Below are 144179 nucleotides of genomic sequence, written 5' to 3' on the forward strand. Positions count from 1 at the left end.
TATGAAACAACTGTCTTGATGGCTTACAGTCCAATTGTTATGACTTTTCTTTTTTCTTTTTTCTGACTGAATCAATATTTATGGTCTTACACAAATACTATTCGAATTTATGTGATTTGACTGGAAAGATTGAGACCAAAAAGAAAAGAGAGCCAAAAAATGAGGACCTTGTGTTTTGCCAATCTTAGCCCTTAACACCATTGGTTGTGGATGTGTTAACTGCTAAGCAAAGGTTGTGGAAATTACTCAAAGTCAATGCCGGAACCGTAGGTCCATAGCCTTGAAAAGACATTAATGGCATAGTATTCATATTGAAAAAAAAAATGTTGGGGAAATGTATAATGAAACATTTTTTTATCAAAATTCAATAATAATAGCATTACACAAAATTCAATAATACATAAGGTCCGTTTGGTAAGAAATTTCTATTAATATTATTTGTATTTTTTAAAAATATATGTAAATAAAAATGTGTATAAAAATATATATAATATTATTTAAACACTAAAAATTATTATTTAAACTACAGTAATGAACGGCAATAGTATTCATACTACTCCTGTGTTTTCTTTTTCGTTTTCCTTTTCTCTATTCCTGGCTGGATAAAAAAGAAACTTATTACCCAAAAGATTTTAATAGGTCAAGCCCATCTCTCTCCCCACAGCCCACATACCAACACAGAGGACGGATGGAAGAGATGGGAATATTGGCCCAACAGCTTTACAAGAGGGCCAGCAGGCAACATTGTGATAGATTCATTTTAAGGTTTTCTTCTTCTTCTTCTTCTTCTTCTTTTTTTTTTTTTTGAAGGAGATTCTTTTTAAGGTTTTTAATCTATATTCGATCTTGAACAATGTTATTTATGGTAGATTTTTTAAAAGTTTCAGCCTTTAAATCTATCCCAACCAACCAAAATAAAAGTGCACTGAGGATAATTTTCAATTACAGTAAACAAAATGTAATACAATTATTTAAACTATGGTTTTCTAAGTAAAATGACGGGTTTTACACATGTTAAAATTGGATTACACATATGTTGGTTTTGAGTATTAATTGCAAGTTATTTAAAATAGTGTAAGAGGTGAATACAGATAAACAAAACCAATAAACACCCACAAACCTACCCACATCAAAGTACCAATTTCTACCGCAAAATGGGGTTTTGCTATAGTTGCACCCTATCTTCAGGGAGCAGAGCACTACTCATTCCCTAAATATTTGTTTATTGTTTTTGTATGTTAGTAATTGTGATAAAGTAAAGTGCGTTTTTGAAAAATGAAGTGAGGGGAATAAAATAAATGAATGAAGAAATAATATTAAAATGAAATTGGGTTTAGAATAAAGAATTTGATTTGGGCAAAAAGAAAAATTAGTTAGCTAAACTAGAATTTTTTCTAAAATAAGGGGAAAACATTTAAATAAGCTGACACCAATGGTCAGAAATGGAATAAACTTGAACTAAATACTCGGCCCATGGAAAGAGGTGCCATTTGAACCAAAGTCCATTGGCATGCACATATGGATTCCTATATTTAACTCATTATAATTATAATTATAATTATAATTATATATATATATATATAGATTTTTTTGACATTATAACAAAAAAGAGGAGTTTAACATTTTAATTATTTTGCATCTTCAGAAAAAGAGTGAATCATAAAATCTTTTTCTCTAACTTCTTTTTTTATTTGTTAGTTTTAGGATCATCGACAATCATTGGTCCAATTAAGATCCTCATATATAAATTGAAAGATCCTAACGATTAACTCTAAAATCAATTTGTTTGAAAATTAATAAATTTTAATGTTCAACTTTGCAATCATGGACCACAAATCAATAAGGATCTCCCGTGTGTCACCCTTCCAAAGAAGATAGAAAAATGACACATTTTCTATATATATTATATATTTTTTAAAGATAAACAAACCAAAATGAAACACCCAACCATTTTACATGTTACCAACGTCAAAAATACAATAATACATTATTAAAAAATTGAGGTTATAAAAAAAAATTTAAAAAAAAAAAAAAACTGTACATGATCATATAAGATAAGATAAGTTGGAGGGGAAAATTTTTTATTTAAAACAATATGTAGACCTAATTGTAGATATGATATCCAGCCCTTAAATCCAGATACCCGTGCATGGACGTAAAAGTGTAGATAATTATGTTTGATATTCGCTTAATAAATGAAATAAGTCTATCAATATGAATAAGACTAGTGGTTAATGTTTGACCAGGCTGAAACTTTGAAGTGGCACCCTATAAGGCCCAGTCTGGCATATTTTCATAGGCTTAGCTAGAATACTCTCCTTCAGATCACATGGCAGTGAATCAATTGTCAATTACCATGGATGAACTTGCTTTAAAATATGATTATTTTCTGTGGCATTGAATACTTCTAATTAAATAGATGGTACAAATGAATCCACAGCAAGAAAATAAGAATGTTATACAATTTGCAGACTAGTTTGAGTACAGCACATCATCATTCTTTGTAACTAAAAACAATGCATGTCTCAGGTCACTCTCAGCAGCATGCTGGCTTAATGTATTCTTATATGAAACATGTAGTGCTTCTGAGATGAGATAAAAGAATTTAGCTATGCACACTTCTTGGTAAGTTAATTAATGTCTTATGTCTGTGTATACTCTAATATTTTCAGAAGGCATTTTGAAGAAAACATGGACTTTCTAAAGAATTTTTTTCCCTGCTTTTATGTTTATTATGTGGACCATCTAAAATACTTGATGAGAATGAGTAAGAATCAAGAGGTTGGTGTTGTGTACTTGTATAACCAAAACCAATTTTATTAGAACTGACAAAATATTTTGTTATGACCAGAACAGCAAAGCTTGAGATGTTATGTTATCCAAAATTATCATTGCGTAGTCAGCTTTTGGGAGGGAAATCAACAAAAATATTGACCGATTCAAGGTAGTCAAAGAACTTTTGTTTAAAAGGAATAAATAAGTAGTTTTCTGATTAGTTTAATTGTAAAATCTCTTATTGTTAAATAAGAGTTTTCGAATTCAAACCTTGCCTATGTCAAACCAATTAGTAGTATTTTAGCCTAATAATAAAAAGATAATCATTATAAAACGGATATCATCACTTGAAATTCTATCCTATCTATCAGAGAAAAAAAAAAAAAAAAAAAACTCAGAATAGACAAATATATGAATTGGATGCTGTGAATTGATAGCCTAACTAGCCTTTCTGTGACCATGTGCCTATAAAGTTTAATGGTGGGTGGTTCAAGAACACAGTTAATTACGCTCTCCTTTAGTGTGTTTTGTTTGTGCTAATGTCGTCATTCTAAGTGAGTGGTTAGCCAATCTCACTATTTTTAACCTTCTTGCTCTTTGTTTAAGTGATTCATAAGCTGTTGCAGAGCTGTTCACCTCAATCTTTTTCCATAGAAAAAAATTATCTCAACCCTTTGTGAACAGAAGTTTTAATACTCATTAGTTAAAATTATGGAAGGAAGGCATATCTGCAAGAACAATAATAAAATAATTAACCACATAAAAGAACAAAATTTTAACATGGTCTGGTCAAGCTTAATTACATCTCTATTATGGTTTCCAACCAAAAACTCACATTATAAATTACAGACACTCAACCAATTTTTAGTAGCCGCCCTCTTTTAAATTATCAACAACTCGTATAAATTATATTCACAAACCACACTCACAAGCTTAAATCAAACCAAATGTCATTATTCCTATCTCAAATTCTCATTCAAAACTCACAAATTCGACACACTTATCTATAAAATAGAACTTAATTATTTCTAGGGCTACCCTTTGTTTTTTTTATATTCTTACAATTATCCTGTAAAGTATATTAACTCTGGCAGATGGCAAATTCACCCACTCCAAAAGAACCTAATGCTATCAAACAATTAACCTTTTAATTAGGCCACGTGAAGGGAAGGTCACACTGAATGGGACTGTGACTTTTTCCTAGTTATTTTATTTAATGCATCTCCTAATAACTATTCCTATCTCTTTTGAAAAAGAAAGAAGCATCGGACATTGAATCCATATTTGCTCCATTACCATTTAATAGTCATGTGTGGTGTGGGGTTCTTTTTAAGTTTTTAACTTCTTTGAGTCAGACCAGGCCTTTCCTTTTGTTGTGTTCCACCAGCCTTATGACTCTGTGTTGTCTAAATCCTTTATGGGAGCTTCTTCAATTGTGGAACTGGAATGTAGACCCATATATATATGGTGAAAGTAGTGTATTTTTAAAGGTGGGGTGTGATTATATTTTTGTGCAATTCTAATGCTTAAGGGTGAAACAATTGTGACATAACATTTTCATTCTGTTTGTTTCGCTGGAAATCAGAACCAGAAAAAGAAATTGACTACGGATATAGTTTTGCTGGTATATTAATATGTCTGATAAAGCCTTTGCATAAGAAGATTTTTTTGAGCTTGATGTGTCCAAACTCCAACCTAATATGTAGAGGCTGGAGTAGAAAAATCATATCATAATATGCTGAGGCTGGGATTCCTAGCTAAAAAGGTATGGAGATATCCATTTCCGACTGATTTGAGTGAATGGTTTTCTTGGGAAAGAAAAACAAAATGTAATTTAAGTACCAAATGTTTCCCTATCATGATAAGGAGAACTGTTATGTTTCAAACTTCAAACTCCCCGTTTCCCACTTGTTCTAACAATTTAAAATAATAATAATAATAATAATAAAAAAAAACATTTTTATACTACTGTAAGAAAATATATCAATAATGTTATTCTGAATACACTTAAAACAAGGATAATAGCAAGTTGGGTCGGGTTTAATGAGTTTCTTAACATGACCCTAATAAAATGAGTTTGAGATCTTATTCTAAATAGGTGTGATCAATGACCGAGCCAGGGAATCAAGAGTTGGGGGAGACAATTGCCTCCTCAAATAGGGACATCTCAAATATGACATGACTTCTCTTTGTAATAATAAAAAATAATAATTATAGATTCCAATTAGTTCAATTGATAAAAAAAATTTCGTCGAATTAAATATCTAGTATTTCAACCCGCTTATACCAAAAATTAACGTCTTAGTCATAATCATCATAAAGTTGACACTATACATTTAAATTCTACTAGAACTACAAAAAACCAATAAATAAAAATAAAAAATGATCTAACTTCCTAGAATATTTCACTCACATTCACATTTTTCTCATAAATTGGTTGGAGCAAATCATTAAATAGTACAAAGACCACCACCCAACTTTTTAACGAAGCTATAGGTTTAGTCATTACCTACCAGTACTGACCCACCAGGAGGACCCCCCATAACATGCTAATTACAAAAATGTCTTCTTTTTTCTTGGGTATGCAAAAATTTTGTATGCGTCAGGCACATGAGACCACTGACAGGTAAGCTTTAAAGGTGTGAACTCACCCGTCAATGAAACAAAAATAGTATACGACCGACGCATGAGATAACTTCTCCTAAACCATATCCCACAATTTCAACTTTTACCTTGAATTTGCACTCCCAAGAACCATAATAATAAATAGTTTCTCAAAAAAGGAAGAAGAAAAGAGTAGCATAATAATTGGGTACCTTAAATAAGTTAGAATTTGCAATAATTTAGAACACAGAGAAAGTCATATATAGTGGGCAAAAGGGTACTGTGGTAGGGGACAAAAGCCATATCATCTTCTTTACAAATAACATGGAAAGATCCCTACACAATTAGCAGCAAAGACAATTGAGAGAAAATTAAAATTGGATATATCATCAGAAACAGTCATGCACGTCACGTACTGCATGTGCTAGGTTCCATCATCCACATGCATTTCTATTCTTGCTCTCTCGTACCACATATTTTTTTAATTAATTATTAAGAGTACTATATATATAAACTCTATACTCTCGTACGTGTAGAATAATAAAATATCGACACTTTAAATGTACAAATATATATATATATATATATATATATACATTGTTCTACTGAGTTCCCTGGCATAAACTCTTAATTAGTAGCTTGAATACTAGCAAGTATGCATGCATGGATAAGATCAAAGTCCCACAGTATCATCTTTTGCACACAAAGAAAAAGGTCCCACGGTATCATAGTTCCAATTTCCAATATATGTATCAAATTACCAAAAAATAAAAATAATTAATTAAGAAAATCTATCATGAACATGAATGGATGTGGTACAATTGCGAAATTTCTTGGTATCATTTTGGGAAAAATGATTTTCCCGAATTTAATATTTCAAAAAACAAACTTGCTCAAAGAGTGACTTTGGCCTAATTTTCTACATCACACTTATGAAAAGCATGAGTTATATCTCAATTTTGAGAAAAGAATCTAATTAACAATATGCTTTTAAGGCACATGTTAATGGATAACTTTTAAAAAGTTTTGATTTCATTCTTATGGAAAATATAAAAGGCTGTTAAACAAATTAGTTACTTTTTTTCTTATAAAAAATTTTCTAAAATAATTTCTTAAATCAATATCTTTAGGTTATATATTAGTTTTTTTCTCAAGCGAAAGGCCAATATACACTCAACTTAATTAATCTTGCTTCATCGAGCAAGTACACTCAACAAAATTTGAAAATTTCCACATCATAGAGCCATGTTCTAGACTTCTATCTAGCTAGCTAGTCTAAGTTCTGTATATCATAGTACAAAAGTTGGTGTTTGTGATCATTTTAATTCTAAAATGATTAAATTAATTGGTCAAGTAATAATTAAATGAGAAAAAGTTAGAATTTCGTTTAATTAATGATTTTTAAATGAGAATTTAATATTTTAATAAAATAAAATCCAAATTGATAATGAGAGTAATCTTTATTAATTTAAAGTGTCTAAATTTATTGTCTAAGTGTGAAAAACATGGGTCTAACGCAATCACACAAGAATGAGCCATATTTTTGTTCTAAATTCTAATATTTTGATTCAATGATAAATTATCAATTGTCTTAAAATTTTAAATTAACAAGAAAAATGTAAATTTAATCATTTAACCAAAATCCTAATTAATACATCCTTTACAGCCATCTTTTCATTAGCAGCAGCCCAGCCCCTCGTCTCCTTCCCTTTTATTTTATTTTTAATTATTTTTCCTTATCATAGTCTTCAACATCTTATCTATTCAGATTATTTCATTTATAGCCTATATGTGATGCTAAAATGTAGCATAAAATTTTGACTATGAGGCCCTCGTTTAATCAAAAACTTGGAAGAAGAAAAATACTATAGAATTGACTATGTAATTCATACTATTAGTTATGTAATAGTGGAGCCCATGGAAGGGCAAATGTCTAGGATCGGGTGGACAGTAATGTCACCCCACAACGTACACCTAATTCTTTGTTTATTTATCACTCCCTCCCCACATGACCTTGCTGCACCATTTTACAAGTTAAGCAGCTTTTAAATTCTCTTAAAAATTAAAAATATTAATGGATTTCTCTTTCTTTCTTTCTTTCTTTCTTTCTTATATCTCTTTCCCACATTGGTGTCAATGTGTCATAATTGTTTAACGCACTTTCATGTAGATGGTACGTACAGAAGACGATGTATAATTGGTTACTGAAAAGTATACAAATCCCAATTTGATAAATTTACGTTACTGAAACCCATGCATTCTCTTCTCTTCTCTTCTGCTTGAAAATTTTCCTTTGTTTTTCACTAATACCCGGCATTTGGGTCCTCGATTTTCATAAAATATAAACATACTCATGATATTGAGATAATCTTGCCGGAAAATTTTCTCTCTGTTTTTTTTTTTTCCATTTAATTATCATGAAAATAGTTGTAAATTAAGAGTGAATTTCACTGTAGAAAGTTGGAGAATTTAAAGAAACGAGGTTCTATTAATCCCAACAAAAAAATAATAATAATTTGTGTATAAGGGGACAGTACTATTGTAGTATTGTGTGTGACCAAAGAGGCAGAGCTTTGAAATATAATAGCAGAGGGCGAATTAATTCCTAAGTATTGCTTAATGCTTAGTACCAATAATTTCCTATGAATTTCTAAATTAATTATCATATATAAACTATTATTATTTGGATGGATCATGAAGAGATCATTTCTAAATGGAACCTGGTAAAATGAAAAGTGTTCCAAATGGAGCATAAAAATAATTATAAATGGATTCTGATTCATATTTATAACAAAGGGTGCTTACAAATTTATTGAAGGTGATTGTAGTCGAGTTATTGAAGGGCTTTGGTCGCTACCATACTTTATTTGGTCACATTATTGATGAACCTAAGCAAATTGGAGAAACGTTGAGGAGGCTATCTGTTTCAGCATGTTCGGCGTGAGGGGAACATGTTAGCTCATTGTTTAGTTAAAAAAGCAATTTTATCTGTAGATACTGATGTCTAGGTAGAATCTCTACCTAAGGATGTGGAAGATGTTTTCCATTCAAATTTGCATTGAACTTGTGTCATTTGTTTTTCGTTTTGGTTTTTCTTAATAATATTGCACTTACCTTTGTCTCAAAAAAAAAAAAAAAAAAAATTTTTTTTTTTTTTTTTTTTGAAAACCCACTTATATCATTATCCATTGAACCAATAAGTTTCTTCACATGTAATGCTTCACATTCGAGGCATGGACTGTCTCTCACCATACCATCCGTGGCCCAATGGTCCCATAAATAAAAGTGGTGCACTTTGCTTGGCTGAGATTATTCCAAAATTACTCCCAATGGTCATTTCTTTATAACTTAATCTCTCTTTACCACTTTGTCAAATCCTTTTAATTACCTTCTAAATTAAGTTTGAGCAGTTGAAAGCCTTAACACAATGCTGAGTAATTCTTCTATGAAATAGAATTAATGGGTTTTGAATTAATCTCCCAAAATATAAGTTCTAACAAAGCAAACATCTCTTAGAGAAAAATTGCTTGATTCTAAATTTGCCAAATTTGACCAATTAAGCCAAATCGAAAGTACATTTTTTAGTCTAATACCAAAAACAAAAAAAAACAACCCCATTTTCCCTTAATTTTTTTTTTCTTTCTTTGCTTAACCAAAAAAATAGAATTAAAAGACCCTACAAATTCAAAAGTAACAAAAATTAGCACAAGTAAAAAAAGAACAAAAAAAAAAAAACAAGTCAACACTAGCACCGACTAAAGCAAATGCCGAAAGTCAGGCCCACTACGTTGATGATGATGGTGGTGATGAATCAAGTAATCATCGCCGCCGCCACCACCGCCACCGTTAGCTACACCGAAAATCGAAGCTTGATTAAGAAACTGTTGATGCTGAGCTCTTTGCATCTCCTTCTGCCGCCTCAGCTCCAAAACCTTCCTGTGCGAATTGGAATGCTTCGCGGACACAAAAGTCGGGCTCGCAGAGGGTCGGTACTCGGGCACGAGCCGACCCGACTTGAACCGAACTCCGCAAGCGTTGCAAAGCGTCTTTGGGCCCATGGGCCCAGTCCTCCACTGTGGCGTCTTTTCGGAGCCACAGTGGAGACACTTCCTCCCCGAAGAAGAAGAGGAGGAGGAAGTGGAGTCCATGACAACGGACTCTTTTTTCTTCGACGTCGTCGTTTTCATCGCGGTCGGCAATTGTTGCTTTTGGTCTTCTGGAGTAGTTGTTGTTGCTGCTGCGACGTGGACGAGGCGCGTGGACCAGTCGCAGGGAGCGGCGCGTGACCGCTTGCTACGTGCTTTGCCTGGGAGAGGCGTTTCGGGCTTGAAAAACGGTGCGTTTCGTGACGGGAGAAGCGTTTCGGACGAGGATGACGATTCGGAGGCTTGGGTTTTCGAAACGGTTGCGGTGGCCGTGGTGGTGGTAGTGGGCCCATTGAGATATTGCAAGGCCTGAAAGTCTTGTTGGGCCGAGAACGAGTCATCCACAAAATTTGACAGCCATTCCAGCTCAGCCAAGTCGTCGTACTGTATCAAAACCCAAATATATTAATTAATTAATTAATTAAGTAATAACGATAATTGTTTAATTCAAACTACTTTTCAAATTTTAAATATTTTTTGGCTCCGAATTTCGAAAATGGAAATTGACACTTTGAAGTTTTAAAAAAAAAAAAAGTCAAAAATTTTGAGGAATTACCGGAACGCAGAGGTCGCCGGAGAACTGAGAGTCGGCGAAGCTGCGAGAGCCAATGCAGGCGGAGAAATGAGGTCGGGAGCCGGAATTGCAGCTGTCGACGGCGGTGACGGTGGAGGAGTCGGTGGAATTGGCGGTCACATTGTCTAAGAAACCGTCGGCCATTACTGCGTCCTCGTTCGAGAAGTCCAAAAGGTCGTCGACGGTGAAGTGCTCGGTAGTCTTCTGCTTCTCCGGCGAGTACTGGCCAGCTCCTCCGGCGCCGCCAAAGTAGCCTCCCATATATATCTCCGGCACTTCCATTATATATGTCAGAAAGAGAGAGAGAGAGCGAGTTGTGCTTTTTTAGAGAGAGAGAGTGAGAGCTGAGTGCGTATCTGAGAGAGAGTGAGAGTAGGAGAGGAGGGGTGGGGTTTTGAGGAGTAAAGGGAGGGGCAGAAGTGTAATTTGGACGTAATTGGAGCATCTTTCTACATGCAGAGATGTACGAATTAAATAATAGGAAGTGACTTGCAAGTTCTGTAAAGTTATTACTACTTCAATTATTATTATTATTATTATTTAACTATTATACTCACTTTCTAACCTTTTTATCAAAAATAAAAATAAAAACAAAAAATATATATACTCTCTCTTTTTTTTTTTTTTACTTTTTTTAGCTATTAAATTATTTAAATTACAATACAGTTATACTTTTGATTTTTTTAGTATTTCTTTTAGGATGTTCTAGTACTCTTTACTCTTTCAATTTATTTTGTGTGTTTTTTTAAAGTGGGAATTAGTAACGGTACCCTCTTTTAATGAAAGTAAGTGATTAAAGATACCAAATCTAGGGGAAATCTTAATGCTTGTTTAAGTTTAATAAGTTACTAATTTAGTCTCAATTAGCCAAGTTTGGTGGGAATTACCAAGTTTATTTGCCTAATTTTTTGCTAGACAAACTTGATAGGAAAATTATTGTGTACACTCGGAATACCATAAATGCGTAATTCTTTATCTCACATAAATAGTGGATCCTACTAATTAAATTCATGATAGGACCCACCATTTATGTAAAAGTAGGAGTATGCATTTATAGTACTTCGGAAATACCTAATAATTTTCCAACTTGATATCACCTAAAAGACTTTCCTCTTCACATAAAAGAAGGGATAAAGTTACAAAATGAAAAAAATATATGCATTAATTATGTTTTTTAAAAAAAAATTATTAATTATCTGAGTTAGTAATTGAATAGTAGACCTAAATTCCAACCTCACTTTACATAAAAAATTAAGAAAAAAAATTAAAAAATCCAACCTCATTTATAACAAAGTTATTGGTATTTTAACCTAATAATAAGGAGCAATTATGTAGTATTTTCTTATCAAAAAATAAAAAATAAAAAGTAATTATTATAAAACGAATATCATAGGTTCAAATCTATAATATAAAATATCGAAACCAAAAGCATTTATCATAATGCATCAAATACTACTACATTAACAAGTAATGTTATAGTTACAAACTATTTGACAATAAATTTACAAATTTTTGTTATGTCGAACTTTTATTGGTTAACATATCATATGCACTCACCACTAACATCATTTTTTTTTTCATTTACTAATAACCACTCATCATATTAACATTTATTTTTTGTAAAATATTTTATAATTCTAGCATTTTCCAAAAATGAAATAGACAATCATTTGTCATTATAATATGCGTATGACTCATTAAATTAAGTCTTATATTTCTAAAATTACACAATTTGTTATTATTTCTCACAACTTGTTAAAGTAGTCAACTATAAATAATATATAATAATTACTTTTACGCAAACCTACTACTTTTTTTATACTATTCACAGTCGGCCAAATCAAAAGAATGTACTTAGACTTGCTCATTAATCATCATACAACAAGTCTCACTGACCAACTCTTTTTTTTTTTTTTTTTTTTTTTTTTTAACAACTTTTTTTTTTTTTTTTTTTTTTTTTGAGGAACAAATAATTCACACAAACCAAGTTTAATGAGCACACACACACAGACACCTAAAAAGATAGCAGCTAAAGCCACAGGCACATTTCAGGGCTCTTTATTGGGGAAGGCTGTTTAGACTTTAGAGGGTGAAAACATTTTAAACTAAACAAAAGGCCAACCAAATTAATACTATCACATTACTTGTCAATTAATGAGGTGATTAAATAATTAAAATTAAGGAAAGCAAAAACCATGAATGTTGAAAATTAAAATCCTTAAGAATCAATCTCTTGCAGGTTTTGTCGCAGTGACTCTTCCAATAATGTCCAAGTTTACAGCCGGATTCCTCTGCCGCTAATAATTTTTTTCTTGGGTTTTGTGCTTTTTTTTTTCTTCCTTTATTTTAAAATCTCTTCCCTCTGAGTTTTCCATTAGTTTAAGTCTAAATTAACTGTACTTTCTAACCCCTATTGCCCTATCATTACTTGTTATTATATTGCCTACCCACGTTTCGGCACGATGGTTACAGCTCAACTTAACCAAAGACGACGGTCATGATGTTATCCACGTGGCTATTTGCATAATTTTCACTTTGATTCTTACCTGCCACATAAGATAAAGAGCCAATGTAAACTCCTCTTTCCATTTTTTTTTTTTCTAAGTAATTACTTCAGTTAGGTAAGCATGGGTCATAGGTAATTAAGTAAGATTCTCAATCAAAGTTTCTAGTTAAGTAAAGGTTAACTGAATATTAAAGTTCTTGAGTTCAAATTCAAAATTACTATTAGGTAACATGTATAATTCACACCACCGTGCCCTTTAGCATAATGATCACTTTACAAGTATTAAGTGTTTGTACGAGCGTGAAGGACAAGGATCGGGGTTCAAGTCTCTAGGAAGAAACTTCACACACATATACACTTAATTAGGTTATAATAAAATTTCAATCTTATATAAAATAAAAAAAAATTGTACAATGCACAAAAAAATCATAATATGATATTTAAACATAAAATTTGATGATTACAATATTTATTAATTATTAATAAGTATTTGTAAGGACCAAATTTAAACTCCTAGCCCACTACGTGGATGGACTTGGGCCCAAAAAGCCAAAAACAATAAATTAATAGAGAATGGGTTGGAAAATTGAGTTTTAGTTAATCAAACAAATACTAGAATGAGTTCAGATGATAAGAAAATGAAAAGAAAAATTTTGTATTGAAGAAAAATCGTCCTCGGCAAGATCCGAGGAGGTCTGTTCTTATATTTATTCTCAAATTCGGTTATAAATTTGGTTCTTGAATGCTACAATGTTTTACTCTTGAATTCTCGATTCTCCATTCTTGTTGCCACCCTCTTCTTTTATACTATCTTTTATTTTCATTCTCACCTTACACATGCATGCTAGAGGGTTGGTGTTGATACTTGTCCCATCAGCCTCTCCCCTAAGACCCCATATAGTAGCTGTAAGATTGAAACAATACTGTTCAGATATCACCTCCACATTAATGCGGCCAGAGAGTTAGCTACAGTACATTTAATGCGGAGATAGCAGCTTTCTCCTTAAATATTTTAGGGAAATTTCCTGTCCGATATCTCCACGATACTTATCAACTCCAACGAGACTTCTTAGAACATCACCCTGAGCGATAGACAACCCGTTCGGACCTCGACATCAATCAACCGAGGATATATTTATCCTCACCCACCCTCTTGAGCCATTATGGTCAATACTAACCTCTATTTACTAATACAATCTTTTCTAATGAAGATTTCTTCTCCTCAGACAACCTATTGTCCTCAAATTGGGTCACAGACTCGTAACACAAACAAATGATGGACTCTCGGGCCTAATACCCCTACAGTATTGATTATAATTGTATTTGCATATGAAAATATGTATTTATACATTAGGCATTTAGTATGATAGTGCTTGAGTATAAAACTATATATTTTAACACTTAAAAGAAAATATATTATTCTAAGATTTTAGTGGAGGGTTTAAATATATAATAAGATTTAAATTTAATTAAAAATATATATAATAATTATGATGTGTAAACTTTTGAGATCTTGGAAGCTTTCATGTAAGTTCCAGTTAGCTCAACTGGTAAAGTCTCTGATGATTGAATAAGAGATTTGAGGTTTAATCTCTGCTTACACCAAAACTAATTGATGTCTTGGTCTGATGATAAAGAGCTATCATTCAGAAGCAGACGTCATAGGTTGAAACTCTCTAAAAAAAAAAAGCTTACGGGACAAAATTATTAACATGTTAACAAAAAGTCAAACATCTTATGTTTTATATGAATTTTAAATTTGTATAGGGTGCCTAAATGGCTCAAGTGGTTAAAAAAAATGTGTGTGTGTTTTAAGAAATGTTAATTTTAAAGGGTATAATTTGAAAGAATAATTTTAAAAAATGCAAATAAATGCATGGTGAAAATTAAAAGAGCTTTCTAGCTCAAGGGGCAACTCTTGATATTTCCACTTTTCCAACTATCGAATTATCCCCTTCTAACTCATAAAGACGTCCATGAGTAACAATATTTTCTAAGGATTTTAAAAACGCCACACAAGTTGTGATTTGGAAACACATTTTTACTCCAATTTTAAAGGTGTAATTTTCTTAGAAACATAAATCGAAACACTAAAGTTATTGTGTTTTCATTTAAAATCGTTCTTTTTCTCTATGAAACAATAAATTTTAAACAGATTCTTAATTCAATTCATTAATTTTAGAATAATGTCACATTTTTTATAAAACCCAATTTCAAATTGAGCTCAAGAATAATGGCACATATTTTCCAATGCAAATGGTTTAAATATTAAGCATACGCATTGATGAACTTTATTGCAATTATTAAGCCATGTTTCTTTAGAATTCGTCGTTTTCATCAATTAAAAAAAAATTATTGTTAAGATTTTTGTAATTCAAATATTCAATAACATAACTTTCTCTTTACTATAAAAATCAATGTTCAAATCCCTTCTTCAGTGCACTTGAGTATAATAAATAAATAAATAAACGAATAATTGAATGATGAGCTCCTCTAATATACTAATAGTCATTATAGGATTTGTTTTCCCCCAATTTTTGTTTGTTGGTTAGTATCAAATAACTTATATCCCTAAATTCTAATTTCACACTAGAGGAAATGGTACAACGGTGGTTGTCTTCGATAAATATCTAATAATTTTTCACAACACACATATCAAAATAATGATGGCATGTAATCTTTTTTTTTTTCTTTTCATAATTCAGTAATGGCAACAATTCCAAAAATAAAAAATAAAAAAATAAAGCAAACAATGCGATCAAATTATGAGACTCTTGACAATCATTTCTTAAATTTGATAACTAAAGAAAAAGAAAATTCAATGTATGTGGACTTTTTTTTTTGGGGGGGGGGGGGGGTAAGTGTCTCTGTGTGGCACTTTTAGGCCACAAACTGAGTTAGATGAAACGAGTCATTCTACACCAATCCCCATTACCATTGATGGATAAAGTCCGGTTTCGGTTACAGTTAAATGTCAACATAATAATACTTACATTTTTAACTAACTATATCTAATGTTTACTTTATTTATTTATTTTATACAGTAAATAAATTTGTTTATTATTTTAACTCTTGCTTCTTTACTTTGCTTAAACTTTTAAATAAGGGTGGGGTGGGGTCCGAGAAGCACGTGAGAAAGTTGAAGCAGTGTCAGCAAACATGTGAGAGGTCTTTAAGGTCGGGGGTGTTCAAAAGCCAACCCATTGGTCTGGTCAAATTCCACGTGGCTAGAATCTATTCACGGTTAACTCACCCACCACCCTTCCTTCTTTCCTTCCGGACGGTGCTCCTGCTCCCCTCCCTCTCCCACACGTGCGTCGTGCTTATCTTGTCTACACTCACTAACATGATAGCACTTGCAAGTGTGTCACGTGGATGGCACGCACCTCACTTGCCTCTTGCCTTCTACGTCTCTCCACCTCTTTTTATTTATTTATTTTTCTTTCAATTATTTATGGTAAGCCTCAGACTCTCACCATAGTCTTCACTTGAAGATATCTATCATTATAAGACTATTCAATTCCATAAGTTTTGAGTTTGGGAATTTGTGTGATATACTATGCAAATATTAAAAAGCTTGTTTGAATTGGAGATATCTCAATTCCTATATCTCATCATTCATATCTTATTACTTTAAACTCATCATCTGATTCTCATAATTGTAACTTGAAAATACCTATAACTTAAAGCCAGTTTTATTTAGCTCAAATTCACTTTAAAAATTCATAATTTGTAACTTCACGTGAGATTCATTGTACTGACTTACTCATAAACACAAAATGGTTATTTTTTTACTCCTCACAGTTGGTGAAAATGTTATTTTATTTTGTTTTTTTGGGTGAAAGACACTAATGGCAACAAAGGGATCAATAGATGTAGTCTATAACCCTACATGTTATGGACACTCTCTCGCTGATAAATCAATTGAAGAATCTTGAGAATTACAAGCCTTACTTGAAAACCATTTTTAATAATGTTGTAAGCCTCCTCATAAATCGCAACTTTATATTTTATTATTGATGTTGTTTTTAATTGCCTTGCAAGTTTTATTATCGTTTTGATCTATAATTAAGTTTACTAAATCATTCATGTTCCACCAATGGTGTCTGATAATAGCTTAATTTTACATATTTATATTATTATTAGAAAGCATTATCATATTTATTTTGAGTTAATTTATGCATCTTATAGTTGGCTTTGGAATAATGTTGAATAATCAATTTTGTGCTTAATTGAATTTTAATGCGTGAATTTGTAATGAAATTAAATAAGTGGATATGTGCAAAGAAGAAAGCTAATGAACTTTACTTTTACTAGTCAAAGAATGCCAACCCAATTAAATTCAAATCCAATTGGAGCAAGAAATCAAAGGAAATTTGCACCGAATCCAAGTCCAATTCGGATTAGAATTCCAGCCTGCGCACCAGTTAGTATTTGGAGCATAACTTTCAGATCAGATATCCAATTGAGATTATTCAAGTTGGACTGGAAAGCTAACTTAAAGGGCTAGAAGTTTGTAGATTACCAAAAGTCATAATTCTTAAGTTAAATGGGCCAAAACGTCGGTTAAGTGAAGTCTAAAAATCTGAGATTTTCTCTAAACAGGAACTTAACTTGTAATAGGATTTCTTGACCTATTTAAAGACTCTTTAGGACAAAATTCAAGGGAGAGCTGCTGTAGAACATAATTTAGGTTTTCTTAAAGTTTCTTTACAGTTTTTAGAATTTTATTTGTGTTATGGCTTGCTAGAAGCCTTGTTAAGGTAAGGGGTGAAACCCAACCGTTTATTGGTATGTTCTTAATAATTATTTATTAATTTTAATGCTTATGATTTTATATTTTTGATTGTTTTGCTCATCTAGAAAAATGTCTAGTTCTGTATAATTCTTTGATTTATCGTAGACTCCAGACTTGTTAAATGCTTAATATTCCCTGCAAACTAATTCACTAGTTTTATTTTGCCTAAAATTAATCAATTTCATGAAACTACCTTAGACAATCTAAATTCTCGAGTTTTTATTGTTAAATCATCCAACTAAGATCATCCTTCGTATGAATTTTAGTTGAGTAATAAAATAAATATTGTTATGACTACCAATAAATGTGTTGTGTGTGGATCTCTAAACCTTAGCGCCTTAATATATTGTTATTTTCTCTCAATTTAAATTACCTTTACTAAATCATCAAAAATATCTTCAATTAAACTTTATTATTTTAGTTTTATTCTCTTGTTGTTTGCTAATCAATTCATTTTTTTCTGTGGATTCAACGACTTACCGAGTTATTACTTCGCAGCAATCCTGCACTTGGGAGTATTATTTAAGTCGCAGCAGTGTATGTATCAAAATATAAGGGCAACAAAGCCAAGTTTTTTATTTTATATATGTAATAAAAACAAAGGAGTTTTAAGTTTAAGTGCGTTTCAAAATTTGAACCGAAAATATGGAACATCAACTTAAAAATTACTGCTATGAAATTACTCCATTGAGCCACAACTTCCATTTTTTACATTCAGAATGGAAAATTATAGAAAGCCTAAACAACGTACTCCTAAATATTACTTCTATGCAGTCTTAGAAAACATGACTTACCGGAAAATATGATTAGATATTGTAGAAGATTTTTTCTTTGGCTCCATTAAAGGCCACTTAAGCTATGGACTTCACTAGAGAGTTTGAGTTCGCTAGCCCCAAACATTCCAGAGGTTGAAAGCAGTCTAATTTGTTTAAAATATATATTTTGGGATAAGATCTCTTCCAATTGAATCCTTCAATTTCCTCTCATTTTTATTTAAATGTAAGACATGTAACATTTAAAAATTAAATAAATGTCACAAGTCGCACATCTGGCTTAAACTTGGAGGGGATCCATTCCTATTTTTTTGTTAATATATAATGTTGTCCAAATAATTGCCATGTCTACATGTTATCTGACTAATGTTTTAACCCAAGCATTGATAGGTCCTCTTACCCAACTCCCAGCCGAACGACAGTGAACCTAATTGATTTTGCTATCAGAGTATTTTGAGTAAGGTGACATTTTTTTGGTTTTTCCTGGTTTAAAATCTCCCTCCTCATTTGTGATAAAAATAAATAAATAAGTAAAAAGACAATAAAAATTTTAATCTAAAAAAAAAAATCTAAAATTTATGAGTTTCATATCAATATGTGGGCATCTATTAGTGAACAATAGCTGTGCTCAGACCATGTCTCTGGAATCTGAAAAAAATTTTTGCTAATGAATCTGACAAATGTTTCAGCCTTTCAGGTACCTGGTTTATTGAAACCAAATCCCAAAATCTAGCTTCTAACATGTATGATTTATTTGGTAGTGTTATTCTAATAACGTTGTTTAAGTATCATGAGAATACGTATGGGTAAAAAAATATTGTTGAAATACGTGTTATGTTGTTTAAATAACGATTTTTGAAAAGAAATTGCGACCATGTCAATTTTTTTTTTTATCCTCATATGGATTCATCATGTCTTTCAATAGTAGCTCTCTACGAGCTACAGCCCTTTTGAGTGTTACATTATCATATATCTGCATATAACGATTTTTTGAATCTTTTTACTCTGTCTTTGGATCACCATGTCCAAAAGTAAACCAACCCCTTGGACTGCTAAAAAAACACCATCGGATTACTAATATATATGCTTTAAGGTGCTGATCTTTAGGAAGCGCGTCTTAACTCGTTTTCTACTTGGAAAAACCAAAAAATAAACAAAACAAAACAAAAATAAAACAAACCAACCATTTTTGCAACATCATAGTTCTACAAGTAGTATAATGATCTGAACATCTATTAACACCTAAAGCAATGCACAATACATCACTCAGTTGACCAGTTCCTGAGTCCAAGCACATTAGCACTCACAGAGAGGGAATTCCTTTTTTGATAAGAAATGAGGGATGTTGATCATGTCATTATCCTATCAATACTAATATTTGGGGGAAGCAACTTTCATGCTCATATGTAATCTCAACATGAACGGGTGTATCGTCGAAGGAGATGATGGTATCGCGGTAAGGTTTGACTACCTTTCACAAATGAAGAAATGTTGCTAACAAGATGAACTTAAAAGACAGTTAAGTGCTGCTCCAAATCACCTTTGTGCATCATCATCATATTGTTACAAAACAAACTACAAATTCTACTCCTTGTATGGGCATCCGGTAATCCATTTAACATCAACATTCTAAGATTTTTTTTTTTTTAATGTAGCTTGTCTAATCCCCAATCATAGCCTTTTCTTTAACTACAAATACAAAAGTAAGAGAGGAGGATTTGAACCTTAAATATCTCTATTTGAAACAGTAGTAGTCCCCCAGTCAACACTTGCATTGGTAATGTTTTTGACAGTTTTGTATACAGCATTACTTGCCTCATAAAAGAAATGCCAGCAAATCAAACAAGACTCCAACAAAATTGGATTGCCATAAATTCCTTGGGCTAGCAAGAAGTGCACAATTTCTGAGTCTCAATAATTGAGAAACACACAGTCCAACTCAGATATTCCCACTGACTGCATAAGCATCAATACCTTTCCCCTCCTTGGCAAAAGAGGGCAAAAGCTTCAGTTGCTTCTGCCTTGTGAGAGGCTTCAATACTTTTATAGTCCTTTACAATGTACAACTTAAAAAGCAGACATTTTTCCACCATTTTGAGGATCAAACTTCCTATTATTTATTTCAAATCCATTTCATTTGTATACAAAGAATCAGCTTGCTTCATAGATCACAGCAATGCTCAAGCTATTCAGAGGCATGTGCTATATGTTACACATGCATGACAGTAATCAAGTGCATTGAAATGAATGGTTACTGACAGATGCTACAATGACTTTAGTCTCTTTTAAGGGTAAAGGGACACCAGTCAACAAATCTAACCACAGGAAAAACCCTGAAACCAAACATTCTGTAGATATCCAAAAAAAAAGGAACTCTTAACTCATCACCCCCCCAAAAACAATCTCCAAAATAAAAAAAAAAAAACCACACACTTCAGCGCAACGAAAAAGGATGGAATAACATTTGGGTGGATTATAGGTGGAATCATATAAAGACATGTCTTTATTTTAATTAATCAGCTACGGTTCCAATCATAAATGGTAAATGGTAGATTAGCAGAAAAATAACCGAATGACAAAATTTCAGAACTGATATTAGAAGTCCACCATGACCAAACATCAAAAATTTCTAGAGAATTCCCACAAACTACAATCAGCAATCGTATCTGGCAAGTTTAGGCATTTGGTATAATCTCCCAAGTTTGAATCTTTAACAATATTAAGCAAGGTACTAAGATACAAGAAAATGTAAACAAACAGTAAGTCCTAATACATGTAAATGAAAAAAGATTCAGAAAGGAATCCAGTACTTTTAGGAACTAACCGTTTAACAGACAAAAAGAATAGGATTCTAAGGTTCAACCGTAGTCACCTGTTGCCACTCCCCATCTACAGCCTCCTTCCACAATGTAACATTGTCGTTTCCATCAGCAACAGCCAATATGTTTCCTGTCAGCGACCAGGAGACCCTCCAAACAGGAGTCTTGAAATCATTCAAAACCTTGCCTTCCCATTGATCACCCTCCTTGGCCACAACCCATATGATGACTTTTCCATCCTGTGAGGCACTTGCAATTGTAGATTTCGGAAGTCCCAAGTTAGGTGCCCAGGCAACATCACGAACCCAATCTGTATGCATCTGAAGAGCTGGAAAGCAGTCCATCTTCCAGGTCCCATTATACAGCTTCCACACCTTCACAGTATTATCACAACCACCTGAGCAGAGCTTCTGAACAGGATCAAGCAAGCCAGAACCAACAAGAGCCCCAGGTGCTGTTGAGGGAGCCCATGACACAGAAGTGACACCAACTGGGTGAGCCTGGTCGATCCTTGCAGTGTCCCAACCACCATCTGGTCTTGCAGTGAATACTGAGATATTCCCATCAGAGGAACCACATGCCAAACAAAGTCCCACTTCATGGGGAGCCCAAGCAATGGAATTGACGGATGACTTGTGGTCGTTGAAGACATGAGCTTGAGCCCACTCATTCGGATTACCCTCCTTCCATATTACCACTTGCCCATCATAAGAACATGAAGCAAGTAAAGACCCGAATTTTGGGTGAGCCCATACCACCTGCCAAACAGGTCCTTGGTGACCAGTTAATGTTGCGAGATGCTGAGATGCTGCATTGCTCACCCCAATTATCTTAATGGAGTGGTCTGATGAGGCCGTGGCAACACGCTTACCATAGTAATCCATCGCCACATCATGGACCACATCTTGGTGACCAGTTTCAATCTTTTGCGAAGGCATTTTCTACCGTTTAACACACTTTAATCCACTGCTCAGAACAAAAGAAATAAACCTAAATTACAACAGATTCATCCTCCAATTGATTTTTTGCACATGAATTCCAATCCTTCAAAAAGAGAAATCATCTAAAATTTTAAACATAACCCACCATTTGTTTGCTAAGAAAGCGCAAGAACATGATAAACAAACTCAATAAAAACCTCAAAATTCTACGTCTTTCCTCAAATCTTAAAAAAACCCGAAAATTAAATAAATTTCATGAGCTACCCATTATTTCTAAGCTAACAAATAATAGAAATATGATCTCAAAGTTTCAGTTTCTCTTCTATTACTACCTTTTTCCCAGCTACCAGATGGGAATAGAATTTGTTCAAAAAGCTCATGAATTCAGATCTGACAGTAATAGAAATTTGAACACTTTGTCTTAGATCTCAGATTACTGAATTGAGGTCAGATATAACGAAGCAAAATCGATCTAATTTCGCAAAAAATTTAAAAAATAACAAACTAAATTTCGAGCATAGACACATGAGTTTCATACAATTGATCGAACTGATAGAACCCAGAAAAACATATATATAACGTGATATAACGACATATATATATAAAAAGAGATAGGCGTTTTTGATTGATGAGAAATGAGAAAAGAGAAGCAGACCTGTTGGGAAAAGAAACGATCAGAGCGACTTTGCTTATTTCTCTGCTGCTGCTGTGAAAATGAGTAGAAAGAAAGGAAGGAAGGAGAGGCCTATTTCAGTTTCTTCAATTCTCAATGTGGGACGAAACGAAACGAAACGCCAGTGTGTTTTAATAGAGGTGGCCCAATCAAAATAAGACATGTCATTGTTACACATTCTGAATTCTGAACTCTAACACAAATATTACTCTTTTTTTGCCAACCGGCGCCACAATTGTTGTGTAGCTCATTTTACATTACTCAGTTCATCTTGTATTTGTAACCAAACCATTTTTAAAGCCCATGAATTGATACTCACTAGTCAGGAGTTTGTGCCCTTCTTAATTAGACATGGCATCGGCTTGGGTTGGAAGGTTTGGGCTTATACAAGATGGACTTGGAAAATGATTGGAGATTTGAACTGTTACTGTTGGTTTGCTGGCCTCACCCTTATCAAGATTTCTAAACCTTTGTCTCCTCTTTTTCCTAAATTTATTGCCTTAAAAGTGGGTTTTAATTATTTCAATTGAGGTGAAATTCTACAGTATTACTAAAAAAAAAAAAAAAATTGTTTCCTTAATTAACTTTAAAAAAATAGAATAAAAGTGAAATTGTACCCCAAAAAACTCATGTTTCAAAAATATATACATATATTGGCTTAAAAAATAAACATGTCCATAAGTTCAAAAACACATGCTTTTAGTTAAATCAAAACAATTTAAATTTACAAGAATTTGTTGACAGATACCCCAAGAGTATTTGTTTAAGAAATACTTTAAGAAACCTTTTATGAGAAAGGAAAAAAATAACTGATGTTTTTGACAATTTTTTATATTTCACATAAAAATCGTATCAAAATTTTCCTAAAATGATTCATTAACAAATATTCTAAAAGCACCTATTAACTAGACTCAATTTACTATATTTCAAAAGTTGTCAATTGGTAGAGTTAAATACCTCCCATTTTCTCTTTCCTCATAAACAATTAATTAAAAAAAAATCCCATTTTCTACTTAATTACTCGAATGCCAATGGTTCTCTTGATTCAACAATAACTAGTACATTAGCTTTTTTTTAAAAATGGATGAAAAGGTGACCTTTGTCTAAGGAAGTAAGGATAGTGTAACATAATATTGATTGTTGTTGATATTTGGTCTATCTCTCCAAATAAACAATGATCAAAATTTGTCAAATTGATTGAAGTGGTCAGTTTAAATTATTTCCACTCTAACTCAATTCTCAGTGATTCTCTATTTTCACCGAGAAACACCATCCCAAAAGGGGAAGCGAAGTATAACATGACAGAAATATTTAAGAAGAATATGAAATATTAAAGTAAACTGTGAAAGCATGTAAAGTTAAAGTGAAATGCAAATATATTTGATTGAACTAAAAGATTTTATTGAAGAAGTTGAAAGTGCTTACAAATGTAGCAGACTGGTTACACTTGAAATACCTGTAATGAAATACTTGAAATGAAAACTTATAACTAAAATACATATTATGGGATGAGATAGGTTTTAGAAACGTAATTTGGAAATGATACAAGTTTATGGAAGAAAACTCTGGGTTTTTCTTGTTTAAAAATTTGCTCTACAATTTGTTCTGACTGTCTTCAAAGCTTCCTCTTCTATTTATAATGTTGGAGATGTTCTCTAAGTGGTGAGAGTGAGATACTGAGATGCCATTTTATCTGATAGTGGACATAATGAAATGTTATGATGCTAGAAATGTTCTCTCATGTGGTGAGAGTGAGATGTCCTTTTGTCATAGTCGATATAACAAAAGGATCATGCTAATGAGTGTCTTAAGGACATTAATTAATAATCTAATTAAAGAAAGTTTAGATGGGAAAAGGGGAAAAAAAATTAATGTTTTGACAGTTTTTTTCATTTTCCATAAAAGTGATGTCAAAATTTTTCTAAAATGAATTGTTAACTAATGTACTAAGGACACTTGTTAGCATTTTCCATAAAGATATATTATGGAATCTCTTTTTGCATGATAGGATGATGAATGTTAAAGGATATAATTTATATATTTTTTTCAGACACCGATTTTTTACAGAAAAATTAACATGCTTTTTCTCCAATCCATCTTAATGGGTTCATTATAACACAAAAACACAAAATACAAAGACACTGTGAATCATTCCGTGAAAAACTCGATCCTCTAGGCTTAATTGAAGGAAAAAAAAAAAAAAAAAAGACTCAATGGCTCTACAATAAGTACAGCTAGGTGCCCTTGGTCTTAGGAAATGATAATGGTACACAACAATAATGATGGTTGTTGTTTTTATTCTCTCTCTCTCTCTCTTGACTAGTAATAAGATCTTAGTTACAAAACTGTTAAAAATAATAATAATACAACTTCATAAAACATGGTTCTTATCTAAAAGATTCATTTATAAACCCCAGAGGTCGGCCTGGCCCGCGTTGATTTTGTGGCATGTTTGGGTATCCACCGATTTTCAATCACGAGTCTCATGTTTGTTACCCCTTTGCCTTTGATACCCAAAATTCAACCCATTATGATTAGGGAGTAAGAATTTTATCATTGATTGGATTTGGAGCGCCCATGGTTCTTCCCCCATACCTATAAGTAAAAGCATGGACAAACTTTTGCTGGGCCAGCTATGCTTAACAGGCCCTGAGAGTCTCAGCTCAGATTATTATTGCCCTGCCTAGCTTACAGGACCTATTCAAAAATACACTTTGAATAGCAATTTACCACCACTCAAAAATAAAAATCAAAACTTTCTAGCTACTAAAAGAAGAGGTGGTCTCATGAATCATGAGTCATGAGATACCCTATCCCACCCACCTCCTCTCCTCCGAGAACAAAAGCACTGTAAGCTGGTAGTTTCTTTCACTCATGAACTTGAATACATCTTTATGGATATATGGAACTAAATCAGGAAAATTCTACAGTTACAAAATTTTTTACAAATTGTTGATATGGTGAGCATGATTTTAAATACTAGAACGGTCAAAGAACCGAAAAATAGTCCATTACTCCAATTCCCAGTTTTTATCAAACCAAGTTAGGGTTCGGTTCCTGATTGAACAAGTTGGCTTAGTTTTTAAAACCATTGTTGTGAGTGGTTATTAGTAAGTCAAAAGTTATGTACATAGTGGGTCCATATGAGAACAAGTAAAAATTTACTATTGTAAAAATATTGTGAAATAGTTTGTGGTTTTATTACTACCTAAATTAATTAGGCCCATAATTTCTTTATTATTTTTTTAAAAAGAAAAAATTTAGGATAGAAAATAGTGGGAGAGTGGAAAAGTGAGAGGATAGAAAATATTTTAATTTTCCTCTTTTTTGTTTTGTTGGAGGGGTGGAACGTGGAAAGATGGAAAAAGTAAGTTTATATAAATTTACTCAAATAGCCTTATTAAAAAATGATGTCCAATTAAAACAAACAAAAAGGTGACAAAAATAAAAAGCAATCACCCAAATTTATTACAAAATAAAAATCACGCCTAAACAAACAAAAAAAAAAAAAGGAGGAAGGAAGAAGAAGAAGAAGAAGAAGAAGAAGAAGAGCAACATACTGGCCTGCCCAGGAAATAAAAAATAAAAAATAAAAGAAGAAGAAGAAGAAGAGGCAACGTCCAAGAAAAAAAGAATAAAAAAGAATTATAAAGGAAAAGAAAGAAGAAGCAACGCCCAAACCAGAGGAAAAAAAAAAAAACATATTGGACGAGCCTATGTGCAAGTGCACATGGGCATCTTCATCATTTACCTATCAAACTTCTCCCACTCAGTTTTCTTTTTATTTTGGAGAGAATTTTTTTATGGGCCCAAGGAGAAAACATCTGGATCCCATCATTAAAAAGGTAAAATAGTGATATATATAATTAGAAATTTAGAATTAGAACACTACTCCGGTTGAGACATGTCAATAGGATTCTTAGAAGGTGTAAGTATATTCACAACTGACTTTGCATCTACTTTAACGATGGTTTTTTGGATAGCTAAATCGGTAGTAACTAGTAAGATTCAATCCATCTCAGTCTCCCAAAGCCTCCAAGGTTTCACCATCAAATTATTTGAGTATCCAATGTTTCTGGAAAAACCTCCAATCCAAAAAACCATGCTATTTCTAATTAGGCCACTAGCATCCAAATGTCCTAGATTTCCTTGTAATGAACTATCTGTATTAAAATGATGGTAGAATCCAACTATAATGGCCAGTTTTGATAGAGGGGTGTAGAATAAATTTGGTTAGAGTAGAGTAGACTAAATATTTTTGAAAATGATGGTGGATTCAAAGTCATTAAAACCATACTTGGACAATAGAATTTCATGTTAACTTTCTCTAACCCATGATTGGGTTCTTTTCTTAAAGTCAACAATATTAACGCTTTTCTTTTTGACAAACAAAGTATCTAGATTTCTTTCTAAAAAAAAAAAAAAAATCTAGATTTCTTTGTGTATCTAACTATTCACATTCTTCAAAAAAAAAAATATATATATATATATATATATAGGTCTATTAAGACAAGGGGCGAAACTAGGTAAAGGAGCTTGGAAATTTTTTTTTTCTCTTTATATAATTATTATATAATAAAAAATTCTGATTTTTGATGCTTTGATATCATAATTACAAGTTCCCCTTAAAAAACAACATGTTTAGATTTTTTTTTTTCCAAATATTTAAGAGAATATAACATTCAATAAAATAAAAATGATCTAGTAAAACGATAATAAAACTATATGTATGACAATACATGTGTCCAAATTTACATTCATTTTTATTATAAAAATCAAGATCTTAAAGTACTTAATTTTTATTGAGCAAAACTGCGAAAAAATGTTTAAAAAAAGAGTCTAATAGAGAAATTGTTTCAATGACCTTCCGTATGATATGGTTAGAGTTACAGCAGATACCTAATTGTTGGGTTTAGAAAACTAGCACAAGAGTGATTGACATTGATTGGCTCATTAACAGAAGAAACTACTACTAGCGATGGACAGGTTCGACCATAATCGGCTTAAACTCCATGTTCAGAAGGATTTTCTAAAAGATGGTGAGTTGATGAGTGAGGTCATCGCCTCATTGGCAAGTGGAAACAAGATTGATGGTAAATAGCTGATAGACATGCCTTTTATAACAGTGTTGTGGTAGAAAATTTATCACGTATTTAATATATGTACCCGAGTGATGGAAAATGGATATATAATACGCCCTCAATATTTAATGACCACACATATATGCTCAAGTAGTCGATCGTAACAAGTTCAGTGGTATGAATTCTAATCAACATGAAGTATGAATAGACTGAGGATTTAAGGTCGCTTTTCGTGTATAATAAGTGCTTTTTTGTACAATACTACTTAGTGATGTTACATTAGTCATTTTCCATCTTTCTTTTCTTTTTCTTTTTCTTTTTGAAGTAAAACGATTGCTGAATATTATTCAATCACAAACTTTGTACAAAAGGCAAGAGGAAGTAAGGACGCTCTTCTAATTTGACACAAGCCTGTTTAGCTAACACAATGGCAGTGTTATTATAAACAGAACTTACACAAGTAAAGCATACACCCCTCAAAAGCTTTCACAATCTCTCAATTTCATTCACTAAAATTCCAAAGGAGAATAAGCAATTCTCATTTCTCACTGAACAAAGTTTATTTCCAAACTAGTTTGGAGAGAAATTCTTCAAACTTTTCATATATTTCTTTTTTTGATGTGAATTTTGAAAATCTAACCGTTAAATTTCATATTCCTTATGTTCTTAACATGCATATCAAATTTCGTTTAAACCGGATATTATTTACTATTTGATCAATTAACTTATTTTTTATATACAACTTTAGATTGCAAAAACTTGAAATTATAACATTTGTTTGATGACATAGCAATTGATCTTTGATTTTCTTGAAATTTTGTAAGCATTAAGTATGTAATAAGGACATGCAATATAACGGTTAGATTTTCAAAATTCATACTTAGTATAAATATATATGAAGAGTTTATAAGGTTTCTCTCCGAACTAGTTTGAAGAAAAACTTTGTTTTTTCTCACTATTGTTTAGAGTAGAGAACAACAAGACACAGTATCCCTTAATCGCCACTCCTTGAAAGCCCAAGTCACAAGCAAAATTCACAGAATTTGGCACTTCATTTGCTAAGACATTCCCTTTATCCTCTCTAATGAGGACCCCGAATCCTCCCTAGCACTTCGATTTTTCTAAATCTCAAAAGGTATAAAAGGTGTCATTTATATTTTTTAAGCAAACACATACGTATACTTGTACGTATGTATATATATGTAGGGTCAGTTTTTGCGGCCCAAGCCCAAGGAGGTATGGATTCGGAACCCACTGAGCCCAAAACAATAAATTTTGTAGAGAGTGGGCGAAAGGGCTAGGCAAGTAATGAAAATGACAGTATTAAGCAGCAACACTGATGTGAGAAGCTGAATTAATGTGCTCTCGGACTAAAATGGGTACTCTGTCCGAAGAGATATTTTCATTCATAATCAAGGATTACAATTCCTGGAGCTACAATCATCTACTATATCCTTTCTCTCTCCTGTTTTCCGATCACCTTCTATCAGAGGTACCCTTCCCTTATATAGCATTACCTTCTTACATCTCCTCCGTCCACTTGTTCATCATCCAGGCATCCACTTGAGTACATGTCCCATCATCCCACCTTTAGCCTTATGTGAGTGGCGGTAGCTGAGAAAGCACTGTTCAGGTGTCCTGTCCACATAAATGCGGCCAGAAAGGTAGGTGCAGGGCATTAAATGTGGTGGTTGAAGTATGCCTCCTTGATATTCCCCTGTTGCCGTTAAAAGCACTGTTCAGGTGTCCTGTCCACATAAATGCGGCCAGAAAGGTAGGTGCAGGGCATTAAATGTGGTGGTTGAAGTATGCCTCCTTGATATTCCCCTGTTGCCGTTATCTTTATGTGTGTCCGAGGCTCCTCTCCCTCCTGACGCTTGTCAAATAGATCACTTGAACCTCCCATACTCGCGTTTGATCAAACCTCTTCGGATCCGAGGACTCATGACTACTCGGACATATGAGCACCTCCTCGGATGGTATACGTGTTCATCCCCAGGCATCCCCCATTGGCGTGGGCTTCCGACTGAAGGCTTCATCTCCTCGGATGAAGAGTGTTCCTCTTTTAGGGCCTTGGGCCGAATAAGCTGGGCTGGGTTTTTCTCCCCCCACAATATATATACACACACTTGTCAAAAAACAAATTTGTGTGTATATATATGTTTTAATCTTGTTTTCACACTATTTATCCAAAAAAATTATGTTTTTGTACTATATTCTAATTCCTCTATATGAAAAATTTTATTATAATTTTGGTTATAACTTTAGATTTCTTAATAGTTCACAAATTTTTTTGTTATTAACTATTAAAAATTAAAATTAAAACTTGGAATGTTCAAACAAAAAAGGACTTGAAACGAAATCTCGGTAAAGAAGGAGGAGGTTGGAAGGAAGGAAGGTGATTAATTCAATTTCAGGTAATATATCAATTCATGATTTTTTTTTTTTTCATAACTCTTATCATAGTCAATTGTAATTAGAATAAGACTATTTTTATATGAGCCCATCGTCAACACATTTTTTATTAGCACCAATCACAACATACCATCTTGATAATTATGAAAGATATCATACAAATTTTCATGTCGTTTTCAACTTATTTGTTCAAAAACCCTCCACTTAAAAAATAAATGTTTAATTGCATATTTAGTCCTCAACATTTACCCTATGTTTTAAAATGGCTCATAATCATTTAAAATGTTTCATTTTAGTTTTTATACTCTTAAGTTTGTGTTAAAATTGTCTTTACCATTAATTCTTACTTTGATTTTGAATTGAGATTGTTCAACTTAATCTTGAGAATTTTGATAACTATAAAAGAGGTAAGTGACATTGTTAGAAACAAAGACTATGCAACAGAATTTTAACAATCAATTTTTCAGCATACCTCTCATTGACTAAATTGACAGTCACACGTGAGTTTCAAGATTGTTTTACGTTTTCCAGAGCTAGCCTCCAAGCAGACCAACGATTCAAACTCATTATGAATTCCAGTTTGTGTAACACACAAACAAAACGTTTTTCTGAAGGTGTTACACATTACTAAAGTGATGTAAACATAACCCACAACTTAAGAGTCTCACAATACTCTATAAACACCATGAAAAATGCAGAATTCATTCTCTATATAGTGGGTACCACTCATGGTGTTTATATTATACATACTACTCCATTAATATTGAGTGTAATAATGGGGTAGATAGAGTAATTGTTTAAGCCATTACAATATAGAACAACTAATTGTTAAAATTCCTTTGTGTAGTCTTTGTTTCTAACGAGATCGGTTACTTAAATACTTTATTTGTTTCTTTTATATCTATTTACTAATAAAGGAAATAAAGTAAGAGTTAATGATAGTGATCTTTTTATATAAACTTAAAAACATAAGAACTAAAATGAAACGTTTCAAATAATGAAAATCATTTTGAACATGAGGTATATATGGTTAAATACGTGATTAAAAATACCAAAAAGTCTCTTAAAATAAGAATATAAACTCTACCTAAATAAAAAATTAATTAATTCTTAAGTGTCGATGGATAGAAAGTAATCATGTAGTGAATTTTATAAATGAAATTCTTATCCTCTAAACAAAAAAGAGAAGAGGACGGAGGTGCGTCCTTCAAAAACACGCTACATGAGTGGCAAATTTAATAGGCGACGCCGCCCCGCCCCCCGAAGAAATAAAAAGAAATTCACCGAGCCCAGCCCCAGCCCAAGCATCATAACATTATTGCCACGTCATAATCCAGATCAGCAAGACTCGCCTCTCTATGTCTTGTCTTGTGGACACCACCAGTCAGCTGTCGGGTCATGCTTGGCCCTTTCTCTCTCTCTCTCTCTCAGCGCCCAATACGAAAAACCGTATGTCACGTGCATTAATTTGTAATAATATGGGCATTTTTATTTTATTTTATTTTTTGGTATACACTGGCATACATAAAGTAACATACAACATACATACATACATACATCCAGATATCGTGGTGTACGTGAGCTATGCTATTTTGAATTGTTGAGTAATGACCATTGATTGTGTGCAGACTGTAGTAGAGTAGGAAGGGTGGAGGCGTGCAGTGAATAGCCAACAGGGGATGATAATGATGATTATAAGCTGTCAGCTTGACGGACTGTGTACATAAATACTTACCTACAAAATCTGGACTAGCCTTGTATTTGTACTTGTAGCCTACAAAATTAAAATTATTCCTTTATTATGAATTTCATTCGGTTCCCATTTCCATTTAATTAAAAGGTACAAACAATCCGTCTATTCATTCTTGTTTTAAATTTCGGCCCCATTTGGTTCTATTTCATCTGCTTCAATCGGTCCATTATATTAAGTGTTCGTTTAAATACAACTTATTTTACTGAAATTTGAAAATTAAAAACTAAAAATACATATTTTAAATGTATAAAAAATTACTGTTCACTCTTTTTTTTACAGTTCATATGCCTTGGTGCATTGTTCATGTCCCATGAACAGTGTACTAGGCTCTGGCCTTATAAAAAAAAGAAGAAGCTGAAAACGTGGACGCGCAGTCCAAACTGGGCTTAAGAGTCTTTTTAGAAACAACATAGTTATAATTTTTTTTTACCAAAAGTACTGTATATAAAGCTAAAAAGTAGCTAAAATAATACAGTGAGATCAATGAATAGTATTAAAAAGTGATGAATAGTACAATTAAACTAATGAATAGTACCAAAAAGTGTAATGAGACCCATGAATAGCAGCAAAAATAAGCTAAATAGTAAAAAATCTAACTTTTTAAGCCAATGTCAAACGCAACCTAAATTTCAACAGATTTAGTGATTTTCAGCGATATGCAAAGGAATTATTATTATTATTCCTAAACTTTTTTTTTTTTTACTACTTTACTCACACATGCATTTTAATATTATTTTCTTTTAATAATATTTTTTTCTTCTTTACTTTACTCACATATGCTATGGTTTTTTTCATAATTAATATATATATATATATATATTATATATATTTTTTTTTTCTTTCCCGTATTCTCCTTTTCGTGCTTCTCTTTCTCTCTCCAATCTCCATCGTTAATTTGTTTCTTCTTTGGCACTACAACCCACTTCACAGAGGAGTTGGCTACACTGCCCTCGCTCTATGCGATGATTGAGAAAGTTGCTGACGATTTTTCGTGCTAGCACTATAAGTAGCAAGTAATTATGGTTCAAAGAGGTGGCAATGGAAAATTGTTATGACAATGCTTTTACTACTGACAAGTTGGCGATAGGGTCTTGATTTTATGGTGTGGATAGGGTGGTTGGCAATTAAGCAAAGGTGCCCAAGTGCCGTTTGTGTCAGGGGCGGCGTTAGCTTTGGTCAGGTGGTTATGAACCCTTTGAGTTGCAGAAGAAAGAGAAAAGAAATATATATATANCTTTACTTCTATAAGTCATGTTATATATTTATATTATATATGTAATGATGATATTGAGAATGTACATTATTTGCTTTTGAATTAATAATTGATATGGTATAATATTAGTGCCCAAAACGAAATGTTCCATTCTAATAAACAAACTGAAATAAAGTCAAAAACGATACTCAAAATATTACACATAGATATATATTAATAAATAAAAAAGGATAATCAGCAAAGTTCAGCAGAAAAAATAAATAATTAACAAATATTGATTTGTTTTAAACAAAATTATCACGGCAAACGACCAACATATTTTTCATATGGAATCTTTTGCCATGCAATATTTCAACCTAAATTATGTTGAAATAAACTATATATTTAGTTTCAATGATCACTTGTTAATTTCGTTAATAAGTACAGATTACTAAATATATGTCCTCTTAGGTTTAAAAATAACTGCAAACTACTGAATAATTATTTTGATTTGTACTCTTATGTTTAAAACAATTATAAATTACTAAATAACTTTATATAGCATTTATTATAACCTTTATATCCATATCCATTGATGAAGTGAATATTAAATGTAGCATAAGCTCAAAAAGATTATATCGTCTTAAATTTTAGACATTATTAATAAGTACCTTAAAGACACAAGTTAATAATGAATGAATACACAATTATGAGCTATAATGCACATTTTTTAAATTTTAAAAGAGAAATGATATATCTACAACAATTTTACAACATTTTTACAACAAATCCTAAGTGGCAGGTTGTTACATGCACAAATTTATTGTGGTCATATATGTGTGATTTTTTAGATATTTATGTAAAGTTTGACTTGTTTTTATAAAATAAAATGTATTGAAATATTATTTAATAAAATATAAAAATATAACTTAATCAGCTTTCATTAACAAAAACCTTAAAGCTTATTTAAGCCACCTCAACATACCTTTTAATTTTTACAAGTCAATATCATTAGTTTTTAATTCTTCTCTATTTTTCCTTTTATTTTAATTTATTTTCCTATTCTCCTTTTCGTGCTTCTCTTTCTCTCTCCAATCTCCATCGTTAATTTGTTTCTTCTTTGGCACTACAACCCACTTCACAGAGGAGTTGGCTACACTGCCCTCGCTCTATGCGATGATAAGAAAGAGAAAAGAAATATATATATATATATATATATATATATATATCTAATTTTATAAATAAATAAAAAAATTACCCTCTAAAAATAAAAATTTGAACATCTTGAGTTCCTAACTTTAAATATTTTTTAAAATCAACTTAAATAAACTTGAATATGATCCTCTTAACAATCTATTTTTACAAATAAAGTTATAATTAATTTATACTTTTGATCACATTTGCAAGTGAAATGGTTGAATTTGAATGTATTTTTAATTTGTTGGAGTATTTGTTAAGTGCGGATTGGGGCATGGGCCCGTCAACCAGTAATTAGTAAATTTTAACACTAAAAAACAATTAAATAATTAGACAAGGGACGATTTTTTTAAAACAAAAATAAAAAATTAGACAAGGGCTATGGGATAGAGGAGTGATTGAGTGAAGACAAAAACAAATATTAACATAACAAAAATTTTCTTAATAGAATTACAATAACCAATAGTTGTCAAAGTTGAGTTTGTTAAATAAAGTTACAATTATTTTTACTTTTGATCGTATGTGCAAGTGAAGTGGTTGAATTTGAATGTGTTTTTAATTTGTTATTTGTTAAGTGGGAATTGAGGCACATGCCAATTAGCCAATTAGTACAAAAACCTATAGTTGTTAAAGTTGAGTTGAATTGTTAAATAAAATAATTGTATAGAGTAAAGACATAAACTAATTGATAAAAGTATTCTAAGCAATAATAAATAAAGCTCACTTAACAACAATAATTAATACGCTTATTGTATTTTTATTTTTTTAATTTGAGATAGAAATCTCACTATTGCCTAATTTATGCATATATGTGTGCAAAACTCTTTCCAAGAGACTTGAACCTTGGCCTTTAGCCCCCCCCCCCTCACCTCATAAGAACTTGCATTTGTGAAGTAACTATCACGCTAAGGGTGCGTAACGACATTATATTTATAAAAAATAGATTATTTCCAAGATTTTTATCTTATCAATCATAATTAGTATGTTCATTATATAAAGAAACAATATATCAAATAAACTTATAGTTTATTTTTTATTATCATCTTAGTATTATGGACAAATTTGTAATTAAACCATGTAGGCCACAAAATTCATCCCTTGCTCAAGATTCATCTTCTTATTAATATCCCTAGAAAAAAAAAATCTTAGAATCACCACTGGTTTGTGTATGTTGATTTGGAATCCAATTCGAATGCTATTAGCTTAGGGGTGCAAAGAGGTTTTTGGCTATTGGGTCAGTGCTGATAACAATTGTTATCAGTGTAGATTTTGCGATTGTCCTTAGCATAGTTCAATTGAGTAAATGGGTGTTTAGGGCACAAGATTGTTGGTTTGAGCCTTTGTTAAGGTTTTGAGGACCATGTGGGGCTTGCAATTTGGGGAAGGGATGGTTGGGTTCATGCGAATTGATACTCTGTTTCTTTTACTGTAAAATATATTATGAAAATTATTTTCAACATTTGATGGTGTTTGTTGACCGGAAAACATATCTTAAAAACTTGTAAAATGGTTTATTGAATTTTATTTTATTGTAAACTATTTTGCATTCCAAACCATGTGTGAAACTCCACTATTCTCGTTTTCTTGCAAATCCCTCACCCTCTCTTCTATCTTTAGTGCACATAGAGGTGGTTGCTAGGGGTTTGTGGTGGTCGGCATGTTGGCATGAGGTCCACCCATTGTCATTGCCTTTAAGAGTCATCGCAAATGCGGGTGGGAGGAGCTCCATGGTGACACCTTTATAAGCCCATTGTGACGCTCTTGAAGACCCATCACATGTGAAAATAAACACTGAAATGTACATTTCAGTGTTTATTTTGTCATAAGAATACTCATCTTGTAAGAACACTCTTCACAAATTTGGATGGGAGGAGTTCTATAGCAACGATCTTTGTAGGATGTGGAATTTTTTAAAATGAATTTCGTATGCAATTCTGGTGTGCACGGTTATTAAGAAATTTTTGTTTGGGTTCCTGATTGATATATTTGAGAATTTGGTTAGTTTACTCAAAAAACAATTTTCACATTTTAAACAACTATTCACACATTTTCACCCACAGGTATATAAAAAACACTAAAAAAATTACAAAAATTCCATCTCAAACTACTCTACCAAACACTCCCAATGGGCTTTTGAATTCGGATTGTGTTTCTATGAAGAATATTTAATTATTATTATTTTTTAAAATTTTACATTGTACCATACACCTAAAAAACTTTTCACATATTTTTACACACATTTTCACCCAGCGCATATAAAAAACACTAAAAAAATTACAAAAATCTCATCTCAAACTACTCTACCAAACACCCCCAGTGGGCTTCTGAATTCGGATTGTGTTTTTATGAAGGATATTTAATTATTATTATTTTTTAAAATTTTATATTGTACCATACACCTAAAAAATGTTTTTCAAAGCAATCACGAAAAAGAAAACTTTTTCTCCCAAAACATTTTAAACTGAATAAAATTTATATTGGAAAATATTTTAGGACGTTACAAATAGTTACAAATAGAGACGAATCTCTTCAATTTTCATGCAATCCTTTTGTAGTGTGGAAACTAAATAAAATTACCTCATCAACGACCTTTGATAGAAGGGTTTGAATCAAAACACTACATAAAATTAGGGATGATAATCTAAATTTTCAAATATTAAGAGACAAAATCAAAATGGCCTTAAGTTTAGAGGGTACAATTTACAATTTAATGCATGGAGTTTGTACATTTATAAAAACAAAACAACATTTCCTAGTTATATTATGTAATAGGTACATACACATTCCTTTAAAAATAAAATACTAATAAATATTAAAATTAACATTATCATTAAATATTTATAAAATATCATCACATAACTAAAACTCCATATCTTCAAGATAAGAAGATTTACAAAAAGTTCGCAAGGGAAAGCTATTAATTTTTGCTTGAATCAAAATTACAAAAAGAAAAAAGGAAAAAAAAAAAAAAAAAAAAAAAAGGCCAACACAGATATACCTTGGGCCGAACTTTTGTTAGACCTGAAAGTGGAGAAAATACATCCTGTTTCGGGTGTATGTTTCCTCTCACTCACAGTTGGTGTGAGTGGGAGGAAGCATACACTCAAAATAGGATATAGTTGGGTTCGTGTTAAATAAATGTAATTTTACTATCATTAAATAAGAAATTTATGATTGAATTCTTTCTATGCTAAGAAGAAATATTTTGATCTAAAACATTTCAAAATTAATTAAATTGGTTTCTAAACTAATCAGCCTGCACATGTCTTGGATCGATATGTCAAGAACATTGTTTCTTATGTAACTTGAATAGAGAAAATTTCTAGTATGATTGAAGCCTCTTTAGCTTAAGATGTATTAAATTTATTTTTATTTTTAATGAAAGTTACAGTCTTTTTATAAATAAATAAAAAAGTTCCCAAACCTAACTTGATCCCTAAATTCTTACACTATTTTCTCCTCATTCTCTCATGGTAAATTGGTAATTAGAAACTAAGTTGGCCAATTTTGAAATGCATTCAATCTAACGAGTAATGTTAGGACCACATAAAGTTGCACAACTTTTATTACAACTAGTCACGTGTACAAATTGTGAGCGGTAAATGTGTGATGGTGAGTCCATGTGATGTGAGGACACACCTCTACCCCTCACAATTTATCATGTGGTTAGTTGTGACAAAAATTGTGTAATTTTATATAGTTTTAGTATTGCTCAAATCTAGCTGACATTAACCTAAACTTCATTGATGTTATCTGTATTTTACCTTAAATTTGAATTCTACTGTATCAAAAAAGGAAATCACATTCACTGGTATTTGATCAACATCTGATCGATGTTGAAAACCGACAAGAGAAGAAATTAAAACTCAATTGTATGAAAGCCATTGAGTTCAAAACTTGAAATCGCCACACCCATATAAAATTTTTGTGGTGTTTTGTACCCCAACCAAGAAGGATCATTTTTGTGATCCAGTCCACACAATATTGCAGTCACAAGACCCACAAACATTGACTGTGATTTCAACAGTTACGTATAAAACAAATGAAAGATACAACCAAATCCCCATCACTCAGCCCACAAGAAAAAAAAAAGAAAAAAAAAGGAAAATGCAGTTTCAACTTTCAACCACAAAGTGCAACGTGCAGAACTCTGCAAAACAGTCATAGGTATTGTTACCATCCTGTAATATCTAGTTTACTGTACATATATATGCGTATTTGTACTTTTAATAAGATACTACTATATCATCATCATCATCTAGTACAATGTGAGAAAATAATAATAATAATAATAATAATAATAATAAATAAAAACAGTACCAATTACCATGAACAAAAAGGATTATCCTAGACCCATCCAAAAAAAAAAAAAAAAAGATTATCTTAAAATAAAATTTTCCACCTGATATTTTTGACTTTTTCTGATACCCAAGCAGACAGACATGGAGACGATAAGGCCTGCTAACCCCCTTCATGTCCCTACAACTACAAGGCTACATATTACATCACACACCCACCATCCTATCACCACAATTTTTTTTTTTTTTTATGCCACATGTCATGTCAATTGTCATGTCATGTATGTGGGTATGTTATATTTTCCTGTTTAAATACGGATAGTCAGTGCTATGATGACGTAGCCTCTCATATGGGAAAATTTAAAAAAAAAAATTCTCAAAAAAATTTTAATATTTTTTTATTATATCTTTATTTATTTATTTTTTTGAAAAGCTTTAAAATCGAGACGCATGCAAAAACCTCATCATGGTGTCCTCTGTGTCCCACGCAAAGCCTCTCCCCCATGCCTTTTGTATTTTTTAAGCTTCTGATTCGCGCATTATCTTCTCTACTTGCACCCCTACTTGCACCAATTTACTTCCTTACCATTCACTTTTTTACTCCCCATGAACTTTCCGTCTCTTCTCATCATTCATTCATTTGACAAATTTAACCTCCGCAGCGGCTCTACAGCCAAACATTAGCAATATTATAATGCTAGTAGTGGGTTCCTTCCTAGTTCTAGTTATTTCCTTTCATAATGTTTGCCAGTAATAATGCAATAAGACTTCCACAGTTGGTGGAACTAGCAATAATGTAGTAAGACTTCCACATTTGGTGGAACTAGCAAGAAGAGCCATAACCTTTTTCTATTGAGGTGAGAATTCACAACTTGAAGTTCGATGGTGATTCGCAACTAATTATTACAGACCTCAATTTTTGTAGTTTTTACAATATATGGAAATTTAATCTTTGAAACCAATGAAGTAGCATATCAGGTCTGACTTGGTATTGTTTTAAACATGACAAACGTGAAGGCAATGGCCTAGCTCATGTCCTTGCCAAAAGAGCAATTTGTAGTGCTGATTTTGATGCCACGCTAAAATGTTTGTCGCTTGATTTGGTGACTAAATTCTAATGTGATTGTTTTTAGAGAATAAAAGCTTACTTTATTGGGAAATGTTTTACTGCATAATAGGTTATGTGACAGGAAAAAAAAAGTCACATGTGTTTAAAGGTCATGTGTAATACACATAATCAACTAGGCTCTTAAACATATATTGCTTTCTTTTATTGCTGTCGCGTCTTGTTATCGAATAAAAAATCTGAAATTTGAATATCTTTTATACCAAAAATCATTTGGTGCCTCGTTATATAACATACTAACATAGGTTTAATTTCTAGAGCAGTCAAGGGTAATTGAGTAATTCTTGGACTTCTGTAGCTTTGCGGGAAACTCCAATCTCAAACTGCGAAAATGGGCAAAAGGGTCATTACGAAGTGCCACCACTTTTGAAAAAAAAAGGGTAAAAAGAAAATAGAAATGCTCCATTTCCCTACACACACAGTGGAGTGCGAAGACCTCTGAGCCGAAAGTGACGAGCCAATGAAAACCCACAGAGCAAACGCAACAGCAACAACAACAACAATCAACAACAACAACAAACAACAACACAATGAAAACCAAAAGCAAACTACTTTCCTCTTCTGTCTTCCTCCTCACCTAGGGTTTTCCTCCTTTTCTAAAACATACTTTCCAAATTCCCATTTCCCATTTACCATTTCTCTCTTTTTTTTCTTGCTTCCAAAAACAAAAATAAAAAGAGGGTACAAATGGGTTTGATTTGAGCTCATGTCTTTTGCTTTGTTTGCTTGTTTGGTTTGGTTTTGGTGAAACCTATATTATCAAAATGTTTCAGCTGTTAGCAGAGGAATCTTCTTGGACCATGAGGATTGCTGAAACCGTGTCGTTTTGGCTGGTTCTTAAGCCGTAGTGTCTGAGATCGGCAAAAGGAATATTTTCAGTTTTCAGGGTATAAGCTTGGATCTTTTTCTGAGGTGGAGCTTAGAGAGAGAGAGATTCCGAGTTGGTGCTTTTGTGACTCGTTTCAAGGATTTAGCTGAGTTGGATCGGTAAAACTGCGAGCTTTGAATCAAGGCCGACATATATTAATATATCTTTTTTTTTTTTTTTTTGCTTTCTGGGTCTTTTGTTTTTGTTTTTGGTGTTTTTGGAAACAAAGTTTGGTAAAGGGACTAGTTGCTTCGAATGTTTTCCTGAGAGTTCTGTGGGGTTTTTAAGCTCTGATCTCGATAGATTTTATGTTGTCTTGTGTTTGGGGCTGTCTCTTATTGAGAAAACAAGGATAAACTACTACGTTCTTGTTAAGGATATTGGTGTCTCGGTTTTATCTATATCCTTGCATTTCTCAATCTCTGTATTCTAAGCAAAATTACATATATTTATATGTATATAGTTTGAAGACCCGGACACAAGATTGGAAAGTGCATTACTTTGCTTAAGACTTCAATTTATGTCCCTTTTTGTTGGTCTCTGAAGCTCTAGTAAGTGTTTGGAGTTTGTCACTTAGCAAGAGAAGCTACTTGTATTTTGTATAGCTTTTAGTTGTGGCCAAGTGCTTGGGATTGTAGTGCAGGAAGTAAAGCTACTTGGGTTTTGTTTAGTTTTTTGTGGGGTACTTGAATTTTTAGTTTGTGGCTGTGTTTTTGGGTTTGAAGCTCTAGAAGGTGTTTGAGATTGTGCTCTAGGAAGAGAGGCTAATTGGGTTAGTTTAGTTTTCATTGAGGAAGTTGAGCTTGAAGTGATTGGAGATGGCAATGTCCTGCAAGGATGGTAAGCAGAGTGCGATTGACAATGGCAAGTATGTCCGATACACACCTGAGCAGGTTGAAGCCCTCGAGAGGCTCTATCATGAGTGCCCAAAGCCGAGTTCGATTCGGCGTCAGCAGCTTATTCGTGAGTGTCCAATTCTCTCCAACATCGAGCCGAAACAGATCAAGGTCTGGTTCCAGAACAGAAGGTAATGTTGGTTGGTTTGGTTCCATAGCCAAAAGTTTATGATTTTATATATTTTTTTTCTCTCTCGTTGTCTGTTGAATTAGTAAAGGTGCAAAGAAACTGAATTTTGTGTCATTAATGGTAGATTTTTCCTTATTGGAACATAATGCAATCATTTGGTTCTTATTTGAGATGGGTTTTCCTTGTTGTCTATATAGATTATAAATTTTAGATTTTGATGAGAAATTTCTCTCTACTTAGTTCGGTGATGTATTAGGCCTAGTTTCCCAAACAATGAGAAATTAGTATTAGATTTAGTTTCTTTTTTTCCCCTTCCTTTCTTTAAGCTACCAATTGATTGTCTTGCTGTGCATCTGGTAACAATTTCATGCAATCTGTGTTTTGCTTTTGCAGATGCAGAGAAAAACAGAGGAAAGAGGCTTCGCGGCTTCAAGCTGTGAATAGGAAGCTGACAGCCATGAACAAACTTCTGATGGAGGAGAATGATAGGTTGCAGAAGCAAGTATCACAGCTGGTGTATGAGAATGGTTACTTCCGCCAGCATACCCAGAATGTAAATTATGCACTCTTTCATCACAGTATGGTTGCAGGAAAAATCATTGGAAAAGAGCAGAAAACTTGGAATATTAAAATTTCTTGTTCCAACATGATAATTACATTGCAAGATTGCATTTTTTTTTTCTTTCCCTAGAATTTGTCAGCAACCCAAAGTTAATTATTACTATTGTCGTCATTATTTTGTACTGTGTGTGAATTGTGATTGAGGGTTATTTATCTTACAGACAACTCTTGCAACCAAAGACACAAGTTGTGAATCGGTGGTGACTAGTGGTCAACACCATTTGACACCTCAGCATCCGCCAAGGGATGCTAGTCCTGCAGGGTTAGTGGGGATACAGTTGTTGGGTCCATTTCTGCCATTGTGCTTTGTGGTCACACATTGTTCTTTGTGCCAGTGGCTGATGAATTCATGCTTGTATTTTTTCCAGGCTTTTGTCCATTGCAGAAGAGACTTTAGCAGAGTTTCTTTCAAAGGCCACTGGAACTGCCGTGGAGTGGGTCCAAATGCCTGGAATGAAGGTATCTCTTTTCAATTTTTTTTCCTTCAAATAATTATTTAACTCAATGATTAACGTTGAAAGCTTAAATGATGGAACAACGAAAAAGTTAAGTTATAATAATTTTTTATTATCAAATTACAAACCTGGGTATTTGTTGCACTCCTCTGTAGTAAACCTCTAATTGCATTTTTTCCTGGTTAACTGGAGAAACAGTATAACCTAAATTTGCTGCAGTTGTTTAATGTTGTGTTTTTAGAAAATGGTCGCTACATATTGTTTGGTTGAACAAAGAGTTCTAATCTTTCTTCCTTATCATCCCTTTATGACATGCACAGCCTGGTCCGGATTCCATTGGAATCGTTGCTATTTCTCATGGTTGCACTGGAGTGGCAGCACGAGCCTGTGGCCTAGTGGGTCTAGAACCTACAAGGGTAAGTGCTTTGGGTTTCTAATTTGTTCTTTCGTATGTTATTCTTCTAGTCTGAGCTTATGAGATCGTATTGTTCACCATATGTCTTACAGGTTGCAGAAATCCTCAAAGATCGGCCTTCGTGGTTCCGCGATTGCCGAGCTGTGGATGTTCTGAATGTGCTCCCCACTGCAAACAGTGGAACCATCGAGCTGCTTTACATGCAGGTAAATACTAATTGTGATTTATATATAATGTTTGTCGGAGCCTTTTATACTAAATTGTTTATTGATCTCTTTATTTGTTGACGATATAGCTCTATGCTCCGACTACATTGGCGCCTGCTCGCGACTTTTGGTTGTTGCGCTACACTTCTGTTTTAGAAGATGGCAGCCTTGTGGTATGTGGTTCCAAAGTATTTGGACTTATGATTCATAGTCAATTCAACGGATTTGTAGACACAAACACATGTACACATGCACATGCATGTGTTTTGTTTTCCTCTTTCTAGGTTGAGTATAAATCAAGTCGTTCTCATAATTTAACTTGGTGCTCAGGTCTGTGAGAGGTCACTTAAAAATACTCAAAATGGTCCAAGCATGCCACCAGTGCAGCATTTTGTGAGAGCAGAAATGCTGCCTAGTGGGTATCTCATACGGCCCTGCGAGGGGGGTGGTTCAATCATACACATTGTTGATCATATGGATTTGGAGGTATAAAGTCTGCACATCTTGTATAATTTGATAATCTTTGGTTATGTTTTTTGTTTCTGGAGTACTGGCTAGAGGAATTATGACTTTTGCTTGCTTGTTTGATTAACTAGCCATGGAGCGTGCCAGAAGTATTACGCCCACTGTATGAATCATCAACTGTTCTTGCACAAAAGACGACTATGACGGTAAGATTAGCTTTCTACTTTTTGTTATATTGCAAGTTATGATTCTTTTACCACTGTCTGGGATGTATAGAATCATTATGGAAGTTTTGTTATTTACTTGAGAAATATGCAATTGTAAAATATAAAAGGTGGTTGGATTTCATATTCCAAATTGTGTGTGTTATCCTCATCCAGGCTCTACGCCAGCTGAGGCAGATAGCTCATGAGGTTTCTCAGTCAACCGTGACAGGCTGGGGCAGACGACCTGCAGCTCTTCGAGCACTGAGCCAGAGGCTGAGCAGGTTAACATGCTCTGTTCTAATTTGACATGATGTCTTGATTTTGTTAATTTCCTCTGCTGTTCAGAATATGACGAATATTTTCTGCAGGGGTTTTAATGAGGCACTTAATGGCTTTACTGATGAGGGTTGGTCAATGATGGGAAATGATGGCATGGATGATGTTACTATTCTTGTGAACTCTTCTCCTGACAAGCTAATGGGTTTAAATCTTCCTTTTGCCACTGGATTTCCAGCTGTCAGCAATGCTGTCTTATGTGCAAAAGCATCAATGCTATTACAGGTAACGATGCTTGTAACTTTACATTCCAAATTGGCTGTCAAAATATTTTATAGGAATTTCTAAGTTAAGTATGTTATTAATTACACTGGTTTTTTAGGTGAGTCACTTTTCAAATTTACAAGCACTGTCCTATTGTTATGGAAAACATTTGGCAATATCTCTTGCTTTTTTATTTCATGCAGTAACTAGGGAAAAGAATTAGGTTACCCTCTCCCCATCCCCCCTTCCTCAGCTTATGGGTATTTTCTTGCTGCCCATAGGCTATGGGGTAGTACACGAGATTCTTAAAATAAATAAATAAATCTTACTTTTAGTTCCTGGGCTGGATACTCTCAAGTATCAACCTCAACTGTTTGGGGTACACAGATACATATTTTCGTGTCTTTGAACCATCAGTAGCTTTCTTCTTGTCTTTATTCCTTTCCTGTCCAGAATCCTGATCTGTAACTATAAGGGAAGATTCTTGTTGCATTCAATCATAGTTTCACAATTATAATTGTATGATCTATAATGTTTTAGGTCAACACCAATAATCATTGTTTAGTATCTCTAATGTATTTAAAATAATCTTTAATGTTTTCTTTTTTATTTAAAAAACTATGCAAACTGGCCCTCAGAAGTGTTGAAAGGAGAGTTAGAAAAAACATTTGTAATTGCAACTTGCAAATTATTCTTCCTATTTTAATTTGGTACTTGGAACTGATTGTTGCCTTTTCAGAATGTCCCTCCTGCAATTCTTCTTAGATTCCTTAGGGAGCACAGGTCAGAATGGGCAGACAACAATATTGATGCTTACTCAGCTGCAGCTGTTAAAATTGGTCCCTGTAGCTTACCAGGGTCACGAGTTGGAAGTTTTGGGGGTCAAGTTATACTTCCACTGGCTCACACTATGGAGCATGAAGAGGTAAGCAATAATTCTAGAAAACTATTAAGGTCTTATTACATTATATTGTATTTTAATCCAATAGTGTGAAGCATGAGCGAGTTCTTTATTGTTATTATAATTATTATTCATGCATGTGATACTTAGTTCTTTGTACATTTTAGTTCTTGGAAGTCATTAAATTGGAAGGTGTGGGCCATTCTCCTGAAGATGCAATAATGCCTAGAGAAATGTTTCTGTTGCAAGTAAGTATTGTTTTTCTTTATTGCTTGTCTTTTGCTCCACCATGTAAGGATGGTGGTCATATTAGTTAACTGTGCCCTTATTATCCCTAGATCCAGCTGGGGGGCCTAGCTGCCATCCAAGATGAGCTCTAATATTTAGTCCAATTGGATTGTACCATCATAGGTTGTCCAGAATTTTTGCTCAATTTGGTCTGCTTTATGTTTTATTTTATGAAATTTCAAAGTGTTTGGATTGTCGTTTGGAATTGAATGGTTTGTTGTGGACAATAGAGCTGAAGCTGGAAATATAAAAGGATCTAAGTTTGTGATGAAGGAATGGATAATGCAGCTGACTTTGGTTGAATGAAAGAGAATAATATATTTGGGTCGATGTTTTTTCCCCTAGATTTCTATTCAAATTTTCTTGGTATTCCACTTGAAATATGGTTATTTGTTATCTTCAATAGCTGTAAGATTTTAATTGAAGAATATGGATATAAAAACCTGTGGTTATTATAAAACCAGTGGTTCCTATATACACAAGTAAAGGCAATTTGCATAAATAAGCCAAGAAGTGAAAATGGAAATAAACATCTTACAGCTCAAGTATTAGTAGACCAATTTCTTCTTGTTTCTGCCAATGGATTTGGTTGATTCTTTAACTGCTTTTGTTCCGGGCATCTTTCTTACTTTGTTTGCTTGTGCTGTCTCTTTAGCTCTGTAGTGGAATGGATGAGAATGCTGTTGGAACTTGTGCGGAACTCATCTTTGCTCCAATTGATGCTTCTTTTGCTGATGATGCACCTCTTCTGCCTTCTGGTTTTCGCATAATTCCTCTCGACTCTGGGAAGGTTAGCTTCTAAATTGCATATGCCAAGTACTGTTGTTTCTTGAATACCTCATCCTTGGAATTCTTAGTTAATGCAGTCTAAAATATTGCAGGAAGCCTCTAGTCCAAACCGCACACTGGACCTTGCGTCTGCTCTTGAGATTGGGCCAGCTGGTAATAAAGCGTCTAATGATTATTCTGCTAATTCTGGCTGTGTGAGATCCGTGATGACAATAGCATTTGAGTTTGCTTTTGAGAGCCACATGCAAGAACATGTAGCATCCATGGCTCGGCAATATGTCCGAAGTATTATATCATCAGTTCAGAGGGTGGCATTAGCACTATCTCCTTCTCATTTAAGTTCACATGCTGGTCTTCGGACCCCACTGGGTACTCCTGAAGCTCAGACACTTGCTCGTTGGATCTGCCAGAGTTACAGGTTTGTCAGTTATTATTTTTTAACCTTTATTCATGAACATAATCAGAGCATCCCTCTGCCAGGAGGTTGGGGGATTGCAGGGTGTTACCTTGCATGCTTTGCTTCTTGCTTCTTGCTTCTTGCTTCTTGTGAAATGTTAATATGTTGAATATCATCAATTTGTTTTCCTCCCTTGAGAACACCCTAAAGGATGATGTCTTATTTCATTTTGGAAATCAATAGCAAAATGGTAGTACAAGATTCTGTCTTACTGTTAGCGAGTGACAGGCATTGATGAAGCAGGACATTGATGTGTTTTACCAGATGTACTTGACTGACACTGAGAAGTATGTAGTTAGATAATTGGTGCTGCCTATGCAATTAAATTCGAAGTTGTAGAAAGAGATTGTTGTCAGTCGAGTAATAGTGGTACTGGATATGGTTTCTTGCATGCTTAAAGGGCCTGCGGGGTCAATTTATCTTTTGCATTTTTCACTAATACAACACCAGAATGTAATAAGTTGTTAGGAAGTGGTGTGAATTTAATGGGATTTTTTTAACCCTTCTGGGCTAAGTGGCTTTGTATGGGAAATTAAAAAAAAAAACTGTTATATATATATATATATATTTTATTCCATGGTCAGATAAGGTGGCTGACTCTTTCAAATTATGCAGATGCTACATGAGTGTAGAGCTACTCAAATCTGGCAATGAAGGGAGTGAATCCATCCTCAAAACCCTCTGGCATCACTCAGATGCAATAATGTGTTGCTCTTTGAAGGTGTGCATGAAAGTTACTTTGCTAACAAACCCTCTCCCAAATTCTCTCTCTCTCTCTCTCTCTCTCTCTCTCACACACACACGCCCAGTAGTTAACAATATGACTACTCAAACTGGGGATCATGCTATTAATCTGGCACCATATTACAATGGATAATTCTGACTTTTGAAACTCTCCAGTACTGACAAGTGAGATACTAGAAAAAGTCTTTGCATTGGCATGAATTATTTAAGTTATGAGACATTTTAATGAGGCACCTCTTCTAATAGCTTTATCTGTCAAAAGTATTATTGTGCCTTTTTCCTGGATAAGTGCATCAAACAATTTAGAGATCATTTCTTGACCACCATGCCAAATTAAATGTCAATTTTCCATGCCTAGAATGTGAGATAGAATGATGATTCACAATTCAAAATTTGTTTGATTTATATTTGCTGTCTTCACAATTTTTGTATGTAGAAATGATTTTCAATCCATAGAGCCTAGAGTTCAATCCTTAGTCTTTAAGCAAGTGACTCTGACATTCAATTTATGCAGGCATTACCAGTTTTCACATTCGCAAACCAGGCAGGGCTTGACATGCTAGAGACCACCTTGGTTGCGCTGCAAGACATAACTCTGGAAAAGATATTTGATGATCATGGCCGAAAAACTCTCTGCTCAGAGTTCCCACAAATAATGCAGCAGGTATGGCAAAAATTCTCTAAAATCAGTATCTTTTAATTTCGTGTTCTTAGTAATTGAAACCAAAAGTAAATTTGCTCATGTAGAGCTAGCATAGGCCCTCTTTGAAGTCATTCCAAAATACAGAACTCCTTGCCAATACCATTTAATAAGAGTACAAACAGTGCTTTTATGTGGTCCATAGTTTCTTGTACATGTTGTAGTATATAGATCCATTTGGGTCAATAAGTTATAATATCAGGTCCTTTTAGTTCTACCTGAGAAACTACTTAGATGGTGGATAGCTTTTGTTTGGCCTTTGGCTTTAAGAATTTTGTAAATGCTGGTAGTAAATTGTTATATAACAATCAGGATTAGATTTTGATAGATTTTTAACATTGTTTTTATTTATTTCTATCGTTTTGGTAGGGCTTTGCTTGTCTCCAGGGCGGTATCTGTCTCTCAAGCATGGGCCGACCAGTCTCATATGAGAGAGCAGTGGCTTGGAAGGTTCTGAATGAAGAAGAGAATGCTCATTGCATCTGCTTTATGTTTGTGAACTGAATAGATTTTTAACATTGTTTTTATTTATTTCTATCGTTTTGGTAGGGCTTTGCTTGTCTCCAGGGCGGTATCTGTCTCTCAAGCATGGGCCGACCAGTCTCATATGAGAGAGCAGTGGCTTGGAAGGTTCTGAATGAAGAAGAGAATGCTCATTGCATCTGCTTTATGTTTGTGAACTGGTCTTTTGTATGAAATCGGATCAGTGAGAGATCAAATGCATTATAGAACTCCAGAAACCCCTTGTGTTATATTGGCTTGTTAGTCTTTTTGCTGCAAAACCTTGTTTCTGAATTAAGACCTTATGTATTAGCCTTCCTTTTGTTGTAATTGTAAACTTAAACTAATACATGTACCTTGGTATGTCATGCTTTAATCAGTTTATTGATGCTAACAGTGCTGGTTTGTCTTCAAGCTCTCAATCCATAACTTGAACAAGGAGGTTTAGATCTGGGATCCGGGTATGTGATTGATTTTCCGAACATGTAACTAACTCCCGGTCCCGGGTCTGTGGTTGATTTTCCGTACATGCAACTAACTAGTAGGTCCACGCAGTTTGATTTTGCTTTGAAAATGGTCCTACACTTCTATCTATCTTCCTAATGAATCATGGATATCACTAAGTGCCAATAAAATGGCTTTTTTGCCCCTCGCGTAATGGCTAGATTAGTTACAGATGTTGATAAAAGGGTTATTTTTAATACAGATTAAAACTTGGTGGGTTAAATGAGAAATTCCAAATTTAAGGCACTGCAGTGAAAAAATAATTTTTGAAGTTTAAGTAGCAACAGTATAATTGAATCTTATTCATAGTATAATAAATAAATAAATAAAAAATGTACATTTTATATTCATCTCCCTGGTTAGTTGCATGTCAGTACAAGGACTTTTCGTTGAAACGCTGATGGTTGATATGTTTTGTTGAATCTTGTATGCAAGTTATAAATAATGGAGTAATGGGTCATGAATAGTTGCGGTGTGGCCCGGCTGCGACAAAGGGGTGGCACTTGGGTTGGGTGAGAAGATTTGAACGTGTGACATATACTTTGATGGCCGATGTATTGCCCTTTTATATTTGAGTATTTATGTTCAAATTTTAGGTTCAAGCCACATTTTGATCGTTACTATCTAACAAAGTTATGGCCATGACGACGAATGCATACTTAATAGGGTTGAGTTATTTGTAAAAAATTAACGAAATGCATAATGAATTGTTCTTGAATTCATGGTGTGGTTCCGTAACTGTTCTTGAATTGACTTGTGCATAATGATGAGTGTTGATGTGCAGAAATCTTCAGTGAGCCTCGTGTCTAAACACAACATGGAAAGACCTACAAGAAGAAAATCATAGAGGAGGGAAACCGGTATGGGACCGACCTAAGTGCCATTGATACTTTGATACCTTAGAATTTGGGTAGAAATATAAGATTATAGAATGAGTGGGAGCTGCTCTCAAACCCTTTGCAAATGGGCTGGTGTTGCCTTTATATATAGGCAACTTGAGTGACGGTTGCCTTTACAATGGTCCCATACTCCCACTACATATATGGAATGCAATTAATACACTAATTGTAATGGCCGCAGGATTGTTGGGATACATGATAGTTCAAAACAATCATGAATTAATAGCATATTAAATGTATTTTGCTGGTTACACTTTCATTTTCTAGTTCATCTGATTGTATAGTCATTCATTTAGGTGGACGAGTTTAAATATAGTTAGTTACGGTAAGGATGATATGTCTCATTTCATAATTGGAATACAATTATTATATTTGTTGTTACGGTCTCAGGGTCATCGGCATAAGTGACTATTTAGAGCAGTCATGAATTAATGACATATTAAATGTATTTTGTTGGTACACTTGTCTTTTCTGGTCTAGTTAACTACGTATTCATACTTATCATTTAGGTAAATGAGTTTGGGTGTAGATAGTTATGATGAGAATGATATGTCTCATTTCATAATTAGAATACATCTATTATACTAGTTGTTATGGTCGCAGGGTCATTTGGAGATTCTGGACAAGTGACTGTTTGGAATAGTCATGAATTAATGAGATATTAAGTGTATTATGTTGGTTATTCTTTTTTAATCTAATCTAGTTGACTCATGGTCATTATTTAGGTGGACACAATTAAAAATGATGCCATGAAATATGGAATCATGATACTATAAATTTTAATTTTATTATCAATTGGAGTGACATTAATAATATTTATTGTCATAAATTTTTGGTTAGAAAATTAGTAGCAACTTTAAAATTTTTCTTACTTTTAGTCTATTTTGTTTAGAAATGTGTTACGTCCAAAATATTTTCACAATACTTACATAACAAATCATAGGTGGTAAGTTGTTATTAGTTCTAATTTGAATTTACAACTTAAATTACTTTTTTGTCCAAATATAACTGCAAATAACAACATAATACTTAAGATTTGTTGTGAAAATGTTGTTGACATAGTATTTCTCTTTTGTTTATATACAACTTTTTACAACTTCAAATTTTCAAAGCTCACGTAAATTTTAACTAATTTTCAGCCAAAAAAGAAAAAGAAAAAACCACACCTAAATAAGCTAATGCTAAACAGATACAAACAGTTATCTTATCACTTTCCACCATTTATGTGGAAGAAAAGGTATCATTTTATTTGAGGACCATCTGCAAATCAAACTGCCAAAGGCGCTCAAAAGAATATCCCACTATTTTCACGTGATGAGTGCACAAAAGGGTTTGATGGCTGATATGATAAACACACCCCAAACCACCCCCCCCCCCCCCCCTTTTTTTTTTTTGTTGTTGTTGTTGAGAAACCTGATATGATCAACCTGGATGCAACCGATTAATGAGAATATATATTATAAGATATTAAGATGTCAATTTTCATTTATTTGGTAACTTTCATGTCTATTAGGCTCATAAATGTAGTAATTAAAAGGCTCATAATTGATTTGCTTTTGGCTCTTGCTGAGAATTTGATGCCTTTGATGGTACTTGTGTCACCATTTCCATTTGTTGCTGTTGTTGTTGAGGTGCTTCTTTAGTCTGAGGAGCTTGTTGAGATGCATTTCCATTCTTTGATTTAGAAGCACTCGCTTGTGTAGCTTGAGTATCAACACCTCCTGTTTTCGATTTTTTCCCATGCATCCATTCTGGAAATCAAGAAAAAAGAGAGCTACTTCAAATTTTATTCTCTAAAACTTACAAATTGCTATTTTAGATTTTAAACACTACAAAAATAAAATTTAGCAACCCATTTATTATGTTATTGATATAAAATTACATTCACTATAATTCAATAGTTGGAGGAAGATGATTTAAACCATGGATGTTTTCTTTGAAAATACTAAAAATTGTCAATCAATTGAGTTACAAAGTTCTTGACAATATTATGTACATTCATTGTCATTGCACTTTGTACGCTTACTATAGAGAAAATGGTAATAACTTAATATTTTCCTTTAAATAACAGGTCTAAACATTGTAGCAAAGAAAAATATGTGAACATATTTCTGATCATACCTTTAACTTTCTTCATTTTTTTGTTGAATATGAAGATCAATTAGCAAAGCCCCTATTTATAAAGAATGATTCAATTATTCTATTCCTTGTTAATCAAAACTATCCTTTTTTTTTTTTTTTTATAAGACTCAAAACTATCCTTGATTTAATTGGAAATGCAACACGTGTATATTATTAATTCCATATCACTAATGTTATTTCTAACATGCTCATGATTAACTACAAATAATAATGAAGTGACATGCTAAAAATTTATGATTGAAGTCTGCAAAAAGAAAAAATTTCCACTCGCGTAATGGCTAGATTGGTTACGTACGGCCGGATATGGATTAAAGGATCATTTTGAAAAAAAGATTCAAATTTAGTGGGTTAAAATGAAAATTTTAATACTCAAGGTATTGATTTAAATGAATATATATTCAAGCTACACATAGTGTAACTCTTTTAGAGTGGTAACTTTTTCTAACAATTGATATATTGTATTTCCATCTAGAAGAATACCATATGGACAATATTTATTATTGATTTTTTAGATGCCTTTCTTTCTAATCTTATAAAATATGGTTAGAGTCTTGAACTGCCTCTTCTATATTGATGATGTACTCAGAAAATGTGACGTTAGTTTTTTTTCCCAATTTTTGATTAGTTACCACTATGAATTGAATGTAACAAATTCATAATTATAGGTTTATTTTTTCTTCTAATAGCGGGCAGTATTAGAAAGTCATTCATACACAAGTGATGGAGCCAAAACATGGCAAGTCTGCTAATATAACGAGTTTTGGTTTATTTATGAATTATGATTAATATTGTGTCTACTATATTTTTATAACAAATCATAAATAGTATGTTATTTTGGGTTTTAATTTGAACCTATTATTGATATCACTTTTTTTTTTTACTTACAAATAACAGTCTACAACATAAAATTCATCGTAAAATTACTTTAAAAATATTATAAACCTAGCATTACTTTTTATTTATACATAATTTTTTTTGAGTCGGAGTTTGATTGTTACATCCAACAAAATAAACATAAAGGGAGTATATGTAAATGAGAAAAAGGAAAAACTATAATTTCACAAATACAAGTAAAATGAAAGTACTTTATTGAAGAGAATCTAGAGATACATGATTAATATTCTAGCACTCACAAACTAGATATGCCTCGTTACAAATACTGACCCTGAAGTTAGAGTAAAAGTGAGGAACATATGGTGGCAGCTCTTCACAACATCTAACAACTAAAGCCTTTGTTACTCACAGATTGTAAGTTTAATATAACACAATCACTGACGTTAATTTGGCATATACGTAATTGTTGGATGACCATATTTATAGTCTACATGCGTGAACTAGCAAGGGAATAAGAAAGACTGACAGAGTGCCCATAACCCAAAAAAGGAAGGTAAAAAAGAAGGGTGAAAAGCTTGTAAATGAGCATTTGGTCCAACCCATAAAAACCTTGGAGGGGTGAGATTAAGGTTTTGAACCTCGTTTACAACATAACCCTAGAAGGTACAAGAGATGGGAAAGTCTGAACCAAATCATGCAAGGAATTGTCAAAAAGCCCCATAGAAGAAAGATGCACTAAAACTTAGGACTAACTCAAAAAAACCTGGTAAGGGAACTAAATGGTTGGTCCACAAAATAGATGGTGAAAGAGTATCCAAGCATAAGGAGGGACATCTGGATTTTCATTGCGGAATTAGCAAAATCCAAGTATAGGGCTTTAAAAAGGGTTTAAATGGAGAAATATATATACTAGTTAGAATAGAGAAGGAACATGTTCATAAATATATAGAATCATGTCCCTCCGAAGATAGATAGGAATGCAAGAGCCTTTTAAAGGCTCAATTGGCCATTGTGAGATCACTGATCTCCCTTGTGATCGCTGGAATACAACTTGAACTTCGAGCAATCCCACCCTTCTTTAGCCCTCCTTTGTCTCTAGGACTAATAGACTTAGCCCTCACACCTCTCCCTTCCAATTTGCTCTTCTTCAACATTTGCCTCATGGCGTCAGCTTGGAACAAAACTGGATAAGCCCTACCAAACTTGTTAAACTTAACACATGCACTCATATGTGCACTCAAGGCCTCTTCTCTCTTCCCTCCATTCTTCTCCATCTCTTCCTTCACTGCTTCAGTACACAGCCCACATATCCACTTCCCGGAGAACTTGTTTCGCACCTTCTCAATGTACTCCGGCGTGCACTCCTCGCACATGCCACAGCACTCGCACCTTGCATCTTCAACCTCGGATATTGGTGGGAGTGCTGTTAAATCAATCCCTTCTTTGCTAAGCTCGAATGAAATGTCTGAGACTGTTCTTTTAAGGCCATCGGATGAGAGTCTCGGTGGCTTGGAGAAGTTGTTGCTCCTAGTGTAAGAGCTAGCAATAGCCTCTCCATGTGGTGCCATGATAAACAATACGATAACTTTCTTAAAGGAACAAAGAGATCACACAATAAGAGCAATTGAAATGACTTTGATGAGTGGTATAACTTTGAACACTTATCTCAAGATGGAAGAAGGAAATTACAGCACTACTCTTATTTATATTAGTTCTACTCCTTTTTTTTCAGAACCTAAACAGTGAATTTATGTGGATCTAGGAAACTCACATGTCAATATCAACGTAAGCGTGAAAAGTGGTGAATATGCTCGATTTTTCGTGAAAAGCAAGTTGTTCTGCTTCTTTTTTAAGTTTGAAATAACTATGCATATAAGTTTGGAACTGACCACTTCTGGCTGTGATTCCATGAATGTGTTAAGATATTTTGCTTCTTCACTTTAATTTTATTGGATGATAATAACAAGACGGGTGTGGCTCTCCATAGCCGTACCGTGCCTGGCTTTGCTTTTATGCAGTTGGTTCATCAATGACCTGCTAGTATAATTGTACTAGAGATCAACTAGTCTTGCTCTTAAACAGGAGGGGTACATTAGTACATAATCCACTGATAATGTAGGAATTTAAAAGAAAAAAGAAAAAAGAAAAAAGAAATGTTATTTATAGAGGTTATATAGTATAATTGGTAGTATTTTTAGCATTTCATAGACCAAATATTAAGTAGTTCTCTAAAAAAATCTTAGAACTTAACTGACTCGTTCAACTTAATTGATACATTCGAGTGTTTCTAATATAAACACAGTGTCTTTTTCTTCCTTTTTTTTGGTTTGAAATCTCCTTTCCCTTTCGTAAATATATGTGCCATTAAAAGAAAACGACTTTCACATTCACGAGTGTGGCTACCCTAGCCATATAAATCTAACTGCTTTTGTAGGGTTGAAATGAAAGAAAAAGACTGCTTCAAATGGTCTTTCTCTTCCCTACAACCATAACCTCAAGTTAATCACGAGCAAATATATCATCCATGAGAGAAACATAGAGGTTCATAAAGTTGGTTATGACAAGAAGCCTATAATAAGAAAGTTTGAACCTTTTTGAAGTCGGTTTCCACTAAAGTAAAAAAATGACAGATTTAAATTTGTTGGTTATTACAATAGTATTTCTAATAATGAGATTGTCAAAATATTAAATTTATTATATGATTATTAAATAACTATCTAGAAATATCTTATTATATAAAAGTAAATATATGTTTATTTAAGAGTAAATTAGCTAGAAATATCTTAACCAAAACCTTTAAGCCAACAGTCTCTAATGTCAGTTGTCATTCAGGCCCGTATACATCCGGGCCCTATATATCATCCTCCATACCTGCTAACTTTTTTTTTGGGTAGATGCGATAGAAGTTGAATATATGACATTCACTTTATTATAATTGTTTTCCATCGTCAGGCTAAGACATCAATCAGTTTATGATGTAGGATGAGACATCCAAGCCTCAAATATCATCCTCCATACTAGCTAATTTTTTTTGTTGGTAAATATGATAGAAATTCAATCTATGATGTTCACTTTATGATAATTATTTTTTATCATCAGGTTTAGACATCAATCAGTTTATGGTATAAGCGGGGTTTGAACCAAATCTTTCAAGTCAATAATCTCTAGTTCAATTGCCATTCAAGCCCCACATATGTCATCCTCCATACCATCATTTTTTTTAACAAATATAATAGAAGTTCAATCTATGACGTACATTCTATAATAATTGTAATTTTAATTATTAGACTAAAATATCAATCAATTTAAAGTGTAAGCAAAGTTCAAATTCTAGATTTGTTATTAAACAACAAAAAACTATTATCAATACTTCATTATAACTGTTTTCTATCATTAGGTAAGATATCAATCGGTTTATGGTGTGGGATGAGACATCCATGCCCCATATATCATCCTCCATACTAGCTAAATTTTTTTTGGGTAAATATGATAGAAATTCAATCTATGATATTCATTTTATGATAATTGTTTTTTATCATCAACTTAAGACATCAATTAGTTTATGGTATAAGCGGGATTTGAACCAAATCTTTCAAGTCAATAATCTCTAGTTCAATTGCCATTCAAGCCCCTAAATGTCATCCTCCATACCATCATTATTTATTTATTTTTTTTTACAAATATAATAGAAGTTCAATCTATGACGTACATTCTATAATAATTGTTTTTTATTTTATTATTAGACTAAGATATTAATTAGTTTATGGTGTAGGCAAAGTTCAAACCCTAGATTTGTTATTCAACGGCGAAAAACTTTTATCAGTTAAGTTAAATAGAACTTACAATATTAACTAACTTATGGGGAAAAAATAATTTTAAAAAGATTAAAAATACAAAAAAATAATAACCATAAAAATTTACAAAGTGTTTTATAAAAAATAAAATTAAATTAAAACTAAAAGCTTCTCTTTTGTCAACATCTTAACCCACATTCATTAATAAAAGAAAAGTGGTAACCCATTGATTAAACAAATTGAGACCTATTGCTTACCGCCTTCCCATATTAGAAAAAGTTATTTTATGAGATATTTTTATGAGACTTTCCTTTCACAATCTACAATATTAACTAAATTATGGAGAAAAAATAATTTTAAAAAGATTAAAAATACAAAAAAATAATAACCATAAAAATTTACTGTAAGGTTAAATTTAATCAACCATCTTGTTGGCTTTATTCCGTGCCAATTTGCTTGTATTTCAGCACTTAGAAACCTTGTATTTAGATAAGATTCATGTAAGAGTAGTGAGTGAGAGAGTGTGAAGAAATGCTCAAGATTGTGCAAGGATACTGGGATTCGCGATTGGGATTCGCAGGTGACTCGCGACTGGCAAGCTGCCAACTGCAGCATACGAGTGAAGCGCGCGAGAAGATGAACAATGACACTAGCTGGTGCACTACAGGACAAAAGATCCAGCCTGACCATTCTGTTATCTCGCGGCTTGAACTCGCGACTCAGTCAAGTGGCGAGGCCAAGCCGCCAACCAGCTCTGTTTTAAAAAGCTTGATTCTTCGCATTCCTATCTTACCCTAGTATAAATACCCCTTATACCCACGAAATGTAGAGAGCTTTCAGAGAGAATTTTGAGGGAGAAACCCTAGAGAAAAACAAGATTGATTCATTCACAATCTTCACATAGAAACTCTTCAAATTCCTTTACTCCCACCCTCTCTATTGATACATCCTTGAAAGGTTCTTGACCAAATCATTTTCTCACCATACCCACGTCTGTGAGAAGGTCTTTTGGTGTTAAGAGAAGCAGTTTGGAAGGGACCAATGGTTATTGGTTGATGCTATGGTTTATAGCGGAATCCGGTAAGCTAGAAAAGACAAAGGTTCGGCATAACCTCATTGGAGTAAGAAGCTTGGAGGACTTATGTACCTGAATAGATTAGGCTTGGAGGGTCTATTGCTATTCATGTTCCCAACTTCATTTTCTAGTGGATTATTGACCGCTTGGAGGGCGGCCGAGAGGTTTTACACCGAGGGTTTTAGTTTCCTCTTCAATAACACATCGTTGTGTTGTCCTTGTATTTGCATCTCTCTTCCCTTAATCTTTACCATTTAATTTCTATTGTGGATGTGATTTTAATTGATTTAGATTGTTTATCAATTTTGATATAAGCTTGTTATCATTTTCCGCACATACATTATTTGATATAAGCTTGAATTGATAATTTGTATTTTGGGGGTCTAAATGTTCATAGTGTTTTTATACACTATTTGAACTTTCATTTACAAAGTATTTTATAAAAAATAAAATAAAAACTAAAAACTAAAAACTTCTCTTTTGTCAACATCTTAACCCACTTTTATTAATAAAAGCAAAGTCGTAACCTATTGACTAAACAAATTGAGACCTACTACTTACCCCCTTCCCATATTAGAAAAAGTTATTTTATGAGATATTTTTATGAGACTTTCCTTTCACAATCTACAATATGAACTAACTTATGGGGAAAAAATAATTTTAAAAAGATTAAAAATACAAAAAAAAAAAAAAAATAGCCATAAAAATTTACAAAGTATTTTATATAAAATAAAATAAAATAATAACTAAAAACTAAAAACTTCTCTTTTGTCAACATCTTAACCCACTTTCATTAATAAAAGAAAAGTGGTAACCTATTGATTAAACAAATTGAGACCTATTGCTTATCTCCTTCCCATATAATTAGAAAAAGTTATCTTATGAGATGTTTTTATGAGACTTTCCTTTCATAATACCCATGGGTTCCACATACTATGAGAGGATAATCTCATTAGACTGTCTCATGAAAACTCTTTACCCAAGCATTGTTTCATGTGCTAATTGTGGGCCCACACAATTTCAGCCCCCCACCCTTAGTTGAAGCACACAAGCCCAACCTAATCCATGATAAAAAGTCCAAGGTAAATTCAATTAAGTTTGAGCACTCACACCTATATATGATACTAGTTAGTGCACTTGCACAAATAAGCTTATGCTATTTGTATTGTTCAACAAAAGATGTATGTTAGTGATAATACACTAAAAGATAATTAAAAATTACAAAGAGAGTCAAAATTAGAAGGAAATCAGTCAAATCACTTTCTCCTCCTTTCTCTTCTTCTCTAATTCTTTCTATCTTCCTCCCATACCTCACAAACATTCTCAAGAATTAATCAACTCCTCTAATGGCCACCACCACCACCACCTCTCCCAACCCATAACCAACCATCGTTATAGCCATAGTCGCCAACTCATTGACACCACCACCACTGCATTGGCCATGTCTCTTACCAACCACTAACCACAATCGCAGGCTCAAGCCACCATTTGTCAAGACTCAAGAGTTTTTTAGTGCTAATTCATTAATCTTTCAGTCTATGCCAACACATTTGAGTTTCTCGTGTTATATTTGTACAAAAATATTTTAATTTGACTTAATTTTAATACTTTTATTGACTGTAAAATTGTAAATTTTGTTCATGTATATCATTATATATTACAATAAAATGATCAAAATCAATCTTTTTAATTCCATATTTTAGTATTATATATATTCTGTGGTTTAGACCTCACCACTTCTTCCCCTTTATAAATCCAACTCAAAAGAAGAGAGATCTTACCACCACATATGTTAGGTTCTAAATATTTAAGATTATAGTTTAGGAACTAAATTTTTTGTATATTGGCAAACCGAGTACAAAAACTAGTCTAGCATAAGATCTTAGTGTCTTTGAAAAGGTTTAAATATTGCTCAAGAGGATACAAGTCAAGACTCAAGAACATACAAGCTGTAGAAAAAAGAATTCAGAAACTGGTAAACTTGACCGATTGAGAGAAAGCTTCGACCGATTGAGACATGGATTCTACAGATTTTAAATTAGGCCCAAAAGCCCACAAAATGTTTAGGGTTTGAGTCCAACACTGCTAAGTATAAAAGGGAAACTCTAATACACATAGGGGTGGCAATTCGTGTTCGCGTGTCGGGTTCATGTCGTGTAAAGTCATGACTGTTCGACTAGATATGTCAACACTAACTTGACATGTTTATTAAACGGGTTAAAATTCGTCAACCCTAACACGACACATTTATTAAATAGGTCAGTCGTGTAGACTTATTTATTAGATTTTATCAAAATGAAAAAAAAAATTATGAAAAAACAAACAAATAAATATTTTTAATATAAAATTCAAAATTAAAGAGTAACTATATTATAAATAATCATTCAAAATTAAACTATATCTCAATATCACAAATTATCAATCACAATATGTTAAAGAAAATAAATCACAACAACTAAGTTTATATACTTAGAGTTTGAAGGGTATATTGGTAAAATGTCATTTAATTAAACAGGTCAAACAGGTCAAATGGGTTCTATATGTTCAACACTAACCCAGCCTATTTGTTAAACAGGTTAGTCGTCTTAACCCGAATAGGGCACGAACCCATTAAGCCTTAACTCATAACTTGTTAATTTCATGTCGTGTCGTGTCGGGTTCGTGGGTTGTGTCAAATTTTGCCACCCCTACATACACATTTTTCAAATTTTGTGAGTTACTCCTGTGAGATTTGAAAGGTTTTGTAACCTTCTAATTACTTAACAAGCATTTGTTGGATATAAGATTCAAATGACTAGTACTAGTGGAGATAAGTTGCTGCAAGTAGATCAACCACAGTTGATGATCTAAACCTTTGAGTGGAGACCTCAAAGTCACAAACTAGAGCGTTTGTCTGCAACAGATTCATAATAGAAGAGTCCATGAATTCGGAGTTACGTGTAGTCACGTGATTAGGTACTACATGTGAAAGCAGTAGATTTGGGGTTAAGTTTATTGTAAAAACTTTCATTCTATTAGTAAATTGTTGCCTTGTGAATTGTTTAGATTAAATCCTCCCTAAGTTTTTTACTTTGAAAGTAGATTGTTTCATTGATTTTTTTGGGTCATCTTCTTTACTTTTGCGCTGTTTATGATATGATTTATTATTGTTTAACCTAGATTTGTATAATTGACCTAAGTACCAACTTGGCTATTATATTAGGTTAAACAATCTAGTTTTTCAGGGGTCTAAACTTAAACAATATATAATATGTGTGTAAGGATATTTGATTTTAAATAATAAAAATAGAGTATAATAAATACTTTCTTCTTTTCTTTTTTTTTTTTTTTTGTGGTGAATGAAGGAATATATGAAACATTATCTCCTTCCTTAATTATTATATATTATATATTTTACTCGAAAACATAATTAGAATATATATATATATTATTAAATGCTTAATTGGTTGAATTTTAATTACATTTAACAAAATTATATAAAGATAACATAAGTATGTACCTACTTGGAATTCGATAATAATAAGCAAGTAAAAAGATTTTATGCTTCAGATTTTATTTAGTTTTACTACTTTTACGAGGTTTGATTCCAGGGTATTGACCATCAGTTTTCGGTGTGCTCTGTTGAGTTGTGGAGGCTGCGCCCCACTGTAATTTGGATTGCCTTTGCTGGTAATTGGGTAATCTGTCATGGTTATTTACATGGGGTAAAATGTTGTATTCAATTGGAAGGGATTGAGATTTTCTTTTGTTTTGCAATGTGCTAGGCTAAAGTGTCTAGGTGTTGAAGATGGGTGACGGCTGTGTTGTAATTGTCTGTAGCAGCTAAAGCTCCTGTTCCTTGTGCTGCAGAGTCTACTCTATGCTATATGCTCATTCATTTTTGCCTCCTTTGTGTACAATGTGGTTGAATGAAAATTTCTTTCTGATTCATTAAAAAAGGATTGGGTCCTTTAGGTAAGGATCTCCTTAGGGGTAGGGTACCAGCGATCCCCATCCTTTAAGAAGCTAATTTTTTTACGGTTGTTTGTTATAATGTATAAACTTATCAAACTTTAGATATAAAAATTATGGTAAATTTGTATGCAATATAAAGAAGCTAGTATTATGCTACACCAGTAATTGGGAAATATTTTATACTTTATAAATATAATTTTTTTATGATTGTTTGATACTATTCATTAGTCTTACTGTATTATTTCAGTTAACTTTTATTTTTATTTACAGTAATTTCAACAAAAAATTTTTAATTTTAGCAAAATAAACGGATCTCAAAAAGCCACTTAAATTAAAAAGATGATGCAGGTAAGTAGGTGAGTGATTCTAGCTAGAACTCTGCTGATGTTACAGATGGTAAGTTGTGAACTGCGGCTCTAGGAAAGATTAGCCTTCATCTCTTATTGGCAAAGGCTCTATCAAGCCTTTTCTTTTTGTTTTCTAAGCCTTCTCTTTTATTAGACCAGGAATAAGGATTGCCCAATTAACCCACTTCTATCTATAACTTAATTTGGGCCTCCACTACAAAAAGGCGGTGTAAATGTATGAATATGGAAAGAGCAATGAAGAGGAAATATGGTTGGACTCAACCTACATGATGGGCCCATCCAACATATTATGAAAGATGCCAATGAGATTGTGGCAGGTGTCAGGTGGATCTATGAAAAAAACAGCAAGTGGAGATCCTGTGGATTGTGCTGTCTGGAATGATTGATGGAGAAATGCTACCATACATAACAGTTTTTACAATTAATTTCACATGAATTTCACGTCGGTTGAGTTTGCAGATTATTATTAATTTTTATATGGTTTTATTATTGACACAATTTTATTATTTACTATTAATAACTTGCCATTCCAAACAAATGTGAAATTTGTAGTCAATTTTAGTGTGTGTGGCTTATTGATGATTAATTACATATTGGGGGTAAGATAATTATAAAATTTTAGAAAGAATAAATTGTAAAATTTTTAAGTATATTTAATAGTTTTCATATGATTTTATTTTGGGAACTGCTCCATTAAATTATCGAACAAAAATATTTGCTCTTTAGCTTGTAGTAAGCTTTAAAAGTACATTTTCTTCCAATTCCTGCAGTAGTTCAAACAAAAATGAAAATTTCAACATTAAAGCACTTAGATGAAGAACATATATGCTTGGTCACTAATACATATTGGGCACATTTTTTAATGCTAATTTTAGTCTATAGAGTGAAATTGATATCTTTTGTTTTTGTTTTTCTCTTTTTTGTCAGAACGATTTTATTTTTGTGTGCGTGTAAAATTTGTGTATTCTGCCCCATGCAATAATTAATAGAGGCTTATGAATTATCATTTTAGTATTTCTTTTGTTGGATTATAATTTTAGTATTAACATCTTGAAACACCTTACATTTTTATATTTAACCAAATTTATCATATTCAATAAATTGGTCATGGTGCTAAAGAGTTTTATAGTTCAATTAGTACTTTTTGGAGTTTTCAACATAAATGTTCAAAATTAAAATTCTTCCTATGCAACCATTAAATTATCTAGAAAAAAAAATTGACCATGATTTGTATAAAATATTTGAATTTCCAATCACTATGACAAACCACCAAACAGGAGATTGTCATTTTATAGGAGTCTAAAGTAATAGGAGTGTAGGGCAAATAATCTATAGTACAAATAATTGCATAGCGGGCCAAATCCCCTTGAGTTGGTGAATACATCAACAAGTTAGTCATAAGAGGAAATAGAATCTTTACACTCTACATGTAAATATTTAGGATGCTCATTATATGTTGTCAGAATACCCAATTCATGACCATGGACAAACCTATTCCGTACCTTTTTGTACTTCAAATCAAACCAAATTATAGAGCAATATTTGATAAGTAACAGTCAGTAAATTGATATTTATTTATCAACAAATATTTTTCTTCCATTTGAACTCATTTCGATAATTTTTTTGGCTACTTTAAAAGGTCAAATTGTTATGGCTCCTCAATAATAAATCTTTCAAACTATTCATCAAAGAAATCCAATGCCATTTTTGCACAATTTGAATGAATTAGATGATGAAAAGGACTTTTAAATATAAATAGTTCCAATAACTATCATAAATTAATTTCCCTGGTTTTCATTTTTCTTTTATATGAAAGGAGCTTCCTAAGAAAAATCAGGAATAGTCAAAGCATAAAATAACAGAGGGGACAAAGCATTATATCAAACTAGTTGAATTTGATATGCGATGCAACTTATTATTAGTTTTCTCAAATATTTCAATAAATTTTGGAAAGAATCTTGTGGATTAGCTAGTATGCACCTCATAGTATTTTCAATAGAGACAACTAAGGTTTAAATCCCTACCTCAACTATTGATGTATAAAAGAAAATATTTCAATAAATTTTCTTGTAAGAAATTGTTATCTATAGTTATTTTATAGACAAAATAGAAAGACATTGTGAATAATGTGTAGTGATTTGATCATACTATATATATATGTGTTTACAAATTAAAAATTGCATAATATAGTGACTAATATAGATAAACATGTTTTATGCTTTACTAAAAATGCAAATATTCTTAATTTTTTTTTTTAACATTCTGTATTGTGTGTTATTATATTTATTTATCCNCGAGAACCTCCTCATCCTCGGCCTGACAAGGATGATTTTCGGGAAAGACCAAGCCTAAAGTAAGCTGTCACCCTCGCATTTAATGCATTCACCTAACCTCCCTGGCCGCATTAATGGGGATATAACCCCTTAGCAGGGCAATGTTGATCAGAGTGAACCACTCGAGTACTGATAAGGCCTCTGATAGGACGGACGGCCAGAAGAAAGGCAAATGAATGATCAACAGATGGAATAAGAAGATAGGAAGATGAAGATTATATAAGAAAAGCAAGTAAAGTAAAAAAGGGAGGGAGGAAAAAGAGAAGAAAAAGGCCTCCTCGGCCCATGGCCGAGGAGCATCCTCCCAGTTGTATAGAAACCCTAAGTATCTTTTTATAAATAAAGGTTCATACTTGATGAACGATGGCCAGCGCCTAAACCTTTAACCCACTCTCTATAAATTGATTGTTTGGGCTTGATTGGGCTGAAAACTCATTCATACGCAGGGTCAACCCAAACTGAGTCCCTACAGTTTGATTCGATGAACAAATATTTTGATATAAATGCAATTTTTGTTGAAGTAGAAGCCTAAATAAAGATAATTTTAAGAAATGTGTCACATGCCACAAACTTATGCTCTCTAACATGAGAACTCCGCTTTTAAATATATATATATATATATATTTCTGTCATGTTCCAACCAAAGAACCTCCACTTCACAACACAACAGCACCTAAGGTCTTCGAGGAAATTTAGAGAAATCAGGGGCTCTACGTTCCATATATGCTGTCTTCCCCTCATTACCTTCCTCAGTGCCATAAAATAGGAGCGTAGCATTTCCACCAACTTCCTGCATTGGAAGAACATATTAGCTGAAATATGTAAGGAAAACAACAATAATAAAAAGAGCAATGATAGTCACACATTTCTTATTATTCACTCACCATACATAAATTGCCATATGGACTGAAATTGTGTTTTAAAAACAAGATTTCAAAAGTGAGTATGTAATAAGATTTTCTAATAAGAAAAAGGGAAGTGAAATTGCGCAAGCATCACAGGATACAGGTCTCAAGCATTCTGTGCTATAGCAACCCTCGCTTAAGCAATAGTATCGCCAATGTGGTTATAAAAGTTAGCTGGAAATTACACTAATTTGATGAATGGATATTAAAGGTACCTGGAGTCCAGCATGGCCATCATCAACTGCATTAAGAGCTGCTTTGAGCACCCGAATTGCAGTTGGGCTGTTTCGTAGGATCTCTCGACACCATTTAATCGTTTCTTGCTCTAATCTCTCCAGCTGGAAAAAAAAAGTTGAAATTCAGAACTTTACTGCGTTTATTGACAATGGTTGAAATGACTACATGATTTTTCTTTATGTAAAGTTCCAGCATCCCAGATGCATTATAAAACAAAATCCATGTGGATATCATGTTCATGAACTCTTAGTTCATGAGAAAAGGCATCTTACTGTTGAGGTAATGATGCTGTACCTCAACAATTTTCAGGTTCTCCTAGATGCAAATGAACTCACCGGTACAACAATGTTTACAAGTCCCATTTTATCTGCTTCAGAAGCTGTATAGAACCTTGCCAAAAACCACATTTCACGTGCTCTTTTAGGACCAATCTGTTTAACAAAATTATATGTGCAAGTTTATAAAAATTTAAAATATAAAAATAACTCACTTAACTAAATCCACCACACATCCAGTAGACCTCTGTGACCATGTACTGATCAAAGAGAGAACTGTGATGCAAGTAACATACAAATATTAGGTGTCTTCACCTTTAGTGTCTTACCAAACGAGACATAATGGAACTTCCATAACCAGCATCAAAGCTTCCAACCTGCCATATCCACAAAATTATAAGTAATCCAATGACAAAATAAGGAGCACAGCATTAGAACAATAGTTATTTACTAACATTAAGTGACATTGGGTGGTGAAAAAGAGGAAAAAACAACTTGTGAGGTTTGAAGTTCTAGCATGCCACCCTTTAAAAGATGTTACAAATTAAGCAGCTGAGTGGCTCCAAATAAGATATCTCTTGTGAGATTAGTTCTAGCACACCAATCTACAATTGAGATTTCAGAACAACAGGGAAAAGGATAAAACTACCTTAGGACCAGTTTGACCAAAAATAGCATTATCTGCTGCAATGGTTAGATCGCAAACCATGTGTAACACATGTCCTCCTCCAACAGCATAACCTGCCACCTGTTTTAAGGATAGGTGTGAACAAAGTAATTAATAGGTAGCAAGTATGATGGTTAGGAACTGTTAACCTCATAATAAGTAACCCGTACACTGATTTTTTTTTTTTTTTAAAAGTTAAATATCATAAGGTACACAACTCAGTTACACCAGGAGTCCATGAGATTGATAGGACTAAGACTAGATGCAAAGTTGAATTAAGCAGAGTATACCATTGCTATCACTGGCTTTGGAAGACGACGAATCTGTACCTGGTAATGATTAAAATAACAAAAAATTAGAAGACTGGCCATGAAGCATTTGATTTTTCTTTTTCAAGGCTCAAAGTTTACAACTGGAGGTAATATTTAGGGGTAATCATGAAGAATCAAGCTCAACCAAGTTTTGGTTGGAGGGCAAGGCCTCAAGCGACTTATGCAAGCACTAAATAGAGTCAAGAGGATAAATTATTTCAGGGTAAACCATATACCTGCAAATCTAAAACATTAAGACGACCAAAATTTTCATAATCAGCATAACCATCCTTGGTTCTCAACGCCTGGTCACCACCACTACAAAATGCCTTTGTTCCCTACAGCATTAAATTGTTAACAACAACAAATCAATACAAGTTCCATGGACATACAGAACATCAATATAACTTGTACATTAGTGGCACCGACATAGTCATATTTTCAATCTGCATAGAAGGCAAAAGGGCTATTTGTTTTCCACTTTTCCTTGACAGATAGAAAACACATCAATAGTTTTCAAATTGGACAGGTTCTAACCAGGGAGCATGCAAATCTGTTCAAGAATCAGTTTTCATTTTATAAGGGCTAAAATAATTTATTTTGGCTTTTTGATTTTGACCCCATATTGTAGGGTGGATCTTGGTCTGTCCCAGTATGGAATGAACTTATAACTTACACATTAGTGGCACAGACAGTCATATTTTAAATCCTGCTTAGAAGTCAAAAGGAGTATTTGTTTTCCACTTTTCCTTGACGGATAAAAAACACATCAATAGTTTTCAAATTGGACATGCAATGTAGTTTTTCTCATGCCCCCAAATTTGCAGACACATCTAATCAAACATGTCATCTTGAAGAACAGCCCCCATTACGCAGACAAATGAGAAAGAAAGAAAAAAAATCAAGGTTGCATCATGTTAGCTTAAAATTTGAATTAATTTTCAGAAAAAGAAGAGACTTGATGACTATCAGATTCTGTTGTATAACAACTTCCATCCCACACACAACATAGCTCATACAAAAAAAAATACGAAAGTAGGGTCAGTGCAAAATCACAAGGACTAATAGTTGAGACTACTTGCATTCATTAGAGACAACTAGAACTAGAAGGTAGACATGAGCAAGGTGCATGACTCTGAAGCAGTATGACTATAATAGTACTCACTAATTTCTTTAAAAAATTAATAGTACTGACTAAAGACCACCAGTGGGTGCTACTAGTGAGTTTCATCAAAATCAACAACTTAACACACTAATCTTTCTCTATTTCTTTACTACAAAAGCATGACATGAAGATGTAGGGCCAGAAAAGCACCCTTTTAGCAATGCAGGAGATCACAATGGTCACAAGGGCTAGAAATCGAAGTAAAACTATAAATAATGTTCTGTTTGTATAGCACCACTCAATAAAATTATAACAGTAACCAAACTCACTAACAAAATGACACTAGAATAGACAGATTACTTGTTTAAAAAGATTTAATATGCTAAACAATCAAGCGAGACGAGCATATATAGACGAATTATAAAACTTAAGTACAGTTTCTTAAATGTTATACATTACAACTAAATTTAACAATGTGATTCATTGGCCAATGCATAAGCTTGGTTGAATTTAATTGACAACTTAGAAAACATATCTAAGGAACTGTAATTAAGCTTCGTAAAGTTAGTTAAATACCTTCCCGGTAAGAATGATAACTCCCACCGAACTATCATCCCTTGCATCATCAAATGCGCGACTAAGTTCCTTAATTGTCAATGGCCGAAACGCATTTCGTCTCTCTGGCCTATTAATGGTAATCTACAACAAAGCAAAGAGCATAAGTTAGAACCTATTAAGCACTGTGACATAGTAACATATTTGAGAACTCAGTTCCATGAAAAGCTTGACCTTTGCTATCCCTTCGCTAACGGCTTTCTGGTAGATAATGTCGGTGAAGTGAAACTCATTGCCGGACTCATAATCAGAGGCAAGTTTCCACGAAACTTCGTGAGTGGAAACTTCACCGTGTATCCTATGGTAGCTGTCGTTGATGGAGGCAGCGTTACATAGCTCAACATTGGAATTACCGCAAGTAGTAGTAATTGTAGGGAAATGATCATGATGAAGCGGAATGAGATGGTTGGTCACACAAGCCACTCTTCTTTTCACTGTGTTATAGTCCTTCTCTGCAGTATCTGCCATTGAAGGAGATAGAATATTTAGCTATGGTTTTGGGATTTTTGTTTTCGTATTGAAAAAGAGAGGTACTATTTTGGTGTTGAGCTTTGGACATCAACGGATAAGATAAGGCGACATGATGATGGAAGTGGAGTCTTGACTTGAGATTTTATGAGACTGTAGTTTTGAAAAGTGAACCAGACCGGGTTATTAAGCACTAAAATAGGGAGTGGTTTTGGGGAATAGGGACATTATTTTATATTTTAAATTAAATAAATATCTCTGCTCTCTCGTGTGTTTGTTTATGGGGTATGTAAGAATTAGACTCTAGATTTCTTGCCGACTATAAAAAAATATTATCAATTTTTTTTTTAAGTAAAAATTTTTACAAGTTAAGTTAACTATAACCCATCATATGTGCTCTCAAATATGAAGTTTTCTTATATTTATATTTTAAGTATTAAAATTTTTAATTATATTAGGAAGTTGAACTTTTTGAAATATTGTTACATGAGAAAAGTTAACGAATGCTCGTATTTGTTAGTGAACCATTTTAAGAAAGTTTTTATGAAAATTTTTTTTATGATTTTTTGATAGTTTTTTTTTTTTATATCACAAAAGTGATATTAAACTTTTCTAAAATAGTTCGTTAACAAATGTTCTAAGGACACTTGTGACCTTTAGTATAGCATTTCTCTTGTTATATAATATGGATGTGTTGAAATAATAGTTTGATAGTATTTATATAACTTCGTAATAAATTATGAAAAAGATCTTTTTATCTTTAGTTGATATAAATATGATCCATTTTTAAAATACTATTTTAGTCTATATTTGCTAATTTTTTCATATTTATTTATTTTATATTAATTAATTATTAAAATAATTATTACATCACCAAGGTTGAATCTCGGTCCAATCTTAAAAATTTGAACCTCTTATTCTTTCGAATTCTTTGAATGATTAAATTTTAAATACTATTTGAGGATCTTAAAAGTTTGAACCTCTTATCCTTTCGAATTCTTTGAATGATTCAATTTTAAATACTATTTGAGATAACAAGTGGATGTTTTGAATTAGTAATTTCTTCTTTCAATTCTTTGAAATTTGAATGATTCAATTTTAAATATTATTTGAGATAGCAAGTGAATGTTTTGAATTAGTAATTTGATGTTGTAGACCCTGTCATTAAATTTTCACAATAAATTTTAGGTAGCAGGGTGTTATAAAGTGTATTCATGGCTTAGCGCAGCTGATTTTGGGGGTGATTTTTAAGCTGCAATGCAGCAATGTCGAGGTCAGCTTTCCAACAATGTCAGTTGTTGTTTTTGTCAGCATAGTCAGTTGAACTCCAAAACCACCACAACCCAGATTTGGAACCCAAAGCCACAATCCAAATTTGTAAGTCACAACCTGAAAAGATTAAATCTGGCGTCAGATCTGGATGAAAGAGAGTAGATCTAAGAGAGAAAGACGAGCAGTGAAAACAAATCTGGAGCTATTTTGTTGTTTTTTGAATGGTGGAAAGGGGGAGAGCGTGGTGGTAGAGAGAGAGAGGAATTTGCAGTAGCAAAGGAGGAAAAGAGAAGGGGAGCACTAGTGGAGCAAAAGGAGGCAAAGAGAGGCGTATTTAATAATGAATTTAGGTAATGCTGACATTTAATGCGAGTTATTATTCTTTTTCTTATAATGTATTTAAGAGTCCATTTGGTTCCCATAAAATATTTTCCGAAAAATATCTATTTTTCAGAAATGTTGTTTTCCAGAAAAGGAAAATATTTTCAAGTGTTTGGCAGTATTATTCAAATTTTTCTAGAAAATCTTTTCATGTATTTGGTTGCATTTGAAAATGCTATTTTCCTACTACTTTCTCACATTTTCTCACCCATTTTCTTAGTTACCAAACAAATTTTATAATAGAAAATTTCAACATATAAACTTAAAAAAACAAAAATCACAATAACACGATCAAATCCACCGTTCGGCCAAACTGAGAAAGCGAGGAAGAGATCCATTCGATCAAATCCACCAGTCGGCCAAACTGAGAGAGCGAGGAAGAGAGATTGGTGGTGATGCGATCTTCGGTGGATCGGTCTTCGGTGGTGATCTGGGCTTTGGTTTCGCCTGCGAAGTCGAAGATCGGTTCGTGGTGTGAAGGCGAAGTCGAAGGCTTGTGGGCGCTAGCAATGAGCTGTGATGGTGGATCGAAGCTCGGTTTGGTTCTCTCTCTCTCTCTCTCTCTCTCTCTCTCTCTCTCTCTCTCTCTACGCATATGAGGCTCTTTTCCGAAAATGGTTTGAAGGGAAAATGAGAGCGTAAAACCATTTTCAGGTCAAAGGAGTAAATTTGGTCAAACTGAAGTATATTTTCCAGAAATTAAAATTTTCCTTGGTTTCTAAACACTGAGGTCAGGTGGTAAATGATTTTCTGAAATCATTTACCAACAAAACAAATGGACCCTAAGTAACAAATTTACTAGTGCGAATTATTAGACATATTCTTTCTTATAAACAATTTGAGTACCAGCTCAGATCTAGGTTCCCCCAACCCTTCTCAGTCTCTTGCTATCTCAGTTTAACTCCTCATCTCTCGTTCACGCTCACTCTCCATCTCTCAGTCTCTTTTTCCCAAACAAATATATCAGACTGACCTACAAGAATTTACAACGTTGAAGCAGATCTGAGACCGCTTTGAGCAGTTGCCAGTTAAAAAAAATGGATTTTCCTTTGAACTTTCACGGTTATAAACCAATTATGTCCAACCATGGTTTTCTTTAAAATGGGCTTTACCTTATCATTGACATCCACAAGACCCAATTTCCGCAAATTGACGAACATAATAAGACCAAAAGAGTTTTTGCTCAGTTTAATTTAATTACATTTTAATAAGCCTATAGCAATCAAAATTTCTCTAAGCCTGACAATGCCACATATAAACATCAAAATATCCCTAATGGATAGTGGGCAATTAGAGCAACGCGATATCTGTGACTGACTCTGTCCACTGGAGCCCTAAACAACATTAGCAGATCACGAAACTGTTCGTCCATAACAAACAGACGCAATATAAAGATTCCTCGTCCACTTCTCCTGCAAATCACATCATTAAGTAAGCATCCAGAAAGACTTTAAAAGATCAGAACCAAACAACTTAATTAAAGCTACTATGTAAAAGTAATATATAAAAATTCACCTTTACATGTGTACTAGGAAAAGTAGACGTTCTAAGTGTTTCTTGAGTTGAATCATCTTCTGTATGCCTCCTCTTAGGAACACTAAGAACAAAAGCAGCCTGGTCGCAAGTTGCCGCAGTTGCTGTGATTCGATAACCATAATCCCACCGCCGGTGAATACCTTCACTAGGGTAATGGAAATCTAGTTCAACAACCTGAAATTTAATAAGCATTAACAGTCAGTTATCGATGCTTATACTCCACACAACAAATTCAAATATATTGTTATTGAATCCAAGATCACCTGTCGAGAAAATGCTGCACCGCGAGACATGACAATTCCCCATCTGTTCCCAGAGGTGGCCATAGTAGTTACGAAGAAGCCCTCTCTCCATTTTTTGTTTATCCACTTGTAAGGAAATGATTCACTAACTTTGTATGACTGCTGAACATAATGCGTACCTGGTTCAATAAATTAAAAGTCAGTTGAAAGAAAATCAGAATTAGAACTTGGCCAGTAAGACCACAACTAAATAACACGTGGCACAGAAAACCTAAAATATAAGCATCCTTAAGACTAACCCTTAGACATTATTACTAAGGAGCTCCCATTTTGAGCTCCAGCTATTGCACTGATATAATAGTTCTTTTCCCATTGATCCATTATCCATTCCTACAGGCAGAGAGACAGTACATTAGATTCTTTACTAACATAGACAACGTGATGACAACACAAAAGTGTGAAAGAGTTGATGAAAAATCCATAACATTAGCAGTGTACCTTGTGAAGAAAACATGGTGAGAGTTCATAAACTTGTGAAGTAAAGCCAGTGCCTGCATCCATAATTAGGGCCCAAAGGTTCTGACATGAAGCTACACTGCTGACGTATAATTTGTCCTCGTATCCTTTATCAATGTGCTGGGACAGCCTTATATCTGCCACATTGTAATGGTACCTACAGTGGCAAAACAACACAAACTCTCACCAAATCCTAAATGTTCTAAAGATTTTCCACATTTGGATTTTGTGAAATACAATGCAAGACTACAATTCACAAAAGGATGACATAATGAACAAAAAGTCTTAGTGATAAGAGAATGATGCGTCATGCATGACTAGAGCATAGATGTACCTTTGCTTCATAGGTTCACGCCCATTGTAAACGCTAATCCATTGTTTAGCTGGCAAGCCGTTACGCACCTTCTTTTTCGGTTGACCATCCTCTTCTTCCTCCTCCATAGCCAAACGGGCTCTCTTATGACCAATTAGCTTCACAAGAAGTAAATTATGCCTTAGAAACAGCCATTATTACCTTCAAACATTAGATAAATAAACTCCAGCTAAAGAGTAAAGTACTGACAAAGACAAACGCTTTAGGAGAACATCACTACCTTTTGTGCACCCTCCGTGTTGATTGGCCGGATTTCAAAATTTGAGCAGATAATTTCATCAAACAGCGAAATGTATTTTGCATATTCCGGTTCTTCATCAAACTTCAAGTTCACCACATGTTCAACAAATTGTCTGAAAGGCTGTGGACAAAGGCCGCACATCACTTCTGGAGAAGTTGCCATCTTCTTCTTGCAAACAAGGAATCCTTTATTGTCTCCCTGCATACATCATTATGTTACAGGATTAGATGCTACACAAAACAAAAACATTTCACAAGCAGAGAAAGGACAAACCTGATACCCTTGCCAAGGCAGACGACCTCGGAGAAGGAAAATCAGCGTATATGCAAGAGATTCTAGATCATCTCTCCTGCTACCAGTTCTCCCTAAATGAGCATGTACACTAGCATAACGCACTGTTCCCCTGTCAAACACAAAATAATGAGTCATGGAGCAAAATTCCAGGTTATAGCAACTACATAAACATTTTGCACACTATCCAGATAAAATCAATGGTTGTACCTGAAAACATCCGGTCTTTGGTCATATTCAACATGCAATCCAGTATTACCATCTCTCCACCTAGAAGCTGTGAGCCCAAGCAGGTAATAGAACAATGACTAATGCACAGTAAATACAATAATTACTTAAAATTATAATAACTTCAATGAAAAAGTACCTAATCCAAGATCAACTAGGAACAGTTTTTTCTCGTCAGGAGTTCCTGGAGTACCAAGCAGAAAATTTTCTGGCTTTACATCCCCATGCACATATCTGTCGAAAAGAAAAGAAGGGAAATTATTGTCATAATTCTAACACACTGTAAAATATTAGCTGATAGGTTACTTTTCAAGCAATTCCTCTATCAAACAGATAGTAAAAATGCATGCATCATTCCTCCATAACAGACAATAAACCACAGAGGAGAACAGACTAAATTTTTTCTGGATAGATACCCTTGCTACAAACACAACAAAATTACAGAACCCACACCCCCCCCCCCCCCCCCCTCTCTCTCCTCTTAAAAAAAATCACCCGGGGGGCAGGGGGCAGCAGAGTGTGATCATCATTCAACAAAAACACAAGCCTAGTCCTACCAGGAAAAAGAATTCTTACCCTCGAGAGTGCATCTTCTCCAAAATGGATATTGCTTCAATGGCAATACATGCAACCATTTCAGTGGACATTCTGAAATTAACAAATTGCCTTAATAACAGAATTCACGATTCAAAAAAAGATTAATGAACTTAAAAGTCAATTTCATTGCACTCACATATGAGAGTTATTATTCCAAACATCCCACAAGCTCGGACCAAGCATATCCATAACCTGCACACAACAAAGTTTCCTGTCAAAAAACCATTCCAAGAATAGGCCAGTGTGGACTGAAAAAAGCATCACACTAAAGCTCTACATATTCAGAATCAACAAGACAATGCAAGCAATAGCATACCATGACATAATAGTCGCCCTGTTGACCTTTATAGTGTACACGAGGTACTCCATGACTGCCACCAAGAGTACTACAAGCAAAAAGAGCAAGTTTTAGATTCACAAATATTATTAAAATTCATAAACATAACAAATTAAATGAAATAATTACACTCACGTGTAAACCTGCCACTCAGATGGTGGTCCGTAACTACATCCTTTGCTACTTTTGTGCTCAAATTTTAAGGCCACCTATTTTACAAAGTCAACATAGTGTTTATTGGAGGGGGGAAAAAAAAGAGCATGGAGGGATAACAAACATTTTTTCGCAGAAAAAAAAAAAAGAAAAAAAAAAAGGAAACTACAAAAAGTAAATATCATACCTCAACAGCTCCAGATACAGTGGTTCTGTCATTTGTATTTACTGCAGAAACACGCCGCCCAACATAAACTTGTCCAAACCCACCCTTGCCCAACTTTCTCTCTGTTTTGTACACTGGGGAACCACCAACCTGAACCTGCACCAACAAAACCAAGGAATCAACTACAAGTCCTGTTAACGCTACAAAAACTAGATCTGTTACAATTTCTTCAATTTTTAGGGATCTATCAAGTATCCACATTTTCCTACAACTACTTTCATAAATGGTATCAATCCAGTGGGAACTCACAATTGTAGACCATTGATATGACATATTTTACCATATCACAATACTTAGGCTAAGGCTGTCATATTTTTGGATTCCCAACTTAAAAAATCAAAATCCTCACACTGAAAATGCACATGTTCATCCAAATTGTATAAAAAAAAAATATACCGGTTGCTAGTTATGTTCAGTAACACTAGAATACTTGGATCAGAAGGCTCATAGCATCCATCGTAAGTAAAATACTGACCTAGTAAAAATTCCAAATCTTATAATGCTAACTCTACTAACGAGGAAAGTCTGAAATACCCAAATCTGAAATACAATTATATGAGCTGCGTCATATGCCTGTTCATAAAAGCATCAAGCACATGGGCCTCTTGAAGGCTATGCACAAAGCACAAGCCTAATTGATATGAAGCAAAGTGCACATTTACCAAAAACAATCTAAAATAACCTCTAATAAAAAGATTCATAGCATATAATTTTTTTTTAAAAAATATATATATATATATATATATATAATAGAAAATAAAATAAAATAATAATACAATTTGCCTATTTAGCTAAAATAGATAGTGCAATTGAACAAAGTTTATAAGTTCAAATTTTACATAAGTTCTTTCAATTTCTTAAAACTTTAATATAGTAAATTTGAAATATCAATGGACAATATAATAATAATTTAGTCATATAAAGTTTAGACAACATTTTATATCATCTTCTTGTGCTTATAAAAATAACAATTGTGATAGCCATGATCAAAAGAAGCATATGGTTTGATCTAAATATATCCAAAAGGCAAAGACCAACAAACACAGGAATAGTAGATTATCATGGTTTTTGTCCTTTGATATATAAAATAAATAAATAAATAATGTGTGTAATATAGCACCTTAACAATAGTGTTTTAATAATATAGCAATGGTCCATGTAATTTCCTTCAAGTTCAAGCAATTAATTTTAATGATTCATATATTTTTAACAAAAAAAATTAAAAAATGCACCTAGGTGTGATTTGTGTTTGTTCAAAAAGCACCAGAACAGCGTGCCTAAGGTGTGCTTATTATATGACCTTTGCTTCAACCAAGGGAAGGGTTGATATCTTAAGGCTTTGATTCTTTTGGCTTTAAGTGCAGCAGTGCATTTTCAACAACAATAAAATGTCAGATTGTAAACAATCAGCAGTTTCTTTACAATTCCATATTGCGTGCAGCCTATTTTCCTCATATATTTAACCTTCAATTAATTAAATAATTCAGTTGTAATTTTGTACAACACCCCATTTCTAATATGATTCCAATTTGCTATTGCACTTTTTGGATTCCACCATGAACAATACGGACCAAACTAAGAATAACAGATACAAGGGCTCCCACATGCATAAATCTTCAGTATCAGTTTCTAGAAAAAACGCTTCAAAAGATTCGTTAAATTCTATTTCATTGTCAATATTTGTAGATTCTCTCTCATATTCAGTAAAATGACACCCATCTACAGAAAGCAATCTGAAAGGATGCAACCAATCAGAATGAACACATGCATATTATCAAGCAACACGGTGATAATATTAACTTGAGTCTGGACAGAAAATATGAATAATAAAATATACAATTGACACTGCTGCCACCAAACATTTCATATTTCTAAATGGTTAAATGAGATAGGATAGGGGAAGGCAAATTGAAATAAAAGAAAAAGAAGATAAAATAGGACAAATCCTAAACTTCACCACGTAGAATTCGCCCCAAAACCTAAGGTATCACCACCAGACAAAGGGAAAGACATTCTCTAATTATAAAATTTCTAATCAAATTGTAATGTTTTCACAATTACAAGAGCCACTATTTTAACAGGGCTTCCAAGATTACATCAAAATAGAAATATCCTATCAGGCCATAATTAAATCCCATAAAATCCTCAACAAAATTAAATATCAAATTCAAAATACAAAAAGAAAACTAATTCAAAAATAAAATCCAGGACCCAAAAGCTGAAACAATAAATTTTGAAATAATTTTGGTGCTCCTTGCATCATTAAAGACAAAGCACTTTAAACAAATAAACCTAGTGTGAGCGTTCAGCTATGAATGATTGATTTGTTATGACTTTGCATATTCGTCTATTCAAGATTTATTTTATGGAACCCACTTGTGATGTCCAATTGAAGTAAAGTTGTGTGGTTTCAAAGGTCTAGTTATGTGAAAGATTAAAAAAATTTTGGGTTTTTCTTATATTAGTTATGGTCTAATAAAACTAAACCATAAATCTATTCCCCCATCTCCCCCTCCACCGCCCCCCACCCCCAAACCAAAAAAAAAAGTGGTTAATTTTGTATTTAGGGGCAAAAATGTAATTTCATCCATTCGTGTGAATCAAGGATACTTTGGTATTTTAGTTGGTCTAGAATTCTCTATAAGATCAGTATCTAGATTTTCTCTTCTTTGAAACCAAGTTAGTCTTTCATTAGGCTGTTAGTTTACTAGTCAAACTAAGAGTCCTAATACTACTAGTACAACAACTCGCCAATATGCTCAAAGAAGATTTGGAGGTGATCAACAAAATATTGAGTGTTTTGAGTATTGAAGCACATTGGCCTTATTGTTCCTCTCATTCATTTCTTCTCTTTTTTTCTTTTTTATTTCTTGTGGTACTGTTAACAGGTATTGTTCATAAAACCCTTGAATACCATAAAATCCTCTCTTTTCCCTCTTGCTTACAACCCATAATCAAGTCCTTTCTTTCACATATCAAAGCCCTAAAACCACACATATTTTCTTCTACCAAATAACATCCACCTAATAACCCATAATCCTTTCTTCAACAATTTCTAAACTCTACATCCACAATTTCTCCTAAGCCTAAATCCCACAATTGCAGTAGGACAAATTCTCTAATTTGACCTACGACAGCCCATACATGCATGCATGTGTGCATGCACACACATATGTAAATTAAATCTAGCTTTGTGTAATCTAGATTTAAATCTAGCTTTGAGGGATGTGAACAGAATATCCTTGAAATTAAAGCATTCTTCATTCATACTTTGTTGGATTGGGGTGCTACTTTTTTTTTCTCTTGTTTTTCTCTCTTAAATTTGTTTGATCATTGTACTTTGAATTGATTGTACTTCTCTCTTAGTACACAGTGGTGTACTAGACTACTAGGGTTGTTTTCTTTCTAATAACATTTTTTTCGTTACTTATCAATAAATAAATCTACCTTTGATTAACCACTTAATTGTTATTATTAGTAGATAATTGAAGGGACTCTGGATATTATAACACTATACATTAATCATAATAACAAGTGTCAAGATACAAAAGTCGATGCCATATAACTCATCCAAAAAAAAAATACTCTGCTAATGAAATAGATCAAGCTTCTAACAACATACATTTGACAGAAAGTTATAACTAAAAAAATATTCTCAACCCCATGGTCTCTTATGACATTGGAAACCACTGGAAAAGGTCACATCACATGATATTGTACCAAGGCCAAAGAAGAAATGCTAGTCACCATCGGGCTACTTCAAACAATCCAGTCCAAACACTTCCTAAAGGTGCAATTGGTTTAAGAATTTAAAAAAGGAATTTAAAGAAGAATTGTTGGATATCAACTTTAACAACACAACAGATTTGATGTTTGAGGATTTTTCACCAACAAAAAATATTTAAAGATAACCCAGACATTTATAAGATTTGCACCATTGAGCTCTAGCTCAATTGCCACATCTCCCCCCCCCCCCCCCCATTTTTTTTCTTTTTTTTTTTCTTTGGGATAACTTAGGTAACCTTCATAAAGATGAGCCATTTGGACCTGCCTCTAGCCAGTAAAACCTGCAGGCTAATAACCCCATCCGCTAGATCCAATTGCCAGGTAATCCAGGGGCATTCACACTGATGAGTGAGGTTATGGGTTCAAGGTCCACTAGGTGCATGTGTAACTTACTAATCACAATCTATATATATACCAAGAGGCGTCAATTAAGCTACAATGACTTTTTTCCTATCAATATGAAAAAGTTATACCATACATTTAAGCTAACATTGCATTCCCAAAAATCTCTTCAAATACTTCCCACCCAAATAAAGAAATCACGCATTCTTCATTTAAAAATCCTAATTTCAAGGACTTGAAATGAAACAACCACATTACCAATGAACCCAAAAGCTACATTGTAACTCAAAGAAACAAACAGAACCACCCAAGTTCTAAAGCAGCTTTCAAGATTCACCCTTTGCAATTATATAGGTAAAAAAACTGCTACCTAATCAAACAAGCAACAATGTATATGCATATTTATAAGCAATTCCAAATGTTAAAGCTTTAAAAACAAACCCTGTCAGGAATAGGAGCTACGCTGCCTTCGTCATCACCACCGGCATGTGCCTTGTCATTACTTCTCCCCCCACTCTCATTCTCATCCATCTCCTTCTCCCCTACCTCCTCTTCTTCCTCCTCCTCCTCCTCCTCCTCCTCCTCCTTCTCCAAACTCCGATTCTCTTCCTCCTCCTTCTTCTTCTTCTCCGCGGCTTTCGCGGTGCCTACGTCCTCATTGCCCACTCTCTGCTTCTTATTGTTGTTGTTGTTGTTGTTGGTATTGGTATTCGCTGCCGCGGCCGCCGCACTCCTCCGCCGCGTCCTGGTCGCAATAGCCTCCCCTACTTCGATTCGATTCTTCAACGGCTTCCTCTGCTCTTTCGGCTGCTTCGGCTGCGGCCTCTGAATCTGCTTCGCTTCTGCTGCTGCTGCTGCTGCTGCCCGGCTCTTGCGCACTTCGCTACGCAGTACCGGCATCGTTCATCTACCGTATCTCATCCTCCGCCTCTCAAAAAACAAAGAAAAAAAAAACTTTCTCTTACTTTCTCTCTCGCACAAGAATTCTCCTTCGAATCACAATGGAAGAGAGAAAGATCCCTAGATTGTGACCGAAAGAAGAAAAAACAAGAAAACAATGGAGAATCGAGCAATGAATGTGCGAAAATCGGAACTTTTGAGCCGCGAATTCGAACGAAAACCAGTAGATCGTGGCTTTGTAGCAGTGAAATTAGGGTTTCGCGAGATCGGAAATTCGGAACTGACTGTGAGAGAGAGAATGAGGGAGTGAACAGGGGACTAGTTGTACTTTCAGAGAAACAGAAAGCGAGAAAGAAAGAGAAGGGATATTGCTTATATATATAGTTTTGTTGTTTTGGGAAAAAAAGCAAAAGTGAAAGTTAATGACGTGGGAGAGTTAGGGCCGTTGATGGGGGTGAGAGTGGACGGTGAGATTGGGATTTCTGGGAATATTTTTGATTTTGTATGGAGAAAGAAAAAGAAAGTGATGTGAAAGTACTGAAAAGGACTTGGTGTTTGAGATTTTCTGACAAACCTAGTCAGGAAGAGAAGAGACGTAAATTTTGAGCGCCCGCTGTTTTTTTCGTAGGGAATATGGGGAGGGGAGCTGAAATCTGAACCGTTGATTGTCATAATCTGGACGATTTTTGGATTGATCTTGAACTGGTTTTTCCTTTTGCTAAAAAAAAATTTGGGATTAGGATTTGGTTGCAATTATCCTATCCAAACTCAAAATTTCTTTTTAACACCTTTCACTTTTTTAGTGTGTTTAAGACTAATTTATAAGATAATTTTTTTTTGTTTTTTTATTTTTTTTTAAGTACAAATATATTTTAGTACACTTTCAACAAAATTTTTAACAAAAAAAAAATAAGTTATTTCCAAACAAATATAAAAGTTTTTTTTTTTTTTCAACTCTTAATCTGAGTCATTAAGAGTTATTGCATTAAGTGTCTGATCTCAATAAAAAAAAAGGATTAATGATGAACTAGATAACAAAATTTTTTTAATGTTATGATTTGTAATATATAGTATATTCCAAACCAAAAAGAAATAATTATATTTTTCTAAATATAGATAAGAAATAATAGTTTCTCCAAAAAAAAATAATAATAATAAAGGCAAATGAAGATTACAATTTTTTTTTAACAACAATAAAAGAGTGACTTTGCCTTGTTAAAATTTAAATATAAGCTTATAAGAGTAGGTTCCAGTTAGTTCAATTAGTAAATTCTTTGACATTTTTTTTTTTTAGGACCAAATTCTCTGATGGTTGAATAACAGATCTAGAGTTCAATCCCTGCTTATACCGAAAACCGATTGGTGTCTTGATCTAATTATAAAGAGCTATCATTAGAAGTGATGTCATAAGTTGAAACTCTCTCACCAAAAAAAAAAAAAGCTTACTTATAAGAGAACTCCGTCGGCTGGATATGAAACTTATAATATGAGCATGATGAACAATTAGTAGCTTAATTGAAAATTATATGTAAATAAATCGAAACTATATTAATAATTAGTTAGTTACATAATATTTTATGACATTATATCTATACTCTATATAAGAGGATTCCCTCTTTGGACTAGACTTATATGTGATTCAGAAATACCTCTAAACCTTACATTTAACCGAAGAAGAAAAAAAAAATTTGAGGACAACCCAATAAAAATATATCTCCAATTCCACTTAAAAATTAAAATGCATACAAAATAGAACACTCTACTACTAATCAATGTCTTCAAAACATACTTATCCAATTTTTTTTAAAGGAAAATTATGACACTAGACCAAAAAAAAAAAAAAACTCATTGCACGTGCAAAGCGCATGTGATGAGGCTAGTATATATATATATTGACCTACTTTGTAGAGTGTATAAGTTTCTTTATAATTAAAATATAAAATTATGATATATGATTAAATAATTAATTAAATGAAAATTTTGGTAATTGAATTTTAGTTATGGTAGAATTTTAAATTTCATGGATTTTAATTAGTAGAGTTTTATGTAAAGTAATTTTTTTTTTCCCAAAATCTTAAAATAAATTATTAGTAATAAAGTTTAGTAATCAAATTTTTTATTCAGGTAGGATTTAAAATTTATTGGAATTAACGTATCAAAGCAACGTGTAAAGTAAACTATTGAATCCAACTTATATTAGTATATAGGATAGGGTTTGTAGACTTTGATTTCCTTCAATAATTCCTTAAAGCATCTCCAACAGCTTCTCTAAATTTTTGTACTGTTTAGAGAATGAACAGTGACATTTAACTTTTACCTACTCACTTTTTCAAATACAATTCCAACAAATTCTCTATCACATTCTTTATTTCATTTAAATATTATTTCTTTATTCATTCTTTATTCTTTTTTTATCATCATTTATTCTTTTTTTAACAACTATATTTTTAAATGAGAAGTGTTACATCCACAACATTTTACGCAATACTTTTACAACAAAATTTATGTGGAAAGTTGTTACTAGTTCTAATTTAAACTCACCACTGAAATTATTTTTTTTCTCGCCAATATTAACTAATAACAATTTTTACTTAAAATTTATTGTGAAAATATTGTGGTAGAATTTCTCAATTATAATTTTTTATTTTTTCATTTCATTCTCCTCCACACGGACCACACACATGTACTCTATCCCCCTTCTTTTATTTCTTTTTCTCCTCAAGAACCTTCCAGCAACATCATTTACTCTTCACATCAGAGAAAAGAGAGAGAGAGGAGGAGGAGGAGGACTCCAATCCATTGCCAGAGGAAGCGGCGAAGTCCCATCGTGTCTGTGCTTCGGAGGACTCCGTCGCTGCATCCTTTGGTCTTTCTTTATCTCTCTTTCTCAATTTCTCAATTTATATATGCTATAAGTTGATGACGATGATGAACATTTGTTAATATTTTTCTTCTATTTCTCTTAAAGAATTGAAAATTTTTTATGGGATTTTGTGATAGCTAAGGCTTTTGGTGGTCAGATCGGAAGAGAAAGGACAAGTGGCGTGTGAGATGAGTTTGATCCACGTTAATTGTGGAATGGTGGAAAAATTGGGGGTAACACCAACGTGACTAGGCTATGCTATGCTATGCACTGATTGCTTGTTGCTTATTGCTAAGAGGAGCTTTGTCAATTCCCCAATTTTTGCTTCGATTCTCTTTTGTGTCTCTTTTCTTTTCTTTTGGGGTTAAAAGAGAAAAATAAAAAAAATGGAGGAAAACATTTTTGTTGCTCTTCTGTGTCTCTTCTCTTTTCTTTGCTTCGATTCTCTTTTCTTTTCTTTTCTTTCATTTGCAGATCACCCTTTGTAGCAAAAAGAGAAAAAGAGAAGAGAATAATTGTTCACGGAGAGAATGAGAGAAAAAAAAAAAAAAAATCCACGGAGAGAATGAGAGAAAAAAAAAAAAGCAATGGAGAGAAAAAGAAGCAACGGCAAGGGAGAGAATGAGAGATTGAGAGGAAAAAAAAAAAAGCAACGGAAGAGAAGGAGAGAAAAAAAAAATCCGGAGGAGGAGAGAGAAAGAATTAATATAATAGTACTATGGGTAATATTTTAATCCAATAAATTCTATAGCTACTGTTTCATAAGCCAAAAAAAAATTTGGTTATAAAAAGCTGTTGGAGCTGTTTTTTTGGGTTCCATTCTCCATAATAGCTAATATTTTGGTTTTGCATGTATTGCTAGAGTTGCTCTTAGACTTTGTCATATATCCGTATATGGTACATTGAATATAACATTTTTCTTTTTTGCTGAGACATATAATAACTGTGGAGACCATTTTTGCCGAAGGACCAATAGCTTGCTTGTAATCCTTAGCTCAGAGTCCCACCTTAGAAGGCTCTGTCCGCTTTGGGGAGCCAAGCCCTCACGGTTTTGTTACGAAGGGGTGGGATTGTCCCACATCGCCTAAGTAACCCTCCCACTCATGCCCTTGTCCATTGCATGAGTGGGAGGGTTACTTAGGCGATGTGGGACAATCCCACCCCTTCGTAACAAAACCGTGAGGGCTTGGCTCCCCAAAGCGGACAGAGCCTTCTAAGGTGAGACTCTGAGCTAAGGATTACAAGCAAACTATTGGTCCTTCAACAAAAATGGTCTCCACAATAACCTTTTTATTTTTTTTAGGAAAATAACATTTTTATGTTAATTATTACCATTTGGTAGAGAATTGTCAATGGCCCTACTACAATTCCAAACAACCTTCTAGGCTTCTACATTCTCCTAAGTTGAAGCTGCTCTCATAAATAATAATAATAATTATTATTATTATTATTTAAATTTTAAGAAGAAGAAGGGAGAAAGATAAAGATGAAGTTGCTCAACATCACCAATGAAGCATAGAGTAATTTTCATTCTTAAAAAAAAAAAAAAAACATTGAATAATTTTTTACTTTACTTCAGGCATATTTTAGAGAGAGAGAGAGAGAGAGTTAACGGGAAGAAGAGGTAAGCTTCAAAACCATATAAATAAGACACAGTAAAGAATGTTGAAAGCTCAATAGTATAAATGCTAGAACTAATTTAGACCCTCAATTTTTAATTACAGCTAGATTAATTTTAGGCTAAACACAATTAAAGTGGAATATATGTAATTAGCCAATTAATTAACCAAAGCATTCAAAAATTGCATGGATGAACATGAGGATGCAATGCTTAAATGTAAAGGGCAGTAAGGAAAATAATATCAAACTCAAGACAACACCACGATGTGCTATTGAAGAGGAAAACCGAAAAACTTAATGTAAAAACCTCTTCACGTCCCTTCAAACCGAAATGATTCACTAGTGAATAAGTTGGAATACAAGGATACCAAAAAGACCCTCAAAGTCTAATCTACCAAAAGTACTTGAGCCTTCATAACTTTAGCTACTAATGGACTTCACCGAGTCTTGTCTTCACTAGCTTCCTAAATCTCGCAATATCGCATGATTGCATCGCCAAGCCTCTCCGACTTATTTTGGCAAAGACACAATGCTTCTCAAATTCCAAAACACTCTCTACACCTAATTTGGGTGCGCGTTGTGTTTGGATAAAAACTCCTCTCAAACTCCCATACCAATGGGAGAGGGGAAAAGAAGAGACTACAAAGAATTCTCACTTAAGGATGAGTAGCTCTATCTAAAAGGTGGGTGTTGTGAAAACCTCAATCTCTAGGGGTTTCTATCTAATAGCTCATTTACAATTTTGTGGGTAATGAGAGTATATATAGTGTGAGTGAAAGATAGGAAAAGTCACACACAAATTCCAGCTGTCTGAGCATTTCAGGGGTCACTTCACGATTTAGCCAAGTCACGAGTTACTCGTGAAATACACTGACTTTTAAGCTTTCGGCATGTGCTTCTCATGTGACCTTCGCGGGTGTTGTAGCCCAAGTTAGTTGTGAATTCTAATGTCTTGAGCAAATCTTCACCACTTAAGACTAAATCCATTATAATTAAATCCCACAAAATACAAGAAAATAAATTAATGAAATTACAAAAATTTTGTCATGAAATACAGCTAACATAAAAGTTATGTAAAAAAATTAACTTAACAAATGTCATTACCATTGAACTATTACTTAAACTCCCATAGTACTATCACTTAAACTCCCACACTATAGGATTAATTTTGTGAAGATAAAAAGATTGAAAATATATATATTTTTTTTAAAAAAACTAACCTCTTCTATGCGCTAACAAATTAATAGAAGAGACTAGAGAGTATGTTATGGGTTGATTCCAAGTGGTATGATTTCTTTATCAACTTATAAATTATTAAGGTGCTGTATGGTATTATGCACCATTTTAGTATGACCCTTTTTTACCCCCTCTTTTTGTGTAAATGATACCAAGACATTAAAAGGTAAATGGCATGTCGTCAAGCCATAGCTTGCTACTGTAGAAATTAGGTTTCATGAAGTCATTATTGAAGGGGATGCACAATTCATCATCAATTTACTTTAGACAAAAGAAGAATGTTTTGTAGAATATGGTCATGTGATTGAAGATTGCAAATCCTTAGCCTTGAATTTTAGAAAAGCTTACTTTAATCATGTTAAGTGTAATGGTAACGTATTAGCTCATGCATTAGCAAAGAGAGTATAGTTTATTGAGAAGTTCTAGGTTTGGTTAGAAGAAAGGATGATGTTTCTCCTATTGTAACCCATGACATTTCCTAGTTTTTATGTAATAAGATAATTGTCTTCTTTTTTTTTTTTCTTTTCTTTTTTTAAATGGAGATAATTACAATACTAAGAAACCATAGTATATAAATATTATTGGTTATTAGTAGCACTCGATATACCTTAAAATTTGTAATATTTAATCAAAATTATGATTGGTACATTTCAAAGAGGATCTTGTTCTCTCGAGTTCAAGGATTTACTTACTTCATTCAAGTACGCATGCAACCATGAGTCCATATACAATACTACTGCCACCTCACATGGCATATAAAGTCATATATCAAGACACTAAAATGTGTATAATAAACTTGTTGATAGTTGATAATTTTTTTTTTTACCAAAAAAAGGTAGAATTGGTATATTTAAATGAACAAAAGTACAAAAAGGTGTAAGGAAGGGTCCTGGGCCATGCAGGCTTACACAATAGCCTGGACACCAGGACAAGGACATACTACACATTGCCATAAGCAAAAAAAATTGTATAAAATAAAAAGAAAAGCTGAGTAGTCATTGTCATGTCTGCTGATTGGCCATCAAAGCTTGGTATTCATGCAGAAATGAAGTTGCTCCATTTAAAATAACCTCTGGATGAGCTTGGGTGTCCTCAAAGCAATACTTATTGCAAGCATTTCATATAGCCAACGCGATCATAGCCCATTGCTCCATCTCAAGCCTAGGCAGCTGCTACATCATCTGTTGAGTTAAAAGGAAGAAATCAGGGGCCACAGCTGAGCTCTTTTGGATCTTCCTACGAACCAATGCCCAAACGTTATGAGCGAAAGGGCATTCCCAGAGGATGTGCTCGATTGTTTCACTTTGATGGTTACACACTATGCAAGAAGGATTCAAATGTACTATCTTCATGTAAAGATTGGCTCGTGTAGGCAGGATGTTAGAGCATGCTCGCCACAAGAACATACGAACTTTTGGGGGAGTATTAAGGGACCATATTGCCTTCCATAGTCTCCCATCTGCTGTAGTTATGGACTGGTCCTCAATTGAGGGGTAAAGCAGACGCAGTGCCACCGAGTACGTGGATTTAACGGAGAAAACATTGGATTTGTTCTCTTTCCAAACTAACACGTCGTTTGTCTGCAATTTGGTCAAAGGTGTTCTTAGAATATCAGCACAAGTATGAGGCTCATACCAGCAGGCTATTTTAGCTCTGACCCACTCTTTAGTATCCTTATCCACTAGTTCCCTCACTTTCAGCAGTCCAGGTCCCTCTCTACGGAGACACGATGGTCGCAACAGCCATTGATGGTGCGTGATCTCTATTGTGGTTCCACTACCCACTTTCCATTTAACTCCTACTAAAATGACTTTCCTAGCTTTCAGCAAACTTCTCTATACATATGACGGGTTACACCCTAAACCAGCATTTAAGAAGGAGCACTCAGGAAAGTACCTAGCTTTATAAACTCTGAAGACGAGTGAGCTTTGATGGTTGAGTAGCCTCCATGTTTGCTTCGCTAGCATCACCAAGTTGAATGCATGAATATCACAAAAGCCCATTCCACCAGTTTTCTTTGGATCACACAACCTCCAATTTATCCAGTGAATTTTTTTTCTCATTACTTGTCTGTCCACACCAATATCTAGCTATGATAGAGTTAATATCGCTGCAAAGAGCTTTCGCCAGCTGGAACAAATTCATCGAGTAAGTCGGTATGGCTTATGCTATAGTTTTAATCAAAACCTCCCTCCCTGCTTTCGAAATAAACTTCTCCTTCCAACCAGTAACATGCTTAGCTATTCTCTCCTGAAGGTCTTTGAAGGTGCTCATTTTGTTCTTGTCCCCTACCATCAGCAAACCCAAATATTTTTAGAACTCTGGCATAACTTGGGCATTAAGCATACGTTGAATATCCTTTCTCACTACTTGCTTAGTGTTTAGGCTGAAAAATAAAGTTGTTTTCTGCCGTTTTATCGCTTGGCCTGAGGCTTGTTCATACGAACCTAGTATATCTAGAAGATGAGTGCACTCAGATGAAGTGGCCAGATATAATAGTAAACTGCCATCAACGAAGAGCAGATGTGAAATTCTAACACCATTTTGGCATAATTGAGAAGATGCTGCACCTCAATAGCTTTTCGAAGTAATGCAGATAAGCCTTCTACGCAAAACATGAATAAGTATTGTGACAAGAGATCACCTTACTTTATGCATCAGGCTAAAGAGATGAAACCTCGGGGTTCTCCATTAATCAATACTGTGTAACTTGTCGATGAAACACACTGCATAGCTAGGTTCACCCACATGTCCGAGAGACCCATTTTTAACATTATTTTTCATAAAAACTCTTACTCCACATGGTCATATGCTTTATTGATATCTAACTTAACCGCCATGTGTCCAATCTTACCTTGCCTTCTATTTTGCAGTCTATCTCGTATGCTACTGCAGTATTGTTAGTGATTAATCTATCTGGAACAAAAGCGCTTTGGAAGTCTCAGATAATATTCGGTAGGATAGGTTTCACTCTATTGGCCAAGACCTTAGATACTATCCTACTTACCACGTTACTTAGACTGATAGGGCGGTAGTTCGACATAGCTTGAGGGTCCTTTCATTTGGGTATGAGCAAGATATGGGTAAAGTTCATCTTGGTGAAGACATGCCCAGAGTTTAAGGCAGATAGCACTGCCTTTGTCACCTCTCCGCCTACTAAGTGCTAGAATTTCTAAAAAAAGAAGGAAGACATACCATCTAGACCCGATGACTTTGATGGGTGCATTTGAAATAAAGCTTGCTTCACCTCCTCACCCACAAAAGTCTGGTTTAGAGACCGGTTCATTTCCTCCGTCACTACACCATCCACCACACCTAGGACCTCATCCACATTACTCGGGTGTGATGTAGCAAAAATAGTCTTGAAGTAGTCCTTTGCTATCGCACCCACAGTTTGCAAATTTGTTTTCCAAATCCCATCCACATCCATCAACCCATCAATATGGTTTTTCCACCGTCGTTGGCTTGCCCATTTATGGAAAAACTTGGTGTTTTTATCACTTGCAGGGAGCCAGATAGCCTGAGATCTCTGTCTCTAAAACACCTTTTCTTGGTGGAGCAAGCTATTTATCTTTCCCCTCAGCGTGTTGATCTGTACTAGGTTGTCACCATACCTTAGGTTGGTCAGATCCTTAAGTGAAGCTCGTTTTTTCTCCAAGTGTGTTTTAGTGTTACCAAACACCTCTTGACTCCATGCCACCAACTTCGTGCGGCACCACTTAATCTTCTCTGTTTGGTCACAATTTGAATGACCCCTTGTGATTAACCCTAATTAATTGATTTAGCCAAGTAATTAATTAATCAATTAATCATGCAATTTTATGGAAGCACAAACAAATCACCAATCAACTAAATATGCAGCGGAAAATAAATAACACGGTGATTTGTTTACGAATGGGGAAAACCCTAATGGCAAAAACCCCACCGAGTGATTTTCAGGTCACCACTCCCGAAACTCCACTATTATCAAATCAAGCGGTTACAAGTAAAGGAATCCCAAGTACCTTACCAACCTACAGTTGAACCCTTACCCCAATACCCAATTGGACTTGATCTGTAGTGACAGTCTCCACCTTTGATGCACGGCTCCCAAGTACGTGACTAACCAATGCGCGGATCCAAGTACGCGACTTCAGAACACCAACTTGAGGAAGAATGGTTGGCTGCAAAGTTCTTCAGTTCATCCACATGATGAATAGCAGGAAGATGCTTGGTTACAAAACCCTATGGTGCAAATACACAGCAACTTCTTGATGGAAGATGAACTAGGTCAAGAACCTTGTCTGTTGAGCACAATTTGCATAAACAGAGATTGCTCAATGATAATACAACTTGTGTCACCCAAAACGGCTCTTAAAATAATCCTTTTATATGTTTAGGGTTAGAAGAAAAGAAAGCCCAAAAACATATTCACGGATCCCAAGAAAATCAGATTGGAATTCTGACTTTTTAATTCTCGACAGATAGCAGGTGTCGAGGTAGCTATCGAGAGGTGTCGAGCTTTAAAAACTTTGCACTTCAACTTGCTTTCTCTTGGACAGACTTGATGACTTCAACACTTGACCTTGAAACATTGTTTCTTGAAGTATTAAAAACACCTAGAACTACCCAATTACAAGCAGAGTGCGTTTTGTCAAAGGATTAGCCAATTTACATAACTAAGTGACATATGTTCTTAAACAAGTTAAAACATATATGTCCTAACAATCTCCCCCTTTGGCAATCCGTGACAAAACCACAACAAACAAATGAGCATATGAGAGAAGTCATAAATCACTCAACTCATATTCACTTGTTGAATACAATAAAATCTATCCTAACACAAACTCTTGAAAAACTTTGCAAGAAGAGAGCTTATGATAAGTAGACTTTGACAACCTGTATTTCTGAAACACTTTAAACAAAACTCATCAAGGCATCTTGTGTGAAACAGAAATAAATAGATTGCATACAAGTATAAAGAACATGTGTATAAAGATAGAAAAGAAACAACACATGAAGAGAGAGGTGAAAGAAACATACATCAACATATATAAGAGATAAGATAAGTACAATGTATGTAAAAATGGTCAAAGGACCTCATATACAAGACCAATGTATCTAAGAGATAAGAAAAAAATACATATAGCCTCACTACATCCCTCAAAAATATGACAACACTCCCCCTATCAAAAATGTCCTATACTAACTCTCCCCCTAAGATGACTACTCTCATAGCCCAAAACTACTCCCCCTTTTTGTCACGAGTGACAAAGGGTAGAGTGTCATGTAGACATCTCATCGGCAGAGCTAGCATCCCCATCATCATCATCATCATCATCCTCATCATCCTCAGAATCTGACGCTGCTGGAGTAGATGGTGAAGGAGTAGCCTCTGGAGCAAATCCACCCATGATCGCCTGCCGTCGTGCAATACGACCCACACGAACATTCACCTGATACAACTCAGCAGAGAGTGTATCAAGACGAGTGTCCATGCGCTGCAGCTGCGCCATAATATCACCAAGGGATACATCGCTCGAAGAGGAAGAAGGAGCAGATGTAGATGGAGCGGATCTGGATGGCGCTGAACGGGAGGGAGGAGTGGCACCTGGCTGTCTCGACCTGAACTGCGCCTCACTACGTTTTACGGTAGCGGCATCTATGGCAGATATGTGTGTGAAGTGGTCGGACACAGGAAAGGGAACAGAAAAATGGCGTAGAATCCGCGTGATAGCAGAAGGAAAGATGAGCTTATCACGGGACGCCGAATCAAGATAGACCTCTATGATAGATCGGATGAAGTGAGAAGGGAAGTCTATGGTAAGATGCTCAAGCAAAGAAAGCAAAAATCGAGCACGAGGCTCTGTGATAGAGTTATAGTGAGAAAGAGGATGGAGAACAAAAGTCATCACCATGTTAATGAATCTAGGACCTTTAGCAAAAGGCCTACATGATGTGAACTGATGCTCACCCCAATCAGCAGGGCGCTCACAAAAAGCAGAGATGAGCTCATCTTTGGACACAGTCCTCAGACGCTCACAAGAGGGGTAATCTGGAAACTCTATCCTAGGTACTCTAAGCACATCCGCAACAAGTTGCGGTGTGACAGGAATGCGCATACCTCGAACGCGAGTAACAAAATGAGGTACTGAAAGATCAATCCCGTGCATGTTGGAGTAGAACTCCTGTATCAGCACGAGAGGGCAAGTGACCGGGATGTCACACAGTGACCCCCATCCCCTACTGTTAATGACAGAGGGAAGGTCAGTATCGGCGAAGTCCGCCAGAATAACGTGGCGTTCCGAATGAACACCTCGTTTAGAAAAGTTCTCCGAAAATGCCTTATGAGCATCTCCATCACGGAACCGAATGTTAAAGGGAGTAGTATCTGAAGAAGTAGAAGCTCCAGAACGCAGAGGGTTCCGAGCAGGAGTAGATTTACGTTTGGGTGCCATAGACACGACTAACGTAAAAGAATGAGAAAAAGATAGAGAGGGAGACAATCAGAAAAGTCCCAACACAGTTCAAATATATCAAATATGTTGAACAACAAGTACGTATGCATGGGAATGCATGAGCATGTGACATGAAAAGAAAAAAACATCATGGGCTCAGCCCAATCCAATCCTAGCAGCACACAAACATAAAGCACACATCTAAATGCATGTAAATATCATTATAATGCAAATGAAATGCAATGTATGACATTTTGAAATCATCTAAGTGCAAACCCAACCCAAAATTTGAAGAAAAACTCAATAATTTTGAAAAACCCCAAATTTTTATGAAAAATCCCAAAAACTAGGTTTTCAAACATGAAATGCATGAAAAAGGAAGGGAAAAGTGATCTTACCAAGAGATTGAAGCAAGGAATGAGCAAGATCCAAGTGGGGTTGAAGATTTGAGTGAGAAAATCAAGTTTGGAAGATGAGAAGCCACGGACAGATCGAGTGAGATCGAGAGAAATGAGTGAAAAATCGCGATCTGCTCTTAAATAGGCACCTCAGTAATTCTCGACAGCTGAGGTGTCGAGAGGTATCGAGGAAGCTGTCGAGGAAGGTATCGAAGAAAAATGCCTTCGACAGATGCAGGTATCGAGAGGTATCGAGGTACAAGGCCAAATGCAGATTCAAGAAGCTCGATCGATCGACAAGGTATCGAGAAGCTGTCGAGAAGACAGAAGAAATCTCGATCGATCCACAAGGTATCGAGACAGGTGTCGAGAAAGAAGACTCAAACAGCATAAGTGAATCTCGATCGATCCATCAGGTGTCGAGAATCTATCGAGGGGACAGAGACTTTCTCGATCGATCCATCAGGTGTCGAAGAGGTGTCGAGATTGCGATAAGAAACAACTTGAGAAGCTCGACAGATGACAGGTATCGAGGAGGTGTCGAGGGAGGTGTCGAGCCAACAGTAAAAACCAGTTTTTCGAGGAAGGAAAAACACAGACATGAATGCAATCCAACACACATCTCAACCAAAGATCCACTCAACATATAAACCTCTCAAAAACATCTCTCAACAAGAAAATAAGCACAAGGATCATGCAAAACACACACACACACTAAACAAGTCTAACCAATTTTATATTTCAAAAACAAGTTATGACAGTTTAGTGAGCATACATTAGCACATGTAAAACCTTTGTGATGGCCAAATCACATTGTACCTGCACATGTATCAAAAGTAGCAAAGAATATTGCGTGTTGTGTGTGAAAAACATCGCAAGATTGCATATGTGTATAAATGTTATGACGATCTGAGATATGAGAAAATAACTTTTAACTCACACACAATCATAACTGTTTGATGGGGACTATCACCTTCGAGGTACATCCTATAACTCCCACATCTCCTAGAATACACGCTTGCAACCATATATAAAGCATTTTTAATCTTTTTGCTTTTTATTTTCTTTGCATGTTTTCTTTTATTTTAGCATATCATACATGGGTATATAAAAGAGAGAAAAGAAATACCCAAGATGTTAAGCATTTGACATCGCACTTTTGCTATGCCGAAGCATACGAATGTCTTTGACACTGCACTTTTGCTATGCCGAAGCATACAGGTGTCATATTATGATTGGCGGGCACCAGTGGTGAGATGGTTATTTATGCCTTTCTCTTAGGATTTTCTAGTCCTACCCGTCAAAAAGAGTGATATGAGTGTTAAGTTTTAAGAGATAACCTAATCTTACTCATCACAAACAAGAGCCACAAAGCTCACTTGCTTAGTTGTGCATAGAGATGCTCATCTAAGCTACAAGAGATACAAAGTTTAGAAAACTTTGTTTCATTGGCCATCCAAGGTACACAAGTACCAAAGTACACAAAACACACACTGTTTTTGTATTTATCTGATTTTTTTTTTTTTTTTTATTTTAAATCAAAAACAAAATAAACAAAACTGAAAGTAAACACACAAAACATGTTAAACAAAATAATGCAAAAACTAGACTGACTCAGCAGAAAAACAAAACACACAAGCAATGCAAAACACAGAAAAACAAAAAGGAAAAAGAAAGTGATGAAATCACTTAAAGTCCTTTTTCTTCCACACCTTGGAAGAGCCTTTCCTTTGATTGAATCCTTGAACCGGCGGTGAGGGGGAAGAATTTAACCCGTTCAAGTTCGAAAGGAACATGAGGGCTTTCAGAAGATCTCCAAGAGGAGCAAGAGAGGATTGAAGCTGATTATGGTTTCCAGATGCTATCACGCCATTGCTCTGTTGAGTGGCTAACCACTTATAGCAATTTGGTCTAGTATGACCGGCAGCTCCACAATGATGACAGAGATGCTGCTTCTTTTGTTTAGGCTTTTGAGAGTTAGCCTTCTTAGCCCTAGGGTTTTTATCATCTTTCTTATCTTGCTTAGGGGGTGCTCCTAAGATAGATTTACCCTTGTCTAAGTTCTCACTAGCTAATTCAGTTTTGACATCAGTATTCTCAATTTCAGTATTATTAGCAGGAGGAACAAAAACAGTATTGCTAGTAGAAGCAGTATTTGAGAAAGAAATACCATACCCCAAACCAGTTCGATCCGAAGCAGATTTCTGATTGCTAAGCATCTCATCAAGCTTTGCACTTGAAGTCCTCTCTAGTTGAGCTCTGACTTGAAACAGCTCTGCTTCAAGCTTCTTGGTCTTCTCAGCCAAAAAGGTGTTTTCAAATCTCAGTGCTCCAATAGTTTGATTCGCCTCATCAAACTTTGTGGACAACTCTTCACGATCAAGTTCCACATCACTGAGCTTCTTGGTGGCCAGCCTGTATAATTTCTCATGCTTTTCAGAGAGCTTGTAAAGCTTCTCATAGGCTGAATGGATATCATCTTGATCATCCATTTTCTCAAATTTTGACTCCACCAGTTCTTCTTCTTCATCCACTTCTTCAACAATCCCTTTAGTAGGATTGACTGTGGCGGTGAAGGCATTTAAGATTCCGTCATCCTCATTGTCGGAATCATCTTCAGGCTCAGTGTCACTTAGAGTTGCAGCAAGTGCCTTGCTCTTCCCAATGCTCTTGAGATATGTAGGACACTCATTTTTCATGTGTCCGAACCCATGACATCCAAAGCACTTTGGTCCTGCAGGAACAGTGTACTGACTTCCATCCTTAGCATCCTTCTTCCCTTTGTCTTGGCTTTTAGACTGTGAAGAACTGAACTGCCTCCGGTCCTTGTCGAAGCTCCTTCCATTGGCATTCTTCATAAACTTCTTGAACTGCCGAGTGATGTAGGACTTCATCTTAGAATCTTCATCATCGGAAGACTCATCTGTATCACTGTTCTTTGCCTTCAAGGCCATGCTTTTACCTTTACTTGACTTGCCAATCCTAGATAATCCTATCTCATAGGTTTGCAAGTTTCCTACCAGCTCAGTCAAAGGAATCTTGTCAATGTCCTTTGATTCTTCTATCGCCGTAATCTTGGCATGGAATCTCTCAGGTAGAGATCTGAGCACCTTCCTTACAATCTTGGGTTCTGGGATGGTTTCCCCAAGATTGAAGGCTGAGTTTACTATGTCCTTGAGCTTGGCATAGAACTCATCAAATGACTCATCCTCCTCCATCTTAATTTCTTCAAAGCTTGTAGTGAGCCTCTGAAGCTTTGAGTCTTTAACAGCCTTTGTGCCTTCATAGGTAGTCTGGAGGATGATCCAAGCCTCCTTAGCAGTTTCAGTTGAGGATATCTTTTTGAACTCCTCATTTGTGACTGCGCTAAATAGGGCATTTAACGCTCTGCTGTTGAAGTTAGCCGCCTTGATCTTAGTATCATCCCAATCGGCCGGATCTTCTGTTGGCTTAGTCCAGCCAATCTCTACAGCTTGCCACACCTTTTCATCTAAAGACTGCAAGAAAGCTCTCATGCGTACTTTCCAGTATGCATAGTTAGTGCCATCAAATAAAGGAGGTATAATTAAAGATTGTCCTCTATCCATGACAAACAGGGGTCAATGGATCAACACAGCAAAGATTAAACCCTAATCAGAGTGTGCCTGCTCTGATACCACTTGATAGGTCACAATCTGAATGACCCCTTGTGATTAACCCTAATTAATTAATTTAGCCAAGTAATTAATTAATCAATTAATCATGCAATTTTATGGAAGCACAAACAAATCACCAATCAACTAAATATGCAGCGGAAAATAAATAACACGTTGATTTGTTTACGAATTGGGAAAACCCTAACGGCAAAAACCCCACCGGGTGATTTTCAGGTCACCACTCCCGAAACTCCACTATTATCAAATCAAGCGGTTACAAGTAAAGGAATCCCAAGTACCTTACCAACCTACAGTTGAACCCTTATCCCAATACCCAATTGGACTTGATCTGTAGTGACAGTCTCCACCTTTGATGCACGGCTCCCAAGTATGTGACTAACCAATGCGCGGATCCAAGTACGCGACTTTAGAACACCAACTAAGGAAGAATGGTTGGCTGCAAAGTTCTTCAGTTCATCCTTTATGATGAATAGCAGGAAGATGCTTGGTTACAAAACCCTACGGTGCAAATACACAGCAACTTCTTGATGGAAGATGAACTAGGTCAAGAACTTCGTCTGTTGATCACAATTTGCTTAAACAGAGATTGCTCAATGATAATGCAACTTGTGTCACCCTAGACGGCTCTTAAAATAATCCTTTTATATGTTTAGGGTTAGAAGAAAAGAAGGCCCAAAAACATATTCACGGATCCCAAGAAAATCAGATTGGAAATCTGACTTTTTAAATCTCGACAGATAGCAGGTGTCGAGGTAGCTGTCGAGAGGTGTCGAGTTTTAAAAACTTTGTACTTCAGCTTGCTTTCTCTTGGACAGACTTGATGATTTCAACACTTGACCTTGAAACATTGTTTCTTGAAGTATTAAAAATACCTAGAACTACCCAATTACAAGTAAAGTGCGTTTTGTCAAAGGATTAGCCAATTTACATAAATAAGTGACATATGTTCTTAAACAAGTTAAAACATATGTGTCCTAACAATCTCCCCCTTTGGCAATCCGTGACAAAACCACAACAAACAAATGAGCATATGAGAGAAGTCATAAATCACTCAACTTATATTTACTTGTTGAATACAATAAAATCTATCCTAACACAAACTCTTGAAAAACTTTGCAAGAAGAGAGTTTATGGCAAGTAGACTTTGACAACCTGTATTTCTGAAACACTTTAAACAAAACTCATCAAGGCATCTTGTGTGAAACAGAAATAAATAGATTGCATACAAGTATAAAGAACATGTGTATAAAGATAGAAAAGAAGCAGCACATTAAGAGAGAGGTGAAAGAAACATACATCCATATATAAAGAATATAAGTACAATGTATGTAAAATGGTCAAAGGACCTCATATACAAGATCAATGTATCTAAGAGATAAGAAAAGAAAAAAAAAATACATATATAGCCTCACTACATCCCTCAAAACTGACAACACTCCCCCTATAAAAAATGTCCTATACTAACTCTCCCCCTAAGATGACTACTCTCATAGCCCAAAACTGCTCCCCCTTTTGTCATGAGTGAGAAAGGGCAGAGTGTCATGTAGACATCTCATCGGTAGAGCTAGCATCCCCATCATCATCATCATCCTCATCATCCTCAGAACCTGACGCTGCTGGAGTAAATGGTGAAGGAGTAGCCTCTGGAGCAAATCCACCCATGATCGCTTGCCATCGTGCAATACAACCCACACGAACATTCACGTGATACAACTCAGCAGAGAGTGTATCAAGACGAGTGTCCATGCACTGCAGCTGCGCCATAATATCACCGAGGGATACATCGCTCGAAGAAGAAGAATGAACAGATGTAGATAGAGCTGATCTGGATGGCGCTGAACGGGAGGGAGGAGTGGCACCTGGCTGTCTCGACCTGAACTGTACCTCACTACGTTTTACGGTAGCGGCATCTATGGCAAATATATGTGTGAAGTGGTCGGACACAGGAAAGGGAACGAAAAAATGGCGTAGAATCCGCGTGATAGCAGAAGGAAAGATGAGCTTATCACGGGACGCCGAATCAAGATAGACCTCTATGATAGACCGGATGAAGTGAGAAGGAAGTCTATGGTGAGATGCTCAAGCAAAGAAAGCAAAAATCGAGCACGAGGCTCTGTGATAGAGTTATAGTGAGAAAGAGGATGGAGAACAAAAGTCATCACCATGTTAATGAATCTAGGACCTTTAGCAAAAGGCCTACATGATGTGAACTGATGCTCACCCCAATCAGCAGGGCGCTCACAAAAAGCAGAAATGAGCTCATCTTTGGACACAGTCCTCAGACGCTCACAAGAGGGGTAATCTGGAAACTCTATCCTAGGTACCCTAAGCACATCCGCAACAAGTTGCGGTGTGACAGGAATGCGCATACCTCGAACGCGAGTGACAAAATGAGGTACTGAAAGATCAATCCCGTGCATGTTGGAGTAGAACTCCTGTATCAGCACGAGAGGGCAAGTGACCAGAATGTCACACAGTGACCCCCATCCCCTAATGTTAATGACAGAGGGAAGGTCAGTATCGGCGAAGTCTGCCAGAATAACTTGGCGTTCCGAATGAACACCTCGTTTAGAAAAGTTCTCCGAAAATGCCTTATGGGCATCTCCAACACGGAACCGAATATTAAAGGAGTAGTATCTGAAGAAGTAGAAGCTCCAAAACGCAGAGGGTTCCGAGCAGGAGTGGATTTACGTTTGGGTGCCATAGACACTACTAACGTAAAAGAATGAGAGAAAGAGAAAGAGAGACACTCAGAAAATTTCCCAAAACAGTTCAAAAATGACAAATATTTTGAATAACAAGTACGTATGCATGGGAATGCATGATCATGTGATATGCAAAACACAAATATCATCATGGGCTCAGCCCAATCCAATCCTACCAGCACACAGCATATAGCACACATCTAAATGCATGTAAATATCATTATAATGCACATGAAATGCAATGTATGACATTTTAACAACATTTAAGTGTAAACCCAACCCAAAATTTCAAGAAAAACTCAACAATTTTGAAAAACCCCAAATTTTTATGAAAAATCCCAAAAACTAGGTTTTCAAACATGCAATGCATGAAAAATGAAGAGAAAAGAGATCTTACCAAGTGATTTGAGCAAGAAATGATCAAGATCCAAGAGGGTTGAAGGATTTGAGTGAAAGGAGAGTGAAGGGGAGAGGAACAGGCACGGAGAGATCGAGAGAGATCGAGTGAAACTGAAGAAAATCGCGACTGAACCTTATATAGGCACCTCAGTAAATCTCGACAGCTGAGGTGTCGAGAGGTATCGAGGATGCTGTCGAGAAAGGTATCGAGGAATTTGCCGTCGACAGCTGAAGGTATCAAGAGGTATCGAGATGCAAGGAGAGATTCAGATACGAGAAGCTTGATCGATCGCGAAGGTGTCGAGAAGGTATCGAGGAGACAGAAGAAATCTCGATCGACCACAAGTATCGAGACAGGGTCGAGAAAGTAGACTCAAACAGCATAAGTGAATCTCGATCGATCCATCAGGTGGGAAGAGACGGATGAGTCTTCTCATCCTTGTAGAGAGGGAACTTCAAAATGGGTTCCAAAACCATCAAACAACGAGGGCTCGCTACCATACCGAACAAAGCGCAATGTGGTAATAAAGAAAAGTATGGGTTCAGTCTTCCCTGGGTGGGTGGACAACACTGATCGTAAGGTGGATGTTTAATAATAGATTATGTTCTTTGACATATGACTTTACATATATAGATGATTAAATAATTAAAACATATATTAACATTTATTTTTGGTAATAAAATTTAAGTTGAAGTTAGAATTTTAAATTTCTTAGTACTTAGATAATATAATTTTACCTAAACTATCCTAAAAATTAAGTATAATTTTAGTAGGAATAGAATTTTTAATCTCTTGAAACTTAAATAATAGATTTTTTTTAATGAAAGCAATAGGGTTTTAGTATTTTTTTTTTTTTAGAATTGAGTTTTAGTTAAATTAGACTATCATAACAACTATATGATAAAGTAATTTAATAATTAATGAAAGTATAGCCATTTGTTGTAGAGAGAAGATGATCACTTAACACAAACTTGGCTTCTACGACGTCGACCCAACTTTTATTATATATGTACGGCCTCATGATGTCCATGCCCCCTTTGGGCCATGAACTGGGGATCAACAACATGGCCCAAGGGCCCAACCTTTGCCCTACCCAAGATCTTAACCCAAGCCCATAAAAGCTACGAACCCAAGGCTGAGTGTCATTCTGAGGCCGAAGGAGTAGCCATCCGATGCTAGCTCACACCTTGCCTTGCTGACATGGTCTCTGCTCGGCAAGTCGTCCCCGAGAAAGGCTGTGCTAGTTTGGTCGTACCATCCTCTACATACTCGGCAATATCTCGGGGAACGTCCATGTCAAGCATATCTGTAGGAGTGGAAACCAAGTTCCAAAACCACCCTCATCGCGTTCCACTACCACCTAACCACCCACTTACGGTTAATAATATTGGACCTCACATTGCACTACCCATGAAAGCAATCATGGTTGTCCCACTAGTTTTGAGCTATAAATATGAGAGATGGAAGAAGAAAGGGGGGTTGAAAAAAGTTCCCAAAGGATTATAGAGTAGAGAGAAAAGTGATCTCATTGAGTCTCTGTGCTGAGAACTACCAGAAGTAGGAAATCTAAACCCACCATACAAATAAATTATGAGCCCAAGTGAGATCTCAGCCCAATAGCCTCATTTTTGGCGCGCACAATATAGTATATGATATGTGTGGTGGTGTCATCTTCCTAACGACTTTAGGCTCGCTAGGCTTGAACTCCCAATTAATTTGTATTTGTTCTGGATCTAGCCCACAATGAGAGATCCCAAAAGAAGTCTGGATGATGAATAATGGTTTGGAACGGTTGGTGGTGGTTATTTTCTAGAAATTTGATTGTTTGAGGATTATATCAGATATTCGAGGTGCCCCTTTAGGTGTCCTGAGCTGGATCACCTTTCCAAAGTACTGTGTTATAGTTTCTCATTTTTCTCTCGTGGTTCTCTCTCCAGAATGATGTTTCGATGACCTTACACTAATCCCCTCTTTCATTCTTATACCCTCTTCCTAGTGGGTCCTTCATGATGATGAAATATTCTGCATGTGTGTGGGCCCCTCCACCCTTAAGGTGTGAATGACTTTTTGGGTCTAGGTCACTGTTCCAACGTGTTTAATCATGCATCAGGAGTGGGACCCACAACCCTAATATTGAAAATGATTTTCTAATAACTTGTTTATGATGTTGAATCTTATGCTTGGCTAGCAAACTCCCCTAAAGCAAACTTTCATTCTTCAGGAAGAATGGGTTTTGCTCAAATGAAGTGGTCGAGGATGCAACACTCTTGGTGTATTTTAGTTCGGTGCTCATTTCGTTTAGGCCAGGCCTCAAGTTATCAATTCTCAAGTTGGGTCTAGTTGTGGTAGGTTGAACTTTCGTTCTCCTACCATATAATTTGCCAATAAATTACAAAACTTACCTTACTATAATAATTGATAATTTAATAATTAACAAGAGCATAGCCACTTGTTGTAAAGAAAATATGACTACATGATACAAACTTGGATTTTAGGACCCAACGTTTATTATATAGTTTATGATATGATTTGTTATTAAATTACAAAGCTTACACGACTATAAGAAGTGAGATAAAGTAATTGCAGGATAACAAACAAAAGCCCGTCTAACTCAGTTGGTAGAGCGCAAGGCTCTTAACCTTGTGGTCGTGGGTTCGAGCCCCACGGTGGGCGAATTCTTTTTCATCGAATCTTTTTTCCTTTTCGGTCTCTTGTTGCTTGGGCTCATGTTAAGAAACCCAGAAACCTTCCTAGCCCAATCCCACTAGTTCATGGAAATTCTTCAACGTTGGTCACAAACGATTTTGGACCAACCTTTTTCTTTGGTGCTCTGAACCATGTCTTGCAGCTGGACCATTAATGGTTTGCACCTTAAATGTGACTACAGTCCATTATCCAATACATTCTTGGGTTTTATATATTTTTTGGGTACTATTTCAATTATCATTTGTGTATTCGGTTGTAATTTGCTATTGAATCTTTTTTCCTTTTCGGTCTCTTGTTGCTTGGGCCCATGTTAAGAAACCCAGAAACCTTCCTAGCCCAATCCCACTAGTTCATGGAAATTCTTCAACGTTGGTCACAAACAATTTTGGACCAACCTTTTTCTTTGGTGCTCTGAACCATGTCTTGCAGCTGGACCATTAATGCTTTGCACCTTAAATGTGACCACAATCCATTATCCAACACATTCTTGGGTTTTATATATTTTTTGGGTACCATTTCAATTATCATTTGTATATTCGGTTGTAATTTGCTATTGAATCTTTTTTCCTTTTCGATCTCTTGTTGCTTGGGCCCATGTTAAGAAACCCAGAAACCTTCCTAGCCCAATCCCACTAGTTCATGGAAATTCTTCAACGTTGGTCACAAACAATTTTGGACCAACCTTTTTCTTTGGTGCTCTGAACCATGTCTTGCAGCTGGACCATTAATGCTTTGCACCTTAAATGTGACCACANTTCGGGGCTGATGTTTTAGGCACTTCTGGGTCCATGGGTGGACAAGAGTAGCAGAAAAGGCCCCTCTGGTCCTTCCTACCCTATAACTTCAATGAAGGGAGGGGTATGGCAATTGAGTACCCTATGATAGGAACAACCTACCAATTAAGTCTTTGCATACAGTTGGCCTAGTTATGTCAAACCCGGGGGGACTAGATCAAGCTAGAGCCAATTAGGAATTAGTGAAACCTAAAAAGTGAACATCCAAGCCTAAGAAAGGATACCCTTATAAGGCTAGAGGTCAAGGGAAAGTGTCTTGTAACAGGTTCGCCGTTTTTGCTTGTGCCAAAGAAATTGTGCTCTACTCCAAGTTCTCTCTATCCTGTTTGCACAGCATCCATGATTGAACCCCTAGGAAAAGCAACCCTGTTACTTGTACATGCTAGATCATACCTTATCCCTAAGGGTTTACAATCCTACAAGGGTACTCATCTATACAATATTTGGTTCTGTCACCTAATTGTGCAAATATAAAATTTATGGCAAGTAAACAAAACTTCGGTCAAGGGGAGGTGCTGCCGAAAAACTGTCAAGAATCCCAAGATGTCATAAGTCCAAGATTTCTCCCAAGGAAATACAAAAAAGTTTGCTAGGACCAAGCTCCCTCAAGAGATACAAAGGTCCAAGAGATCCACGCTATCCAAATTGCCAAGAGATCCATGTTGCCTAAATTGTTAAGATGTCAAAATTTCCAAGAAGACCTAGAAGTCAAGAATTCAAGGACTTCCCCAAGAGATCTAGAGATCCAAGAGGTCCATATTGCCCAAATTGTCAAGATGTCAAAATTGCCAAGAAGACCTAGATGTCAAGAATTGAAGGAGTTCCCTGAAAGGTCCGAGGTCCAAGAGATCCAAGTGCTCAAGAGCTTCCCCAAAAGGTCTACAGTGTCAGAAGCCAAGTTTTCCCTTGCGATTGCATTTCATTATATTGTAAAAGGCCAACTATTAAAGCCAATGAACCTAGCTTTGTAAAAACAAATCTTGTACCAGCATGTAATCAAGGAAGGGTCCTTCCTGCATTGTTAAGCATGTCATGAAAGTTTCGGTTACTTGCTAATCTTGTGCATTAATCTTGCATCAAAGTGGAAACTCACCATGATAAATACCCGATCAAGGGTGTAAAGCCAAATTTTTCTAAAAATGATAGGTGCATGTTAAATAGCAAGAGCATAAGCTAATTTGATTTTGGTGTTGTGTTTCCACTTTGTCAAATGCACCCCATTTCTTTCACTTCCCGCATTCTCAGGATCAAAAGATTGCTAAAAAGAAACAGGCTAAGCTACCGCCATGTCGTGATCCCATCGTCACTAGGTCTCGCATGAGAGAGATGTCTACTAGTGGTACTTTTCCCTTTGAGGAAACTTTTTAGGAAGTTGCTCTTCTAAAGGTGAAAATGGAAAAAATGATGCATATGATGCAATAACTGGTTGTAGAAGGAGGACTAAACTCTTCCGGTCATAGTCAAGGTGGCCCCCAAACCGAGAATGAAAATCAGCCTTCGCTAGTATAGGAACAGGGTCATAATGTACCGCCTTAGGGAAATGACCAGGAATAGATCTTTCAAAGGATAAGAACCCCGAATTTGGGATTGGCCAAGTCAAGAGCCAAGTGGAAACTCTAGCCGATAAGCTTCGTATCATAGAGGGCTCTAGTGTCCATGGAAGCATTGATATAGATGGTATGATCGACTTTTTTTTCCACAGGTCATTACGCCTCCCAAGTTCAAGGTGCCAAAGTTCATCAAATATGATGGTATAGGAGACCTTTGCACGCACTTGCTCTTGTTCTGTAGGAAGATGGCTCCCTATTGGGATAATCACCCTCTGCTTGGCTAGATTTTCCCTGATAGTTTGACTGGCCTCGCGGCCATATGGTATGTGAGATTGGTAAAACCTCTAGCCGGAGGGAAACGGCCAACTCTTTCCTAGAGTACTACCAATTCAACATCAAGATAGCTCCCGACCACAGGGTTCTTCAGAAGACAAAAAAGAAGAGTGGGGAATCCTTCCGTGAGTATGCCCAAAGGTGGCATGAGCTAGCTGCACAAGTACAACCCTCGATGATGGATAATGAGATTATCAAATGGTTTATTGATAACCTCATCCCTATTAGAAAGCGCATTGACGAGGGTATCAGAAGCAAGATAATCATAGATGCTAAATCTCCAAGTTCCATGGTTGAACAACAAGTCAAGAGAATGACTGGTCGCAAGACTAAGGAAGTCGATGTTCATATGGTCGATAATGCAACAAAAAGGCCTAGGGGTGTTGCTCAAGCACTTAACCTAGCCTTTAATCACCTAACAGAGCCTTTAATCAAAGAGGAATGCTAGATCTACCATGTCCCCATAGGAGGGAAAACCAGAAGTACACTCTGTTACCTATGCCCATGCCTTTAATTAGTGACCCCACTGTTTCAAAGGCCTAGAGAAGGCCCTTTTCCACCAAGATTCAATCCATACAAGAAGTATGAACATCATTTTGGGGCTGAGGGGCATACTTTATAATAATGTTTCCAATTGAGATACCATGTCTAGGACCTCGTTGACAACAAGCTGATACAGTTCGATAATGTAGCCACTCTGAATATCATTACTAACCCTTTGCCTCCCCACCAGGAAGGGAATGTGAATGCTATCATCACAATGGAAGAAACGGTTCTGGATTTCTCATTACCATCATTCCCATGGAAGGCTATGCTTCGAGCCTTGGTCCAAGAGAGCCACCTTGATCTTAAAGGTATGGGAACCCTGGGATTTAACTGGGGAATTTGCTCATTCTGTGACAGTAAAGACAGTTATGCCCTATTTAACTATGGAGTGCTCCAAGCACAAGTACAGAGCCTAGCCGAGCGCAATATCATTTGGATTGAAAGGGAAACTGTGCAGAGAGGTGCTTGCATGGCCGCTAGCTTGTGTCCCCCAACCGTCTAGTTAGAAGCCGGCTACAATGCTATATTAGTTGGGTCGAGGAAAGATTGGGATGAATATTTACAGAAACGCCTTGGCCAGGTTGCTCCAGCACCTTCCTCTTCAATTGTCATTGAGGAGATCATGGAAACGTCCACAGATTTGAGGTCGTTAAATTCAGGGAAGGGGCAAGCCCTGCCTGCCATTAGAGAATTCATTTCTATAGTTCTTACATTGCCCACGATCACAGGGCCAGCCTTATCATCAGTTTAGGAAGGAACCACCATCATTCCCGCTATTTGAGGTTTCGATCCTCTTATCTTTCCAAAGCCTGCCTCAGGAATCTCTAGGGTAGTTGACTCAAAGGCCCTCGAAGCCATGCTGCCAAGTCTGGTGGTCATTAATCCAAAGACGTTCTTTATAACGCCCAATTTGCAAACTTAGGAGGGTGTTATCATTCGCATGCAGAAGCTGTTCCCTTATGAAGATAGTCATCATGTCTACTGGAAATATGATGTGTCCTTGATCTCCACTCGAATTAAAAAAGAGGAGATCTGCTCCAATATCTCTTCAGGTCTATTTGGACTCATTAGGAGTGGCCGATGGTATACTCTTGAGGAATTAAAAAAGAGGAGGAAAGAGAGTGGCATAGGTACAGCCGAACCCGTCAGGGACCGAGTCATAACCAAGAAGTTGAGGAGTTCTTAAAAGTTATTAGGAACTTAGAGTACAATGTGATTCAACAGCTAAACAAGTAACCAGCTCAGATCTCCATCTTAGTGCTATTGCTATCCTCTGATGTCAATCACAAGGCTCTCTTGAAAGTCCTGAAAGAGACACATGTCCCTACAAGTGCTACAGAATCCACCTTTGAAGGCATGGTCTCAACAATGTTGGCCACCAACTAGATTTCCTTTGCGGATGATGAACTACCACCAGAAGGTAGAGACCACACTTTGCCCACGCACATCATATACTATATATAATAGCAGAAGCTGAGAGAAAGTAGATTCCTACATTTAAGGAGGTATTGAAAAATAGGAAAAAAAGACCCCTTAAAATGCAGCCACGTATACAACTTTTAAGTAAAACAGTCGCACGTTACCAAGTTTGGCCTTTCAAAACTCTGCCACGCTTGCAATTAAAAAACCAGTTAGGAAAAAAACCCCATTAAAATAAAATAAAATAAAAAGCTTTGCAATTAAGAAAACCGAACCGATTTCTTTTCATCAGACTACTTAACATTTTCTCTCTCTAAACCACAAAACAAGCGGTACTGCGATACAGAGAAAGGGAAGGAGAAAAAAAAAAACTTGCAATCTAGTGAAGAATCATGTGATCAAACGTCATCCCAGAGGTATTGAGAGAGAGGTGATGAAATTGAGAGAGAGGCTATGAAGACAAGGAGAAAGAAACAGAAAAAGAGAGAAGCAATGAAGACACAGTACAGTGAAACAAACAGAAAAAGAGAGAAGCAATGAAGACACAGTGAAACAAACAGAAAAAGAGAGGCGATCTTGGTACATGGAGAAAGAAGAGATCACCTCTCTCTTTCTGATAGAACGCCTCTCTGCCCATAAACAACGCCTCTGATGGGTTCTATTCTTTCTCTAATTTTTTTATAGGTAAATTACATCTGTTATATGCATTCAATTTTTTCAATTTGGTTCTAGATTTGGATTTTTTTTAATTTTTTCGGTAATAGATTTTTTTTCAATTTGTCTATTTTGGAATTAAATCATTCAATTTCAAAAATTAATCGGTTAAAATACTATGCATACAGAGAGAGAGAGAGAGAGAGAGAGAGAGAGAGAGGCGATGAGGCCTGGGACACGGAGAAAGAAACAGAGAAAAAGGCAGAGTTCAGTTTCCCTATCACCGTTCATTCCCTTTCCAGATTTAGACCACTAGATTGCCGGAACCGACATCGACAACGGTACATTTTTTTTCTCAATTTTGTAGGTTTGGGTATAAAGTTTAGATTTGATTCATTTTTGTTATAGGTTTTTGGATTCTCTATCAAAATGTTTGTTTTCTCAATTTTAGATATTTGCTTTTGTTTTGTTTTTTTAGATTACAGATATCACTAAAAATATTATTTTAGTTTGGGTACTTCTGTTTCTAATCTTAAAGAAATCTTTGGGATTAAATAAGTATAGAGTTGAATATTGCATTGATATCTATTTTAGGTTTTTTTGACGTATACCCATAATCAGTAAAGTTATTGTTTTTTTTTTCTTCAAATCTGGGGATTGAATATGATTTAGGTTTGAATTTTTTGGTTGGATTGCTTTACCCTCGCCAGACTTAGACCACTGGAACCACAATCACAAAGAGAAACAATTCTTAAGGCGCACATCAGAATGAGAGAGGCTAAAAGCTTTAAGGAAAAGAAAATCAATTCTAATTCTTATTTTTAAGATTTGTATATTCCTTTTTTTTTTTTGTTAATGCTATTGTTCTCTTCTTTTTTTCTTCTTATTCTCTGAATTCTATTTGGTTTTTCTTTTCTTTCTTCTTAACCATTTTTTTTTTTTTTTTGTCTGTAACCGTTCTATGGCAGTTTCTATTAAAAGGAAACACCTCAGTTGTTGTAAAAAACTGTTTTAGTATCAAACAGGAAAAAATTGGGGCTTTTAGAATAACAACGTAGAGATTTGAGATTTTAAAGTAGAGAAAGAAAAATCAAAGTCTTCACACACAGTCAGATTGCCGAAATCGTTACTTGTAAAGTTTTGTTTTTAATTCTTAAAATCTTTGAAATACTTTGGTTTGATAGGGTCATATTTGCATTAGATGAAATTTTTGAAGAACGAAGTGGATTTTAATCAGAAAGTGTTGAAGCCCAATTGAAGATTTTTGGCAAAAACAAGTTTGAAGAGAAGCCAGTAAGCACCACAGTTTTGAAATTTTCTAATTTGCATTTTTTTTAATAGAATAATTTGCATAAGTACATGATTTGTTTTTAGCATGGTTCTTCATTAAAATTTATCTTTATTCTGTTGAAAGCAACAATGTGTGCTAATTAAAAAGTAGATTTGGGTGTTTTGTCATTTAATGAGTTGCCTTTAATGTGTTTAATTAAAGTTGTCAATCGGACTCACATTAGAGTTGTGGCTGAGATTTATACTACTTTGATTCAAAAGAACAAAAAACAAGCCCTCTCTCAAAACTCTTTTTAAAAAACAGAGAATGTTGAGAAGAAACCTGCACTTGACCATAAATTAGGATTTGATTTATGATTATTTCAATGAATGAATTATGTAGACTGCTTAAACTATCTTTTGGAATTGTCTTCCCAGTTTCAGGCTTCTTTTTTTCTTCTTCCTTGGTAAACAATATTGAACTTCTTCTTTTCTTCGTTTGCAATGGCTAAAAAGCTCTTAGCATCAACAAAGGATTAAAGGTAACATCCTAACAAACCTGCAAGATAGTCTGAAGGGTTAATTTGAGAGTGAGAACTTGGTTTTGCTGCATTACTCAATCAAGGTTTAAGGTTTGGCTACCTTTTTCCCTAATTTCCTTCTTTTTTTTTTTTTCAATTTCTTGAGTTCTGTTTTGTTCTGTTTTCTTGAACTGATTATGTTTTGTCGATGACTGCATGCTAAATACTTGACTACCCAATATCAGAACATAAGTTGGCCCAAAAATTTTGAGGAATATGTTTTTATGTTGTCACTACTTTCACTACCATCTTTCTGACTTTTGTTTGTGCTGATGTTGGTAGCATGTACAATTGTGCTCTTTTTTCTTTTATCAAAGAAAATCTTATTATTTCATTGTTGTCCCATAAAATTGTTGGAAATTTGGAATTGCTTTAGTTTTTTTACCATTTTTGTAGCAGCCTAATAGAAGGTTGGATTTCTCCACAAATTTTTTTCACTACAATTTAGACTAGCTCAGTGATGACATTGTGTTGGTTTTTGAGAGATTTTAGTTTGTAATAGTGAGGGTTCTATAATTGCTAATTTCAATTTTAAGCCAGTTTTGTATATTTAATTTGTGGTCTCTAGCATTTTATTTTTTTCAATGTTTGTAGGTTTTGGTGTTTTCGGTTGCTCTGAATAAGCATATGATTCATAAAGTGTTTCATGTTCACATAATTTTTCATATGTGCGTGCATCCACCCTTTGGTGTTAGTTCTTGAGTTTTTATTGAAAATTTTGCTTCACAACCCAATAAAGAGATAAAAAGAAGGTAGTGGGCTGATTTTATATTGATGAGTAATGGAATGTTAGGGATGTGCTTTAGCAATACAACATTTTTGAATCAAAAGAAGGGGTCACATATTAGGTTTTACTTTCTCTACTAACAGAGGTTATATTTATTATATGTGTCCATTAAGGGTTGATTTTCTTAATAGGTTGTAGTAAAAGATATTGTTAAATACTGTATTGCTGGATTACTCAATCAAGGTTTAAGGGTTGGCTACCTTTTACCCTAATCTCCCATTTATATTTTCCAGTTTATTGAGTTCTGTTTTCTTCCATGGTTGTATTGGATAGATTCTATTTTTGTTTAGCAAATTTTTGTTAGGTTTGCACTTTTTTTTTTCGTTTGCCTTTATGTTTTGTCGATTACTGTAGAGTGTAGATTTATTGATGATGTTCCTCAAATTGAAATTATCGTTTCCCTTGAATTATTTACTGCATTCTTTAAATAGAAACAAATAGATGACAAAAATTTTGTTAAATACTGTTTTGCTGCATTACTCAATCAAGGTTTAAGGTTTGGCTACCTTTTTCCCTAATTTCCTCTTCTTCTTCTTCTTTTTATTTTTTATTTTTTTTCCAATTTCTTGAATTCTGTTTTATTTAGTTTTCTTGAACTGATTATGTTTTGTTGATGATCACATGCTAAGGGATTACTAAATCAAAGTCTTTTTGTAGTTTATCTGAAGTCTTTAACTTCTCATTCCCAACTACTTAATGCTACAAAGGGTCCTCTCACTGATAAGATCATTTATTATACTTCAATAAGAGTTACTGAATTAATTTGAAAGATCAAATTCTGTTTTCATTTTTACATAAGTGCTTGTAGAGTGCAGAGTGACATGATTTGGAGGTAATAATAGATGAAGCTTTTTCTTTGTGTCCATTAAAGGTTGATTTTCTTAATAGGTCGTAGCTTTCTTTTAAGATTTTTTGTGTTGGCCTGTAATGATTTTTCTTAAGGGAATCTTTGCCTATACACACACACACACACACACACACACACACACACACACACATATATATATATATATATTAATTATCAATATATATTTTCTGCTTCAATTTTGGAGTTTGGAGTACAGTTATTTTGTAATTTTTTGTAAGTAAAATTATTGGATTTTTATGTTAATTACTAAGTTTTTGTAGATTGAACTGCATTTTCTCTGATTGCCTTTGTTGTTTTCCTTCTTGATATTTAATTTTTCTATTGTTTCTCTATTAATATATGTCTCTGATTTACTAGAATGCTTATTTTGTTTTTGTTTTTGGAGCATCTTACGCTTTCCTTCTGCATTAAGAATAATTTCTCATATATTTCAAAATTGTTTTATTAGACTATGTTTCTTTTAAATTTTGTACTACTTAGGCTATTAGGCTCTGTTTATTGGTAGGTGTTTTTTTTTTTTTTTTTAATGTTGTTGTTAGCTTTGTTTATTTTGTTATTCATTTGTTTTTATTGTGTATGTCTTAGTGTTTTGGATTGAGTACTTATAGATGCTTTAATTTTATTTATTTATTTTATGAATAGAAGATTACATAATAATGGGTGAAAAGCTTCATGAATTCCATAACTTGGGTGTATGTATAATCTAATCTATCTCAGTGTAATTTTGAAGCAAAGCCTAAAAAATTTGAGGAGCTTTAGTGTAATTAATCTTGATTCTTGTTATCTTATTGAGTGCTTCTGTTTAGGTGCTTTTTCAACAAAGGTATTTCAATTAGTAATGATTTCTGCTTAGTGTAGTTGTTTTGATTTGGTTTGGTTTTGGATATATGGTTAATATGGTTTTGGGCAATTTTTTAATCAGCACAAGAGTTTTTACCTCTGCATATGCATCATGCTTCTTGAATGACCATTTCAACTTAAGAGTTTACAAACTTTTCACTCAATTTTCATCCACAACAATTTTAGGTTTACTCATCTCTCTTCATTTATTATTGATTTTTTTCCCCTGGGTTTGTAGGTGGAAAGGCGTTTCCTTAATGCAATCAAAGTCTTAGTAGATAAGGTATGATCAATGTATAGTTTTTACTTTATTGAAATCTCTTTGATTTTGTGCTTTCATAGATTGTGGTGAAAAGGTTCAAATTTGTTGAATTGGAGGGTTTTGAATATTTTGATACAATGATTTGCTTTGATCTTTAATTTTGCATATTTATGTAAAAATAATTGAATTGTCTATTCAAATCGTCAGGTTACGGAGAGGAATTACCTTATTCATCTCACTTAATTTGTTTCTTAATATTTTGAGTTACATTGTTTACTAAAATGGGTTTGTTAGTGGGGACTGAAAATGTTTCCAATCCTTAGATAGTTAAAAGTAGAAAACATAGACATGTTTGATGCCTGTAGCCCATTGTTATTAATCTGAGTGACATCTTTGAGAAGAGGATCCCATGAAAATTGCATTATCAAAATTTAAACCACCACTGAAATATGAAAGTTGCATTTTATAATTTAAAGATATAACATTAAACCTAAATCATAAGAGTTGGACATAAAGAAATACATCTCCATAGACTTATGGGGGATAAACTTGGTAATAGATGTGTTATCTCATATAAATTGTGTATTCATTTATTTACATTTTGTATACATGTTAATATTATGATGAGGAGGTTGCTGGAAGAGCGCATGATCTTGCTACCTATAGATGAGATTTTTCACAGTTAAACTGGTCTTCATTTGGGTTCTATTCAATATTTTGTTGCTTTAATACAATTGGTAGGCTTCACCCAAGGTTTCTTATATTTTCATATTTTTACATTATAAACATTGTCTACATTTTCCTTTGGTGTAGTAGGTATTGTCATAAAAAAAAAAAAAAAGTAAAATTGATAATTTGGAATAAATTAATGGCACTACATTTTTGGAATCACTCTTATAGAAAATGCGAATTTTTTTTTTTTTTTTTTTGGGTTAAGTGAATTCTGTGAGACTATTTACTACTGTAGCTGATGTAATTCATAGGTTATTACAATAGGATTTGAATTTCATGATATTTTAATTATTAATTATTGTTAGTTGAAGACATTGGTACTTGCTTCTAGCAAAAACAAAGACAACTATTATCTCTCTTGGACCACCTTGAATTTATTTTGTTTATCTTTTTGGAACTTTGGAACATGCTTTAAATAATTAACTCTTTTTTTTTTTTAGAAACAAAATAATTAACTCTTGGAGTTGAAAGAAAGAAAAAAAAAAATCACTTTCTTTCATTTTCTTGAGTGCATGTGTGATGAAGGAAAACTTTTTTTTTTTTTTTTGGTCTATTTCAAATTTTGTTGAATGAGTAAGAAATTTCAAGATTACATTTCATTGTCTCTATGTAAAACTCCTTGAATTTAGGTTTCTTTCTTGCAATTTTTTTTTAATTTTAATTTTTTTTTTGTATTATCCAATTATGAAATTTTTAAATTTTCACCTATGGTTTGTCTTTTGTAATAAATAAAAGTATCCCGCACATTGTGCGGGTTATAAGCTAGTTATAGTAAAGTGTGAGGATATGATCGTCGCCAGAGTACTGAATAACAATGGACTGGCCTTGAATGTCTGCCCTATGTCCACTTTAGAGCATTTGAACATGGATACCTCTCTTATTTGCCTTACCACCATGATCATTAGAGCCTTTGATGGCACTTTCCAGGAGGTGCAAGGCGAGATCGAGCTAGCCATTGGAGTTGGCCCCATGTCTTTTATGGTCAACTTCCAAGTCATCAAGGTGGATTCTCCTTATAATATGCTCCTAGAGAGGCCTTGGCTACATGCCGTGGTCACAATTGCTTCTACCTTTCATCGAAGACTCAAGTTCCCATCCGAAGATCTGATGGTCACTATTATGGCTGAGGAACCCCTAACATTCTGCAAAGAGTCTTTTGTCCCCTACATAGGTGCTAATGCCTTTCTGAAGGCAACTTTTCACAGTTTCGAGTTGGTCTTCATGATTTCCAGAGCTTCAGAACTCGAGTCAGAATGGCCCTCCGCTTCTTTAATGGCTGCCAAGGAGATGCTCAAATTTGGCTATCAGATAGGCCAAGGCCTCAGAGCCGTAGGACATAGGAAGGCTTCTTTGGTTGAACTCTTGGACAACAAAGGAGGTTTCGGTCTAGGCTACGACCCCTCCAATGAAGAACTTTTCCAAGCTTCCAGGGGAAAGAAAAAGGAAATGCATGGACCAAGGGATGTTTATCCCCTATATCAGGGTCACTTTTTCGGCTCCGACTGAGGTCATCAGGTCAAAAATAGCATAAGAATTATGTGAGGAAGAATTAGATCTGGCTTGTCTCGTTCGTCTTTGTCTAAAGGAATTCTTAGTGAATGCCATCATATCCCCAAGGGATGATCTGAATTATACTATTAGGTCCTACGTGCCAAGCGAGACAATAGGCCATTGGACCATCAAGCCCTACTTTGTGGTTGCATCGGCTGAGTAAAAAGTATTCCATTATTGTCTGGTTGGGTCCTCCAATTGCCCGAAAAAGTTGGAATAGCATATCTAGTTTGTTTTGCATGTTTATTTCCTATTTCCTACATTCCTTGTTTGCATGTTCTAGTTTATTTTTGTAATATATGTGTTTTCCCTTTTTGTCATTGTTAGGCATGAACTTTGTTATCCCTTATCTACAATCCACGAATGAAATTATTTAGCGCATTATTTAGGAAATCCTTGCATTTATCTCTTTACCTGCTTTCTTACAAATATGTGTGTTCAAATTGTCTTATATTTCCTTGTATATATTCCGTTTTATAGGATCTATTCTAATTCCCAAGCGAGTACATCATCCCATTGCAATAACAAGGATATTGGTGACGTGAATGAGATAGTAGAGTTGGAACATGACATTGAAGGATTGGAGGAAATTCCAAGTCTACCTCGTGATATTTTGGAGGCTCTAAGCAGAGAGAGCAAGGAGTCCAAGCCTAACATAAAAGAGACAGAGGTGGTTAACCTTGCCAATGAAGGCAAAAATGAAAAACTTGTCAAGATTGGGGTAAACTTTCCTAAAGACATGAAGCCTAAGCTCATAGCGCAACTCAGGGAATTCAGAGATTTGCTTGGTCCTACCAAGATATGCCAGGGTTAGATACTGAGATCGTCATGCATAGGGTTCTAATTAAACTTGAATGCTCTCCAGTATGGCAAGCCCTTCGAAGAATGAAATCTAAGATCATTTTGAAGATTAAAGAAGAGGTAGAAAAGCAATTGAAAGCTAGTTTCCTTATTGCGATAGCCTACTCAGATTGGGTCGCCAGCATTGTTCCCATGCCTAAGAAAGATGGGAAAGTACACATGTGTGTCGATTACTAGGATTTTGAATAGGGCCAGTCCCAAGGATAACTTTCCATTGCCACATATCAATACCTTGGTCAATAATACCACTACTAATAGGTTTTTCTCCATCATGGACAAATTCTCAGGCTACAACCAGATCAAGATGTCTGAGGAGGACAAAGCTGAGACAGCATCCACCACCCATTGAGGAACCTATGCATATGATGTCATGCCATTTGGCTTAAAGAACGCGGGTGCTACTTATCAGCGAGCCATGGTAACCTTGTTCCATGATATGATGCATAAAGAGATTGAAGTCTACGTAGATGATATGATTTCCAAATCCCACATAGCCAGGGATCATTAAGCGGATTTAAGAAAGCTTTTCAAGCACCTTATCAAGTACAGATTGAGACTAAACCCTAACAAGTGTGTCTTTAGAGCAAGTTCAGGGAAGTTACTCAGCTTTATAGTCAGCCAAAGGGAAATCGAAGTGGACCCTGCAAAAGTCCAAGCCATCCGGGATACGCCAACACCACAAACTAAGAAACAAATTCCTAGCTTCTTAGGCAAAGTCAATTACATAGCTCGCTTCATAGTGCAATCGACCACCACATGTGTTCTGTTGTTTAATCTCCTAAAGAAAGATGCCATGATAGAATGGATAGATAAGTGCCAAGCAGCCTTTGACATGATCAAGCAGTATTTATTAAACCCTTCTATTCTGGTTCCCCCAACGCCAGGATATCTGTTGATCCTCTATTTAGCGGTACAAGAAACCTTCATAGGCTGCATGTTAGGCCAAACGGCTGAGCTCAACCAGAAAGAAAAGGTGATTTACTACTTAAGTAAGAAATTCACCAGTTGTGAGATCAACTACATCGCCATTGAGAAGACGTGTTGCGCCCTAGCATAGGCATCATGCAAGTTGCAACAGTATATGCTCTATTTCACCACGCAGCTCATTTCTTGTATAGATCCCATTAAGTACATCTTTGAAAAGCCAACGCTTATAGGGAAGATCTCCCATTGGCAAATGTTGCTCCCCGAGTTCCACATTGTGCTTGTGATAAGAAAAACCATTAAAGGCTAGGCCATAGCCAACTACCTAGCAGACTAGCCACTAAGCGATCCAAAACTTTCAGAATCTCTCTTCCCTGATGAAGATATCATGGCACTGGAGCTAGAACCAGACAATGTGGAACCGTGGCGTTGGAAGCTTTGTTTTGATGGAGCCGCCAATTTTACCTGGAATGGAGTGGGAGCAGTCTTAGTTTCCCCTAATGGCCAGCAAATCCTTGTTTCAATCAAACTGAATTTTGGCCGCACCAACAACGTCACAGAGTACGAAGTGTGCATAGTCGGCCTACAAGTGGCCCTAAAGTTTGGAGCCTATGACTTGAGCATCTTTAGAGACTCCCTGTTGATCATCTCCCAAATCGAAGGGAAATGGCATGCTCAAGTCCCCAAGTTGATTTCGTATCAGAAATGCGTCAGTCGCTTGATTTTGAAGTTCTGAAACATCACATTTGCCTATTTGCCTTGAGCACGCAACCAATTTACAAACGCCTTGAATTCCTTAGATAGCATGGTCAAGTTATCAGAAGGAGATGATATGTAGCAATTACGCATAGAAGTTCGTGGCATTCCAGCCTATTGCATGAACATCATAGAATGCATGAGTGTTGAAGTTGAAGCCAATGAAAAGCCATGGTACCATGATATCAAAGCTTATATCAAGAATAGTGAATACCCACCCAGTGCAACTGACAGTGAAAAGAAGTTTATTCAATGCATGGCCTGCCAATTTTTTCTAAGTGGAGAAGTCCTATACAAAAGGAACCACGATTCTACCTTGCTCCGAGGCTAATCACCTAATGGAAGAGATGCATGAAGGCCTAGTTGGAGCTCATGCTAGTGAACCCCTGTTAGCCCACAAGATTATGAGAGTTGGTTATTACTGGCTCACCATGGAAAATGATTGCATTAAACATGTGAGGACATGCCACCGTTGCTAGGCCTATCAAGGTAGGAAGAATGATCCCCCTTAGTCTTTGTACTCTTTAGTAGTACCATGGCCCTTCTCAGCATGGGGTATGGATGCTATCAGACCTGTGATTCCTAAAGCTTCAAATGGTCACGAGTACATCTTAATGGCTATCGATTATTTCACAAAGTGGGTGGAAGCCGCTTCGTACAAGAGCATCACTCAAGCCATGGTAGCCCAATTCCTAAAACACAATATTATTTACCGTTATGGCATGCTAGGAGAGCTCATTACAGATAATGGGATGAACTTTAATGGAAAAATGATCCAAAAACTCTGCCAACAGTTCAAGACCGAGCACAAAAATTCAGTTCCCTATCGCCCTTAGATGAATGATGGAGAGGAAACTACTAACAAGAACATAAAGAAAATCTTGGTGGAGATGACAGACATATACAAGGATTTGCATGAGTACTTGTCATCTGCTCTGTGTGCATATCACACTTCTATTCATACTTTCACGGGGTCGACCCTGTATTCATTGGTATATGGCATGAAGGCTGTCCTCTCCAAAAAGGTAGAGATTCCATCTCTTAAAATTCTTTCTCAGATAGAGTTGTCAAAAGTTGAATGGGCCCGTTCCCGATATGAGCAACTGAACATGATAGATGAGAAGCACATGACCGCGATGTGCCATGGACAGTTGTACCAATGCCGCGTCAAGCGAGCATTCAACAAGAAAGTTAGACCTAGGGTCTTTGAAGAAGGTGATCTAGTCTTGAAGAAAAGCAACCAAGCCATGCTTGATCATAGAGAAAAGTTGGCCCCAACTTACGAGGGCCCATATGTGGTAAAGAAGGCCTTTTCCGAAGGAGCTTTGATTCTAGCTAACATGGACAAGCATGACTTCAATATGCCTACCAACTCTGATCCCGTCATACAGTACTTTGCATGAAGGTACCTCTCAGTGCACCTTATTTCTATATTTTATGTCCAAAAAAAAAGTACAAGAAACAAAAATATATAAAAAGGTGGATTAAAAACCCGAAAGGGTGGTCTATGCAAAAGTAGAGCAAAAGAAAGAGTGTGAGAGAGCCTGCAAGAGTGAAAACCCGAAAGGGTGATCCAGGTAAAAATTAAGGTAATCAAAAGTCAGTTGAACTATGTGATGACCTGATCCTTCCTAATAGAGGTACGTAGGCAATCATTTTGGTTCGGTCACATCTTAAAAGAAAATCAGTCAGTTGCACCCGCTTGAATTTTTGCTAGAACAGGAAAAGGAAAAGATTCGTCTAGAACAGGATGTATCCTTGGAAAAATGAGATATTGATTTGCATGGATTTTACATTTATCACTTATTTGTATAATCTTGCATTTTCAAAGCATTTTCCTGCATATTCATTAACATGCCTATATTGTGCTATTCAGTTTCTTTCATACATTTGGGTATCAAAACATGAAATCTCATCTCATAAATATTTGCTAAAAATCATCATAAGTGTCTCTCTACAGCATCTCTCAGTTTCTAAGAATTCCTAGCAGACTAAACTATGCTTTAAGAAATCAAAAAAAGAAAAAAGAAAAAAGAAGCGAAAGGCCTTACATGATTGCCTAACAATTTACGAAGGCCTTTCCATACATGGTGGGACATTAACTACATAGCTCATATACAGAAACAAAATAGACAAAAAAGAATACCAGCAAGTCAAACATGGCTTAAGCAATCAGACACTGCCTATCACAATCTCCCAAAACCAGTGCAGAGAGCTGGGTTATCTTGAGCATGAGTGTGAAGTAATCCAGCTGGATTGAAGCCCAGGTTTCTGGCAATCTCTCTGAGTCTATCATGTGAATGTTGAAGACGGACCAACTCCCTTTTGATAGTGGAATCAGAAGTAGAGCTCGACCTCTCAGTCTCTATCAAAGCCTGTAAGGTGCCTACCTCTACAGTAGCAACTCTCAAGGCCTCCTCTCTCTTAGCTAGCTTAGCCTGAAGGCAATGGAAAGCCAGCTGTAGCTCGCTAGGCTCACTGTCAGACCTCAGGGCATGTGCAAGGCTTTTTAGCCCCCTAGGCACAAACCTATATATGTTATGGGCACTCTTCCGCTATCTGGCATGTTTTTGATCACCTTGGAGCAAAGATTCCCATGTTTTAGTACTCGCCGTAGTGCATGGTCGGCCCGACAGTGAACTGGATTATTAGAAACTCTCTCATTCACCCAAGACCACACAAATCCTACACTGAGGCAGTTTATCTTTATGCATCTTGTCGAGTAGCTCCAGATATCTTGGATCTCATTTTCCAAAGTTTGGTTCAAGGGTCGGTTCTTCCCTGGTAGTTAGAATCTACAACAGAAAAATGCTGGAGACCATTCTCAGCCACCCAGTAGCTTTTTTAGCATATTTGGATGACTGAGAGAGTCGTTTCTCATGATGTTGCCATGAGAAGCCTGTCTTTGAATTTTTAGCCCGTTTGGGTAACACTAGAGGCAACTTGTGCATACTGCCTTATGGCATGTCTAAGGAGATCTCGTTCGGAATGTCTGCATTCATTATTAGCATTCTAGTATGGTCTACAAAGTTGAGGCCACTTTCAGTTAGTCTGCAGTCTTGGAACCCGCAAAACCCTAAACTGGGGCAATTTATTTTGTGCAGTTCCCTTCCCCTTGTCTAATATACAAGAATGAGTCCATCCCACTAAGGATGTGTCTTTCATGTCAAGAATCACGTAAAGCCTTAAACTGGGGAGTCCATCCAACTAAGGATGTGTCTTTTGTGTCAAGAATCACGTGAAACCCTAAACTAGGGCAGTTTATTTCACACGAACTTTCCATTCTCTCTCCCCCCTACGGGACGATAATTGTTTAAAAGCCACTAACAAACCCGTGAAATTGTAGTGCAAAACAAGTGAGTGTGACACAAGCTGTTTCAAAACCACCATCCACAATGAAAATGCGACAGTGCATGCATACATCTTAATAGCCCTCTCAAAGGCGATTTAACTAGAGTTATGCATGTAACTCCTAATCAAATGCATTGTTTCACATACATATCAGCTGCCCTCTCAAAGGCTATTTATAGAGTCATACATGTAAGTCCTAACCAAAAGGCATTGCTTCACATACATATCAGCAGCCCTCTCAAAGTCATTTTTTCAGAGTCATGCATGTAAGTCCTAACCAAAAGGCATTGTTTCACATACATATCAACTGCCCTCTCAAAGGCATTTTACAGATTTATTCATGTAAGCCCTACCTAGAGGCATTGTTTCACATACATATCAACTGCCCTCTCAAAGGCATTTTACAGATTTATACATGTAAGTCCTACCTAGAGGCATTGTTTTCCACATACATTAGCAGCCCTCTCAAAGGCAATTTATCTAAAGTTATGTAAGTCCTACCCAAAGGCATTATTTTTCACACATACAACAACAGGTCTTTGGAAGGCGATTCCCAAAATTATACATGTAAGTCCTACTTAGAGGCATTGTTTCTTGCATACAGTAGCAACCTTTTGAAAGGCAATATCCAGAATGATACATTTAAGTCCTACCTAGAGGCATTTTTTTGTACACACATTAGTAGCTTACTTAGAGGCATTGTTTCACACATACAACAACAGCTCTTTGGAAGGCAATTCCCAGAATTATTTGAAAGGCAATTTCCAGAATCATACATCAGTCCTCTCAAAGGCAGTTTTCAAAGTCATACATCCCTTTCAAAGGCACTTTTCCTAAAGTCATACACCAGTGCTCTCAAAGGCATTTTCCAGAATCATACATTAGCCCCCTCAAAGGCACTTTTCCTAAGGTTATACAACAGCCCTCTCAAAGGCAATTTCTAGAATCATACATTAGCCCTCTTAAAGGCATTTTTCAAGAATCATACATGTAAATCCTACCAAGCAGTGCTCATAAATACATCAAAAGCCTTCGGCTAGTCTTCAGACCAGTTTCTCTTGTTGAAACACATTCAGCTAAAAGCAACCTCCAGAGGGTCTTTCTTAAACACTTTCATCCTTGGGTAGTCTTCGGACTAGTTTCTCACGTTGAAACACATTCAGCTAGAAGAATCCCCATGGGATAAGTAACAAGTGGGGCCCTTCCCTTAATCTCCTCTAGACCTTGTCCTCTAAGACATGATCCATAAGACAACTAGAAATTCAAACATAAGTGGTAAGCCCATGAGATAAATGGCAATACAGATGAATTAACACTTTTCCTAAACATATCATGCAAGTCTATGACAAGTACATGTTCTCACAAAGAAAACAGATTCTTATACATGATTAACAGTGGGTGATAACGGCTATGCCATATGCTCACATTCTACAATGGGTGACAGTGACCGTGCCGTATGCTCACATTCTATAGTGGGTGATAACGGCCGTGCCGTATGCTTGCATTCTACAGTGGACGATAGCAGCCATGCCATATGCTCACATTCCTTTTTGAGATAATTGTGACAATGTCGTACGCCTCGCACCATCATAATTATCAAATTCCCAAAGAAGTTCTGACTCCGCATTTACAGTGGGTGATAGCAATCGGGCCATATGCTCACATCCCCTCTTGAGGTAATAGCGACCATGTCGTATGCCTCGCACCATCACAATTATCAAATTTTGAAAGACTTTCTATGTTTGCATTCTGCAGTGGGTGATAGCGGTCATGCTGTATGCTCACATCCCATCTTGAGGTAATAGCGACCGTGTCGTACGCCTAGCACCATTACAATTATCAAGTTCCTAAGGAAGTCCTCAATCCATATTTGTAGTCGGTGATAGCGGTCGTGTCGTATGCTCACATCCTATTTTGAGGTAATAGCTACCATGTCATATGCCTCGCACCCTCACAATTATCAAATTCCCAAGGAAGTCCTGAGTCTGCATTTGCAATGGGTGATAGTGGCTGTGCTGTATGCTCACATCCCATTTTGAGGTAATAGCAACTGTGTCATATGCCTCGCGCCATCACAATTATCATGTTCACAAGGAAGTCCCGATTCCACATTTACAATGGGTGATAGCGGTTGTGCCGTATGCTTATATCCTATTTTAAGGTAATAGTGATTGTGTCATACACCTCACACCATCACAATTATCAAATTCCCAAAGAAGTTTTGACTCCACATTTGCAATGGGTGATAGCAGTTGTGCCGCATGCTCACATCCCCTCTTAAGGTAATAGCAATTATGTCGTATGCCTTGAGCCATCACAATTATCAAATTTCCAAAGAAGTTTCGAGTTCGCATTCTGGAGTGGGTGATAGTGGTCGTGCTTGCTCACATCCTATCTTAAGGTAGTAGTGATCGTGTCGTACGGCTCGCGCCATCATAATTATCATTTTCCCAAGGAAATCCCGAGTCCACATCTGTAGTGGGTGATAGCAGCCATGCCGTTTGCTCACATCCCATTTTAAGGTAATAGCGATCGTGTTGTATGGCTTGCACCATCACAATTATCAAATTCCCAGAGAAGTTTTGACTCTGCATTTACAGTGAGTAATAGTGGCCATGCCGTATGCACACATCCCCTCTTGAGGTAAAAGCGACCGTGTTGTACGCCTCGCATCACAGTTACCAAGTTCCCAGAAAAGTCCTGAGTTCGTATTTGTAGTGGGTGATAGCAGCCGTGCCATAGGCTCACATCCTTTCTTGAGGTAATAGTGATTGCATCACATGCCTCGTGCTAACACAATTACCAATTCCCAAAGAAATACCAGATTCACATCTAGAGTGAGTGATAACAGCCATGTTGTATGCTCACACCCCATCTTGAGGTAATAGCAATCGTGTCATACGCCTTGTATCACATAGTTATTGAGTTTCTAAAAAGTCTCCAAGTTCCTAATTTACCATTGGTGATAGTGGTCGTGTCATATGCTTATGCTCTATTTTGAAGGCAACTAGCAGCAATCCTATACATTCTCTACCTTGGAACCCAAGAAGATTGAGAGGCTTCTCTATCCCAATCTTGAATTGCGATGACCAATCGGCTTCTCTACCTCGATTTTAATGGATGGCAACCGAAGGGCTTCTCAACCATGGAACCTGGGACGATTAAGAGGCTTCACTATTTCAATCTAAAATGTGAACACTAAGGGGCTTCTTTACCTCGATCTAAATGAAAGGTAACCAAAGGGCTTTTCTACCTCTAAACCTAGGACAATTAAGAGGCTTCCCTAACTCAATGTTGAATTGTGACGACAGAGGGGCTTTTCTAGCTTGATCTAAATAGAAGGTAACCAAGGGGCTTTTCTACCTTGGACCTTGGGATGATTGAGGGCCTCTCTATCTCAATCTTGAATTATGATGGCAAATGCGCTTCTCTACCTCGATCTGAGTGGAAGGTAACTGAGGGGCTTTTCTACCTCAGAATCTAGGATGATTGAGAGGTTTCTTTCTCTCAATCATGAATTGTAGTGATCAAGGGGTTTTTCTACCTCAAAACCTGGGACGATTAAGGGGCCTCTCCATCTCAATCTTGAATTGTGACGACAGAGGGCCTTCTCTGCCTTAATCTGAATGGAAGGTAACTGAGGGGATTCTCTACCTCTGAACCTAGGATGATTGAGAGGCTTCTCTCTCTTGATCTTGAATTGCTATGATCAAGGGGTTTCTCTGGCTCGATTTGAAAGTAAGGTAATTAAGGCTTCTCCACCTCGAAACCTTGGACGATTGAAAGGCTTTTCTATCTCAATAATAAATTGTGACCACCAAAGGGTTTTCCTACCTCGATCTAGGTGGAAGGTAAGCAAAGGGGCTTCTCTGCCTTGGAACACGTGTTGAGGGCCTCTCTATCTCAATCTTGAATTGTGACGGTCAAGGAGCTTCTCTACCTCGATCTGAATGGAAGGTAATCATGGGCTTCACCGCCTTAGAACTCGAGATGATTGAGAGGCTTTTCTATCTTAATCTTGGATTTTGATGACCAATCAGCTTTTGTACCTCGATGTTATTGGAAGGAAACCAAGGGGTTTCTCTACCCTGGAACCTAGGACGATTGAGAGGCCTCTCTATCTTAATCATGAATTGTGACGACAAAGGGGCTTCTCTACCTCGATCTGAATGGAACTTTACCAAGGGGCTTCTCTATGTCAGAACCTAAGATGATTGAAAGGCTTTTCTATCTCAATCTTAAATTGTGACTATCTAAGGGCATTCCTTTCTCAATCTAAATGGAAGGTAACCAAGAGGCTTCTCTACCTCGGAACCTAGGATGATTGAGAGGCTTCTTTCTCTTAATCTTAAATTGCGACGACCAATCAGTTTTAGTACCTCGATCTTAATGGATGGCAACCAAGGGGCTTCTCCACCTTGGAACTCGAGATGATTAAGACGCTTCTCTATCATAATCTTAAACTGTGATGACCAATCGGCTTTTGTACCTCAATCTTAATGGAAGGCAACCAAAGGACTTCTTTACCTCGAACCCTAGGACAATTGAGAGGCCTCTTTGTCTCAATCTTTAATTGTGATGCAAAGGGGGTTTCTCTACCTCAATCTGAATGGAAGGTAACCAAGGGACATCCCTACCTCAAAACTTAGGACCATTGGGAGGCATCTCTATCTCAATCTTGAATTGTGATAACAAAGGGGCTTCTTTGCGTTGATCTAAATAGAAGGTAACCAAGGGGCATCTCTACCTAGGAACCTAGGATGATTGAGAGGCTTCTCTATCTCAATCTTAAATTATGACTTCCTAGGGGCTTTCCTACCTTGATCTAAATGGAAGGTAACCAAACGGCTTCTCTACCTCAGAACCTAGGATGATTAAGAGGCTTCTCTCTCTTAATCTTGAATTGCAGTGACCATGGGGTTTCTCTGCCTCGATCTTCATGGAAGGTAACCAAGGGACTTCTTTGCCTTGAAACTTGGGACGATTGAGGGGACTCTCTATCTGAATCTTGAATTGTGACGACAAAGGGGCTTCTCTGCCTCAATCTAAATGGAAGGTAACCAAAGGGCTTCTCTACCTTAGAACCTGGGATGATTGAGAGGCTTCTCTATCTCAATCTTGAATTGTGATGACCAAAAGTATTCTTTACCTTGATCTTAATGGAAGGCAACCGATAGGCTTTTCTACCTCGGATCTTGGGATGATTGAGAGGCATCTCTATCTCAATCTTGATTTGTGATGACAATAGGGCTTCTTTGCCTCAATCTGAATAGGAGGTAACCAAGGGACTTCTCTACCACGGAACTTGGGATGATTGAGAGTTTTCTCTCTCTCAATCTTGAATTGTGACGACCAAAGGGCTTCTCTGCCTCGATCTGAATGGTAGTTAACCAAGAGGTTTTCTACCTCGTAACCCGTGATGATTGAGAGGCTTCACTCCATCAATCTTGAATTGTGTTGACCAAGGAGCTTCTCTACCTTGATTTGAATGGAAGGTCACCAAGGGGCTTCTCTACCTTGGAACTTGGGATGATTGAGAGGCGTCTTTATCTCAATCATGAATTACGGTGACTAATTGGCGTCTTTACCTCGATCTTAATGGAAGGCAACCAAGGGGCTTCTCTACCACGGATCCTAGGACTATTGAGAGGCCTTTTTGTCTCAATTTTTAATTGTAATGCAAAGGGGGTTTCTCTACCTCGATCAGAATGGAAGGCAACCAAGGGACATCCCTACCTCGAAACTTGGGATCATTGAGAGGCCTCTCTATCTCCATCTTGAATTGTGATAACAAAGGGGCTTTTTTGCGTCGATCTGAATGGAAGGTAACCAAGGGGCATCTCTACCTCGGAACCTAGGATGATTGAGTGGCTTCTCTATCTCAATCTTAAATTGTGACTTCCTAGGAGCTTTCCTACCTCGATCTAAATGGAAGGTAACCAATGGGCTTCTCTACCTCAGAACCTGCGATGATTGAGAGGCTTCTTTCTCTTAATCTTGAATTGTAGTGACCATAGGGTTTCTCTACCTCGATCTTCATGGAAGGTAACCAAAGGACTTCTTTACCCTGAAACTTGGGACAATTGAGGGGACTCTCTATCTCAATCTTGAATTGTGACGACAATGGGGCTTCTTTGCCTCAATTTGAATGGAAGGTAACCAAGGGACTTCTCTACCTCGAAACCTGGGATGATTGAGAGTTTTCTCTCTCTCAATCTTGAATTGTGACGATCAAGGTGCTTCTCTGCCTCGATCTGAATGGTAGTTGACCAAGAGGTTTTCTACCTCGCAACCCATGATGATTGAGAGGCTTCACTCCATCAATCTTGAATTGTGATGACGAAGGAGCTTCTCTACCTTGATTTGAATGGAAGGTCACCAAGGGGCTTCTTTACCTTGGAACCCGGGATGATTGAGAGGCTTCTTTATCTCAATCTTGAATTGCAACGACTAATCGGCGTTTTTACCTCGATCTTAATGGAAGGCAACCAAAGGGATTCTCTACCTCAGATCCTAGGGCGATTAAGAGATCTCTCTATCTCAATCTTGAGTTGTGACAATAAATAAGCTTCTTTGCCTCGATCTGAATTAAAGGTAACCAAGGGGCTTCGCTACCTCAGAACCTGGGATGATTGAGAGGCTTCTCTCTCTCGATCATGAATTACGATGACCAAGGGGTTTCTCTGCCCTGATCTGAATGGAAGGTAATCAAGGACTTCTCTACCTCGATACCTGGGATGATTGAGGGGCCTCTTTATCTTATTCTTAAATTGAACCTGTGATGATTGAGTGGTTTCTCTCTCTTAATCTTGAATTGTGACGACCAATCGGCTTCTATACCTTGATCTTAATGGAAGGCAACCAAGGGGCATCTCTACCTCGGATCCTAGAATGATTAAGAAGCCTTTCTATCTCAATCTTGAATTGTGACGACAATGGGGCTTCTCTACCTTGGAACCTGGGATGATTGAGAAGCTTCTCTCTCTCAATCTTGAATTGTAATGACCAAGTGGATTCTTTGTCTCAATCTAAATGGAAGGTAACCAAGGGGTTTCTCTACCTCAAAACCTAGGACGATTGAGAGGCCTCTCTATCTTAATCTTGAATTGTGACGGCCAAGGGGCTTCTCTACCTTGATTTGAATAAAAGGTAACCTAGGGGTTTCTCTACCTTGGAACCTAGGACAATTGAAAGGCTTCTTTATCTTAATCTTAAATTGTGTCTACCATGGGGCTTCTATACATCGATCTAAGTGATAGGTTGCCTACGCATTTCTCTACCTCGGAAACTAGGATGATTGAGAGGTTTCTCTCTCTTAATCTTGAATTGTTAAGACCAAGGGGTTTCACTACCTTGATTTGAATTGTAGGTAACCAAAAGGTTCTTTACCTCGGAGCCCGTGATGATTGAAAGGCTTCTCTTTCTCAATCTAGAATTGTGACAACCGTGGGGCTTCTTTACCTCGATCTGAATGGGACATAACCTAAGTGCTTTTCTACCTCGGAACTTGGGACGATTGAAAGGCTTCTCTATCTCAATCTTGAAATATGACTACCAAAGGGCCTCTCTTCCTCGATCTAAATGGAAGGTGACCAAAGGGCATCTCTACGTCGGAACCTAGGACAATTGAGAGGCTTCTTTATCTTAATCTTAAATCGTGACAAGCAAAGGGCTTCTCTACCTCGATCTAATTGGAAGGTAACTAGAGGGCTTCTCTACCTTGGAAACTGGGTTGATTGAGAGGCTTCTCTATCTCAATCTTGAAATTGACGACCATGGGGCTTCTCTACCTCGATCTTAGTTTAAAGTAACCAACGTGCTTCTCTACCTCGATCTAAATGGAAGGTAACCAAGGGGCTTCTTTACCTCGAACCCTGGGATGATTAAGAGGCTTCACTCTCTCAATCTTGAATTATGGTGACCAAGAGGCTTCTCTGCCTCAATTTGAACGAAAGGTAACCAAAGGGTTTCTCTACCTCGGAACCCGTGATAATTGAAAGGCTTCTATACCTCAATCTTGAATTGTGATGACCAAGGGGCTTCTCTACCTCGATTTTAATGGAAGGTTATCAAGGGGCTTCTCTACTTGGAAACTTGGGTTGTTTAAGAGGCTTCTCTATCTCAATCTTGAATTGTGACGATTAAGGCGCTTCTTTACCTCAATCTGAATGGGAGGTAACCGAGAGGTTCTCTACCTTGGATCCTAGGATGATTGAGAGGTTTCTCTATCTCAATCTTGAATTGTGATGACTGAGGGGCTTCTCTACCTCAATCTGAATGGAAAATGACCAATGGTCTTGTCCACCTGAGAACCTAGGGCGATTGACAAGTTTCTCTGTCTTAATCTTGAATTGTGACAAGGGGCTTTTGTACCTTAATTTGAATGGAAGGTAACCAGGGTGTTTCTCTACCTCGAAACCTAGTACGATTGAGAGGCTTCTCTATCTCACTCTTGAATTGTGGCGACCAAGCGGCTTCTCTATCTCGATCTGAATGGAAAGTAACCAAGGGACTTCTTTACCTTGGAACCTGGGATCTTACTTGCAAGAGACGAAAATATGGGATTAGATTTTAAATGATGGGTGCCCTGTGAGATCATTTTTCTTTGTTCGTAAATTTGTTGATTTCATGTTTTTTTGAGAGCTTGATGGTGGGATATTGTCATTTTGTTCGTTTGTTTTTTGTTTTTTTGTTTTTTTGTTTTTTTTTTTGGGGTATTTTGAACATTGTATGATTTTTTTGGAAATCCTTGTGTGATCATGTTGTTCTCTTTGTTTTGGGGCATTTTTGAATTGTTGAGCTATTTTTGAACTTAAGGATTTGTGCTTCAAGTCGTTGTTAATCTTGTGGAAGAAAGCATGCGGATGATTGGAAGTTTGCAGTTGGTGGCACACACTCAATCTTTTCAATATGTTCTTAATGAAATGAATTGGGTAAAAGATGCTGCTTCCTTAGTGCTCTTTGCTTGAATCTCTATGATAATGGATCTAACACTTGTTTTTGGTGATTTTTCAAAACAGTCGAATGGCAATGGTTGATGCCAACACAAGATCCTTGGAAGAGAGGATCAGAAATCTTGAACTTCAAAACCAGGAACAAAAATCTCGGTTTTATGCAAGTTAGCAAGGAGACATTGACGGTGGATCTTCTAGGGGTGGTCTAGGAGATCTTCTCGCAAGCGAACCTGAAGTTTGAATGATGCTTAACCTGTATTTTAATTTTCCTGCAAAAATAAGAAAATACTGCTTAGTTTGCATTAATTTTGGCTTTTAGCACTTTACCTTTGGATTGCTTCTGATCTTATTGAAACTTTAGATGAGACAAGTTTAGAATTCACCTGATGAAGTCTTGTAGTAAACAATTTGAAATTGTCTACCCACTTTTGATGGGATTAGCACTTACTTGAATGAAGCACGGCTGAATGCCCCTAGTTTAGAAATGGATGCATGATTTTTGGAAATCTTGATTGAATTTTTTTTTTTTTTTTGAAAAGATGGTGATGATAATCTTCTTCTTCTTTTTTTTTTTCTTTTTTCTTTTTCCTTTTGAAAATGAATGAGGCATGGCCGAATGCCTCTTATTTGAAAACTTGTGCATGATGACCTTTTATTTTTGAAAATAATTTTTTTTTTCTTTTCTTTGAAAAGAGTTGATTGATTTTTATTTGTTCTAAAAAAAGGGGGTAAGGCATAGCCAAATGCCCCTAGTTTAAGAGATAAATACATGACTATAAAAAATACTAATTTAATTAATTGTGTCTTCCTTTTTTTTGAAAACAATTATACATGTGATTTTTTGATTGATTTTTTTGAAAGGAAATGAATAAGGCATGTCTAAATGCCCCAGTTTGACAATCCATTCAAATTTTTGAAAACTTTATTGCACAAATTTTTTTGTTTGAGTGAAAAGTGAGTCAATACAGACCCGTGAAATGTTGGAAAACACAAAATAGGGTAAATGGGCCTTAGCCGGGCTGGGTGCCAATTGGCAATTGGGGAGTGCCCACTAGCACCTTGAGATGCTGACATGCATGCCCAATTTTGCCCTAATTCATCACTTTTTTTAGCGTATATTTTGTATTTTTAAGTTTTTTGAAAAACATTTTCTCCGTTTGAGACCATGAAACACTTTCTGAGACAACTACAAACTCAGGAAACCTATTTAAACCTAGTCTAGGATTAAGGTAGATTATTTTATTATCTAACCTGCAAACAAATCTCTACATCAAAGTTATCAAGCAATAATAATCACATGCAAGAGTTATTCATGGCTAACAATCAAAATTTTCCTCATTCAACCATTCATGATATCAATAGATGGGTTCGTAGCTTTGATTTTAGTACCAAGTCCAATTTTACAGGCTACAAGCTAGAGGGAATCAAGGCCTTAAGGAATGTCAAGATCAAGTGGGATTTCCTCTGTGTTGCCATGAAGTTCTAGGATCCTGAAGATCATGTATTCCGGTTTAAAATAGTTGAACTTTGTCCTACAATTGAAGAATTTTCAGCTATTCTTGGTTATGATCTTGGCAAGAAATCCGTAGTAGTTTCTTGTGATCCTAGACATAGGGAGATTTTGTCTAATGCTCTAGGACTTCCTACTTTAATTACTAGTAGCATGATTGAAGGGCACATGATGAATCTTCATACAGTTCTTTCAAGACTGATTAACAAATGTACTCATGGAGTGACTGACAACATGCAGAAGAATTTTGGCTTAGCTCTTTGCTTCATAGGAAAACTTTTGCTTTGCTTTAGTGGGCTCGGTTTTGCGAATGCTCGAGCCATAGGCATTGTGAGTCAAATTAAGGATGGTGATAATACTACTTCTCTGATCTTAAAAAAAACTCTTTTAGGATTGGACTTTGTATCTCATGGTGGAGAGTCATAAAACTTTCTTGGGAATCTCTTGACTTTGTAGATATGGCTAATGGAAAGACTGGACATGATTGTCATGCCTACTATTGCAAATTATGGTCCTGGCAGTTTCCTCAGTAGGATTGTCCTCAAAACTAAGTGTCAAATTGAAAGCAACCAAGTAAAATTTCTGAACAAGAAATCCAATATCTCAATTTGATGGAATTATTATTGGTAGAAATGCCCACCTCATTTGTTGCGATCTCTAGGATCAGATCACATCTTCATAGTTGGATTAAAGAGGGTAACTTTCTATAAGGCAAATAAACTCTTGAGGTAGTTCCAATAAGAGTAAGGAATGCCTGGTGGAAAAGGAAGAAAACCTTTCAGTCCTATTGACACTAATCCTACTTCTATAAGGAACATGATGTTGGGCTTGGAGATGACTAACCGAGTGGATCAATCTTTTGTGTAGTTTCACTTTCATAGGATGACCACAGAATATTCTAACTAGTTAGTGAACAAAATTGGGAACAAGGAGGCTGACATGGTTGCTATGAGAAAACAATTTCTTAGAGACAACTGAGAAAGACATGAGGCTGAAAACTATGAGTTTAAAAGGAGGGACAACGATGACAAAGTACCTGGCACAGATGGGACCAACAAACAGCCAAAGGAGAAACGACTAAAGATAAAATGATCTTCTTATTTTTGGCTTTAAACATGTTTATGATAAAAGTTGATGTGAAACTCATAGGTTTAAGAATTATTTAAGACTTTTGGGTTAAGGGTTTTGTTTAGGGTTTAGGTTTTTAGGGTTTTTTTTTTTTTTAATGGTTTGGTTTAGGGTTTTGATTTCTATGTAATGGCATGGTTTAATAGAATGGTTAGATTTTGAAAGAAACTTTTTTCTTTTTGGTTTAATGGGTAAATGGTGGGTTTGGAGAAGTTGTGATAAGACCAACATATGGTTGCCTACATACCTTCTTGGTAGAAGGATCAAGTCATTACGTAGTTCATTTTTCATTTTTTATTTGAACTGGGGCTCAGATCACTTTCAGCAATAAATCCCCCAACTTCAAATCTCTAGCTCTTACTTTCTTGTCAAAAGCTTTCCTAAGCCTCCTTTGATAACCTTGAATGTGATACAAGGTCTTGAGTCTCTTCTCATCCACCATGCATAATTGGTCATACCTACTTTACAACCAAACTACCTCAGGGATTACGCTCTCTAGTACTGTTCTCAATGAATGGACACCCATTTCAACAGAAAGGACTACTTCAATCCCATACACCAATGAGTAAGGAGTGGCCCCTATGGAAGATCAAACTGATGTCCTATACCCCCAAAGTGCATAGGGTAATTGTAGGTGCTAGTCCTTGTAGTTCTTTGTACTTTTCTTCATGATTCATCCTATATTCTTGTTGGCAGCCTCAACTACTCCATTAATCTGAGGATAGTAAGGGGAGGATTTGTGGTGTTGAATATTGAATTGTTAGAGCAGCTTCTCTATTTCTCCCTTGAAATGCAACCCATTGTCAGAGATAATTTCATGTGGTTGTTAGGGTTTGTGCCCTAAAATCCAATTTATTGGCATGTCATGAATAATTAAGTTGCTTAATTATATAAGACTATTTATGAACTAGTGGGACATTATCTTAGTCCATGAGATGCATAGTATGTGATTTATGTGAAAAGTCACAGAAAAATATAAATCACAAGTTCTTTGTAAACTCAGAATTTTAGTTTGTAGTCAGTGATGAAATTTGGCGTTTCATCTGCGAAGACTATAACATATCAACTAAGATGATTTGTCTTGATCATGGAAGTGGAGACTTCTAGTTGGTATGTTGATATGTTTTAAGAGTTAAGACATATTGAACTGGACCGCTGTGAGATTTATTATTCTCCTAATGACTGTCAAATGAATAATAAAGCTCACGACTTCTATTTACATCAACTCTAAATCCTGAGAGAATAATGGACCTGATCATGAGATGTAGGTTGCTTTGATATATCAGGAGTGAGATCTATAAGTTATGGTCAAAACCTCAGTATGTTGGGCATTTGAAGGTTTGCACCTTCAATTCTATCAATCTCAATTTCTTGTAGACCTATTTAAGAACAATAGGCTCAATGCCAATAGGTGCCTCTACAAGTTCTAGACTTTAAATAGAATCTAATTCTATTCACATAACCTTGATCCAATAATTCATATTCATATCATCTATTACCTTTACGTAGGACTGAGGATCAAATTCATATCCTTGTGGAATGACTTCAAAAGTTTATCCAAAAGTATGAATTTACAATCCTCCCACTACGATATTGTACCTGTGTACTAGCTATATATTTAGAATAATGCCTTGTGGTATATCTAATACAACCACCTCATTTTAAATGTGTTTTATAGTTGTTTTACAAAGAATTCTGACTTCTCTTCTAGAACGATTCTTTAAGATTATTCACATAGTTATCATCAAGAACTTTGTATTTGTACATTACAAACATCTTATAAGAACTTTGTATTTGCACTTTACAAACATCCTGTCATCTTTATGATTACCAAAACAATCTTCTACAAATCCTTTTGGATACTTATTATAATCACACATTTTTCTACCTTTTGATTTCAATTTGTCAGACTTCCTTTCTAGCACAAGTGCCGGACATCTTAAAAGTGGAAGTATCATATACTAGGTTCTCACCCAATCCACAATTTGACAAATGTCATAGGAACAAACTTTTGAAATCAATTTTAGAAAATGTATAGTAATTATTAGAGTATATCTCCAAAAGAAATAAGCAAATGGAAATACTTATCATGTACTTTAGTATTTCTAAAAGAGTCTTATTCCTTCTTTATGTATGCACTGACTTAAAGAAGTCTTTAATACTATATTCCTTTACAATAAAGGAGTCCTAGATCATATTATCCTCTAAATAGAATTCATAGATTGGGAATATTACAAAATAATGGTTTTAAAAACCCATCTTTCACCAATCTTGAATACAATTTAGATTAATAAGATCTAGACTTAAGTGCCAAAACATACAACACCAAAGGATGAAAACTTTCTCTTTAAAAAATAAAACATGTAAATTTCCATCTAGAAAACAATCATGGACAATGCTTAGCTTTACCAAAACAGAAACAATTTCCTTTTGGTCATGCTTTTGAGACTAATTTCCTTTTGGCAATTACTAGGGCAACTAACTTGCCAACTGTTTGGTATTATAATTCCTCTTCTTATCACCCTTACCTTTCGGTTTAGGTTAAGAATTTGAATTAAATCATATTGATCCTAGCCTTAGCTTTTAGGATGTCTTCCGTTGCGTAGGACTCACTCATCAATTCAGATAATATAAAAAGAATTTATTTTCAAAACAATCTAAATTGATCAAATGAATCTAATAGGGACTTGTGGATCATATCCACATGAGATTAACATTTAATCTCAACATCCAAGAATTCCAATTCATTTAAAAAAAAAAAATATTTTCATAAAATGATATAGAATTGGAACTTCTTGAGCTTTTCTTAGCACTCAATATGATTCATACCAAACATCTCATTTAGACTTAACTAAATTTAGTACTAACTCTTGCATCTCGTGCAGTAGCACAATTGAGATAGAAGCCAAAGTAACATATTAGCATTTCAATGGAGACTATGATCATATCATAAGCTATCTTCCATAAATGCATCATGTATAGGAAATTATGACAATGCTGAATCAAAACATGAATATGTACTTCAGCTCCTTTCCAAAATTATTTCTTAGTTAATGTGATTCAACTAAAATAGTAGCTAGAGGACAAAATTTATGACAACTTTATCTAGAGACCATGAACTTAAATACCAGGACATTATCATTTTGCATCCATAACCATATAATATGGAACCCGAAAACTATACTACACTAGGTGCAACGACAACCAAATCCCACAATTAATATTCCTCGGAAGCGAGGTCATACCAATCACTTTGATCAGGCGAGAATTATTCTCATTATTAATGCTATCATGGTAACTCTTACCAAACAAAAATAATTTGCCGCTCTTCCTTTGGCCTCTAAGTAATAATAGCAAGAACTTAGCATAGAGGATGCTATCTAACTTAGTCTAGTGTACACCATTGTCTAGAATCATGTGTAGCCACATTTCATCCCTTTAACAGGCTTATTTTGTAGTACCATGATAAAAACACCCTCCGCATGGAATGCAAAGCTCGAGGCTAAGACAAGGTGTTTGATCAAACCACTATAAACCAGGAAATTCAATCTTGTAGTACCATGAAATAAACATCCTCCGCATGGAACGCAAGGCTCAAGGCCAAGACGAGATGTTTACCCCACACCACTATGAACCAACAATGGAGGCCGTGAGATCCAACCCTTGTATCTCTCTCCCGCTAGAAATTTTAAAACAAGTGGATTGTCTTGAAATCATTGTGATCTAATCACAATTTTAACCCTACACATCAAGTGTGTTTAATTGTTTAAATTCAATGTGATATTAATAAGTCACGTCACAATAGCGTAACGAACATTCGCGCAATCACAAAGAAGTTTAACCTTGTAATCCGTGAAGTAAATACCCTCCGCATGGAATGCAAGACTCGAAGTCAAGACAAGGTATCTATTCACATTACAATAAATTTAACAAAAGGGTTATTTCATCACTCCCACTCGTTATTTGGGTTTTTCTTAAATAATTGTGATCCTATCACAACTAATAACCTTGCACTTGATAAAGACTCTAATCTTATTAGAATCACTAACTAAAATGGAAGTCCTAAACTATTTAGGATTCCTTAAACACTAACGAATCAAAAATTAGTTATATAGAACTCTATCCTTAATTTACTTAATTTACTAGATAAAGTATTCTAATCTCATTAGAAACTATATAACTTTTTAATTAAGCTTTAAGCTCATTAAAACTTCTAATTAAAATAAATTAAGTTAAAGACTTTTAATCATACAAAAATTCTAATCTCATTAGAATGTTTCTTAAAAGACAAGTCCTAAACTATTTAGGACTAAGAGTTCTATTTAACTAATACCTTTAATCTCATTAGGTCTTTTAGTTAGGACTATGTGTAATCTAATCACACATAACCTTGCTCTTAAAAACTTGAAAACACTTAGAAAAAATTCTAATTTTCTTTCTTTCAATCGATCGAAAGTGCCCCTCGATCGATCAAAAAAATTAAGAAATTCGAACTTGATAATTTGACTCTTTCGATTGATACTCAATTGCCTCTCGATCGATCGAAAAACAAATTCGATCGATCGACTAGCAATCGAAAATCAATTGATCTAAAAAGTCTGATCACTGTCTCAATCAATCGATCGAAAGTGATTTTCGATCGATCGAAAATTGCGAATTTCAAATTTCCAGAATTTTTCCTAAGGCAGTTTTCTTCGTTTTTCATGAACAAGCATTCAACATATGAACATTACAGTCAGAGATTGATGTCAAAACTGAAATTCATTGATGCTAATGCCTTAAGATTCAATTTAACATACTTAAATTCAAATTTAAACAACATCATAACATCAATTTCAGTTTTCATCAAATCATAGTTTCAATAACATGTAGAAAATTAAGAAACATAATCTTCTAACAACATGAAACTATCATCTCTAATTCTAAAACTCACAAAACATGTTAAACAATACGAAATTGAAGACAGCTCTGATACCATTTGTTGGAAATAAAGATAAATGCAGCAGAAAATAAGTTTTACACGGATTTACTTCATTCGATATTGATAACATGTACTAAGTAAATTTCAGAATTCGAGAACAAGAGATCGTACCTTGAAGTGGTGAATTTCAAAAACAAAGATCAAACATTCTCGGGAAGACTTTTAATCTTCACTCCAATTCCACTTGATACCCAAGATGTGTGGTCTCTCAATCGGTAACAAAAGGGTGATTAGAGAGTGACAAAAACTCACATACACACCATTTCACAATGATGTTTCTCACTCTTAATATTCTGAACGTTTTTCCCTTTTTGTATCTAACCAATTATCTAATTGGGCTGGCCTTTTGGGCCTTTCCAACTGGGCTTAAGTTTGTGGCTTGGAGTGGGACCAAAAGGGACCAATAAGACACTAGCTCCAATGGGTCTTGGGCTTTTCTGTCAACTCTTGACAAGTCCAAAGTTACCAATAACTATATTTAATACCACTATATAAATATAGTTGCACTCTAGGCCTTATCAATAAATTATTTCCCAAGACTTTATTATACATGCAACCCCTTCATTAAAATATTCGTAGTAATACAAAGTCATGAAATGTTGATTGCCACTTTGTAGATTACTACATCTTAATCCTTGAGTACCCAGTTTAATCCTTTATGTTATTCAATATATATTTATGAAATCCAATTTCACAAATATATATACTTTAGTAACTCTTTACTAAAGTGGTTGGGCCCAACATTCTGAATAACCAAACCCATTAAACTTATCTCAAGGAATATTTTATATCTCCGTTAAGAGACTATGAATTCCATCTTGAGAATATATGTTCCATCAACACTAAATGCGGCATACATATACTATAAACTAATGTACAGTATATCCTTTTATGACTATTCCAACTTGCAATGTTTATATATAGGATTGAATAGAAATAATAAAGCATGACACGACACCGTATCAAAGAAGCATAATCATGTACCACTGTGTTAAACGTGAATCAATACTATGAAAACATGGCACCGTATCATAATGAACAAGAACATGAACCACTTCGAACAACTAAGCCCAATTGCCAACAACCGAAGCAGTTCAGTTACATTCATATTCACAAAATTTAAACGATGTCTTTCATAAAAGAACACTATTATGTAGAAATTTTACTGCAGAAAATAAAAACACCAAGAAAACAATTTTTCTTTAATTCTAATGTTCAATCACATGTTCTACAAGCATGATATTGAAGACCGTGCTCTGATACCACTTGTTGGATAAATCTGGTTTTGTATCTCATACAAAACACACGCAGCGGAAGCAACAAAAAACGGATCTACTTCAATCATGAAAGATAAACATGTAACCATGAATTCTAGAATAAAGAATAGAAAGCGTACATTGATGCAGTGAATTTCAAAACCTTGACTTGAGAATACCTTTAATCTTCATCTCAATTCCACATGATGCCCAAGATGTGTGGTCTCTCAATCAGTCCTTTTGTACATAAACTCTCAAAGAAAAGAAAAAAAACAAATAGAGGAATTAAACTAGATACCCCTTGCATGAGCGTGCTCTTCAATAGAAGAATATTTTAGAAATCAATGAAGTTTTCACTTCTTTGGGTCTAAAATACTTTAATTACAAAAAAGAAGTTTTTAAAGCAAAAGCCTCTAGAACGTCTTCAATGTAAGGGGAGCAGAGAAGTTAGAAAAGAAGAGCTAGAAAAGGGGTCAGAAAAGAGGCCAGAAAAAAGGTCAAAAAAGAGGCTAGAAAAAGGGTCCTTGAATGTTGGGAGGCCTCCCCTATTTATAGAGGTGTTAGTTGCTTAGAAAATATGCTAGGTTTGCTTAAAAATTAAGACCAATCAGCATAAAAAAAAAAATAGCAAAAAAAGGTTTGGGAAAATCCTAAAAAAATGAGATTTGAATAAGCGAAAGCTGATTTTCAGATTAGAACAAGCTTCCGTATTTTGATAATATCTTTTTACTAAAACTTTGGATTAAGCTGAAATTTTGATAGCTGAAAGGAAATTAGACTCTCTACAACTTTGTTAGAAATAACCTAGTCCGAATTTGGAGTTCTACTATGCCAAAAGTGCCTTAGAACGTGAATCTGAAATCTGCTACTTGATTAGCACGTTTTTGAAGTGTTTTCCAACTCTAAAACTGTATTTGGACGAATTTAAGAGTTATTTTCATGATAAACCTCACTCCAAAGTAATAATTGGGACTTTTAAAATAATTATTTTGAATATAATTATCCCAAATGCGTACTTATTTACAGCCTTTAAATATTATCAGCTTATTTGTTTTAAACACATGCAACATATCTCACTTTAAGAAAAATACTTAACCAATCACAAAAATTCATTTAAATCATTTTAACCAATCAAAATTAATTTCAATTAATCACACGTGATCGGCTTCACTCCATACAATGCATGCAAACCATGAAAACTTGATCTCATGATATGTTTCAATCCAGCGGTCCAATTTGGGAATCGGACATACCATCGCTACCATTAGGATCTCAAGATCATTTTTATGATATGCAATGAATGAATTAATGCATGTAATGCAACTCTAAATTTTGAGTATATGAATGACCATTTGAGCCATCTTCCAAGATTAAATTATGGGTGCAAAATCGAGTGTCTACAATGCATAAAATTTTTAGATCTATATTTAAAGAAAATATAGATCTATCTTTATACACAGAAAAATTTTAGATCTGTATTTAATGAAAGTACAGGTCACTCTTTTTATGCAAAAAAATTTCAAATCTATATTTAATGAAAATACAGATTAGTTTTACGTGCAGAAAAAATTTTAGATCTATATTTAATGAAAATTCAAATAAGTTTTTTTATGCAAAAAAAAAAAAAATTCAAATCTATATTTAATGGAAATACAGATCAGTTTTGTATGTTGAAAAATTTCAGATCTGTATTTAATGAAAATATAGAACAACTTTTTTTTTCTGCAAAAAAATTTCAAATCTGTATTTAATGAAAAAAAAGATCTAATTTTTTGTTGCTATTCTTTTTTCTTTAAAAAAAAAATGTTTTTAGTAGTTTGTTGTAAATCTCAAAATTTAAAGAAGAATCAAATCTTAAACTTAGACCTGTTAATCAACTATTAAAAAAACAAGTTAAGCATGTGAACATGGCAGGAAAAAAAAATAATGAACAAGATTGTATTGACAATGAGTAAAATCAAACATGCATCCATGAAAATATGCAATGAACAGAACATATATATCAGATGGGAAAGAAAAGAATAAACACGAGGGTGAGATTAAAGACAAACTTGCATGAATGTACCCTTCAATGAAAGAATATTTTAGAAGTCAAAGAAGTTCAACCTCTTTGAGATCTAAAATACGTTCACTTGCAGAAAATAAATTCTTAAAGCCAAGGCTTGCCTACATTTTTAACATTAGGGGAGCAAAGAAGTTAGAAAAAGAAAAGCCTTGATTATTAGGAGGCCTCCCCCATTTATAGAGGTGTTAATTTTTTAAAAAATAAGCTAGGTTTGCTTAAAAATTAAGTCCAGTTAGCTTTAAAAATAAGCAAAAAAATGTATGGGGAAAATCTATAAATTAAAAAAAAAAATTGAGATTTGGATAAGAGTAAGCTAATTTTCAAGTCAGAACGAGTTTCAGCATTTTGATCATATCTTTTTATGACTGACACTTTTACGACAGAAGGGAAATTCAATTCTCTACAACTCTACTAGAAATAGCCTAGTCTGAATTTTGAGTTCTACTATGCCAAAAGTGCCTTGGAACGTGAATCTGAAATCTGCTACTTGATTAGCACATTTTTGAAGTGTTTTCCAAGTTTAAAACTGTATTTGTACGAATTTTAGAGTTACTTTCATGATAAACCTCATCTCAAAGTGATAATTAGGTTTTCTAAAATAATTATTTTGAATATAATTATCCCAAAAGCCTAATTATCTATTGTCTTTAAATATTATTAGCTTATTTGTTTTAATCCCATGCAACTAATCTCACTTTAAGAAAAATACTTAATCAATCACAAAAATTCAGTTAATTAATTTTAATCATAAACCAATCAAAATTAGTTTCAATTAATCACACGTAATCGGCTTCACCCCATACAATGCATGCAGACCGTGAAAACTTGATCTTGTGATATCTTTCAATCCAATGGTTCGATTTGGGAGTCGGGCATACCATCGGGACCATTAGAATCTCAAGATCATTTTTATGATATGCAATGAATGATTTAATGCATTGAATGCAATTATGATTTTTGGGTATTTGAAATGGTCATTGTGGTCATTTTTTAACATTAAATTATGGGTGCAACATCGAGTGTCTACAAGAGCTGTTGGGCATTTTAAAGATTTAGGGATTTGAGGGTATTTCAGACATTTTTATGTATTGTTATCATCATATAGGTTTTAAGGACATTTTTGCCATTTTATAGGTTTCAGGAGTATTTTTGTCATTTTTTAGGTTTTGGTGGTGTTTTGGTAATTCTAAAGTTTCGGGGGTATTTCGATCATTTTTGAGGTTTAAGGGGTATTTTGGTCATTTTTTAATTTTCGGGATTATTTCAGACATTTTTTAGGTTTTGAAGGTATTTTGGTCATTTTTTAGGTTTAGGGGGTACTTTGGTCATTTTATGTTTTAGGGGGTATTTCATTCAAATTTTAGGCTTCGAAGGTATTCTAACAATTTTTTAGGTTTAGGGGGTATTTTTGGCTTTTGGGGGGTATTTTGGACATTTTTTAGGTTTTGTGGATACTTTGGTCATTTTTTAGGTTTAAGGGGTATTTTGGTAATTTTAAGTGGTTTTTGAGCATATTTAGTGATTTCGGGGATATTTTGGTCATTTTAAAGGTTTCAAGAGTATTTTGCTTATTTTAGAGATTTTGGGATATTTTGGTCATTTTAGTGATTTTTGAGCATAATTGGTCATTTTAGAGGTTTTATGGGTATTTTGCTCATTTTAGAGATTTTGAAAATATTTTGGTCTTTTTAGTGGTTTTTGAGCATATTTGGTGATATTATAGAAATCGGGTTTAGATAGAGTGTGGATATCCATGGGTAAACAAACCAGGTAACAATTGGATATGGTTACTAATTAGGTTGAATCCTAATTTTATCATCCTAAACTTTTAGAATGCATGATTACCACTTTAAATTATAACCGGTGTTTCTTTACATCCTACAGTCAATTGGACTGTTACCTTAAACAAAAAAGCATGTCACGTGAAATTCATGTGACCTCTGCATTCATGAAATCACATGAATAGACCAAATTACCCCTCTTCAATCCCTTAAAACAAAATCATTAACAAATTTAACTCTTATGGTGTCACGTAACCTTTATTTTAAAGGGTTGAAGATAGGCAATTTAGTAATACTACATATGCAGAAGTCACATGAATTGTTTGTGACAAGTTTTTCCATCCAAGTTAACAATTCAATTGACAATAGAGTACAAAGTGAAACACAAGTTCTAATTTAGGGTGGCAATCATGCATTCTAAAAGTTCAAAGTGATAAATGTAAATGCGAGTATAGTGTTGGATGATAAAGTGTAATTTCTATAATAAAAAATGACAAAGTAGACCAAAATAATTTTACTAAAAGCAGCAAAAAAAAGTAACAAAAAGTATAATTTTGAATAAAATAGAATAGACAAGCAGAATACATGTGTAATTTGGAACTAAGGCTTTGTTACAACTTACATTGGTGTCCCTTAACAATTCAATTGACAATAGAGTACAAAGTGAAACACAAGTTCTAATTTAGGGTGGCAATCATGCATTCTAAAAGTTCAAAGTGATAAATGTAAATGCGAGTATAGTGTTGGATGATAAAGTGTAATTTCTATAATAAAAAATGACAAAGTAGACCAAAATAATTTTACTAAAAGAAGAAAAAAAAAGTAACAAAAAGTATAATTTTGAATAAAATAGAATAGACAAGTAGAATACATGTGTAATTTGGAACTAAGGCTTTGTTACAACTTACATTGGTGTCCCTTATATATGTGGTCACTCTTTCTCTTCTTTTCCTGCGGCCACACAGGTAAAATACTATACGTCAGGATTATTAGAAGAGAAAGAAGAAAGAAGTTCAAGCTTTATTCTCTATTTAAGCTACTTGTAGTTTAGTAGTGCATAGAACGGCATGTCATTTATGCAGTAGTAAATAGCATAGAGTAGTTAGTTATATAGTTTTGCCACTTGTCATTTTTACATTGGTTAGACAGTTTGTTGTGCTGTTATTTTTTTCCTACTCCTCTGTTCTCACTATATAAAGAACAGGGCTAGATATTTACGCATATATGAAATCATTCATTCACAATCTCTCTCTCTCTCTCTCTCTCTCTGTGAGATTTTCAATCCTTGAGTTTGAACTTGCTATCTAGAAACTGTTTAAACACATTCAAAACATCCACATCATTGCTTGCAATGATTATATCGTCAACATATACAAGAATGATGATAATGAAACCTCTCTTAACTCTAGTGAAGACAAAGTTATCAGACTTGGACTGAATGAAACCTTGATCCACAATTGTAGAGGAAAACTTTGCAAACCATTGTTTACTAGCCTACTTAGGCCCATAAAGAGATTTTGTAAGCCTACAAACCCCCCCTCCCCACCCCCCGCCCCCCCCCCCCACACCCGGTTGCCAAATCCAGGTGGTGGAAGCATATAAACCTCTTTATGCAAGTCTCCATGTAAAAAGGCATTGTTGACATA

The 144179-nt window shown here is 35.1% G+C and overlaps 6 protein-coding genes, 1 long non-coding RNA gene and 1 other non-coding gene across 10 annotated transcripts; 3 read left to right on the top strand and 5 right to left on the bottom strand.

The window, feature by feature from the left end:
• Positions 1–8830: 8830 nt before the first annotated feature.
• On the bottom strand, positions 8831–10469 carry LOC112010422 (GATA transcription factor 9). The gene is made up of 2 exons (XM_024042763.2): positions 10081–10469; positions 8831–9908 (listed from the first exon to the last, which is right to left on the bottom strand). The coding sequence occupies exons 1-2, from the start codon at positions 10378–10380 to the stop codon at positions 9135–9137; spliced, it is 1074 nt and encodes a 357-aa protein (XP_023898531.1). The 5' UTR covers positions 10381–10469; the 3' UTR covers positions 8831–9134.
• Positions 10470–20748: 10279 nt separating this feature from the next.
• Positions 20749–22736, bottom strand: LOC112010417 (protein transport protein SEC13 homolog B). Of its 2 annotated transcripts, none has more exons than XM_065777561.1 (2): positions 22591–22736; positions 20749–22038 (listed from the first exon to the last, which is right to left on the bottom strand). In XM_065777561.1, exon 2 carries the CDS (start codon positions 21930–21932, stop codon positions 21027–21029), a length of 906 nt encoding a protein of 301 aa, XP_065633633.1. In that variant the 5' UTR covers positions 21933–22038; positions 22591–22736; the 3' UTR covers positions 20749–21026. The 2 variants fall into 2 exon arrangements, with proteins under 2 accessions (XP_065633633.1, XP_023898525.1); XM_024042757.2 differs by having other exon boundaries at positions 20749–21960; positions 22591–22734.
• Positions 22737–40085: 17349 nt separating this feature from the next.
• On the top strand, positions 40086–49266 carry LOC112010403 (homeobox-leucine zipper protein ATHB-15). Of its 2 annotated transcripts, none has more exons than XM_024042743.2 (18): positions 40086–41565; positions 41958–42117; positions 42347–42447; positions 42554–42644; positions 42961–43056; positions 43148–43261; positions 43351–43434; positions 43592–43747; positions 43858–43932; positions 44107–44213; positions 44301–44493; positions 45212–45397; positions 45541–45621; positions 46317–46451; positions 46543–46868; positions 47523–47628; positions 48166–48315; positions 48901–49266. In XM_024042743.2, exons 1-18 carry the CDS (start codon positions 41357–41359, stop codon positions 49045–49047), a joined length of 2517 nt encoding a protein of 838 aa, XP_023898511.1. In that variant the 5' UTR covers positions 40086–41356; the 3' UTR covers positions 49048–49266. The 2 variants fall into 2 exon arrangements, with proteins under 2 accessions (XP_023898511.1, XP_065633636.1); XM_065777564.1 differs by lacking the exon at positions 48901–49266 and adding an exon at positions 48721–48855 and having other exon boundaries at positions 40087–41565.
• A 4963-nt stretch (positions 49267–54229) lies between these two features.
• Positions 54230–54799, bottom strand: LOC136069470 (uncharacterized). The gene has a single exon (XM_065778025.1). The coding sequence runs from the start codon at positions 54797–54799 to the stop codon at positions 54230–54232; it is 570 nt and encodes a 189-aa protein (XP_065634097.1).
• Positions 54800–65227: 10428 nt separating this feature from the next.
• Positions 65228–69489, bottom strand: LOC112010428 (1,4-dihydroxy-2-naphthoyl-CoA synthase, peroxisomal). The gene is made up of 9 exons (XM_024042769.2): positions 69045–69489; positions 68832–68954; positions 67387–67488; positions 67130–67168; positions 66822–66920; positions 66502–66549; positions 66233–66328; positions 65876–65998; positions 65228–65545 (listed from the first exon to the last, which is right to left on the bottom strand). The coding sequence occupies exons 1-9, from the start codon at positions 69336–69338 to the stop codon at positions 65429–65431; spliced, it is 1041 nt and encodes a 346-aa protein (XP_023898537.2). The 5' UTR covers positions 69339–69489; the 3' UTR covers positions 65228–65428.
• A 2641-nt stretch (positions 69490–72130) lies between these two features.
• Positions 72131–81122, bottom strand: LOC112010423 (casein kinase 1-like protein HD16). The gene is made up of 16 exons (XM_024042764.2): positions 80301–81122; positions 75693–75827; positions 75488–75561; positions 75332–75401; positions 75152–75207; positions 74995–75066; positions 74558–74652; positions 74401–74467; positions 74173–74302; positions 73879–74097; positions 73620–73756; positions 73268–73442; positions 73069–73159; positions 72791–72948; positions 72507–72701; positions 72131–72403 (listed from the first exon to the last, which is right to left on the bottom strand). The coding sequence occupies exons 1-16, from the start codon at positions 80757–80759 to the stop codon at positions 72344–72346; spliced, it is 2193 nt and encodes a 730-aa protein (XP_023898532.2). The 5' UTR covers positions 80760–81122; the 3' UTR covers positions 72131–72343.
• A 2279-nt stretch (positions 81123–83401) lies between these two features.
• LOC136069606 (uncharacterized) lies at positions 83402–84032 on the top strand. Its single transcript, XR_010630824.1, has 2 exons — positions 83402–83625; positions 83760–84032. It is a non-coding gene; the product is annotated as an uncharacterized LOC136069606 (long non-coding RNA).
• Positions 84033–102674: 18642 nt separating this feature from the next.
• Positions 102675–102747, top strand: TRNAK-CUU (transfer RNA lysine (anticodon CUU)). Its single transcript has one exon. It is a non-coding gene; the product is annotated as a tRNA-Lys (tRNA).
• The last annotated feature ends 41432 nt before the right edge of the window (positions 102748–144179 follow it).

Source organism: Quercus suber, unplaced genomic scaffold (genome assembly GCF_002906115.3).
Source record: "Quercus suber isolate HL8 unplaced genomic scaffold, Cork oak 2.0 scaffold_10, whole genome shotgun sequence".
Lineage (NCBI taxonomy): Eukaryota > Viridiplantae > Streptophyta > Magnoliopsida > Fagales > Fagaceae > Quercus > Quercus suber.

Bases quoted from the DNA above. Each gene is read 5' to 3' on its own strand.
- LOC112010428 (XM_024042769.2), bottom strand. From the start codon at position 69,338: ATGGCAGATACTGCAGAGAAGGACTATAACACAGTGAAAAGAAGAGTG. The intron at 68,955-69,044 runs GTCAAGCTTTTC...GCTTTGTTGTAG, and splicing joins TTAGCGAAGGGATAGCAAAG to ATTACCATTAATAGGCCAGA. The intron at 66,329-66,501 runs GTAAGACACTAA...TTTGTTAAACAG, and splicing joins GTTCCATTATGTCTCGTTTG to ATTGGTCCTAAAAGAGCACG.
- LOC112010423 (XM_024042764.2), bottom strand. From the start codon at position 80,759: ATGCCGGTACTGCGTAGCGAAGTGCGCAAGAGCCGGGCAGCAGCAGCA. The intron at 75,402-75,487 runs GTGAGTGTAATT...TTTTGCTTGTAG, and splicing joins TCTGAGTGGCAGGTTTACAC to TACTCTTGGTGGCAGTCATG. The intron at 75,208-75,331 runs GTATGCTATTGC...TGTTGTGTGCAG, and splicing joins AGGGCGACTATTATGTCATG to GTTATGGATATGCTTGGTCC.
- LOC112010422 (XM_024042763.2), bottom strand. From the start codon at position 10,380: ATGGAAGTGCCGGAGATATATATGGGAGGCTACTTTGGCGGCGCCGGA. The intron at 9,909-10,080 runs GTAATTCCTCAA...GTTTTGATACAG, and splicing joins CCGGCGACCTCTGCGTTCCG to TACGACGACTTGGCTGAGCT.
- LOC112010403 (XM_024042743.2), top strand. From the start codon at position 41,357: ATGGCAATGTCCTGCAAGGATGGTAAGCAGAGTGCGATTGACAATGGC. The intron at 43,262-43,350 runs GTAAATACTAAT...TTGACGATATAG, and splicing joins TCGAGCTGCTTTACATGCAG to CTCTATGCTCCGACTACATT. The intron at 43,435-43,591 runs GTATGTGGTTCC...CTTGGTGCTCAG, and splicing joins TAGAAGATGGCAGCCTTGTG to GTCTGTGAGAGGTCACTTAA.
- LOC112010417 (XM_065777561.1), bottom strand. From the start codon at position 21,932: ATGCCTTCGCAAAAGATTGAAACTGGTCACCAAGATGTGGTCCATGAT.
- LOC136069470 (XM_065778025.1), bottom strand. From the start codon at position 54,799: ATGGCACCACATGGAGAGGCTATTGCTAGCTCTTACACTAGGAGCAAC.